This window comes from Salvelinus namaycush, chromosome 31, assembly GCF_016432855.1.
Source record: "Salvelinus namaycush isolate Seneca chromosome 31, SaNama_1.0, whole genome shotgun sequence".
NCBI classification, from domain to species: Eukaryota; Metazoa; Chordata; class Actinopteri; order Salmoniformes; family Salmonidae; genus Salvelinus; species Salvelinus namaycush.
The window spans coordinates 42,380,461-42,502,770 of NC_052337.1; the positions used below are offsets into that span (position 1 = coordinate 42,380,461).

At 43.0% G+C, this 122,310-nt stretch overlaps 3 protein-coding genes across 4 annotated transcripts in view; 2 read left to right on the forward strand and 1 right to left on the reverse strand.

The window, feature by feature from the left end:
- The window catches only part of LOC120026481 (follistatin-A-like), a 7,282-nt gene extending 2,682 nt beyond the window's left edge, over positions 1-4,600 (forward strand). The window contains exons 4-6 of the mRNA XM_038971354.1: positions 1-138; positions 1,894-2,124; positions 2,981-4,600. The exon at positions 1-138 is cut by the window's left edge and continues 87 nt beyond it. Of these exons, the coding sequence (XP_038827282.1) occupies positions 1-138; positions 1,894-2,124; positions 2,981-2,997 (386 nt within the window). The 3' untranslated portion in view covers positions 2,998-4,600. The remainder of the gene's footprint in view (positions 139-1,893; positions 2,125-2,980) is intronic.
- Positions 4,601-18,159: 13,559 nt separating this feature from the next.
- Positions 18,160-82,042, reverse strand: LOC120025654 (ADP-ribosylation factor-like protein 15). 2 transcript variants are annotated; one of them, XM_038970200.1, is made up of 5 exons: positions 81,701-82,042; positions 53,997-54,141; positions 53,650-53,709; positions 47,403-47,611; positions 18,160-19,238 (listed from the first exon to the last, which is right to left on the reverse strand). In XM_038970200.1, the coding sequence occupies exons 1-5, from the start codon at positions 81,710-81,712 to the stop codon at positions 19,086-19,088; spliced, it is 579 nt and encodes a 192-aa protein (XP_038826128.1). In that variant the 5' UTR covers positions 81,713-82,042; the 3' UTR covers positions 18,160-19,085. The 2 variants fall into 2 exon arrangements, with proteins under 2 accessions (XP_038826128.1, XP_038826127.1); XM_038970199.1 differs by lacking the exon at positions 81,701-82,042 and adding an exon at positions 71,719-71,927.
- Positions 82,043-84,369: 2,327 nt separating this feature from the next.
- LOC120025652 (sorting nexin-18-like) lies at positions 84,370-88,740 on the forward strand. Its single transcript, XM_038970198.1, has 2 exons — positions 84,370-86,166; positions 87,997-88,740. Exons 1-2 carry the CDS (start codon positions 84,684-84,686, stop codon positions 88,233-88,235), a joined length of 1,722 nt encoding a protein of 573 aa, XP_038826126.1. The 5' UTR covers positions 84,370-84,683; the 3' UTR covers positions 88,236-88,740.
- The last annotated feature ends 33,570 nt before the right edge of the window (positions 88,741-122,310 follow it).

Sequence of the window (122,310 nt, forward strand, 5' to 3'; positions counted from 1 at the left end):
AGTGTCCAGAAGTGACGTCACCAGACCAGTACCTGTGTGGGAACGATGGTGTTGTTTACGCCAGCTCCTGCCACCTGAGGAGAGCCACATGCATCTTGGGAAGGTCCATTGGTGTGGCCTACGAAGGGAAATGCGTTGGTAAGTACTAGAGCGTCAATATGTGGAGTTGTACGTGAAGTTGATACATCCGTTGTAGAATGGACTTTGGACACACCTGCTCATTCAAGGGTTTTTCTTTATTTTTATTATTTTCTACATTGTAGAATAATAGTGAGAACATCAGAACTATGAAATAACACATATGGAATCATGTAGTAACCAAAAAAGTATTTAACAAATCAAAATATATTTTCTATTTGAGATTCTTCAAAGTAGCCACCTCTGCCTTGATGACAGCTTTGCACACTCTTGGCATTCTCTCAACCAGCTTCATGAGGTAGTCACCTGGAATGCATTTCAATTAACAGGTATACCTTGTTAAAAGTTAATTAGTGGAATTTCTTTCCTTCTTAATGTGTGTGAGCCAATCAGCCGACAGTCAATCATTACTTTAAGACAAGATGGTTAGTCAATCTGGAAAATGTCAAGAACTTTGAATGTTTTTTTAAGTGCAGTCACAAAAAACGCTATGATGAAACTGGCTCTCATGAGGACCGCCACAGGAAAGGAAGACCAAGAGTTACCTCTGCTGCAGCCCAAATAAATGCTTCACAGAGTTCAAGTAACAGTTACATTTCAACATCAACTGTTCAGAGGAGACTGTGTGAATCAGTTCTTCATGGTCGAATTGCTGTAAAGAAACCACTACCAAAGGATTCCAGTAATAAGAAGAGACTTGCTTGAGCCAAGAAACACGAGCAATGGACATTAGACCGGTGTAAATCTGTCCTTTGGTCTGATGAGTCCAAATTTGAGATTTTTGGTTCCAACCGTCATGTCTTTGTGAAACGTAGAGTAGGTGAACGGATGATCTCCGCATGTGTGGTTCCCACCGTGAAGCATGGAGGAGGAAGTGTGAATGTGTAGCTGCTTTGCTGGTGACACTGTCTGTGATTTATTTTGAATTCAAGGCACACTTAACCAGCATGGCTACCACAGCATTCTGCAACGATACCCCATCCCATCTGGTTTGCGCTTAGTGGGACTATCATTTGTTTTTCAACAGGACAATGACCCAACACACCTCCAGGCTGTGTAAGGGCTATTTGACCAAGCAGGAGAGTGATGGAGCGCTGCATCAGATGACCTGGCCTCCACAATCACCCAACCTCAACCCAATTGAGATGGTTTGGGATGAGTTGGAGCGCAGAGTGAAGGAAAAGCAGCCAATAAGTGTATGTGGAAACTCCTTCAAGACTGTTGGAGAAGCATGCCATGTGAAGCTGGTTGAGAGAAGGCCAAGAGTGTGCAAAGCTGTCATCAAGGCAAAGGGTGGCTATTTGAAGAATCTAAAATATATCTTGTTTTGTTTGACACTTTTTTGGCTACTACATGATTCCATATGTGTTATTTCATAGTTTTGATGTCTTCACTATTATTCTACAATGTAGAAAATAGTAAAACAAATTAAAATTAAAAAAATACTTGAATGAGTAGGTGTGTCCAAACTTTTGACTGGTACTGTAGATCGATGAAGATTTTAGTGCTTTGATGTGCCAAGCTTTCGGTCACAAAGACCGTTGTCAGAATATACTGGAGTAGTAGGTCTACTAAGCATCAGAAAATGTGTCTGTTCTGTCCGTTCTAATTCACACAGGCAGGGCACTAAGTCTATAGGCGCCATCAACAGAATCATACTGTCTGTTTGAGTCAGAAATGGATCTGCACTGGCCTGGGCCTGTGAGGGAGTGTAACAATAGTGTCTGATGCTCTCTGTGTGGGTCTCCTCTCCAGACGCCATGTCATGTGAGGACATTGTGTGTCGGGGAGCAAAGAGTTGTCTGTGGGATGAAGCGAGCGGCCGCGGACGCTGCTCCGTGTGTGACGAAGCGTGTCCAGAGAGTCGGCAAGCCGAGAGTGTGTGCGCCAGTGACAACAACACCTACCCCAGCGAGTGTTCCATGAGGCAGGCCGCCTGTGCTCAGCAGCGCCTCCTGGAGGTCAAACACTCAGGATCCTGCAACTGTAAGTATACGGTTGCATTTGAAATGGCACCCTACTCTCTATATAGTGCACTACTTTCGACCAGAGCGACGCATCCATTGAGAATTTAGGAGAAAGTGGCTCCAACTCCAATACATGCATTTCCCCAGTCAGTTTACACAAATGTTTACCCAAGGTCATCATTGAGAGGAAAATCCTAAGTAACATCAATGCATTACTAAGTTAACATTTTACTTAAGTGGAAGTTAGGATAAAAATAACTCCAACCCATCCCTCATTCTATTTTCACAATGTGATGTTATGTTAAAGTTGTCTTAGTGTGCCGATTGTGGCAAAGTCACTTGCACAAAAATAACTTGCTTGTACACGTATGATAATGTAGTCTTAATCTCTCTCTGTGGAAGAAATCAGCCTAAAATACAATGTAAAGGCAGACCTTATGACCGACCACCTCATAAAGTGACTGTTATTCTATTGTTCCCGTGATGTTTGATTAATTCAAAACATGGATGAATGTCTCTCAGTGTATCCTTCCTATAATTACCACAATGCCTTGCATTTCTCCTGTAAACAGTAAACAGTAATGTTGCTGTGATTAAATTATTTCAGCATGTGGATTATGAGGACTGGGTTTTGGATGGGTTGTTTTTTGGATGGGGTTTTGACTACATCTGCCTGTGGATGTTTGTTTTGAAGATAAATATTTTTAAAGGGCAAATACCACACTAACAGGGTGGTCCTTTGCAGAAATGGGATAAGTCCCAGTCCCGTCTTGTGCATCAGCTGAAAGCAGAGTTTCAGAGCAGACTTTTAAGTTGTATTATATTGTACTGTAAGGATGAGTATATGAGCTCTGTTCTGTTCTCTCTATTTTCAGGTTTAAACCAGGTTTAAACCACTGAGCCAACTAACCCTCATACACCACCACGACCACCACTGCCCTGCCCAGCCCAGCCAACACCCCAGCGTGTCAGCCTCCCAGGACCCAGCTTCTATGATAACCAGAATCACCTTGCTTCATGTCCCACACGGGAGAAGAAGACCGCCAGTGAATCAAGTCAAGGAAAAGGAGCTAAAAGTTTTGCAGTGAGATTCTGTGCTGTTGTTACGTCCACTGATGCAACAGCAGGCGAACCATTTGTTCCTCCATATGTTCATCATCAGACACGGAACTTTGAGGAAGAGGAGGACGAGGAAGGAGGAGGAAAAAGAGCAGGAATACTAGGAATTTCCTCAATCAATACATCCTCCAACACAGACCGGATGATAAACATTCATAATAGAGGAACGGTGTTTCAGGTCAGCCACAGAATACTGTTCATACTGTACATAAAGTGTATGATTATTTATTGTGCTGAGCCCAGTTTCCCAAATGCATCTTAAGGCTAAGAGCCTGTGGCTCTAACCATGAACTTAGCCTTAAGAAGCTTTTGGGAAACCGGACCTAGGAAGAGAAGAGGAACTAAGCAATCGTATATTTCAAAACGTCTGCGTGTTGTTTACTTGTATGTATTTATATATTGTGTTGATTATTATTTATACATTTACAGTGTCAGTCTGTCTTACTGTATACCCTTTGTCTCTTGCATTTTATCCAAAGAGAAAGTGTATTATTTATTTAAGGTGCAATGCTACCCACATTGATGTTCTTCTCATGTAAACCCCTGTCACGCAATTCTCTATCTGAGCTGTACACATCTGCTTGTCGTGGGAAAAGATTAGGATTTTATTTTATTGAGAACTTATTGCTCACTGATGTACATACCCTTGTGAGAGAAAGGCCCTGGTTTTGTTTACAACTCAAAGCTGACCAAAATGGCTTTGTCTAGTTTTTGTTGAACAAAAGTTACCCGTCCTAGTCCCAGTACAGTGCATATACCAATACTTTTAGTCAATTGTCTCTTTCCCTTCAGATATGTAATAGCCTTTGTGCATTATGGGGAAGAGGATGGAGAATACTGTGACTGAAACAATGTATATGTCTTATGTTTTATACAACATCTGAGTAGGAATCATTTCATTTTTCATTTTTGAGTCGACAATATTTTTGTTTTTCATATTTCATAATGTGCCATTGATACTCTTGTGCACTTTGATTTGCCAATGTTTTTCAGTGCGGTCAATTATTGAATTGATATCACTCCCTCTGAGCCAAGTAAATGCAATTTACCACACAATGTTCATCACATACAATATATCACACTTGAGCATGTTGTATTTCCTCACACTTTGGGGTATATTCATATGACTTAACTGCTGCGGTAAATTTACTACCTGTTTGTCCAAGACAGAAATCTGTTTTCAGAAGATAGCAGCTGCTAAATTTACAGTGGGGATAAATATCGATGAATAAACCTTGGTCTATTTTGTTATATTATGTTGACTAGAGATTCAGTCATAAATATATAGTTTTGTATTTTTTATGTGAATGTTAAATGTACATAATAGCTATGATGATGATATTTGTACAGGGCAAGAGAGTAAAGAATAAAATCATTTTTTCCCTCAAACTTGTTGTGCTTTGTCTACCATTTACACACACACGACACAAAACGAATACCTACTTCTCCTCTCCTGTGTAGTCAATCCAGTCCAGTGTTCTACATCATCATCAGATTTGCATTAATACAATCACAGCCAGACAGTCAGTCAGTCATTTCCTCTCCTCAGTGCTCCACTACCTGAGTGTTATATGTTACTTGTGCTGAAGGACCACATAGATAGATACTGTATTTATCTCCATGTGCAGGACAGAACTGTGTCACTCAGTCGCAGCCATATTTAAACCGGTAGATAAAACTTGTGGCTGATCGACTGAAGCTTGTTTGGCATCGTTTCCCCAGCCGTGTGAAAAGCTGACTTAGCTTCTGTGCTAAGTTGTTGTGTTTGGTCTCGGTCTCTCTTTCTCCCCCTGTGTGTGTGTGTGTGTGTGTGTGTGTGTGTGTGTGTGTGTGTGTGTGTGTGTGTGTGTGTGTGTGTGTGTGTGTGTGTGTGTGTGTGTGTGTGCGTGCGTGCGAGAGATCGGGGGCATCAGGGTCCAGCAGACATGAACCAGCCCAGCAGCTCTCCTCCTCTCCATCCCTCTCCCTGCTCTGCCTTGGATCTGAACCCGAGACTCTCATCTAATCACATTTCAGCAGCAGTAAATGCGATTCTAATCGTACTGTGTGTGCCGTGACTGGTCCTTGTCTGTCTTTTTTGGAAAATGCTGCCTGGGCTTGGGAGTCCACACTGCTAATATAACAACATTATGGAAATGCTGATGCGACAGTCTGAGCCGAGGCTGAGCTGAGTGGGAGAATTTCCCATGGTGGCATCAGAGGTGAGTTTACTCTCTCTCTTCTCTCCTGACCTTGGCACAGCATGAAAGGCAAAACCTGGAAGGTTGCACTGAGAACCAGTGACTCATCACTTAAGTTACTTTCATAGATTATAAAGTCCTAGAAATGATCAGACACATATTTATATAAGGACTTGTATTTGGATTGCACATACAGTAGACAATGAAAAAGGATTGCAGAATGTCATGGCTGTTTTTAATAGGAGAAGAGGACATTTTGAGGGAGGGAGGGAGGGCGCGAGATAGAGAGGGGAGAAAGAGAGAGGGGGAGAAAGAGAGGCAGACAGAGAGAGAGACAGATAGCCAGAGAGACAGACAGGCATAGAGAGAGAGAGAGAAGAGAGAAGAGAGGGAACCAATGACTCAAAAAAGGAGGTGTGGCTGAAGTTTCATACGAAAAGTGTTAGACGTTAACAGTGCTTGACGGGGTGCTCAAAGTGCTGCCCACACACAATGCAGTCTGCCAGAAACGGGGGACCTTTTTGGACTAGTCTAGTTAGACGGACCGGATGAGTGTGTTATATGAATCCTTTCCTCTTTCCTGTTCACAGACAGACCCCTGTAGCCCTGACAGACTAGACCCGACCCCACTAGCCCTGACAGACAGACCCAACCGGACACGCTATAGACCCCTGCTGAGCTCCTCTTAGGAGTTCAATAGAAACGTGTGAAAATGTGTAGCTTTCTGTGGAAAAGGACTGTATCAGTCAGTCACAGCAGGTCCCCGCAGGGCAGGGGGCTGGCTGGGAGCTGGGAGCACATCACAGCACAGAGTGTACGCTACCACTTATACACTCTGAGAAAGGAATGAAGTAACACTGGGGATCTATTGAAATTGAAACAGTACTGTCCCACTGGGCACACACTGGTTGAATCAACGCAATTTGTCGACGTATTGTGAAATGGAATCAATGCGGAAAATACACTGGATTTGAAAAAAGTAATCAACTAGTACTGTTTTCATCTAATTTCAACCAGCGTTGTAAACATTGAAATTAGGGTAAAACTTCAACTTAATACTTTTGACTTAACCTGACTAACAGGTTGTTACATCAATTGAATTTCAACATAATCATCAGATGTACACTACTGTTAAAAAGTTTGGGGTCACTAAGAAATGTCCTTGTTTTTGTCACGCCCTGATCTGTTTCACCTGTCTCTGTGCTTGTCTCCACCCACCTCCAGGTGTCGCCCATTTTCCCCATTATCCCCTGTGTATTTATACCTGTGTTTTCTGTCTGTCTGTTGACAGTTTGTCTTGTTTGTTCAAGTCAACCAGCGGGTTGTCTCAGCTCCTGCTTTCCCCAGTCTCTCTTTTTCCTCGTCCTCCTGGTTTTGACCCTTGCCTGTCCTGCCTGCCGTCCTGTGCCTTTGCCCCTACTCTGGATTACCGACCTCTGCCTGACCTGACCCTGGGCCTGCCTGCCGTCCTGTACCTTGGCCCCACTACTCTGGATTATCGACCCCTGCCTGCTTTGACCTGTCGTTTGCCTGCCTATGTTGTTACAATAAACATTGTTACTTCAACACAGTCTGCACTTCGGTCTTCCCTGAAACCTGATCGTTTTTTAAAGAAAAGCATTTTCTTTTGTCCATTATCATAACATAAAATTGATCAGAAATACAGTGTAAATATTATAAATGACTATTGCAGCTGGAAACGGCTGATTTTTAATGGAATATTTACATAGGCGTACAGAGGCCCATTATCAGCAACCATCACTTCTGTGTTCCAATGGCACGTTGTGTTAGCTAATCAAAGTTAATTTTAAAAAGCTAATTGATCATTAGAAAACACTTTTGAAATTATGTTAGCACAGCTGTAAACTGTTGTTCTGATTAAAGAAGCAATAAAACTGGCCTTTAGACTAGTTGAGTGTCTGGAGCATCAGCATTTGTGGGTTCGATTACAGGCTCAAAATGGCCAGATACAAAGACTTTCTTCTGAAACTCGTCAGTCTATTCTTGTTCTGAGAAATGAAGGCTATTCCATGTGAGAAATTGCCACGACACTGAAGATCTCATACAACACTGTGTACCACTCCCTTCACAGAACAACACAAACTGGCTCTAACCAGAATAGAAAGAGAAAAACACCAGTCTCAACGTCAACAGTGAAGTATAGGCGACTTCGGGATGCTGGCCTTCTAGCCAGAGTTCCTCTGTCCAGTGTTTATTATTTTGCCCATCTTAATCTTTTATTTTTATTGGCCAGTGTGAGATATGGCTTTTTCTTTGCAACTCTGCCTTCAGCTGTGCTAACATAATTGCAAAAGGGTTTTCTAATGATCAATTAGCCTTTTAAAATTATAAATTTTGATTAGCTAACACAACGTGCCATTGGAACACAGGAGTGATGGTTGCTGATAATGGGCCTATGTAGATATTCCATAAAAAATCTGCCGTTTCCAGCTACAATAGTCATTTACAACATTAACAATGTCTACATTGTATTTCTGTTCAATTTGACGTTATTTTAATGGGAAAAAAATGCTTTTCTTTCAAAAACAAGAACATTTCTAAGTGACCCCAAACTTTTGAACGGTAGTGTATATGTTAAAATTGCAATAAAAATTCCACGTAGAAACGTTAAAATCCTATATTCAATAGTACATTGGATGGTGGAATTTCATATTTGAGTAGACATATTTTATTTGACCTTGTGTCAATGCTGATAGTAAAATGGTATCTTTGAATCAACATCATTGTTTCAGCGTAATGCTATCAGCTGAAATAAAGATAAATATTAAGTAAAATGAGAAGCCACAGTCCAATGAGTTCTACTTGAACAGTGACTCCTACTGGTATATGAGGGGTAATACACTCTTCCTGCTTATGTTTCCTAACAATGTGAGTTCGTTTCAGCTGAGCTATCATCCCACCACATTTAGACATTGATCAGGTTCCATACTTATTTGCGTAGTCAACCTGAATAACATTGAATAGTTGAAAGTAAGTCCTTTAACTTTTCTTACACAAGCTGTATGTGAAAGTACATTCGGAGTGAGGTTGGGTTTATGTAGGCTACATTGACATCTGATTTGCCCAATTGGACACCATCAACTCAAAGGGAAGCTAGGTATACTATAATTCATCCATGGTTGATTTGATCTTTGGAAGTTTAGAAGTAGTTAGCATTACCCCTTAGGATGCCAAATTCATTATATTAATAATATAATTTTACCTTTGGATATTATCTTGTACATGGTTGGTTGATTTCAAATTGAATCTACAAATTATTAATATGATGGATTCCCGTCTCCATCTCCACCAAAACTCTAACTTGAAGAATAGGACTAAATCGAATCAAACTTTATTTGAAGCGCATTTAAAGTTTGATTTGATTTAGTGCTATTCATTCACTTTCATTTTTGGTTGAGATGGAGACGTGAATGCAACAAATCAAGCATTCATTTGTAAACAAACTGGATATTGAATTATGAACGCAACCAAATATCAACAATTGAAGGTGTATCTTCTGCTTGGATAGTGTATATTATGAATAACATATATAAAAGACAATGTCCAAAAGTAAAAGTGTATTATTAATATCATGAATTTGCATCATATTTACAGGGCTAATGTTAACTACCTCTTGACTTCCAAAGTTCCAATCAACTATGGACGAATGACAGTATACCTAGCTTCACGTTGAAATGATGGTGTCCATTAGGCAAATCAGATGTCAATGTAGCTTACATAAAGCCAACCTTACTCCGAATAAACTTTCACATACAACTTGTGTAAGAAAATGTAGAGGACTTACTTTCAACCAGCTATTGTTTTTTAGGTAGTCTACGCAAATGAGTATGGAAGCTAAATGTGTTGACATGAAGTCAATGTTCAGGCAAAAATTGTTGGACTATGGCTTCACATTTTATACCAATATAACTCTTTATTTAGATTGATGGCATGACGTTGAAACAGTGACGTTGACAATAGTGAAGACATCAAAACTATGAAATAACACATATGGAATCATGTAGTAACCAAAAAAAGTGTTAAAAAAATCAAAATATATTTCATATTTGAGATTCTTCAAAGTAGCCACCCTTTTCCTTGATGACAGCTTTGCACACCCTTGGCATTCTCTCAAACAACTTCATTTGGTAGTCCTCTGGAATGCATTTCAATTAACAGGTGTGCCTTGTTAAAAGGCACACCTTTTAACAAGTAAGCAAAGAGAAGCGACAGTCCATCATGACTTTAAGACATGAAGGTCAGTCAATACGGAACATTTCAAGAACTTTGAAAGTTTCTTCAAATGCAGTCACAAAAACCATCAAGCGCTATGATGAAACTGGCTCTCATGAGGACCGCCACAGGAAAGGAAGACCCAGAGTTACCTCTGCTGCAGGGGATAAGTTCATTAGAGTTAGCTGCACCTTATATTGCAGCCCAAATAAATGTTTCACAGAGTTCAAGTAACAGACACATCTCAACATCAACTGTTCAGAGGAGACTGTGTGAATCTGGCCTTCATGGTTGAATTTCTGCGAAGAAACCACTACTAAAGGTCACTAATAAGAAGAAGAGACTTGCTTGGGGCAAGAAACACGAGCAATGGACATTAGACCGGTGGAAATTTGATATTTTTGGTTCCAACCGTCGTGTCTTTGTGAGATGCAGAGTAGGTGAACGGATGAACTCCGCATGTGTGGTTCCTACCGTGAAGCATGGAGGAGGAGGTGTGATGGTGTGGGGCTGCTTTGCTGGTGACACTGCCTGTGATTTATTTAGAATTGAAGGCACACTCAACCAGCATGGCTACCACAGCATTCTGCAGCAATACGCCATCCCATCTGGTTGGCGCTTAGTGGGACTATCATTTGTTTTTCAACAGGAAAATGACCCAACACACCTCCAGGCTGTGTAAAGGCTATTTGACCAAGCAATGATGGGGTGCTGCATCAGATGACCTGGCCTCCACAATCACCCGACCTCAACCCAATTGAGATGGTTTTGGATGAGTTTGACCGCAGAGTGAAGGAAAAGCCACCAACAAGTGCTCAGCATATGTGGGAACTCCTTCAAGACTGTTGAAAAAGCATTCCAGGTGTAGCTGGTTAAGAGAATGCCAAGAGTGTGCAAAGCTGTTATCAAGGCAAAGGGTGGCTACTTCTAAGAATCTAAAATCTAAAATCTATTTTGATTTGTTTGATTACTTTTTTGGTTACAACATGATTCCATATGTGTTATTTCATAGTTTTGATGTCTTCATTATTATTCTACAATGTAGAAAATAGTAAACATAAAGAAAAACCCTTGAATGAGTAGGTGTGTTCAAACTTTTGACTGGTACTATAGTTCTGATGAATATATTGAAATTAGATTTATGTAACAACCTGTTAGTCCGGTTAAATCAATATACACTGAACAAAATTATTTTACTGAGTTATAGTTCATTAAAGTAAATCAGTCAATTGAAATAGATTCATTAATCTCTAATCTATGGATTTCACATGACTGGGATTACAGATATGCATCTGTTGGTCACAGATAACTTTAAAAAAAAATTGTGGCGTGAATCAGAAAACCAGTCAGTTTCTGGTGTGACCACCACTTGCCTCATGCAGCGTGACACATCTCCTTCACATAGAGTTGATCAGGCTGTTGATCGTGGCCTGTGGAATGTTGTCCCACTCCTCTTCAATGGCTGTGCGAAGTCGATGGATATTTGCGGGAACCGGAACACGCTGTCGAACACTTCGATCCAGAGTATCCCAAACATGCTCAATGGGTGACATGTCTGGTGAGTATGCAGGCCATGGAAGAACTGGGAAATGTTCAGCTTCCAGGAATTGTGTACGGATCCTTGCGACATGAGGCCGTGCATTATCATGCTGAAACATGAGGTGATGGCGGCGGATGAGTGGCATGAAAATGGGCCTCAGGATCTTGTCACGTTTCCGTGCGTTCAAACTGCCATCGATAAAATGCAATTGGATTCATTGTCTGTAGCTTGTGCCTTCCCATAACCCCTCCATAGGGCAAAGTTTACTTTGAAACCAAAAATCAACATGCAGCAAAAAAAAAACATTAATCAATTAGCAGAAAATATGGTCAGCGGACTGGCGGTAGTCCCCGGCTGCAGTCTTTGGCCCGACGGACACTTTTCCCATTGGCCTTTTATATCTGACAGGGACCGAGAAAAGGTATCCTCTGGAAATGTGAAAAGGATGTTAAAATGAGCTGAAAACACATACAAGTCCCCTCTCTGACTTCCCTTCCCTGTGATCACGTTTCAAAGTGCAAACAATGGCCCGTATTCAGAGCAGGTTGGCATTTATTGTCATGAATCTTACACTGGAGGCAGCTCTGTAGAGTGGTCCCCAGCTGGCACAGCCACAAAGTCATAAAAGCCTAACGTTAACCACACTGCTAACCCTATTGCCAAATCCTAACCTTAAATTTAGACCAACATTTTTAATACATTTTTTGAATATAGCCAATTTGGATTTTGCAGCTGTACCATCTCACGGGAATCGCTCAGTTCTTTCTCCAGGGCAAGATTCATGACAATAAGCCTTCGTATTCAGAAAGCGTCCCAGTGTACCAGCACTAATCTAGGATCAGGACATCAGGTCCCCGCTGTCCATATAATTATGATCTAAAAAGCAAAGCTGATCCTGAGACACTTTGTGAATACGGGCTAATATGTCCCATAAGAGTGAGTATGCGTGCATGCCTCATTGATCCCATATACAATCAGCCTCTCTAAATGAAGAGATGAAAGATTGAAGGAATGCTGCTGCTTCTCTTTCATTAGGGCCATTAGTTGAGCAAACGTCTAGTACAACATGGACAGTTAGTTGGGTCACGTTGACCCAAAGTTTTGCAACAAGGATGTCCGTGTTGTACTGTAGTAGGGGCCACAGCGATATCTATTTGTTTATTTAAAGCTGGGAACATGTAGGCATAAATGTACTATAATTAAGCAATTAGGCATGACGCAACGAAGCCTTTAGCCGTGGTATATTGGCCATATATCACAAACCCCTGAGGTACCTTATTGTTATTATGAACTGGTTACCAACGTAAATAGAGCAGAAAAAAATAAATGTTTTGTCATAGCCATGGTATACGGTCTGATATACGACAGCTGTCAGCCAATCAGCATTCAGGGCTCGAACCACCCAGTTGAAAATCTTGTTTATAAGGTGAGCTAACACAGAGCACAATTCCATAACACCCCATGGATCACTTTTTGTCATTTACATTTATTAATATGTTATTTTATCACCTATACGTGAAATATTTAATTGTCTATAGAAGTATAATACGTTTTCTACTCTGTGAACATTATATGAAATGTTACATTACAGCATTATGATTGACATTTTCCTCATGGTTTGCGAAATGTGTCAGAAAAGTAAGTGATTCTGGGTGAGAGTCATTCTTTAGTCTTGTTTGCTGAGAAACTTTCCTGGGAAATGATGTGCTAATGTCCAGGTGTAATGGAAATGGAAGATTAGACTTTTTAAAGAAGATTAGTGTAACACTGTCTAGCCAGACCATCGCTGGATAAAAGCGAGAACAGATTTAAAGTTTCTGTCTTGCAGACGGCTTTGTGAAGTTGTTCAGACATGGTCTAAGTTTTCAGATTAATCCCAAAAGTGTTCATCTGTCTGCATACTAATATTTGTCTGGGACAGACAGGGACAGAGACAGTCAGAGCAATTGGAAATGGACTTAACTACTTTTTAAATATAGTTTCTCGCCCGAGACAGAATGCTTGTTGTTATAAGAATGATTGAAGAAAGTAAAAGTACCATTGTTTCATTTCAAGTAATTAGCATTTCTCAGCAGTGAGAGAATGTTTTCAAGCTCTGTTAAACTAGAAACAAAGAGAATGACTTTTAGTACATATGAGGAAAGAATTTCTCTATCCTGTCCTTCAAACTGTGGTTCTAGACAGCATATTTTGGGAAGGTTTATATTCTGTTCAGTAGCATTGATTTGATTATATATCTATGTACACTATTATATAACTATAAAATATATTGATTAGATCCATCAATCCATGCAACATCAAGGCCAACTAATGTATGTCATTTCAACCATGAACAATTTACTTAGTCTGACACACATATCATATCTCCATCGAATGGTCATCAACCAAGCGGTGTGAACTCCTACATGTATGAATGTCACCATTTAGACATGCAAGAACATATCACTGCATATAGAACATAGTGTTATATACAGTCAGGGCTTACCCCAAACAAACATCTCTCAATTGTCCTGGCATTCAGATCAAAGAATGTAAAAAGATAGAGACAACATATCCAAATAAGGACTTCCTGACAGAAAACTACCCTGTGAGGTCAACATGGTATTCACTAGGCACAAAACGGAAGAAAATATGATGAAATGGTAAGGTACTATCTAAACTTTATCCAATAAGAAACACTCATTTTAGTTTTCCGTCGCACAGCGGTTTGCAACATGTTGCTACTATGTGTCATATGAATACGACCCATGTTTGTCAAGCTAAACAATGACATGGTACATGTAATAGGGACTTCCTGACTAAAAACGAACACCTGTGGCGTCTTGTCTGGCACGAGATAAATAGTGGGCTCCGAAATTATTGATACCCTTGATAAAGATGAGCAAAAATAACTATATAAAAAAAAAATTCAAATACCGAACTATGTTGTTATTTAATTATATAATTATGATATTTTATACTAAATCAATTGCTCAGAGAAAGAGATTTTGTTCAACAAGTGATAACATACATTTTTTTAAAGGTTGGAGTAAAAATGATTGACACCCCTGTTTCAATTCCTCACCTTGCGAGGACAACTGCAATGAGCCTTTGTCTAAAATGTTTTATGAGCGAGAACACGTTCGGAGGGACCTGAGATCATTCCATACAGAACCCTTCCAGATTATAGATATCCTTCGTCTGCGCTTATGGACTTGCCCTCTTCAATTCAAAACACAGATTTTGATTGGGTTTCAAGTCCAGAGACTGAGATGGCCATTGCAAAAATGTTGATTTTGTGGCCAATTAACCATTTCTTTGTGGGTTTTAATGTGTGCTTGGGGTTATATTGTCTTGCTGGAAGATCTACTTTTGACCAAGTTTCAGCCTCCTTTCAGAGACAACCAGGTTTTTGGCTAAAATGTCCTTGTACTGGGTAAAGTTCATGATGCCGTTGACCTTAACAAGGGTCCCAGGATCCTTGGAAGCAAAAAAAAAGACCCTTGGAAGCAGAAAAGAACCCCATACCTAATGTCAAATATGGTGGTGGATATTTCATGTAACGGGGAAATTTTGCTTCCACTGGTCCTGGGGGCCTTGTTAAGGTCAACACTCAACAGCATCATGAACTTTGGACAGTACCCAGGACATTTTAGTCGAAAACCTGGTTGCATCTGCCAGGAGGCTGAAAATTGGCCTGAAGTGGATCTTCCAAAAAGACATTAACCCCAAGCACACATCAATTGGCCACAAAATCTATATTTTGCAATGGCCATCTCCCCGGACTTGAAACCCGTGCAAAAGCGGTACTGGAGCGCCAAGTCTAGGTCCAAGAGGCTTCTAAACAGCTTCTATCCCCAAGCCATGACTCCTGAACATCTAATCAAATGGCTACCCAGACTATTTGCATTGCCCCCCCCCCTTAACTCTACCTACATGTACATACTACCTCAACTAACCGGTAGTATGTACACACATTGACTCTGTACCGGCACCCCCCTGTATATATTGTTATATTTTACTGCTGCTCTTTAACTACTTGTTACTTTTATCTCTTATTCTTATCCGTATTTTTTAAAACTGCACTGTTGGTTAGGGGCTTGTAAGTAAGCATTTCACTGTTAGGTCTACACCTGTTGTATTCTGCGCATGTGACTAATACATTTGATTTGATTTGAAGACCTGTGGTTTGGATTGAAGAGGGTAGTCCATAAGAGCAGATGAAGGATATCAAGGATCTGGAAAGATTCTGTATGGAGGAATGGTCTAAGATCTCTCCTAATGTGTTCTCCAATCTAATAAAACATTTGAGAAAAAGGCCCAGTTCTGTTGGGTATAAGGTGAGGTATTGAAAGGTGTTGAAAACAGTGGTGTCAATTTATACCCCTACCTTTTTGAGAATTTTTATTTTTATTAACAAAATCACTCTCTAAACAATTGTATAAACTAACATAATTATATCATTAAATACAAATATAGCTCAGTATTTGATTTATTTTATACAGTTATTTTTGCTCATCTTTTTCAATGGTGTCAATAATTTCGGAACCCACTATTTATCTCGTGCCAGACAAGACGTCACAGGTGTTCGTTTTTAGTCAGGAAGTCCCTATTACATGTGCCATGTCATTGTTTAGCTTGACAAACATGGGTCGTATTCATAGGACACATAGTAGCAACATGTTGCAAACCGCTGTGCGACGGAAAACTAAAATGAGTGTTTCTTATTGGATAGAGTTCAGATAGTACCTTACCATTTCGTCATATTTTCTTCCGTTTCGTGCCTAGTGAATACCATGTTGACATCACAGGGTAGTTTGTCAGGAAGTCCTTATTTGGATATGTTGTCTCTATCTTTTTATATTCTTTGATCTGAATGCCAGGACAATTAAGATATGTTTGTTTGGGGTAAGCCCTGACTGTATACTGTACTACTGTATGACTCATCACTGTACACAACACACACACGCATGCATGTACACACACACACACACACACTTGGGGTAAGCCCTGACCGTAAACTGTACTGAATGAGTCACCATTAGAGAAATAATATGAGCAGTTCCTCTTGCTTATGGCTCTAAGTGTAGCAGGCTGCCGGGAGAGGGTTTGTGGCCTCAGTGTAGCAGGCTGCAGGGAGAGGGTTTGTGGCCTGTGTAGCAGGCTGCAGGGAGAGGGTTTGTGGCCTCAGTGTAGCAGGCTGCAGGGAGAGGGTTTGTGGCCTGTGTAGCAGGCTGCCGGGAGAGGGTTTGTGGCCTCAGTGTAGCAGGCTGCCGGGAGAGGGTTTGTGGCCTCAGTGAGGCTCAGTCTAGTCCAGGGGAAGAAATAAATGCAACAGAATAATAAAACAAATCATGCTTTTTCAAATGTCAAACAAAATCTAATCGAGAGAATAATATTAAAAACATCCTATCAATGACTCCAGAATAACAATTCATATTTAAGTTGCATAAGTATTAGATAGTTCTTGACAGGGCCATATCTCTTTATATGGCTCTGATTCTTGATACTTAAGGTATCCTAGCAACCTGACAATGAAATAATTGATGGAGTGAACACAAATGTCCTTTTTCTTTTGCCTTTATTGTCCATGTTGCCAAGTGGAGTTATGCATAAATTATGTATATACACAGTAGACCTTCAGAATAGACTAAGCCAGTAAAGCAAAACTGCTAAATGTCAATTTCATCGTCCAGTATAAACACAGACATGTGCCTGCCCTTGCAGATTATAACAAAACCATCTGTAACAAATGTACAAATTGATCTTGATATAGATATAAATGAATTAGAAAATAGGCAACTTGAAGAGTTTGGCTATCAGGGTATAAACACTTGATCGATACGTTACTATAAATACAACATGTTTAAATATTGGTATACTTCTCCCTAAAAAGACTAAACATACACCAGGTATCCTAGATCTAGCACTCTCGAGCTACACCTGTGGCACACGGCTGGTCTGGTAACCGCGGAAACCAGGTGGGTCATCTCAAAGGTTCAGGGGGGCGGAGCAACCAAACAGATGACGTCATCAGCAGGGAACAGCAGTCGCAGATGATTGACAGCGTCGAGGCACTAATTGACAACATTGGGTGTTGACACGCTCAGGTACAGGAGTGTTTTTCTGACATTCAATTGTCAGTAGCAACATCATCGCTGTACACGAAACACACACACCGTCCACTGTGAAGACTCTGTACTATTCATTGAAAATCTTCATCCTGATATAAATGTCATTGGCTGTGCCGTGCAAACGGCATCCAATCGCACACTACACCTTTTCTTAAAAACACAGAGGGGCAGGAGTTCCGCCCCTCAGTAACAAGACTATCAAATTACTCAAATACTTCGACATAATATCTAAAGTTAATTCTACGCCGTATGCATTTCGGTGAAAACAGTGGGAGAAAGATTTTAATTCAAACTCAAATTAAGTCTCACCTCTATCTGTGTCCAGCAAATTGATGTTGTGGAGTTGAGGGGAAAAAAATCGAACCAACACTTGTTTGTGAAGACACTTAGAAAAGGTTTGGCTTTTAAAACACATTAAGGCAGTGAAGTAGAAACATTTGTTACAGACCAGAAAGTGTTGTGGGACAAATCACTATTGAGCATGATACACTGAGTGTCCAAAATATTACAAACACCTTCCTAATACTGAGTTGCATCCCTTTTGCCTTCAGAACAGCCTCAATTCGTCAGGGATGCTGGCCCATGTTGACTCCAATGCTTCCCACAGTTGTATCAAGTTGTCTGGGTGTCCTTTGGGTGGTGGATCATTCTTGATATAGATGGGAAACTGTTGAGTGTGGAAAAACCCTGCAGCATTGCAGTTCTTAACACACCTACTACCATACCCAGGTCAAAAGGCACTTCAATATTGTGTCTTGCCCATTCACCCTCTGACTGGCACACATACACAATCCATGTCTCAATTGTCTCAAGGCTTAAAAATCATTATTTAACCCGTCTCCTCTCCTTCATCCACACTGATTGAAGTGGATTCATAAAGGGGTCACAGCTTTCACCTGGATTCTCCTGGTCAGTCTGTGTCATGGAAAGAGCCGGTGTTCCTAATGTTTTGTGCACTCAGTGTATATTTGTACAGAAAACATATTTACGTTCTTAACTCTCCCCTTTAGTTATTTTATTTGTCAAGCACGTTGAAATGCATTCTCTGTAAGAAATGTGCTACAGGAGATAAAGCGTATCCCAGTTACTCTAAACGTCACGCAAACGTGTTCACTTACCACAGACAGTCTAGTAGCAATGTGCAACTATCAGTCATTCAATGTACAAGAACAATGGTGAGTGAATAACAAGAATTATAATAACACATTACAGATAGTGTCAAACTGGTGTTCTGTAAGTCTTAAATAGGGATATTTATTTTGAGTGGAGGCGATGCATTTCCCACATGAAATGGGTCCTTCTTTCGTGGAGTCCACTAGGTCTCTACAGCTTGAAAACCGTAGTAGACTTTTCCATCCTCTTACCATGAAAACCCTGGAGGTCCATAGATTCTCGGTGGCGGGGAATGACTCCATGCTCTATGACTCCTCTGGGATCAGGTGGATCCATTGTGGTTTGCCATCCCATTGGCTTTGTAGCTATGATGTAGCTCCTGTTCGGTCCGACTATAGACCGATGTGGGGTTTATAGTTCCTATGGTTTAACAGGGCCGTGTGGGGTGTGTAGTTCTTGTGGCTCAGCACGTCCTGTGAGATCTGTGGGATTTGTAGTCTCTGTAGCTCAGCAGGACCTGTTGGTTTCGTAGTACCCAGTAGATGTACAGGACCTATGGGGATTGTAGTTCATGTACTCGGCGGGTCTTCTGGGATTTGTAGTTCCCTGTAGATGTGCAGGTCATGTGGAGTCTGTAGTTCCTGTGGGATTTGTAGTTCCTAGTAGATGTGCACATCCCGGCTCATATCCTGCCTGTGTCTTGGTCCTTGTCTTCCAGCAGCTCAATAAGCTGAGTGAAGCTCTGCTTCACGGCATCTATGTTGTCCACTGAGCTGCCCTCTAGAATCCAGCTCTTCCCTCGGGCCAGGGGCTCCAGTTCAAAATACTTCTTTATCTAACAGAGAAGCAGACATAGAAGGAGAGAGGACAGAGTTAACACCATAATTTCAAGTAACATATCAACAAGACAGAGAGAGAGAGAGAGAGAGACAGAGACACAGAGAGAGATTGAGAGCTCAGCGGTTTGGACACATTGAAAAACACATAACGGTGAATAAATATCTGTAACATTATCTCATTTGGTATTTCCTTCTTGATGCGCGGGTGTACGGCATAGTATAAGATAACTGATTTTGAATAAATAGTTTTAATTCCTATGTAATTACACCAATATCTGCCAAAAGCTTACATTCCATCTAACAAGAGCCAAGTGGAGACCACAAACTAGGCCAAAGTTGTACAAAAAGAGTGTCTAAATAAATTAAGCAATACAACTCCGTCCAACCATGGAAGCATGAGAGCAAAAGAGCAAAACAATAACTATCAATCCTGAATCAAATGGGAGAAAGGTTACCCTTGTGGTTTCTGCTAACTCCCAGTTGAGCTTAAATACACACCATTTTGAAAACAAGAACAGTGTCCAGCTATGTCAAAATGTCGAAAAAGACAAAAACACGGCTACGATTCTCTCAACACTTTAAAAACTTCTGCAAACACTTGACTCACATTGATAGGTGGTCAAGCCATCACAGCAGACAGTTTCTGGGAAGGTTTACTACCTGGTACCAGGGATCCCAGGAATATATGGGAACCACACAGGACCACTTATATGAGTCAGTAAGCCTAAGGCCATAATGGTCAGTCTCTGTGGTGGTTTACTACCAGAGGGGGGGAATGAGGCAAGGCCAAAAAGGCCATAACCTTATAAATAGAATGAGGGGCTTTTCCGTTCTACTAGGTATATTTCTATAGCCATAAGTAGGGCATCAGACTGTTTCAGTGACTGTTTACTACCAAGGCGATGTAAGGCCATGCTGGTCTCCTGGTCATCAGACAGCGTGGTGACGGAACGCCCTCTCCGGGTAATAATGATCTGAGAGAGCAGAGTAGTGTCTGGAGAATCGTGACCCCACACAGGCCAAGAATAAATACCTGGCAAAGCCCCACCCGAGTGTCAGTTCAGTACTCGGAGGAGTCATTTTTCACATTCGGAATACAACTGGTCTGGATAGTGGATACTATAGCAGGGTCGTGGTAAGTAGGGCAAGAAAATGCTTAGAAACGGAGCGAAACGAGGAGCTGCTAAATGCTGGTTTTCGTTTTTTTCCCCCATGGCAAAACGTTTTGCTACGTTGTGCCCTAAGGAACATGACTCAGCACTTGGATAAAAGGAATAGGAAATTAGGTCAAATAAATGAAACAATTTGAGTAAACAAGAGTCTTAACGGTTAACTTTTCCAACAGATTCTGTCCATCTATGTTTAAAGAGGAGAGTCCAGTGTTTGGCTGTGCGTCTGTCAGTGCCAGTCAGTAGGGACAACTTCCTCTTCTCTGTGCAGACTGAGGAGGGGGGGGAGATATCATGTTCAAACCCATTCAGAGAATAGGACTAGGGAGGATATCATAGGATACCCTAGGACACCACACTGCACTGATGGCCAAACCGACAGGAACAAGAGAGACTAGAATCTGCACTGACAGGCTGTAAAAAGCTCTCCAGAAAGTGCTGGAGCTGCTCTTGCCCTTTTCCTTTCAGAGCAGAGAGAAAGAGAATAAATAAATAATCAAACAAAACATCCTTTGAGCCAAAGCTCCCATAGCATGCCAAGAATGCTGATTAAGATTTCCCTGTCTGGGACTTCATCGCTCGCTGCTATGAAATTACACAATCCTCCTCCTCCTCCTCCGAGAGAGAGCGAGAGAGAGAGAGAGAGAGAGAGAGAGAGAGAGAGAGAGAGAGAGAGAGAGAGAGAGAGAGAGAACAGGCTTAGAAGACGCCGCAGCTTTTGTCTATTGTTTTTATTTTTGTGTGTGTGTGTGTGTGTGTGTGTGTGTGTGTGTGTGTAACAGTGGGATGAATGTTGATGAATTTCAACATGGAGAAATCAACAGGTCTATGAAGGAGAGGTTGAGAGAGGTTAGGGGTTAGAGGTGTTCGAGGCTAGCATGATACAGTACAACAATCCACTGTCTGATGGAAAAGGCTGACACAGCAGAAACCTTCCCATTACAAGTCTCTCTTTGCTGGACATCTCAACGGGGTCATGATGGGCAAGCTGGTAGCCTCGCTTGGCCAAACTTAGCTTACATGTAGGCTGAGCTAGCTAACGCAAGACTTTGCTAACAAGCCGGAGGAGAGATGTTGGTGGGACAAATCAGTAAGACCCGGAGGTTTTCTCTTTACAGACTGGGATTTACCTATCAGCTAGTCTTGTGCACCAGACAATTAGCCTGGGGACAAAGTTACCTGTCAGGTACATGAGTTTCTCTCTGCTCGATGTCTCAGCAGGGTCATGATGATGGGCAAGCTGGCAAGCTTCGCTTAGCCTGACTTAGCTGTAGGCGGAGCTAGCTAACCCACAGCAAGTATAGGGTGCGAGGCTAATAAGATGAAGTAGATGTGGGAAGGTCATTCAGTGTGAACAGCAGATAAAGGATTGAAGGCATAGAAATAGAGTGATTAGAACAGGCTTGGAACCTCTAACCCTGGCAATTTGACTGGGAAACGCATGGGTACACTCGCAATGGCTGCCTCGAATTGTGATGCAATATTTTCCATGGTCATGTAGAATGTTCCAGCAACTGATGCTGGATTACCATGGTACTGTAGAATGTTAATTAACATTTTGCTAACTGATGCGGCTCATGCAATGGAATGTACTTGTTGTAATGTCAGTTGAGTCGATTCAACAAATCACAGCACAGACTGATGTGTACACTTCCTGATTTTACTTCCTGCTCTGCTTCTATGGGTACAATCGCAATGTCCACCAGTCCACCCATTATGCCATCATTGACTTGAATGGGGACTCCTTTTCTATTCATTATATTTCTATTTGACTCTACGGACTGTGGTGGTGTGACCTATACGTCATACAGCCCCAGAAAAACCTGCTCAAAGCTGGGATCAATAGGATATTTTTCCAGGGCTGACGAGATCTAATCTGATCAAGATCGAGTCTGGTGAAAAACGGTGGGAGGATGGGAGCTGAAACCACAGTAAGATGGTGTTAGCCTGAGGAAGGGCCATGTGCTTTAAACATAATGATCAAAGTGGTAAGAGTTCATTTGAGGAAAGAAAAACTAAACTCTTCCAAAACATGATTGTTCCTCCCGTGGTGACAGTTCACAACTGCGCAAATCCAGACCTGCATCTGGAAGACAACTGGGTCATGTTCAGTAGACAAAACGTTTTGAAACAGGGAGGTATTACCTAAAGCGGTTCCATAAGAAATACTTGTTTTGTTTTTCCTTGTGCCCTACTAAATATGACCCTGAAGTAGCTAGTAGAACCAGCTACTTCCTGTTCTGCTCAGAGAGTATGTTAGATTGTATATGGGTATAGGTATTTAACAGGGTGCTGACTGACTTCCTGTATAACCATAATGCTTAGAGTGGAGGCTATAGCTCGGTTTAAGCCTTTCCTCCATTGCGCAGTGAGAGAGAGGTGAGGAATCAAGGACAGGAGAAATCAAGGATTTGACCTCTTAAACACTTTGACAGACCCTATTGGTACCATAGGGTGCTGCTGAGTGACTCCTGTATAACCCCCTGTGTAGAAACAGGGGCCTCCCCTCTAAAAAGGAGACCTGTTTCCCCAACAGGCCTTGAGGGGATGTGGAGGAGGCAGCGAAACACCACTGGTAGATTTACAGTAACTCAATTTTACAGGGGGGCTACGACTACGAGCCGCCTGAACGGGCTGACAGCAAACATCTGGTCCTGAGGCTGGAGCTGGACTGGGGAGCTGGCAACATGCCATGTCATCAGCAGTATCCGTGGCAAGGAGAGGGCCCCAGACTCCAGCCCTCACAGGTCTCCCTCCTTCCCTTCCTCCCTCACTGCCCTCTGTCCATCCATGTATTCATCCATAAATTGAGAAATCCACGCAAGGCTTCACAAAGAAAACAACCCATTGATTGACAGGTGACCCAATACTTTTAACACCAAGATACTCTGAGATCTACCAATCAACCTGAAGGGGATTTACACACACTCACACACATAAGGTAAGACTGATGTCTTTTTAATGGCTTACATTCTGCATAACTTTCATAGTCATGGGAGACCTTTCCAGGACCGTTCTTATTAAGCGGAGGCTGATGACAGCCACAGTAACATGCAATAATTTGACTAAATAGCTCACTGATTAGGGGGAATAGAACCAGGAAGATCGTGTAAATCCGTATTACTGAAAACATCTCAGAAAAAGAACTTCAGCCCACCAACACCACAGCTCCATCTGAAAAGTGAGATTCAATTGTGATGGTCTGACATACCTCTCATATTTCAGACCAAGATCTGATCTTTGGGGTGGCTCCAGTTTTGTATAAAATCAGTGGAAAATCCGGACCGTTCCAAACCAAACCTCCTGTAAGCCCTGTAACCTCCACAAACAAGCCTTGGGATCATCCCTGCTATTTCCCCACAGCAGTGGAGGGAATAATATTTCATGGTGGAGCAGTAGAGGGACAAGCATTGGGGATTCCTCAGCGGTAAAACATTCTCCACGAGGTAGCTCAGTAACCAACGCTGAGCCAAGACCTGATTCACATTTTAAAAAACGGCAGAGACGCTACGCACACTAATATTCAAACAAGGCCTGTGTGTATTCCATGAACTTGTTTTGTATGTACATATTACATATCACAGACATTTCGCACAACAGTTTTCACAGAGCACGGAGAACAAGGCCTGGATGAATTAACCTAGGTAGCCTACGCATGTAGGTACTATGTACTAGTACCCCTAGTACTATGTACTAGTACCTACACATGCATCGATAAAACGCTGCGTTCATACGCGACTTATGAGCCAGGTCAAATCTAACAGCAAACTTCTGAGGAGCACTTAACTCTTTTCCTCTCGCATTCCTTCGGTCCCAGTCTCCCCTTTCAAAATGGCAGATTGAGGGTACGTCCCGAATGGCACCCCTATTCCCTATATGGTGCTGTACGCCATTTGGAATGCAGCCGGAGTCTAAAGTGAAATGTTATGTGTGAGTAGGGTTGAGAGGCTGTGATAGCCCGTGAGCAACAGTGGCCAACATAAGCCCACCTGAGATAAAAGGCCCCATCTGGTGCCATCATTCATCTGTGTGATGAATCTCTCCTCACGTCACGACTAGTGACGCCACTCCATTATGCAAGGCTGGTGTGTGAGTTCTGGCTGCTGAGTGGAGTGGATGGCTGGGGCTGGGGTAGGTAGTCCATAACTCACACACGGTGTAGTAGACTGGGTCCGGCTGGTTGGGGCCCTCAGAGGCTTCAGCGTCAGAGGGCCAGATCAACTGAACCGCATCGGGGTGCGGCAGGAGCCTCCATCGGTCGGGGGCCACAGTCTAGGGTTGTGTACCAAACGGCATCCGATTCCCTATATAATGCAATGCTTTTGACCGGAGCCATTTGGGACACAACCTAGTCCAGTTAGACACACATCTTGGAGCAGAGGAGGCTCCTCCACTCTAACAAATGCCACAGCCACAGTAACACACTCCCTCCAGGGTTGGCCATCAGACAGAGGCCCCTGGGAACACAGGAGCTATTGCAGACCTCAATAATAAAACGCATGTAGTTCTATCCCTGTGATGTACTTGTCTATTAATGTTAACTATTATGACATGTTTAATGTGGACCCCAGGAAGAGTAGCTGCAGCTTTAGCAGTAGCTAATGGGGATCCTAATAAATTACTAAATCGACATAAGCGCCACGCACGCACACATGTACACGTTCAATTCATCCATCGATTCACGCACACACACACACACATGCATACACAACGCCGGGCACCCAGTAACACACACACACACACTCACAAAACCAGACGTCCCACTCAGACATACAGACCTGGAAATCTAATTGGATAAAAATACCTATTGGTGAAAGTTGTCTACTCTACTGCCATGAGAAGAAGTCTAGCTAGCAGTCAATGTGATTAGTCTGCATGCTCTGGCCAGACACACACACGCGCACACACACACACACAAACTGCGTAGTGAGATAGATGTCAGCAGGCTGTCTGGGTCTGGGGCTGTCTGGCCGGTGAAGACAGGGTCGAGGGGAACAGAGGGGACAGTGGGCCCGTGTTGTTCCTGTTACTCGAGCATCGTGGGTAAAGAATGTGGAACGGTCGGTCTGCAATAGGTGAAGTTTACATTTAGCCCAATGCTGTTGGTTTGAGTGGCTGTACGCAATATGTAGGTACATTAAACCTGGTGGGAGGAAATATTATGCACGATGTTGGTTTGAATGCCTGTATAATTCTCGGGAGACGTATACATCAGCCATGTATCCACACATATGTATGACTGGCATCCTGTAATGACAGTGAAGGCCAATACGTAATGTGTGTGTATATGTCTGTAAATGCATGTCAGAGGCACACACACACACACACACACACACACACACACACACACACACACACACACACACACACACACACACACACACACACACACGTCCAGCCTGTGTGACAGCAGCAGTCTAGACAGTACTAGCTGCTACAAGGTAGACGTAACACAGGTGGCGTTGGGGACAGCAACAAAAGGAGCCAGTGGGTTCAACAGACCTGGCCAATGCCACCAGACAGTGTGCGCGTGCGTGCGTACATGGACCTGGCCAGTCATGACAACCCCTCTCTGTGTGACCGACTGGCGCAGCGACCTTTCTCCAAGAATGGGAGCGCCACACAATGGTGTCTGGACTCCTCTCCCTTCTCTCACTCTCCCTTAAAAACTCTCTTTTTGCCCCCTCTCTCCTTCTCCCCCCTCTCTCTCGCTCTCTTTCTGCCGCTCTCCCTCTCTCAGGGCAGACAGAATGTAACACACCCCAGGACATGCCACTGTCACAGTCCCGCCTCTGTCTGTCTGTGAGACACACAACATGGCCTTTGTCTGCCGCCTCTCAAACGCATTTTTCAATAAGTAGAAAAGAAAATCTACAGCCTCCCCCGCAAAGATATTTGTCTAAATGATCGAGCCTGAACGCAATGAAAAGCTCTCGTTCTTTTCTTTCTCCTCTCCTCTGTCTTTGCCCTCTCTCTTTTTACATCTAAAGGATGGCTACTATTCACTTTGAGCAGTGCCTTTACACCTACGCTGATCGGGTTAACGCTGTATCTTTCCGAGTAAAATCACTCACCTGCAACAGTTTTACCGTATCAAAGGGAATACGAGTATCTCGGTTACGCTACACTTGCGGTACGAGCGACCTAGGGACAGAGAACACACCAGAAGGTCGCTAGAGAGATTGTTATCTGGACGAGGTCTTCCTCTACTAGCGGCCCCATATGTTGTGGGTTTCCTAGGCATCCGTCTCTATCAGTCAGTCCATAACTCTATTAGGTGCAGATGCTGGGTAGGGATGCTCTGTCTAGTCTCTCAAGCTGAGGTAATTCTATTATTATTCTAAATTACCAGCCAGCCAGATCAGGGACAGGAGGAAGGGAGATGGAGGAGGAGGGGTGAGACCCCAGCAGATTATTTTAAAGGAAAGGCATTGACCCCCATTACTGCACAGAGGGAGGGCAGCCTCCCCAGACGGGTGGGGGGGGGCAGTAAATTACCCCAGATAGTCAAGCCTGGGCTGGGTAGAGTTTCAGCTGCCACGGGGGTTAGTTATGGAGAGAGCGGAGGCTCAAGGGCACCGCGCATCAATAATCAAAGAGCAAAAGCCTTGGTTTTATAATGAGGATAAGAGCACAAGAGGTTTACTCACCAACTGTGCATGTGTGCTCATGATGTGCATGGGGGGAATGCATACACACAGGCACACACACAGCAGTACGTGGAGGAGGCAGCTGAGGTGATTGTCTTACTTACCCCAAAATATCGGCATACGTTCTACCTAAAGCTATGAGTGAGAATGTTCTTTATAAAGGGACTGCCAAGACATGTTGCCTTGCCTTGTTGTCTTGGGCTTCAGACAGAGAAAAGGGTGTCACTGTCCCTGTGTGTGCTTCCTGCGGTATTACCATCCATGGTGGTTCTCCCCGACACTAGGAAGTGTCATAGGAGAAGGATGAGAGGGGTTCCTGACAGACAGAGGGAGGGAGGGAGGACGGGGGTTGTTGCTGTGGTTTGGTGTGTGTGGTTTGGTGTTCCTTCTGCTGATCAGACACTGGCCTTGGCACCCATATTAGGCATCGATGCCAACGTCGCCTGAGTGAATTCCCATCCCTCTGCAGAAAACAAACGGGCCCGTTGTGGTCGGAGCGGAGCGCGGAGGGCGTGCCGTCTGTCGGAGTTGCTGAACACAGGGACAAACAAGGACACAAACACAGATTCCAACAGACTCCACAGACTCTGGGTGGGTGGGTGGCCCCTCCCCCTCCCCCCCAGACCGGAGTTCAAGTACTATTCAAAATAATGTGTTCTACTTTTGCTGTGCTTGATTGAGCTTGCCTGCTGTAATAGAAAAGTCCCAAAAGTGCAAAACCAGCCTACCGGGAACTCTAAGCAGGCTAAAGCAAACACACAAAGTATCTGAACAATTTCAAATAGTATTTGAACCCATGTCTGCCTCCCTCCACAGTGTTGTTGGCCCACTGGAATATAGAATCCAGAACATTCCACTTGAGTTTCAGGAGGGAACAAGAGCAGGTTGATTCCAGACCCAAATTATTTTCCTTCTGAGTCCAATACCTACCTACTACGCCTACCACCCGTGGTGTAGACTGGCACACAGTTTGTGGCATATCATATTTGTTTCTTATCTGCCGTAATATCAAATGAAAATTCCAACAAACTATTTTTCATTATAAGGCTTGAGTTTTGAGTCATGCAAGGATTCAACTGAGTTACTAATGTATGCCATTCCCTTAAAGCTTTTCCATGTGAATTTACGCAGTTTCAAAGTGCTCTATTTTAGTTGACTGTGATACCAGCTACCCTCAGTCACCCACACTCTCAAACAGACTCAATAACACACAACTTTTCCCTATTAAAAATATTATAGATTTCTTTGTTGATCCTCCTAAAAAAAAATGTGCTTTTGTTGTCCCCGACCCAAACGTTCACAAAAAAGTGGTTCTCCAAGTGGCTCTGTTGGCTTTCTAAGTCTCTACGGCTGTGGTACCTTACCTGCTTCACCTGCAATACAGCCGCAGGTGTGGCCATTGGGACGGTCCCTCTGCAAAACGAATCCTTCTTGGAATATACTGTACAATGAACTGTATCGCAGTGAACGATTTACAGGACCTTCTCATTTGTGTCGCCCCTTTCCATACACACATGTTCGTGGTATTGCACATTGTAAACACAGCACGGATTTGCCGCGTTCAATTGTCTGTATGCTATTGAATTACACCTGCATCATCTGCTACAGCGCACATGCCTGACTGTGTGCAGAGGCTGCACGTGGAAGCGGCACTGAAAACAACATTTACACTGCAAACTAACACAGTCCACTACGCCACGGTGTTAAAATGACCAGCCTTACTATAACAACAGAATGCTGAATTAACACGCAACTCTTCAAGTGGACAGGTATAACGCTTCATGTGCGTGAACAAGCAACTGTTACAAAACTTGATTGATCCTTTTGGTGAACAATAGTTCTACACAGCGCTTCCTCTGCAACCTGAAAGGTGCTGCTCTTACACGGTCCATATTGCTTCGTTTCATCATAATTGGGTCCTGGTATTGCTTCTGTCTGGATCGGCCCCTCTCCTCCATGACTCAACTGAAGAGTGCGTCTGTCTGCAAATCGCTCTGCCCCCTGCGGAGGGATCTAACTCTGTAATAAAGAGCTTATGACACCCCCCAGCTATGCAGCATGTCGAGGATGGAGGGAACTGAAGGGAGCCGAGTGCGTGTTTGCCTGTCTGTGGCTCAGGGACCAACGTAAGCCTGGAGGTCTGGCTCGGATGGAAAGGGACTAAAGGCTGCAGTGTGGCCGTGTGTGTGTGTGGCTGGGTGATTTGCGCGACTTCAGTCACATGGCGAGGCTATCACCACATTCCACTTGCAGCGTCCGCCTCATATCCACATAACGGACAAGGCCATTTCACCTGTAGAGCCCCAGTTACCCAGACCATGCAGGTCGCAGCCACGCAGAGATAAGTGCTTCCTAGTGTCCACAACAAGCGTTCCAGCCAGGTGGGTCTTGCTTGGGTCTGCCCGTCAGTTCTGCTAAGGGCGCATCTCAGAAGTCCACAGTGGCTTACTCTCCTTGTCTCCTTTCCCTTAGCTTAAGCCTTCCCCGTCAGTCCTCGTAGACCTGGGCTCCATCTCAATAGTCTACAGCTTCTTCCTCTCCTTGTCTCTTTACCGTAATTTGCACTGATTGGAAAAGACTTGACAGGTCAAATGAAATTGTATTTGTCACATGCAACGGATGTAGACTTGACCGTGAAATGCTTTCTTAAGAGCCCTTTCCAAACAACGCGGAGTCAAAATTCTAACATGCACAAGAATGAGGCTATAGACAGGGAGTACCAGTACCAGACCAATGTGCAGGGGTACGAGGTATTTGAGGAAGATATGTACGTGAAGGCAGGGTGAAGTGACTAGGCAAAACAAACAGAGTAGCAGCAGCATATAATGACTATAAAAGTGTGTGCGTATGTGTTGTGTCATATGCGTTAGCACATGGAGTGTATGTAGATGTGTGTAGGTTTTGTGTGAGATATATATATATACACACACACACACACAACCAGTCAGCTAAGCATTCATGGGTTTTTCTCTATTTTTACTATTTTCTACATTGTAGAATTATCAGACACGTCAACACGATGAAATAACACCTATGGAATCATGTAGTAACCAAAAAAGTATTAACCTGTCTAGGACTGGTTCCGCTAGCGGAACCCCTCACCAACAGCCAATGAAATTGCAGGGCGCCAAATACAAATCAACAGAAATCTCATAAATCAGATTTCTCAAACAAGTATTAGGCACCATTTTAAAGATAAAATTCTCGTTAATCCAGCCACAGTGTCTGATTTCAAAAATGCTTTATAGCGAAAGCTCCACAAACGATTATGTTAGGTCACCACCAAGTCACAGAAAAACCCAGCCATTTTTCCCACCAAAGAGAGGAGTCACAAAAAGCACAGAGATAAAATTAAATCACTAACCTTTGATGATCTTCATCAGATGACACAAATAGGACTTCATGTTACACAATACATATGTTTTGTTCGATAAAGTGCATATTTATATCCAAAAATCTCATTTTACATTGGTGTGTTATGTTCAGTAGTTCAAAAACATGTTATGATTTTGCAGAGAGCCACATGAATTCACAGAAATACTCATTATAAATGTTGATGAAAATTCAAGTGTTATGCATGGAACTTTAGATACACTTCTCCTTAATGCAACCGCTGTGTCAGATTTTTTTTTAAATTACGGAAAAAGCATAATCTGAGAACGGCGCTCAGAGCCCAAACCAGCTAAAAGAAATATCCGCCATGTGGCGCAGTCAACATTAGTCATAATAGCATTATAAATATTCACTTACCTTTGATGATCTTCATCAGAATGCACTCCCAGGAATCGCAGTTCCACAATAAATGTTTGTTTTGTTCGATAATGTCCATCATTTATGTCCATTTATGTCAAAATAGCTTCTTTTGTTAGGGCATTTGGTAAACAAATCCAAAAGCGCATTCAGGTCCAGTCGGACGAAAAGTTCAAAAAGTTATATTACAGGTCTAAGAAACTTGTCAAACTAAGTATAGAATCAATCTTTAGGATGTTTTTATCTTAAATGTTCAATAATGTTCCAACTGGAGAATTCCATTGTCTGTAGAAAAGCAATGGAACGAGAGCTACCTCATGTGAAATGCGCGTGACTGAGAACGAGGCTGCTGTCAGACCCCTTAGTCAAACAGCTCCCATCCGGACCCCCTTCACATGAGAAGCCTGAAACAACGTTCTAAAGACGGTTGACATCAAGTGGAAGCCTTAGGAAGTGCAACATAACCCATATCCCACTGTGAATTCGATAGGGGCTGAGTTCAAAAACTACAAACCTCAGATTTCCCACTTCCTGTTTGGATTTTTTTCTCAGGTTTTTGCCTGCCATATGAGTTCTGTTATACTCACAGACATCATTCAAACAGTTTTAGAAACTTCAGAGTGTTTTCTATCCAATACGAATTACTAATAATACTCCAATACTAATAATATGCATATATTTGCATCTGGGACTGAGTAGGAGGCAGTTCACTCTGGGCACGCTATTCATCCAAAAGTGAAAATGCTGACCCTTATCCCAAAGAAGTTAAACAAATCAAATCAAAATATATTTATATTTGAGATTCTTTAAAGTAACCACCCTGTGCCTTGATGACAGCTTTGCACACTCTTGGCATTCGCTCAACCAGCGTCATGAGGTAGTCACCTGGAATGCATTTCAATTAACAGGTGTGCCTTTTTAAAAGTTAATTTGTGGAATTTCTTTCCTTCTTAATGTGTTTGAGCCAATAAGTTGTGTTGTGACAAGATAGGGGTGGTATACAGAAGATGGTCTTTTACCAAATAGGGCTGAGTCCATATTAATGGCAAGAACAGCTCAAATAAGCAAAGAGAAACGACAGCCCATCATTACTTTAAGACATGAAGGTCAGTCAACGAACTTTGAAAGTTTCTACAAGTGCAGTCGCAAAAACAATCAATCGCTATGATGATACTGGCTCTCATGAGGACCGCCACTGTCACGTCTACTCCCGCTACTCCGGTATACTAACCACCGATCCTGAGATCCATCATTACGCACACCTGGCATCAATCATTACGCGCGCCTGCACATCATCATTAGGCACACCTGGACTCCATTACCTCACTTATTTCCTCCCCTATATTCTTTCCCCAGTCAGTATTGTTCATGTGTTTATGCGTAGACAATACTGTTTTGTTGTCTCGTTCCATGTTTGTTGTTTTACTAAACGTTTCACCTGCTTCAACTCACAGCGTCTTTGTTACAGCCACATGAAAAGGAAGAGTAACTTCTGCTGCAGAGGATACGTTCATTAGATTTACCAGCCTCAGAAATTGCAGCCCAAATAAATTCTACTAAGAGTTCAAGTAACAGACATTTCAACACGTTCAGAGGAGACTGCGTGAATCTGGCCTTCATGGTCGAATTGCTGCAAAGAAACCACTACTAAAGGACACCAATAAGAAGACGTGACTTGCTTGGGCCAAGAAACATGAGCAATGGACATTAGATCAGTGGAAATCTGTCCTTTGGTCTGATGAGTCCAAATTAGACTTTTGCTTCCAACCGCCGTGTCTTTGTGAGACGCAGAGTATGTGAATGGAGGATCTCTGCATGTGTGGTTCCCACCGTGAAGCATGGAGGAGGTGGTGTGATGGTGCTTTGATGGTGACACTGTCTGTGATATATTTAGAATTCAAGGCACACTTAACCAGCATGACTACCACAGCATTCTGCAGCGATACGCCATCCAATCTGGTTTGCACTTAGGGCTATCATTTGTTTTCAACAGGACAATGACCCAACACACCTACAGGCTGTGTAAGGGCTATTTGACCAATCTGGAGAGTGATGACCTGGCCATCAGATGACCTGGCCTCCACAATCACCCAACCTCAACCCAATTGAGATGGCTTGGAATGAGTTGGACCGCAGAGCGAAGGAAAAGCAGCCAACAAGTGCTCAGCATGTGGGAACTCCTTCAAGACTGTTGGAAAAGCATTCCAGGTGAAGCTGGTTGAGAGAATACCAAGTGTGAAAAGCTGTCAAGGCAAAGGGGGGCCACTTTGAAGAATGTAAAACATAAAATATAATTTTGATTTGTTTAACACTTTTTTTGGTTACTACATGATTCCATATGTTATTTCATAATTTTGATGTCTTCACTATTAATTCTACAATGTAGAAAATAGATATTTGACGTTGAGACTGGTGTTTTGCGGGTACTATTTAATGAAGCTGACAGTTGAGGACTTGAGGTGTCTTTCTCAAACTAGACACTAATGTACTTGTCCTCTCGGTCAGTTGTGCACCGGGGCCTCCCACTTTTTCTATTCTGGTTAGAGCCAGTTTGCGCTGTTCTGTGAAGGGAGTAGTACACAGTGTTGTACGAGATCTTGAGTTTCTTGGCAATTTCTCGCATTGAAGAGCCTTCATTTCTCAGAACAAGAATAGACTGACGATTTTTAGAAGGAAGGTCTTTGTTTTAATTTTATTTTACCGTTATTTTACCAGGTAAGTTGACTGAGAACACGTTCTCATTTGCAGCAACGACCTGGGGAATAGTTACAGGGGAGAGGAGGGGGATGAATGAGCCAATTGTAAACTGGGGATTATTAGGTGACCATGATGGTTTGAGGGCCAGATTGGGAATTTAGCCAGGACACCGGGGTTAACACCCCTACTCTTACGATAAGTGCCATGGGATCTTTAATGACCTCAGAGAGTCAGGACACCCGTTTAACGTCCCATCCGAAAGACGGCACCCTACACAGGGCAGTGTCCCCAATCACTGCCCTGGGGCATTGGGATATTTTTTAGACCAGAGGAAAGAGTGCCTCCTACTGGCCCTCCAACACCACTTCCAGCAGCATCTGGTCTCCCATCCAGGGACTGACCAGGACCAACCCTGCTTAGCTTCAGAAGCAAGCCAACAGTTGTATGCAGGGTGATATGCTGCTGGCTGTTTCTGGCCATGTTGAGCCTGTAATCAAACCCACAAATGCTGATGCTCCAGATACTCAACTAATCAGAACAACAGTTTCAGCTGTGCCAACATAATTGCAAAATGGTTTTCTAATGATCAATTAGCCTTTTTAAAATGATAAACATGGATTAACTAACACAACGTGCCATTGGAACAGTGATGGTTGCTGATAAATGGGCCTCTGTACGCCAATGTAGATATTCCATTAAATATCAGCTGTTTCCAGCTACAATAGTCATTTACAACATTAACAATGTCTACATTGTATTTCTGATCAATTTGATGTTATTTTAAAATGGACAAAAACAAATGTTCTTTTCTTTCAAAAACAAGGACATTTCTAAGTGACCCCAAATTTTTGAACGGTAGTGCGTGTGTATATATATATATATTTTATAGTACCCGTCAAAGGTTTTGGACAAACCTACTCATTCAAGGGTAGGTGTGTTCCCACATATGCTGAGCACTTTTTGGCTGCTTTTCCGTATCGCTGGCATATCGCTGCAGAATGCTGTGGTAGCCATGCTGGTTAAGTGTGCCTTGAATTCTAAATAAATCACCAAAAGTGTCATCAGCAAAGCACCCCCACACCATGTTTTGTACACTCAGTGTATATAGTCTAGTATGTGAGTCAGTGCAAGATAAGGCCAATGCAGATAGTCCCGGTAACCATTTAATGAACTATTTAGCAGTTTTATGGCTCTTTAGCAGTCTTATAGTTTGGGGGTAGAAGCTGCCCAAGAGCCTGTTGGTCTGAGTGTCAATGCTCCAGTACTGTTTGCCGGGCGGTAGCCGAGTGAACAGTCTATGGCTTGGGTGGCTGAAGTCTTTGGCAATTTTCGGGCCTTCATCTGATACCGCCTGATATAGTGGTCCTTGATGGCAGGGAGCTCGGCCCCCGTGATGTACTGGGATGTCCACACCACCCTCCCTAGCGCTTTGCGGTTGGGGGCGGTGCATTTGCCATACCAAGCGGTGATACAGCCAGCCAACAATTTTCAGCCTCTTGAGGGGCAAGAGGCACTGTCGTGTCCTCTTCACGACTGTGCGGGTGTGTGATCATGTTAAGTCTTTGTGGACACCAAGGAACTTGAAGCTCTCAACCCGATTCACTACTGCCCCGTTGATGTGGACGGGGGCGTTCTTGGCCCTCTGTTTCCTGTAGTCCACGATCAGCTCCTTTGTCTTGCTGATGTTGAGGGAGAGGTTGTTGTTCTGGCACCACACTTCCAGGTCTCTGACCTCCTCCCTATTGGTTGTCTCATCGCGGTCGGTGATCAGGCCTACCACCGTTGTGTTGTCAGCAAACTTGATGATGGTGTTGGAGTCGTGCGTGGCCATGGAGTCGTGGGTGAACAAGGAGTACAGGAGGGGACTAAGCACACATCCTTGAGGTGCCCCCCATGTTGAAGGTCAACGTGGCAGAGGTGTTGTTGCCTACCCTGACCCCCTGGGGCCGGCACATCAGGAAGTCCAGGATCCAGTTGCAGAGGGAGGTGTTCAGTCCCAGGGTCCCTTGCTTGTGATGAGCTTGGGAGGGGACTATGGTGTTGAACGCTGAGCTGTAGTCTATGAACAGCATTCCCACATAGTTATTTCATTTATTGTCCAGTTGGGAGAGGGAAGTGTGAAGTGCAATTGAGATTGCTTCATCTGTGAATCTGTTGGGGCGGTATGCGAAACTGGAGTGGATCCAGGGTGTCTGGGATAATGCTCTTGATGTGTCTCATGACGCAGCCTTTTAAAGCAAGATCACACAGGTGAAGGCTCATCATAAGACTTGCTTTCACCTGGTCAGGGATGAGGCTAGACTAGAAAGAGACTTTAGACTATTGAGAAATAGGCTACCCCTGGACACAGGTTATCCTACCTGCTAAAGGGAGGCAGAATGAGGCCCTGGACCGAGTGAACCCCTCTCTATAGCTTAACCTACAGCATACATCAAAACCTACAGACTACATTCCCCATACATAACTATTGGTCATCAAACTGTTATGGGCTTTGATGTTCCAAGAACAAAGACAGGTAGTGAAAGAAAGCTGACTCGAGCTCATTTGACCTCTAATGCTGAACAAATGTTTCGCTACAACAAATCAAGTTACAAAAGTCAACCAAGAGGACCATAATTCAATGAAGCGCTTGCCTTGCCTGTCAGGCAACCACAGCAGCGCTAAACAATACAATATTACTGCCCAAAACACAGCAGGGAGTACTGTTGGACAAAAACACATTATCAAATGGCCGTTCCAAGTCAACGTGTTCCGAGCCAGCCAGATAATCCATCATCATTATCCCCCTTAAGTATCACATGGAACAGGCCACTGGGCCCCACATCCTCGCTCATCATGTACACACACAAACACGCACAAGTACATGCACGCACGCACACTCACACCATACACACACCCACCCATGCAAACACACACACACACACAGACACGCGCACACACATCCCTATCGCTTCTAATGTATCGGATGGATACTCCATCCGATACTGCCCGCATCCCAGAGGTGTGTGAATTGCAAAGGTGAAATATTTGAGAGCAGTATTTCGGAAGAAAAGTATCACCTCACAGGAACGGTCGAATAGGGGAATTGTATTTCATGCGAGTGTGTTGCACATTTTTGCACCATACATTTGGCTGACTGTACTGAGCTGAGACTAGCTAAACTGCAGGATACATACTGTGCACTTCTATAGAGAAAGCACAATAAAGTTTGATTTACCTCATTGAGAAGTAGACTTTTGTAACGATTCAGACTGACTGGTTCAACTATCTTTAAAAAGTTAGATAAGATTATACATTGTGCATGGTGTGCTAATCTCCCCTCTCTAGCAGTGTGCACATGCAGGGTTATAAATGAGATGGAGTCTGGATTACGGTTGCTGATTGAAGTTCTTCATGTTAGTTTCATTGCACATCATCAGCCGCTGGTATCATATGCAAGCCTCCTGCAGCTGATCTGATATGAGACAAAAATGTGAGTGCAACACTGCCCAAGAAAGTGCACACACGGTGTATAAAGAGAGAGACGCGCACGCACGTATTGGGAGGTGAGGTGATACTCTGTAAGGGGCTGATATTTACTACCCACCTAGGACTACTGCTCAGCCAGGTCATTAAAGCTCTGGGTTTTCACTTCCCCCCTGGAGCCTTCTATAACCCCAGCCTGATACAGACCCATTTCACCATGACCTGCAGTGCCGAACACACACATTCGAGCAAGCAAATACACAAGCACGCACACGAGTGCAAGCAGACACACACACACACAATTTCCATGCTCACTACAAACTACGCACCTAGAAAACATTCCATTCAAACCTGATCTACTTCCACCACAAAATGGGGGGGAAAAACACCCCGAGCCTCAGAAAAATGACAATGTGAAAAACTACATTATGACAAAAAGCATTGAGAGATAATACAGTGTTAAAGATGACAGCAAACACCTGCACCTCTGGTTAGTGCATCGAGACAGGCAGACTGCAGGTCATGAATAAGGTTGCAAAGTTACCGGAATCTTTAAAACAGTTAAAGAGTTTAATGGCCGTGATAGGAGAAAACTGTGGATGGATCAACAACATTGTAGTTACTTCACAATACTAACATAAATGACAGAGTTAAAAGAAGTAAGCCTATACATAATGCAATTTTCCAAAAACATGCATCCTGTTTGCAATAAGGCACTAGAGTAAAACTGCAAAAAATGTGGCGAAGAAATTAACTTTTTGTCCTAAATACAAAGCATTTTGTTTGGGGCAAATCCAACACAACTGAGTACCACTGTCCATTTTTCAAGCATGGTGGTGGCTGCATCCTGTTATGGGTATGCTTGTCATCGGCAAGGTCTAGGGAGTTTTACTTAGGATAAAAAGAAACAATAGAGCTAAGCACAGGCTGAACCCTAAAAGAAAACCTGGTTCAGTCTGCTTTACACCAGACACTGGGAGACAAATGCATCTTTCAGCAGAACAATAACCTAAAACAAGTCCAAAAATACACAGGAGTTGCTTACCAAAACAACATGTTATGTTCCTGAGTGGCCTAGTTACAGTTTTTACTTAACCCATTATGTGAGTTCCAAAGCGTTAGTTGTTTTATGCACGTAATGTCAGAATGCACTCACTGTTCCAAAATGTGATTGTTACGCAACAGGACAGTTAACACTAATTATCTATAGGCTATATTTCAATTTCAAATGACTTTCTACCAAGTTTTATTTTCTAACAACAGTTTGAATTGAGGTGTGTTCCACCTCATTAATTCACATAGGAGCCCATTTCAGTGTTGCGGACATTTATGTTTGAGGATTTACTGAGCCGGACAAACTTCTCTCTTCGAGGACAGCCCAAGCACTTTAACAATGTTTCCGCGGATCAAGTACGCAAACATTTGCGCAGTCTTGCACTAATTGGCACATTTTCTGGCTGGCGCTCGCATTGCCTGCCTTGTTGTTTTCCTTACAAATAAAAACTTTGGACATGTGTGCATTCCTATCAAAATAAAGTGCCTTATTTTCTGCATATTGTGTTGTCGTTTCCATTGTAGCATACAGTATGTATGTATGGAGCATAATGTATTTACAGTTTTATTCACGTTTTCAAGTCTGGTGAAAACTAATGCACTCCGATTATTGCATAGATTGTAAAGGACACCTATGATTTGTTTAAAATACTTTTTGGAACATTCTACTATTATAATGAGCTAGTGCTAAGATATTTGCCACCTGTGTGTGGCGCAATGTTTGTTGACATTATACAATGCATTCTGGGTATCACGTAAACGTCTGTCAGACCTAAGATGTAATAATGAGGTGAAGGGTAAACTTCTGGGAGTGAATGATCATAGACGACACAAACCCTTCAACATGCATACTGCAAACAGACCAAACTCATCTCGTCTCTTCTTATTATCATCTATGGTTGACGAGATAAACAAACATGGCGGCGCGCACAAACTACCCATCGTCGGATTACTTTCGATTTCATTTTCTTTTTTTTTAACGGAATTATTTAGATCAATGGTGAGCTCACCCGTGATGTGATGAATTAAACAGTAATTGCTATTGGCTCATTCATATTGCAGTTTCCGCTTGTGCTATGTCAATTTCCCGGTTTGGATGATTGTGTATGCTGTCGCTACTGAACTGGTCACATTCAGGACATACAATTGAAGTTGGAAGTTTACATACACTTAGGTTGGAGTCATTAAACTCGTTTTTCAACCACTCCACAAATTTCTTGTTAACAAACTATAGTTTTGGCAAGTCGGTTAGGGCATCTACTTTGTGCATGACAAGTAATTTTTCCAACAATTATTTACAGACAGATTATTTCACTTATAATTCACTGTATCACCATTCCAGTGGGTCAGAAGCTTACATATACACTAAGTTGACTGTACCTTTAAACAGCTTGGAAAATTCCAGAAAATAATGCCATGGCTTTAGAAGCTTCTGATAGGCTAATTGACATAATTTGAGTCGATTGGAGGTGTACCTGTGGATGTGTTTGAAGGTAGGCCTTGAAATTCAGTGCCTCTTTGCTTGACCCCAAGCATACTTCCAAAGTTGTGGCTAATTGGCTTAAAGACAACAAAGTCAAAGTATTGGAGTGGCCATCACAAAGCCCTGACCTCAATCCTATAGAAAATTTGTGGGCAGAACTGAAAAAGCATGTGCGAGCAGGGAGGCCTACAAACCTGACTCAGTTACACCAGCTCTGTCAGGAGGAACAGACCAAAATTCACCCAACTTATTGCAGGAAGCTTGTGGAAGGCTACCCGAAACGTTTGCCCCAAGTTAAACAATTTGAAGGCAATGCTACCAAATTCTAATTGAGTGTATGTAAACTTCTGACCCACTGGGAATGTGATGAAAGAAATAAAAGCTGAAATAAATAATTCTCTACTATTATTCTGACATTTCACATTCTTAAAATAAAGTGGTGATTCTAACTGACTTAAGACAAGGAATTTTTACTAGGATTAAATGTCATGAATGTTGAAAAACTGAGTTTAAATGTGTTTGGCTAAGGTGTATGTAAACTTCCGACTTTAACTTTGTAAGGACTGTGTTTCTGCTAAATGTTTCTATGAAAAAACAGTGTGGCTAGCTCAAATGCTGAATGTTGCGTAAATCGAAACTGTACTTTCTAAATAAGCGTTCTAGTCACACCGATTGGAGGGTACGCTGCAGGGACCACTGTAGAACGATCACACCCGTTTGTTGGTATGTGTGAAAAGGTTCAAATCGGCTTGAAAATATATGGCAAGACATGAAAATGGCTGTCTAGCAATGACCTACAACCAACTTGACAGAGTGAAGAATTTTAAAAATAATAATGTGCAAATATTGTACAATCCAGGTGTGCAAAGCTCTTAGAGACTTACCCAAAAAGACTCACAGCTGTAATCGATGCAAAAGGTGATTCTAACATGTATTGACTCATGGGTGTGAATACTTAAGAGTACAAGTCAAAAGATTGGACACATCTTCTCAATCCAGGGTTTCTCTTTATTTTTACTATTTTCTACATTGTAGACAAATAGTGTAGACATCAAAACTATGAAATAACACATATGGAATTATGTAGTCACCAAAAAAGTGTTAAACAAATCTAAATATATTATATACTTGAGATTCTTTAAAGTAGCCACCCTTTGCCTTGTTGACAGATTTGCACACTCTTGGCATTCTCTCAACCAGCTTCATGAGGTAGTCACCTGGAATGCATTTCAACTAACAGGTGTGCCTTGTTAAAAGATAATGTGTGGAATTTCTTTCCTTTTTAATGTGTTTGAGCCAATCAGTTGTGTTGTGACAAGGTAGGGGTAGTATACAGAAGATGGACATATTTGGTAAGAGGCCAAGTCCATATTATGACAAGAACAGCTCAAATAAACAAAGAGAAATGACAGTCCATCATTACTTCAAGACGTGAAGGTCAGTCAATCTGGAAAATTTCAAGAATTTTGAAAGTTTCTTCAAGTGCTGTCGCAAAAATCATCAAGCGCTATGATGAAACTGGCTCTTATGAGGACCGCCACAGGAAAGGAAGACCCAGAGTTACCTCTGCTGCAGAGAATAAGTGCATTAGAGTTACCAGCCTCAGAAATTGCAGCCCAAATAAATGATTCAGAGTTCAAGTAACACACATCACAAAATCAACTGTTCAGAGACTGTGTGAATCTGGCCTTCATGGTCAAATTGCTGCAAAGAAACCACTACTAAAGGACACCAATAAGAAGAGACTTGCTTGGGCCAAGAATCATGAGCAATGGACATTAGACCGGTGGAAATCTGTCCTTTGGTCTGATGAGTCCAAATTTGAGAATTTTGGTTCCAACTGTCGTGTCTTTGTGAGACGCAGAGTAGGTGAACGGATGATCTCCGCATGTGTGGTTCCCACCATGAAGCATGGAGGAAGAGGTGTGATGGTAATTTGCTGATGACAAGACTGTTGGTAAAGCATTCCAGGTATAGCTGGTCAAGGCAATGCCAAGAGTGTCTAAAGCTGTCATAAAGGCAAGGGAGGTTACTTTGAAGAACCTAAAATATATATTAGGATTTTTTAACACATTTTTTGGTTACTACATCATTCCATATGTGTTATTTCATAGTTGTGATGTCTTCACTATTATTCTACAATGTAGAAAATAGTAAAAACAAAGAACCGCACAGTACCCTCCCTTTGCAACCCCACTCAGGAATGCTGTGTTCCCATCCAGTTTTCCCTCACTCTTTTTGAGTGATAGCTGCTAATGAATCCATTAAAACTAAATAACATTCAAGGAAAAATCCACCCAAATCCACAAATTTAATTTACAGTACTAAATAACACTAATATGTGAGAATGTTTTTTCTGGTGAACAAAGGTTTCATATAGTGAGGTTGGTAGCAACATGGAAAATTGTTGTGGAAATCTGTTGCAGCTCAAGTCGACTACAAAATCCAAAACGCAATGCTCTTTCTATGGGCAGGCTGGCTAGCTAACTAGCAAGCAAACATAGCTACACACAATAATACCAAATACAATATCAGCATGTAACATAGCTAGTTAGCTGTAAAATCGCCTAAACAAACTGCACTAGGAGTCCACAATCTCACCATGTTCAACCTGCAGATGGATGTGCTTAACAATTTGGAGTCTAACATTCGCAACCGCAGATATACTTTTGAGGAGATGGGAAACGTTGCCCATCATGTTACATCAATATGGCGCGCAATGCATTCTGGGCGGTATTGGGACAAGTAGGCTATTGTGCTTAAGCTCAAAAACCCAACACGAATTTGGCTAACAAGAAAGCACAACATTACACATATTTTCCGATATGTGAGATAATTAACTAGCTATCTGTAGTATCGTATATCTTTGGAATCGTGACATTACGTACTTTAGAGGAAAATAGGCAAGTTTCTCGACATATACACTGACTTTGAGAAGGGATTGCGTGACGATTAGTTTATCAATCGCGTGACGCAGCATGATAACGTGAACGCGATTGGTCGACAATCTGCTGGGTGCGGCGTGAAACGTTTCTTCATTCATTGGATTCCAATCTCCTTTGTATAATATCTCTGGCAACTGCACAATGCAAATGTGCTAGACCCTCCGTTAAATTACAAATTCCTCGAGGTAAGAAAAACATATGATCAATGGCTCATTCGAGAGAAGACATCCTCCCGAGATAGACATTTTCGATCTAAAAGCGACTTTATCACAGTGCTACGTAACACCAGACGGATTTCTGCCTGCTTGAACGTCAATAACTCAGATACACATGAAAACATGAAATTACCCAGGGAATCGATAGAACATCACTCAGAGATGCACAAAAACAATATAACATTCAAAATGGGTGAACCTTTATTTTAAGATATGTGTACCAGGCAGGGTCAAAGACCAGTGACAGGCGTTACATCCTAAATAGCACCCTATTCCCTATATAGTGCACTACATTTGAACAGAACCCAGTCAGTCCTGGTCAAAAGTAGTGCACTACATAGGGAATAAGGTGTCATTTGGGATATATCGGGACTGATCGCAAGACATAATAATTCATGTACATCCTGTTTACAACTTGGGACAGAACTTTTACTGTTTGTTTGTTTGTTGTTGGTTTTTACCTCCGATCAATATGAGAACTCTACAGTCCCTAGCTGAAACAGCAGGAGAGAAGTGCGGTGAGGGCAGGCATGAGAAGGTGTGAGACGAGACATGATTAAAAACCTCACAGACCTTTGTTCTTCCCTTTTTTTGTGTGTTGTTTTATTGGGATAGGACAGTGAAGAGGAGCCAGGAAAGGTAGGACAGAGTGCGAGTCAGAAAGGCAGCGGATTGGATTCAAACCCACACCAATGGCGACTCTCGTATACATGTGTGCCGGGGTCCACGACACTAACTGCTGGACCACACAGGCCTCACATACCTGACAAACAAATACTTCCATGACCAAATCCTCTTCGTTGTTAAAACTAAAAACACAGCAGAACCACACCGCCAGCCACAGCTGAGGCAGTAACGCAATTACCATTTACCGGCTGCTTTAAGATAGGCAGGTTAACAAGGGTAATCAGACAGCTACTTTAATTGGTTTAGCTCGCATGAGCACGGCTAACCTTAAAACAACTCGAGTGGTATCCATGACGACAGCCTGACCCCCACTGTAATCACAGGGCTGCGCTGGGGCATCATGGGCATCATCAATTCTGATTCTATTAAAGACAAAAACAATATGTCTTGTGTGATAAGTAGGCACCGCCTACTGTTGGTCTATCGTAATTCAATCAATGTGTAGGCAGGTTGCTTAGGATTCAAAGCTCAAAAAGCCTAATTCATACTCTTAGAGCAGGTACTCCAACAATAATGTGATTTGCAATTTGTGAGTTGCAATGATATCATTATGTCTTTTAGAGCTTCATAGTCTGGTTGATTGTATAAAACATGTTCATTTGATTGTAATCTTGATTGTAATCTTCTCAACCAGAAGTTAGTGCAGGTCAGTGCCTTGTAAAAGTATTCAGGCCCATGGATTTCTTAACATTTTATTGTGTTATAAAGTGGGATTAAAATGTTGAATTGTATTTTTTTGTCAACAATCTACACAACATACTCTAATGTCAAAGTGGAAGAAATGTTTAATTTTTTATTTATTTTTTATTTTTTGTTTTTAAAGATGAATAGAAATTACATTCGTGAAATATAGTTGTTGGGTAATTATTCAGTTCCCTGAGTCAATACATGTTAGAAACACCTTTGACATCAATTACAGCTGTTAGTCTTCTTGGGTGAGTCTATAGGAGATTTGCACACCTGCATTGTGCAGTATTTGGCCATTATTCTTACCAAAAAAAAGAAGCTCTGTCAAGATGTTAGGGATCATGGCTAGACAGCAATTTAAGTCTTGCCATAGATTTTAAAGCAGATTTAAGTCAGAACAGAACTAACTTATTGTTAAGCCACTCCAGTGTATAATTGGCCTTGTGATGTAGGTTATTGTCCTACTGAAAGGTGAATTCCTCTCCCAGTCTGTGGTGTAAAGCAGACTGAAGCAGGTTTTCCTCTAGGATTTTGGATTTTGCTTGAGCTTAGCTCCATCCCATTTATTTTTATCCTGAAAAGCTCCCCAGTATTTGCCAATGTCAAGCATACCCATACCACGATGCAGCCACTACTATGCTTGAAAAAAAGGAGGCAGTTACTCAGTGATGTGTTGTATTGGAATTGCCCCTAACATAAGGCTTTGCATTTAGGCCAAAAAGTGTATTCCTTTGCTTTGTTTTTTTTGCAGTATTACTTTAGTGCCTTGTTGCATACAAGATGCATGTTTTGGAATAGATCTTATTTTCACGCTGTCATTTAGATCATTATTGTGGAGTCTCTACAATGTTGTTGATCCATCCTCAGTTGTCTCCCATCACAGCCATTGAACGCTGTAACTGTTTTAAAATCCCCAACGGCCTCATAGTAACTTATTTAGCCAAATTTTACACCTGAATTAATTTAGGCTTACCTAAACAAAGGGTGCTTAATACTTATGCAATGACTATATATTTTTTAAAGTATTTTGTATAGATTGTTGACAAAAAAATGACAAATCAATATTAATCCCACTTTGTAACACAATAAACTCATCAGCAAAAAAAGAAACATCCTCTAACTGTTAACTGCATTTATTTTCAGCAAACCTAACGTGTAAATATTTGTAACATAACAAGATTCAACAACAGACAAACTGAACAAGTTCCACAGACATGTGACTAACGTAAATGGAATAATGTGTCCCTGAACAAAGGGGGGTTCAAAATCAAAAGTAACAGTCAGTATCTGGTGTGGCCACCAGCTGCATTAAGTACTGCAGTGCATCTCCTCCTCGTGGACTGCACCAAATTTGCCAGTTCTTGCTGTGAGATGTTACCCCACTCTTCCACAAAGGCACCTGCAAGTTCCCAGACATTTCTGGGGAGAATGGCCTCGGTGTAAATCTCTTTCCTTCGACGATAAACGCGAATCCGACCATCACCCCATGTGAGACAAAACCGCGACTCGTCAGTGAAGAGCACCTTTTGCCAGTCCTGTCTGGTCCAGCGACGGTGGGTTTGTGCCCATAGGCGACGTTGTTGCCGGCGATGTCTGGTGAGGACCTGCCTTACAACAGGCCTACAAGCCCTCAGTCCAGCCTCTCTCAGCCTATTGCGGACAGTCTGAGCACTGATGGAGGGATTGTGCGTTCCTGGTGTAACTCGGGCAGTTGTTGTTGCCATCCTGTACCTGTCCCACAGGTGTGATGTTCGGATGTACCGATCCTGTGCAGGTGTTGTTACACGTGGTCTGTCACTGCGAGGACGATCAGCTGTCCGTCCTGTCTCCCTGTAGCGCTGTCTTAGGCGTCTCACAATACGGACATTGCAATTTATTGCCCTGGCCACATCTGCAGTCCTCATGCCTCCTTGCAGCATGCCTAAGGCACATTCACGCAGATGAGCAGGGATCTTTCTTTTGGTGTTTTTCAGAGTCCGTAGAAAGGCCTCTTTAGTGTCCTAAGTTTTCATAACTGTGACCTTAATTTCCTACCATCTGTAAGCTGTTAGTGTCTTCGACCGTTCCACAGGTACATGTTCATTAATTGTTTATGGTTCATTGAACAAGCATGGAAAACAGTATTTAAACCCTTTACAATGAAGATCTGAAGTTATTTGGATTTTTACGAATTATCTTTGAAAGACAGGGTCCTGAAAAAGGGACGTTTCTCTTTTTGCTGAGTTTATAATGTGAAGATATCCAAGGGGTCTCAATACTTTTGCAAGGTTCTGTAAGTTAGAACTCTATATGGTGTCTACTGGCCTATAACCAGCATCTATAACTGGTTAGAGTGACATCATTACAATGTCTTTCATGACTCCATTGGCAGGTTGTATACTGGTTGTATGGGGAAGACGTCTTTACCTGATCGTAATGTGCCAAATTACGCCTGCTAGGTATGGTTTTTAGTATTCATTGTCTGTTTGAATTCAAAATGTGCCAAAAGAGGTGCGTAAAAAGCCCACTGTCTAAGTGTTATGTTACCATAATTGATCTACTTGAGTGTGAAGCTGCGCCCCCAGGCCCAGGGTTGGTGTTAGTTTGTATGTCAGTTTTGCATTGTTACCATAAGTTGCCTTGTCTGGGCCAGAACATCCCTGTACCCTGAGGCAGCTTGATGTACAAGTACACCCCCTGGATAGGTAGCTAGTCTATCGTTACCATAGATATACACTGAGTGTCCATGACATAGACTGACCAGGCGAATGCCAGGTGAAAGCTATGCCCACTTATTGATGTCACTTGTTAAATCGACTTCAATTAGTGTAGGTGAAGGGGAGGAGACAGGTTAAAGAAGGATTTTTAAGCCTTGAGACAAATGAGTCATTGATTGTGTATGTGTGCCATTCAGGGGGAGAATGAGCAAGACAAAAGATTTAAGTGCCTTTGAACGGGGTATGGTAGTAAGTGCCAGGCACACCTGTTTAAGTGCGTCAAGAACTGCATCGCTGCTGGGTTTTTCACGCTCAACCGTTTCCCATCTGTATCAAGAATGGTCCACCACCCAAAGGACATCCAGCCAACTTGACACAGCTGTGGGAAGCATTGGAGTCAACATGGGTCAGCATCCCTGTGGAACGCTTGACACCTTGTAGAGTCCATTCCAACGAATTGAGGCTGTTCTGAGGGCACATGGTGCAACTCAATATTAGGAAGGTGTTCCTAATGTTTTGTCCACTCAGTGTACATATTCTACTACATATATATTATACCATACCATAATCTATAACGTTGATATGAATCATTGGTTGTTTCCTCCTGTTCGGAGCGTGTAGCAGGTTTGTGTGAGTGTGCACCTGTGTGTGTGTTCGGCCTACCTCCTGTGTGGTGCGAGCAGCTGGTTTGTCCTGGTGGTTGGCCAGTATGAGGAAGGGCAGGGTACAGAGCTGGGGGTGCTGCAGGGCAGAGTGAAGCTCAGTTCGGGCCATCTCCAGATCCTCGTCTGTGGAGGCGCTGTCCAGGACAAACACCACCCCCTGGGAACCCTGGTAGTACCGCGACCAGTACTTCTTTATCGAGTCCGCTCCTGGAGACAGCGATGGACAGGCAGTCAGACACAGACATGTACACATAGACACACAGCAATGCAGGCACACGCACACACACACACACACAGTTAGTACCAGCACAGTACTTGTAAATGGAGTCCACTCCTGGAGACGCACACATGGACAGTCAGGCACACACACACAGTACCAGTTCAAGTATCTCTTAATTTAATCAGCCCCTTTAAAAATCGATACAGGCCCCCTATACAAACTATACCCACACGCAAACATATATACTGTATTTACAGTGCATTCGGAAAAGATTCAGACCCCTTAACTTTTTCCACATTTTGTTACGTTGAAGCCTTAATATAAATGTATTCATTTGTTTCCCCCCCCCCTCATCAATCTACACACAATACCTCATAATGACAAAGCAAAAACAGGTTTAGACATTTTTGCAACAAAAAAAATTATAACATTTACATAAGTATTCAGACCCTTAACACAGTACTTTGTTGAAGCACCTTTGGCAGTTATTACAGCCTCGAGTCTTCTTGGGTATGACGCTACAAGCTTGGCACATCTATATTCTTCTCTGTAGATCCTCTCAAGCTCTGTCAGGTTGGATGGGGAGCTTCACTGCAGTCTGAGGTCCTGAGCGCTCTGGAGCAGGTTTTCATCAAGGATCTCTCCGTACTTTGCTACGTTCATCTTTGCCTCAATCCTGACTAGTCTCCCAGTCCCCGCCGCTGAAAAACATCCCCACAGCATGATGCTGCCACCACCATGCTTCACTGTAGGGATGCCAGGCTTCCTCCAGATGTGATGCTTGGCATTCAGGCCAAAGAGTTCAATCTTGGTCCAATCAGGCATGTGCCTTTTACTGAGGAGTGGCTTCTGTATAGCCACTCTAACATAAAGGCCTGATTGGTGAAGTTCTGCAGAGATGGTTTTCCTTCTGTAAGGTTCTCCCCATCTCCACAGACGAACTCTGGAGCACTATCAGAGTGATCATTGCGTTCTCGGTCACCTCCCTGACCAAGGCCATTCTTCCCCGATTGCTCAGTTTGGCCGGGAGTCCAGCTCTAGGAAGATTCTTGGTGGTTCCAAACTTCTTCCATTTAAGAATGATGGCCACTGTGTTCTTGGGAACCTTCAATGCTGGAGACATTTTTTGTACCCTTTCCAGATCTTTGCCTCGATACAATCCTGTCTCAGAGCTCTATAGACAATTCCTTCCACCTCATGGCTTGGTTTTTGCTCTGACATGCACTGTCAACTGTGGGACATTATATAGACAGGTGTGTGCCTTTCCAAATCATGTCCAATCAATTAAATTTACCACAGGTGGACTCACTCCAATCAAGTTGTATAAACATCTCCAGGATGATCAATGGAAACAGGATACACCTGAGCTTAATTTTGAGTCTCATAGCAAAGGGTCTGAATACTTATGTAAATAAAAACCTGTTTTTGCTTTGTCATTATGGGGTGTTGTGTGTAGATTGTTGAGGAAAAACATACAAGTAATCCATTGTAGAATAAGGCTGTAACGTAACAAAATGTGGAAAAAGTCAAGGGGTCTGAACACTTTCAGAAAGCACAGCACTGCGCACACACACACACACACACACACACACACACACACACACACACACACACTCTTGGCACTGGCTGCAGCATTCTTATCAAAGTTAACACACGGTCAAAAATGATTAAAATATTTTATTTTAGTGCCCGTCACGTTTTTCTGCAACGAAGCTGGCTTTTCAACCTCAACTTCCAGAGGATCATTCCACCTAATTCAATTGTACGTTGATAATCCGGCAAATAAAATGGATACCTATGAGTAATGGAGACCTCCAGCAAGAAAACAGTAAAAATGCATTGAATTTCAACATCGTTTCAATCGGAGCACGTCTGGAGTGCATTTTGCAAATGCTTCCACCCTCCTTTCATAAAATCTTTGCGGATATTGCATTATATATTCTTCAGACTTCAGGACTGCATGCCAACTTCTAGCCTTCTGCGCTGCGCTGGGGGGCCGGTGGGAAAACGACATGTCTGTCTAAATGAAGTGTGTTCAATACACAAAACCTGTGGCCCAATGACAACCTATTCCCTTTACAGTGCACTACTTTTGACCAGCGCCCAACAGGGGCCTGGTCAAAAGTAGTGCACTCTAAATGGAATAGTGTGCCAGTTGGGACACATCCCAAGATTCTCTTTAAAGCAGAAACAACTCAGAGAGCACATTAAAGCAGTTTCCTATGCTGGCCACTCTACAGCACAGTTCAAATGAACCTTCTTCTTTTACAATGAACATATGGTTCCTTTTCTGCACAGCAATTTGGGGGTACAAAAATGTGGCCACCAAGGCTCACAAGGCAGGGCATGGCTTTGGTTAGCGTGAGTGACAGAGTGGTGGAATAGAACCAGAAACCCATAGGAAAAGGGTCAGTTGTGTCAGTTAAATTACTCTCCCTGAGTGTGGCTGGAAAAACAACCACTTATTTTTCTGAAATCTAAAGAGGGAGAGGAGGAAGCCATGGTTTAACTCTTCCATCTCTGGGGCTATAGTAAAAGTGGACCTGACTGCAATTTGACCACGCCCACCATCATCGCTAGTTAAAAAGGTTCCTCATCTCGGTGGCAGTCATTAGGGCATCAAATGGAGGAAACATTTCTGAAACAGGGAGGGACTACCTGGGCTTGTTTTCGTTTTCCATTGCAAACCACATTGAAACATTTCGTACAAAAGGGCCCTGATGAACACGACCCAGGCTAGTTTACGGTGAAACGCCGCCCCTCGTTACAAGTGTTTACAGGCGATTAGTCTACTACGACCCTGTGAGAATCCATGAACAACTCCACCCCCAAAACACTTGACCAATATGCCTGCTCTAAAATTAAGTAATATTGCGTGACAGTAGTATTATGAGCTGAAACAGCTTACAGATTGACTATTAAGTTTCAAAACACCTCCAATAATTGTGTGAGGGGGATGCGGGTTAGAGGGGAGGAAGGAAGTTAAGTCTCAACCAGGCCATATTATCAAGGACTAATGTATTGCTCAAGAACAGATGCTGAAAAATCTGCCAAGCATAAGAGCTAGGCTATCCATCACTATTGTGGCCTGTTCAATTCTGCCTCCTCCTGGTTCTAGCTACAAAAACCAAAAGAGACAACATGAATCTAGGGATGACTATCGAAACCAATGTTCAAACGTCATCGTGCTGAGTGATGTTTTACAGACTATTATAGCAACAAGTCTCCATTCATTCCTGTAACAATGTAGGCTATTGGCTATTGTGTTTATATCTCACTCTCTACTTCGATGTAGCTTTAGTGTAACAAAAACATGACCACAAGCCAGTGTTCACCAGAAAACATATTGTGTTACAATCACGTGTGACAGTAACAGAAACCACACTTTCCACAAATGGCATTACATCATGCTTGGTTTCTCAGGAAAATAAAGAGTGTGAGATAAGTGGTTTCAGATGCCTGGGCTACACACTGACTGACTGACTGCTACACACCGGTCTACTCTACACCGGAGCATCTGGGCATTCAGAGCATCTTCCCGGAGCGATCTGCCAACCGACTAGGTAGACCAGCTCGATCTCAATTTCATCTTTCCACGAGTCCTCACATCCTATTTCCTCACCTTGTTCTCAACCTTATTGCCGAATGTCCAACCCACTGGGCACAGACGTCAATTCAAGGTCTAATTCCACCTTCGTTTTTTATTTCATTGACATGACGTGGAAACAACATTGAGTCAACCAGGGTGCCTCCAGTGGGAAGTCCCCCCCCCCCCCCCCTCCCCCTCGTCACTTCTTCTCCAAAGCATCTTGGGGAAAGATGACGCATTTTAAAAAAGGTCAATGACAATATGCTAGACAAGGTGGGCAACAACAACAAAAAAGTCAGTGAAATAGATTACACGACATCAATAAAGAAAATTTATTTATGTGTAAATATTGACCTAATAGCATCATGTCGAAGTAAACTTGGAGTCACCAGCTGTGTTGTTACATTTAGGAATGTCACAGGAGTATCGCATCTCCGATTTCATGATGGGCATATAGCCTACTGTACACGGAGGGTTTTTTACACACATCCAAAAAAACAATAAGAGCTGGCTAAAATAATGTATAATAGCCTACATAGATTTTTATTTTTTTAAGTGGATGTCCACTCACTGTTTTCTTGCTCCCAAACGTCATCTTTGAATAAACTAAGCGCATGCGAGCTCATATAAGACAGGTAAATTACCAATCCTGGCGCTGGCAAAAGTGCCCGTCGGCTATAACAGGTCAAAATTGCAAACGAGCGTGCAATAGAGCACTGAAACTAAGTGCAAAAGTGCTTTTATGTACATTACATCATCACGCACAGAATTTTTTATACTCAACAAGTCAATTTGATGGAAACATACCTCGTGGGAAAATGTGCATACATTTTCTATACAGATTTTAGAACCTTCCCATGAAAATCTGTTGCCAATTGGATGGAAACCTAGCTACAGACAGACAGGCAGACGGACGGACAGACAGAGGAATCACACACAAACAGTATGGTGTCACCATCCCATTGATGGGAAACTGGCTTTGAACTCCCATCTCATCTCTCATAAATGCACACACACACACACACACACACACACACACACACACACACACACACACACACACAGAGACAAACCAAAAACATCCCAGCCAGGGTGCAGATGAACCAACAACACTAAAACCCGTAGCAGACAGACAAGATTACAGTCACGGAGATAGAGAGTGAAACCCAAACAGAAACATTACCAGTACTGTTTGACCTGTTGACCTCCAAACACCCCACAGATAACCTAGAAAAACATTACAGTACTGTCTCCCGAACTACACGAGACACCCAATGATTAATTTCTTTAGTGATGGACTAAATTACAAAATAGACAGCGCCGACGAATGGCCAGGTGGCCATTCTATCTAACATCATCATCGGCCATTATTTTCTGTTAATTTACCGACAATTCTACATGTTGAACTACCACCATTCGTCGACACCCAGCAGGTGATCTATTGCGCAAGGCCAGCGTTCGTTATGGTGTGTCCTTAACATTTCAGCACACAAATGCTTTCTTCGAAACCTTGGTTTGGTCCCTAAAGAATAAGGGAGTAGGCCTGATACATTAAACTGATTAGAGGGTGCGGCGATCATTGTTTTTTCCCCAGGTTTATGGACTGTTACTCTGCACCTTGTCAACATTTTGGGGTATGTGTCTCCAGCTTCTAACTGTAGGATGAGAGGCTGAATGTTCCCAACTTCAGGGTGCATCCCAAATGGCACTCTTCTTCCTATATGATCCACCAGAGCCCTATGGGTCCTGTTCAAACGTAGTGCCCTAAATAAGGAATAGGGTGCCATTTGGGACACAGGTTCAGAGAACAGCAGCTAGGTGATCCCTGTCTGGAAATAAGGGAGAGTCCCTGTCCACACCAATGATGTCATACAGCCCCCCCCCCCCCCCCCCCCCACACACACACACACACACCACAGAAAGGACTTACGCATTACTGCCTCTCTGACACACACAGTTGCACGCCCAGCGGGCGAGTGACATTTGAGAGAATGTGTTAGCTACTTCATTTGCGTGTTGTCTGTCTGACACGTTGCTTTCTGATGCAAAGATCATCAGTTGAGAGATAACTATGACTCATCTTCACAGAGGATGTGTGTCATTCGAGGTCTCAATAACATTTACTATCTTAGGGGATTCTAACATTTAGCTAGCAAAGGAAAAGTTCCTGAACATCGTTTTAGAACCTTTAGGGTTTCCTATATGTTTATATTTTGCAGATATTCTTGGACTGTGCACAGCTAGGGTCATGTTCAGTTGGCACGGAATGGGAGTCAACTTTTTGGGAAACGGAGGAAGTCCCATTGACACTTGTCCAATAAGAAGACTCAATAAGTGTAAAAGAAAAATGTTTTGCCCACTGAACTACGAAACTTGAGTACCCTGACAACGTGAACATTGTGTTCACATCATAATGGAAAATAGGTGAAAAAATACCTCCGAGCTCTTTCACGTTCAGAATGGCATTCTGGAATGGAACAGCTTTGATGCTGAAACCTAGAAAGGAGAATTAAATGTAAAGCAGGAAGAAGTGGCAGACATTGCTTTAAAAAAGAGGCAAGAGAAAGTACATGAATTTTGTGTTGGAAAATACTCATATCGTGCTCTTTTCTGCAGGTATAGGAATATGTCCCGTAATCTCATCACTTAACTACTGACGCTAAATTGATTCAATGCATAGGATACTTGACTGCTGTAACTGCAAAAAAAACTTCATGCAGAGTAAGGAGAACTGTATAAGGAGCATTTGGACTGTGATTTCATCAGGTGGAGTCGAACCTCACCCGTCGTTGGCCCAATGTTGTCTGTGGCTTCACTGCAGAGTCTTGACAGTAGGCTGGTCTTCCCAGAGCCTGTGAGTCCAATACACACCAGGTCATACTCTGGTCTGGGAGGGGGCTGTCCTTTACAGCACAGTGTCCTGAAACACTGGAGGTAGGAGGGAGAGGGGGGGATGGAGAGAGAAAGAGAGAAAAGAGGTGATTGAGAGCGGGGGAGAAGACGGATAGAGAGAAGGGACACAGAGTCAGAGATCAGTCATGAGAGGTGTGATGGGCAGAGCTAGTGCACAGTGAGTCCGTGTTTTTGGCGTTTGGACGCTGCACCCACGTCACCCACTGATCTACTCTGTGACACTACTGACGTCTGTTCTGTCACTGAGCACGCCACTCTGGAGACGCCAGGCAGGATCACATCTGTTAACGCCATCTGTTTCCAGCCAAAGATACTATAAGATTTGGAGAGGAAAAAACATTGTGTCCTCTCTCTCTCTTTCTCTCCTCTCCGCTTTCATTTCAATTCAGATGTGCTCAGCCACACTACATATCCTTTGAACTCACATAAAAAAGTGAGTTCACTTCAAAAGAACCTTTGAGTCGTATATAGCCTATAGAATGCACACTACAGGCACCCTGTGCATAGTAAGAGTGGACACATTGATACTTGTATAGGGGCACAGGATGTTGTGAGTGAAGTAAACCTCAAGATGTGGTATGCAACATGGTCAAGGGACTGAGGGACTGCTACTCCGTCAACACGGAAGATCAAAGAAAAAGGGGGCCTCCTATTGAAATGGAAACCAGGGACGCTGGCCACGGTCTCACGCACGCGCACAGAGCACACACAGGGACAGTAAGGGCCCGATAGAGGTGATGTCATGTTTCTTCCTACACAACAAGCAAAATCGGCCTCCAGTCTCCGGTTTGTTCAGTATAAACAGATCCCTCACCTTTCTCTGGGTGCTGATAAAGGACATGACACGGGTCAGACTCTGTAGATTCACTGTAGACTCTCTGCAGGGTCTCTCAGCAGACTATGCAGCTCAAACACAGAAACCCAAACCAGAAGCATGCTCTGCTCTGTAACAACAGCAGCCCCACTGACCTCCTTTTGTGCTACGAGATAAGACAAGGCAAACCTTTCATGTTGCACAGATGCTGCACCAGATAAGCATGTTCATCACTGGTACATACCACTTACAGACCTACCAGAGTCTGAAATAACAACTTAAAATGTATCGTAACATAACATATACAGGAAAGGATTAAAAGGTAGGTCAGGTTGAGATTTTGAAAAAGTCTACATCAGTATATGATTGATAACAGCACAGGGACAGTGTAATCAATGCGCCGTAACTGTTGGCTACCATTACAAGGGAAGAGACTGCTCTCTGGTGGTGATTATAGGAACTGCGCCAACCTACACTGAATATATGGGAGATTGTCTTTTGGGTAAAAGATCGTTCTCTGTCTCGTCTCCTCCATCCTCTCTCCTCCATAACCCGGAACCCGATAAGTGGTTGAGGAGTGTGTCAATTCGTTAGTAGGCTTATGGAAGAGTGTCGTCCCCTCCTCGATAGTCACCTTTCATAGAGGATACTAATGTGTATCCTACCATAGAAGAGTTTAGAAATCTGCCACAGCCCCTTAATCAGCTTTTGTTTTGTCTGAGGAGAAAAACATGCACGTCTAAAAACAAAATGTTACTTATTATTATCTACAAAATAGTAACTTCATTTGTTATGAGCACTTTGGGATCCACCCCTGCAAACGTAAAATTTGGCTAATGACGCGCGAGTGGAGAAGGACCGTTTCCATTCACATCAACTCTCCTCGATTATCTTTGACCTTTTTCAGGAGGTGAGAGAGGTCAGAGTGGAGGAGAGAGGAGGCGAAGGAGGTGAGCAAATCTAATTGATGAAAGGCCAAATGCTCATTCTCTCACATCACTATTATGAGATGGTTATGGCAGGACCAGTCTGGAACAGAATCTCTAAAAGAAAAAAGAAAATTCTAAAAGAGATGGAAGTATACCTAATCAGATGATTGACAATAATACCATTTTCAGAAAAACTAAAAAATGATGATCCTCAACTACGCCAAATAAAATGTCCAGCTTGTGAATTACACTGAACAAAAATATACAGCGCTTTCGGAAAGTATTCAGACCCTTTGACTTTTTCCATATTTTGTTACGTCACAGGCTTATTCTAAAATGGATTGATTAAAAAAAAAGTATTCAGACCCTATGAGACTCGAAATTGAGCTCAGGTGCATCCTGTTTCCATTGATCATCCTTGAGATGTTTCTACAACGTGATTGGAGTCCACCTGTGGTAAATTCAATTGATTGGACATGATTTGGAAAGGCACACACCGGTCTATATAAGGTCCCGCAGTTGACAGTGCATGTCAGAGCAAAAACCAAGCCATAAGGTCGAAGTAATTGTCCGAAGAGCTCAGAGACAGGATTGTGTCGAGGCACAGATCTGGGGAAGGGTACCAAAAAATGTCTGCAGCATTGAAGGTCCCCAGGAACACAGTGGCCTCCATCATTCTTAAATTGAAGATGTTTGAAACCACCAAGACTCTTCCTAGAGGTAGGCGCCCGGTCAAACTGAGCAATCGGGGGAGAAGAGCCTAGGTCAGGGAGGTGATCAAGAACCCGATGGTCATTCTGACAGAGCCCTAGAGTTCCTCTGTGGAGATGGGAGAACCTTCCAGGACAAGCATCTCTGCAGCACTCCACCAATCAGGTCTTTGTGGTAGAGTGGCCAGACAGAAGCTACTCCTCAGTAAAAAGTCACATGACAGCCCACTTGGAGTTTGCCAAAAGGCACCGAAAGACTCTCAGACCATGAGAAACCAGATTCTCTGGTCTGATGAAATCAAGATTGAACTCTTTGGCCTGAATGCCAAGAGTCAGTTCTGGAGGAAACCTGGCACTCTCCCTACGGTGAAGCATGGTGGTGGAAGAATCATGCTGTGGTGATGTTTTTCAGCGGCAGGGACTGGGAGACTAGTCAGGATCGAGTCAAAGATGAACAGAGTAAAGTACAGAAAGATCCTTGATGAAAACCTGCTCCAGAGCGTAACAGGACAACGACCCTAATAACACAGCAAAGACAACACAGTGGCTTCGGGACAAGTCTCTGAATGTCCTTGAGTGGACCAGTCAGAGCCCAGACTTGAACCTGATCGAAAATCTCCGTAGAGACCTGAAAATAGCTTTGCAGCAACGCTCCCCATTCAACCTGACAGAGCTTGAGAGGATCTGCAGAGAAAAATTGAAGAAACTCCCCAAATACAGGTGTGCCAAGCTTGTAGCGTCATACCCAAGAAGACTCAATGCTGTAATCGCTGCCAACGGTGCTACAAGAAAGTACTGAGTAAAGGGTCTGAATACTTATGTAAATGTATAATGTATGTATGTAAATGTTTTTTATACATTTGCAAACACATCTAAAAACCTGTTTTTGCTTCATCATTATGGGGTATTGTGTAGATAGTTATTTTCTAATCAAACAATTTAATACATTTTTGAATAAGGCTGTAACGTAACAAAATGTGGAAAAAGTCAAGGGGTCTGAATACTTTCCGAAGACACCACAAATGCAACAATTTTAAAGATTTTACTGAGTTATATGAACTGTAAGGAAATTAGTCAATTTAAATAATTTCATTAGGCCCTAATATATATATACAGTTGATGTCTGAAGTTTACATACACCTTAGCCAAATACATTTAAACTCATTTTCACAATTCCTGAGATTTAATCCAAGTAAAAATTCCCTGTTTTAGGTCAGTTAGGATCACCACTTTATTTTAAGAATGTGAAATGTCAGAATAATAGTAGAGAGAATTATTTATTTCAGCTTTTATTTCTTTCATCACATTCCCAGTGGGTCAGAAGTTTACATACCCTCAATTAGTATTTGGTAGCGTTGCCTTTAAATTGTTTAACTTGGGTCAAACATTTGGGGTAGCCTTCCACAAGCTTCCCACAATAAGTTGGGTGAATTTTGGCCCATTCCTCCTCACAGAGCTGGTGTAACTGAGTCAGGTTTGTAGGCCTCCCTGCTCACACATGCTTTTTCTGTTCTGTCCACACATTTTCTATAGGATTGAGGTCAGGGCTTTGTGATTGCCACTCCAATACCTTGACTTTGTTGTCCTTAAGCCATTTTACCACAATGTTGGAAGTATGCTTGGGGTCACTGTCCATTCGGAAGACCCATTTGCGACCAAGCTTTAACTTCCTGACTGATGTCTTGAGATGTTCTTTCAATATAGCCACAATTTCCCTTCCTCATGATGCCATCTATTTTGTGAAGTGCACCAGTCCCTCCTGCAGCAAAGCACCCCCACAACATGATGCTGCCACCCCCGTGCTTCATGGTTGGGATGGTGTTCTTTGGCTTGCAAGCCTCCCCCTTTTCCCTCCAAACATAATGATGGTCATTATGGCCAAACAGTTCTATTTTTGTTTCATCAGACCAGAGGACATTTCTCCAAAAAGTACAATCTTTGTCCCCATGTGCAGTTGCAAACCATAGTCTGGCTTTTTTATAGCGGTTTTGGAGCAGTGGCTTCTTCATTGCTGAGTGGACTTTCAGGTTATGTCAATATAGGACTCGTTTTACTGTGGATATAGATACTTTTGTAGCTGTTTCCTCCAGCATCGTCACAAGGTCCTTTGCTGTTTTGGGATTGATTTGCACTTTTCGCACCAAAGTATGTTCATCTCTAGGAGCCCGAACGCGTCTCCTTCCTGAGCGGTATGTACACCTATTGACTCAAATGATGTCAATTAGCCTATCAGAAGCTTCTAAAGCCATGACATCATTTTCTGGACTTTTCCAAGCTGTTTAAAGGCACAGTCAACTTAGTGTATGTACATTTCTGACCCACTGGAATTGTGATACAGTGAATTATAAGTGAAATAACCTGTCTGTAAACAATTGTTGGAAAAATTACTTGTGTCACGCACAAAGTAGATGTCCTAACCGACTTGCCAAAACTATAGTTTGTTAACACGAAATTTGTGGAGTGGTTGAAAAACGAGTTTAATGACTCCAACCTAAGTGTATGTAAACTTCCGACTTCAACTGTATGTATGTATGATGATTTTTTTTTAAATTTCACATGACTGGGAGTACAGATATGCATATGTTGGTCACAGATATCTTTACAAAAAAAAAGTAGGGGCATGGATCAGAAAACCAGTCAGTTTCTGGTGTGACCACCACTTGCCTCATGCAGCGAGACACATCTCCTTCACATAGAGTTGATCAGGCTGTTGATTGTGGCCTGTGGAATGTTGTCCCACTCCTCTTCGATGGCTGTGCGAAGTTGCTGGATATTGGTGGGAAATGGAATGCGCTGTCGTACACGTCGATGCAGGGCAATGCATTATCATGCTGAAACATGAGGTGATGGCGGTGAATGAATGGCACGACAACGGGCCGGCCTCAGGACCTCATCACGGTATCTCTGTGCATTCAAATTCCCATCGATTAAATGCAAGTGTTCTTTCTCTGTAGCTTATGTCCGCCCATACCATAACCCCACTGCCACCATGGGGCACTCTTGTTCACAACGTTGACATCAGCAAACTGCTCGCCCAGACGACGCCATACACACTGTCTGCCATCTGCCTGGTATAGTTGAAACCGGGATTTAGCTGTGACGAGGACACTTCTCCAGTGTGCCATTGGCCATTGAAGGTGAGCATTTGCCCACTGAAGTCGGTTACGATGCCAAACTGCAGTCAGGTCAAGACCCTGGTGAGGACGACGAACACGCAGATGGGCTTCCCTGAGACGGTTTCTGAAGAAATTATTCAGTTGTGCAAACCCACAATTTCATGAGCTGTCTGGTCTCAGAACATCCCGCAGGTGAATAAGCCGGTCCTGGGCTGGCGTGGTTACATGGTCTGCGAATGTGAGGCCGGTTGGACGTACTGCCAAATTCTCTAAAAACGATGGAGGTGGCTTATGGTAGAGAAATTAACATTCAATTATCTGGCAACAGCTCTGGCGGACATTCCTGCAGTCAGCATGCCAACTGCATGCTCCCTCAAAACTTGAGACATCTGTGGCATTGAGTTTTGTGACAAAACTGCACATCCTTTTATTGTCCCCGGCACAAATAAGCTTTTTGTGTGTATAGAACATTTCAGGGATCTTTTATTTCAGCTCATGAAACATGGGACCAACATTTTACATGTTGTGTTTATATTTTTGTTCAGTGTAGTTTATTATTTCAACTCCAACACCAGGTGGCATGTGCCAGCAAGTTATTCCATTACTGAGAATTTCAAGATCAGATGACAAAGCTCGAGCAGTCCTATACCAGACAGGCAAGTCTAAGAACAAACAGACAACTTGACTAGCGTATTTGTAGTTGGGCTCCCATGGAGATAGAGAGCGGGTTGTGGGGGTTTTAGGGGCATGAACAACAGGTTGAACCAGCTGATCAATAGCCAATGAGTCCTACCTGAGGGAGTCCTTGCAGACCCCTACTGCAGGCTTGCTATAAGAAGTGGTCAGGAGCAACAAGACACACCCACACTAACATAAACTGAGTGTACAAAACATTAGGAACATGCTCTTTCCATGACAGACTGACCAGGTGAATCCAGGTGAAAGATATGATCCCTTATTGATGTCTACTTCAAAATCAGTGTAGATGAAGGGGAGGAGACAGTTAAATATTTTTTTTTAAGCCTTTAGACAATCGAGTCATTGATTGTGTATGTGTGCAATTCAGAAGGTGAATGGGCAAGACAAAATATGTAAGTGCCTTTGAATGGTGTATGGTAGTAGGTGCCAGGCGTACCGGTTTGAGTGTGTCAAGAACTGCAACGCTGCTGGGTTTTTCACACTCAACGCGTTCCTGTGTGTGTCAAGAATGGTCCACCACCGAAAAGGACATCCAGCCAACTTGGTTACCTAGGTAATGAACCACATGCATTGAATCCACTGTACTACACAACAACAAAGACTGCATTAATCGTGTAATAATAGACGTTGTGTCTGCTGCTTGCTGTGACCGGAGAGATTTCTCTGACCTATTCTTAGCCGACTCTGAAAATATCCCAGAAAGAAGGAAATTGAGGCGTGTGAGATTGCTTCCATGTCATCGGAGCGGATGACACCAGGCTTTGTTAAGGAAGCATTTTTACCTCCTCGCTGACAGACAAATGCTGCCTTGAGGACACACGGGGTCCAGGATAGACTTACTTGCCAGACTCATGGCACGCCACCCCCTGAGTGTCAAAGGCATAATGGCTGTGGGAAAAGCCTGGTCCTTGACACATTTTGTAAAGTGTAGGTAGGGGCTGAGCCCTCTTCAAAACGTAACAATCAACATCAAAATAGGCCTAGTTCTTAAAATATTTTTGAATTTTTTATATATCCTGTATGTTCCATAGACTGAAGCACAATCAACTGTAGGTAGGGACTGAGCCGAGCTCACTCTCCAACCCTTTCCAATCAACATCAAAATAGTTAATCAAATCTTTTCAAACAATGACATTGCGTTTTTAAAGGGAAACTTCACCGCTAGATTTGGGGTGTTTTCCAGTCTCCCTACATAATTATGAATGATGAGAGGGCGTTTCAGACATTAATATGCATAATAGCTGTATTTTAGAATTTTCGATCCGGGAGAGTTCAACCAATGTCACGTTTTGTATCAATTTTTGTGGCCTTTGTGTTTCGCCGATCACGTGAGTAGATATGGTTGTCCTTGTTCAATAGAGCAATTGGACATTTCTCAACGATGTTCCTATCTGCCAGGACATTGCAGGATATCTAGGTTGAGTCGTTATCCCTAGCTTTGTAAAGAGATACAGCCTGACGGGAGCCATACTTGCTTGTTCCCACCCTCGAAGGCAGGCTTTTCAAAACAGGGGTTAAAAGCTACTCATCCTATCCCATGCCCCCAATTGCTGTAAACTTAAGAAATCAGTGCCATGGCAACACAAACAATGTGAAGAATGGACTTTATCCTTCTGTTATTAAAATATTGACACCTTGTTAGTCAGGATCAACCTGACTGCATACAAGCGGCTGTGGGTCCTACTCCACACTCATCCTCACACTCCCTGAATGTGGGAAATACCTTTGTCAGATATACACAAGAACTGTAATGCCTCATCTTAGCATGTAAAGATTTGTGTTTGCTTTGTGTTGATAGTGAAGATAATAGGTAAAGAAGATTATCAAGGAGGGCAATTCCACAGTAACAGAATGAGGCTGACTCATTTTGCGCTATAAAAGTACGCCAAACAAAATCCATTGATTGCAAGTTAAACAAATCATACAATTCTATGAACAAGGACTACTTTTAAGAATTTACACTGAAAGTAAAAAAAAAAAAAAAAACTAATTTATTCAAAGAACAGTGCAGATGTAAAGTTTGGTAACAGAATGACGGTAAAAGCTCCCTCAGTTTTCCAAAAACTCTTAAATATCTACTTTGAACTAGATGGTAACTTTACAAGTAAAGTTGTGGGGCTTGCTAAAGCTCTTTAAAATACTTTTTGTGGTAGTGGAAGAAGTTAAAAAAAAGTTGTACTAATAATTATATTACTAGAATAGTGAAATAATTTCGAATGCCCATCCCTAGTCAGTAGTGGTCTTTAGGTTATCAGTAGTAGTGGTCAGTAGTTGTGTGGTTGTGGTTAGTAGTTGTAATTTGTAGTTGTTTGGTTGTGGTCAGAAGGTTAGGTCAGTAGTTGTGTGGTCACTAGGCGTGTGGTTAACTAGGCGTGTGGTCAGTAGTTATAGTGATTTAATGTGTGGTCAGTAATTGTGTGGTCAGCAGTTGTGTGGTTGTGTTCAGAAGTTGTGTGGTCAGTAATTATGTGGTTATGGTCAGTATTTGAGGTCAGTCGTTTTGGAGAGTAGTTGTGTTTGTCGTCAGTAGTTGTGGTCAGTAATTGTGTGGTTGTGGTCGGTGGTTGTGGTCAATAGTTGAGGTGAAGAGTTGTGTGGTCAGTAGTTGTGTGCTTGTGGTCAGTAGTTGTGTGCTCGTTGTCAGTAGTTGTGTGATTGTGGTCATTAATTGTGGTCAGTAGCGGTGGTCTGTGGTTGTGTTGTTATGGTAAGTAGGTGTGCGGTCAGTAGTTGCGGTCAGTAGTCGTTTGATTGTGGTCAGTAATTGCAGTCAGTAGTCGTGTGCTTGTGTTGAGTAATTGTAGTCACTTCACCCTCGTCATAATTTTGCCCTCTGCGTCTGAGTATACATAGCAACAGTTCTGTTTGGGCTGCTCAATGATGACACAGAGAGCTGTTAGCTGACGTTATCTAGCCACGTTGTCACTCTAAACTCCGACAAACAGCTGTTACCTTTCTATTCCTAAATTTGCTCTATCCAATCAGAGGCATACAGCTCACCACTCTCTTTACAGACAGGAAAACTAGCCAGTTGAGCTATTTAGCGCAACGAACGTGATTCTGAGAAGGAGGACGGAGCTAGTGAGCATTACAAATCTACTCTTTATCATTCCAGGTCGTCCAGACAGGGGAAGCATTAGAAATCTTAGCGCTAGCTGTTCGATTCGAAACAGATTCACAAATCATGGGAATTTGTCGAGCGATGAAGAAGTTCTCCCTCTGAGTCAAGTTGATAGGCAACAACAAAGTTTTTCTATTAATCTAAAGAAATACTGCACTCTGACCCACACAACTTATTTGCTAGATTCGTGAGTGTTGTTAGACAAAGCAAAGAAAGTCAGAGTGATTAGAGAGACAATATAGTGCTGAGTACCAGGCAGTTAGCAAGTTTGGTAGGCTACTAATGACCATCAGCGGCATCAGAACTTGGAGAAGCCTAATTACGTGACTAAACGGTCACGTGGAATTTGACTGACATCATGACTCGTGACCGCCGGTGTGGCGGTAATACGGACACCGTAACAGCCCTAGGATGCACCCTGGGACCCCCATGTTGAGGATCAGTGTGGAGGAGGTAATGTTGCCTACCTTCACCACCTGAAGATGGCCGGTCAGGAAGTTCAGGACCCAGTTGCATAGGGAGAAGTTCAGTCGCTGGGCGATATGGCCTAAAACTCATATCTCAATTTTTTCAAAAACGTATGGACAATAAATGATAAATATCTCAACAACAAAAAATCGGATCGGACAAAAAAATAAAAATAAAAAAGAGCCTACAAATGACATACCCAAATCTAACTGCCTGTAGCTCAGGCCCTGAAGCAAGGATATGCATATTCTTGATACCATTTGAAACTAAACACTTTGAAGTTTATGGAAATGTGAAATTAATGTAGGAGAATATAACACATTAGATCTGATCTTTGAAATGCAAGAGAAAGGCCATAATGTATTATTCCAGCCCAGGCACAATTTAGATTTTGGCCACTAGATGACAGCAGTGTATGTGCAAAGTTTTAGACTTATCCAATGAACCATTGCATATCTGTTCAAAATGTTGTATCAAGACTGCCCACATGTGCCTAATTGGTTTATTAATACATTTAAGGTCATAATTGTGCACTCTCCTCAAACAATAGCATGGTATTATTTCACTGTAATAGCTACTGTAAATTGGACAGTGCAGTTAGATTAACAATAATGTAAGCTTTCTGCCCATATCAGATATGTCTATGTCCTGGGAAATGTTCTTGTTACTTACAACCTCATGCTAATCACATTAGCCTACGTTAGCTCCACCGTCTCGCGGGGGGCGACACCGATCCCGTAGAGGTTAAAGGTAAAATACACTGCATTTCAAACAGTCAACAATAATCTAATGAATTCAGGGTTTGTGAAATTAAACCAAGGCCGTGAGCTTTGTTGTGAGTTTAAAGGGCACTATGGTATTGAAGGCCAAGCTGTAGTCAATGAACAGCATCCTCACATATGCATACCTTGTCCAGGTGGGTAAGAGCAGTGTACAGCGCAATGGCGACTGCGTTGTCCGTGGATTTGTCGAGCGGTAGACGAATTGGAGCGGGTTAAGTGCGTCTGAGGGAGGAGGTGATGTGGTCTTTGACTAGCCTCGGAAAGCACTTCATGATGACAGAAGTGAGTTGTGCAAAGTTGATAAGAGTTTTATTCAACATGATTCACAGCTTTAATGGCTGCCAAAGGTGCTTCCAACCAAATACATTCAATAACTTTCTTTCACTTCAAAAAAAATGTGGAGTAGGTTGTGTAGATCTGTTGGGGGGAAAAAAATCTAATTTAATCCCTTTCTAGATTTAATTTGAAGACAGCAAAATGTGAAAAAAAGTTCAAAAGGGTATAGACTTTCTATAGGCACTGAGCAAAACAGGGCTGACTTTTTATTGAGCAGATGGTCTGGGGGCCGGAACATAATTACAAATAATTTGTAGACTGCAAAATTGGCCTGCAAGAAGCCCAAACAGTTATACTATTTGACTAATACACAATCATTTCAAGCCTTGCTTACATTTGTATATGATAACATCCTTTTATTATGCGTGGGAATACTTTGAAACAGATTTACTAAATTAAATCACTTGTAGCTGATTTGCTGGTATTTTGACAGTCTTTTAAGTCCAACTATAAAAAAAATAAACCGGTTTCAAGGACAATTTACTTGAATTGTAGCTATACAAACCTAGTTAAATAAAAAATATATTTAAAAACCCAGCACAGAACAGGTAGGACAGGCTTCGGTAGCCTTCCCCTGTGAATGCACAGTCATACACTCATTAGCTACAGAACTATACAAAACCAAGAATCAAGATTCAACATTGTCATCAATAGACATTGTTTGACAACAGCAATGTGTGTTGTAACCGTACTTGTATAGCCACAGATAGAACAAGGAGACAGATGTTTAACTGGGTGTACTGTATGGATAAAACATTTTAAAAAGCAGACTAACTCAGTTGCTGGAGAGGAAGGAAACCGCTCAGGGAATTCACCATGAGGCCAATGTTGACTATAAAACAGTTACAGTGTTTAGGGAGTTTTTCCAGGCTAAAAAATAAACGTAATGGAGCGAAGCACGGGCAAAATCCCAGAGTAAAACATGGTTCAATCTGCTTTCCACCAGCCACTGGGAGATGCACTCACCTTTCAGCAGGACAATAACCTAAAACACAAGGCCAAATCTACACTGGAGTCGCTTACCAAGAAGACAGTGAATGTTCCTGAGTGGCTGAGTTACAGTTTTGACTTAATCTGCTTAAATACCTATGGCAAGACCTGAAAATGGTTGTCAAGGAATGATGGACAACCAATTTGACAGAACTTGAAGAACTTTGAAAATAATAAATGGGAAAATGTTTCAGGTGTGGAAAGCTCTTAGAGACCTACCCAGAAAGACTCAGCTGTAATCACTTCCAAAAGGTGATTCTAACGTATTAACTCAGGGGGGGGGGGGTGAATACTTATTTAATTAAGTTGAAATGTTTGACAGAGTATTTTGTGTAGATCTTTGATAAAAAAAAAGACAAACAAATACATTTTCATCCCATTTTGTAAAAAAAAGTCAAGAGGTGTGAATACTTTCTGAAAGCACTGTATGCCTTCATTTCTCAAAAATAGACTCTTACCTTTCATTCAATACAGAATTTGACATGCTCCTATGAACTTCACATCTTAGTGCTCATGGGGCTTTTTACACAGAAATGCTTAGGATCCTAAATCAGAGAGAGAGTGTAAAAGTTCAACGATCTGGCCGTTTCAGGTTTGCCTCGTCATCAATAGGTTTCCCTCCAACTGGCGACAGATTTTCATGTGAAATTTCAAAAAATTGACTTGTTGCGAATAAAAGGCTGTGCGTGATGACATAGTGCACATAAAAATTACTTTTGCATTCAAATTCCCATTTACCGAATAAAAACTACAGGTTAAATGAGTTTATCGTATTTTCAACTCTACTGATGGTTTTGTCACGTTATATAGCAAATGTGCTGTGGTGAATTATATTTCTGCTTTACCAAATGAGGAGAGTTACAAACTACACACCAGTCAGAGTTATACTTAAACTACATCTTTAATAATAATAAGCTTTGCAATAGCATTTGACTTTCAACAATTCACTATTTCTGATGAACCGTTGAGAAGTACCAACAGAAAAGTACAAAGATCTTTTATAGCCAAGATACACCCCTCTCAACTTACACTGACGAACCACAGATCTTAGGAACAGTTCACAAAGGTTAAGATTTGTATGAAAGATATCTATAAAACATAGCAGACAGTTACTGCTGTGTCAACAGTTTTCATTGTAAAGACCAGTGTCTGGCCCCCTTACTCCAAAAGGGAACAGTCTCTCCCTGGTACGGCATAGAACAGAACCATTAGCTCATGTTCTCTGGAATGCCCTTTAGGTTTTATCACCCAAAGACATCGTAAATCTCCTCTGTCAGTGCTATCTCATAGAGGCCCATCCTCAGTGGAACACACACACACAATACTCTATTCTGTCGAATAAAACAACCATTATAATGCAATACAAGCATTATAACATAATCATGCAATTTTCCACGACAGTGCCCACTCTGGTGTTGGCACCTGCAAGATACAGCGCGGGTATAGCCTACATGATTATTATGGACAAAATAGCAAGACTTTTTTTGACTTGTCAAACGGCAGCCAGGCATTGATCATCACGCCACCAGAATAAGACCCTCAATATTTATTGGAAAGGAGCATCAAGCTCACCCCCTTGCACTTTCATCATAATTTATTTAATCTGTAGCCTAATAAACTGCATGCTTTCCTGAGGCGTAGTGGGAGGTCCACACGACATATCGTTTCCACTGCCATTTCTCGCATAATTAATATTGCAGACACAAAAAGATCAGACCTTGTCTTGCATATGATATTTTTGAATTGACATTTGGAAAGTTTACCTACAAATTTGCTGTTTCCATCATGCCTGCCGTGACATTTTTTTTTATATCCGACATGTACTTAACTTGCATAAAAAGGTTGGATGGAAACCTGGTTACAAACACACTAAATTCTTCAGACTGAACAAACATCCTGTATTGCACATGGGGGAAGAACATCGCTAATGCAAAACTAGCCTGGTTCCACACGATAGGCTATTTGCTGTAGCAAATACATGATACATCATGATGATTGTTGTTTGGCATGACAATGAACCATAGACTGCAATGAACGAACAAAGAGGCGTTGGCTAGCCACTAAAGCACAAACAGGCTGGACCGCGAGGCTAGACCTAATGCAAAACCACAGGTATAGAATCACAACAGGAAGTTGCCCGCTGCGTGAAGTGAGTTTTCCTATTCTGGTCACCATGGTAACAGTGGGCAATGCCAGGCCAAGGCCAGAGAATCCGGCCAGTTTAACAACTAGACGGGACCGGGGGAACAACAGGAAACAGGAAAGGGACTTTGAATTGGAGGTTATAAAGACTGGGACTCAAAATTAACTGAGGAAGTGCAGAATTGGACTTGAAAACGTTCAAAAGGCTACAGAAATACACATTAACAGCACACAAACCCATAGCAGAGATGCTTAAATCACTTCAACCTATATTTGGTCTTTAAATCCCTGTCTTCTGTGAATGGACATATCATCAATGCTGATCTATAGACGCATCTTTACGAGAAAGAAGTGGATCCATTTTTTGTCTGAAAGAGATTATATATGTCTTTGAGATACCCTACCCCGAGGAAATCAGGAAGCCTGTACAGTGTAGATGCCATATCATCCAATAGACATGGAGAAGTGTACATGAGGACATTAGCCCTCCCCAGTACGTACTCGCTCTCCACTCAGTGGTGAAGTAGCGTGCTACATCATGCAACAGAGGGATTTGTTTCTGTATTCATATTTCAGGATGTTACGACTAGCGTCAGACTCCGCAAAGCTCCTGCTAAGAGCTAAACTGTGAGGTGGTCCCCTGCTGTCTATAACCCCGTATCATTCACATGCCGTCCGTTCGGTCTGGCAGAGAAAGCTAGTGTGAATCCCAAATGGCAACCTATTCCCTATATATTGCACTGTTTTTGACTAGAGCAAATAGGGTGCCATTTGGGAAGCGGCGCATTTTTCCTCCCTGGCTGGCCCTGCATTCAGACAGTCTTGCTAAGGCTTAGGGCTCTGGCTAATCTACACCGAGTGTACAAAACATTAAGGACACCTTCCTAATTGAGTTGCACTCCAAGGCTTCCCACAGTTGGGCCAAGTTGGCTGGATGTCCTTTGGGTGGTGGACCATTCTTGATACAAAAACGGGAGACTGTTGAGCGTGAAAAACCCAGTAGTGTTGCAGTTCTTGACACAAACCGGTGCGTCTGGCACCTACTGCCATACCCCGTTCAAAGGCACTTCAATATGTTGTCTTGTCCATTCACCCTCTGAATGGTACACATACACAATCCATGTCTCAAAGCTTAAAAATCCTTCTTAACCTGCCTCCTCCCCTTAATCTACACTGATTGAAGTGGATTTAACAAGTGGCATCAATAAGAGATCATAGCGTTCACCTGGTCAGTCCGTCATGGAAAGAGCAGGTGTCCTTACTGTTTTGTACACACAGTGCATGATCGTAACTCACATTCTGACCAAAACAGAAAAAGCTGTTGAGAGGGTAAATCATGAGCTAAATCTGTAAATCATCAGCTGAGTAAATCAGAATCTGTTCACGAGAGGGGTTGGATAAACCTTTGACTAAGTGTAGAATGGCCAGTCAGTATGTTGGGTAACTGACTGGTCAGGCTACCTTCTCCACCCAAGTCTCTTCCCACAGCCACCCCGTCTCACATCTGGCAAACAAGGCTGCCTCCACCGTGGCCTATGGGTTAATGTTCCAAGCCCGTGAGAAGCACAAAGCAGACGTCAATCTTTGTTTCCCCTAACTCAAACAGCCCATTCAGTGGATGTTTTTCTCCAATAGCTTCCTGTTTGGGCTTGTTAAGGCCCTCATTTCCCAGAAGGCCATAGGGGTGGTTGCCTTGGCCGCATAACGGCAGGGTCAATCTGAGCTGAATAACTGAACCGTGGGATATTCCCCTTGGTGGGGTGGAACGACCGGCAGGCCGGCCTGCCACATCCTGCTTTATCAAAGTGAGGAAGTGCAGTGAGCTGGGTGGAGCCCAGTAGCCTATATTCAGCATCCCCCTCCCTCCAGAGTCCAGACATCACCCATCTCCACTCCACTGTATGACCCATCAACTGTATAACAACACATAACAGGGGTTGGGATTTGAGACCACATAAATATTTCATAATCACAATAGGCCTAAGTCTCATCATTCAAGCTTGAACTGACAGCTATTAGGCCTTTACAAATTCCCTGTTGTAGGAAACTTGAGATGTTCTTACATCAATCAAATCAAATGTATTTATATAGCCCTTCTTACATCAGCTGATGTCACAAAGTGCTGTACAGAAACCCAGCCTAAAACCCCTAACAGCAAGCAATGCAGGTGTAGAAGCAGGGTGGCTAGGAAAAACTCCCTAGAAAGGCCGGAACCTAGGAGGAAACCTAGACAGGAACCAGGCTGAGGGGTGGCCAGTCCCCTTCTGGCTGTGCCGGGTGGAGATCATAACAGAACATGGCCAAGATGTTCAAATGTTCATAGATGACCAGCAGGGTCAAATAATAATAATAGGCCTTGTTGCCTACTGTATGTGACACGTCTTTGAGTAGCCTAATATGTCTGTTTTTTCCAGTTCATTGAGCACAGTTTCCCGAGGCTGTTGAATAATGATGATATCTGTGACTCCTAGAACAAGGTTCCGGTTACCCCGTTTCCTCCTTCAGGGAGAGATCAGGCGGATAAAAGCGATTTTAAACACAATTACCACTTCCATTAAAGACCAGTGAGCTCTAATGACAGACATTAACACCCACAGCCACGAGCTCTGGCCACTCAACCAAACCTACCTATTATCACGTGGCCTAGGCCTAACCAGAGCCCCAGAAATCGCTCAAAACCACTCAAACAGAACTGCTGAAAAGTGTTAAACGACGCAGCCAGTGTACTATAATAACAGCGTAATAACATTTTTTTCCCCATCGGATGGCTTGCTGATAGGTCATCATCTTTCGAAAGATCAACTGGCCAAGGAACATCTGATAAAACACACGTGATAACAACTGACTCCAGTCCAAACATAACATCTAAGACATTTCCACACTCTGGCACGGGTTGGATTCCATTTTATACTGCGACCTCATACTGAACATAAACAGACAAGCCCAGCAAACGACCACGCTCATATTAGTCGAGCTCCTTTAACACAAATCCGATGTGCTTCAGTCCGGCAGCAGGGGAAGCATTGCCACCCGACTTCTGAGATCAAAAGATTATTTCCCAGCACAGCTGGAATGTCAGAGATCAGGTGGGTTCCAGCTGATGACTCTGTGCCAGACAGAGCACAGCATTCCTGAAGGTGAGCATGACTGGACATGCCTGATCAGAGTTCTCTTCTGGAATCCTGCCTAGAGGGTGAGAGGAGGCCTTGGAGCAGAGGTGGGTCTCTGCACACAGCCCACTGCACTAGCTGCTCTCTCTACCTACAGTACAAGCACAAAATAAGCCAAGAATACAATCAAAGCACATCCCAAGGGTGGAGCAGGAGGAAATAGTTCATATACATTTCATGAGGGGTCTTGAAGATCACACAATCGTATCAACTGACATGAGACTTATCACCAACGTAACAGACAGACAGGACAGAAGAGACGGAGGAAGATGCACTCAAAACTATTATGCTAAAGACACATGCTATTGTCCTTACCGTATAGGCGCCAATCCTGCAAATGCATAGGGTGAGATGCATGCACTCAGACATTGTCCACGGCTAAAGGCAAGCGCTTTCCTCAACAACTAACGAGTCACCGACAGCAACAGACAGAGGACACGGTCAGAGAGGAAGACAGAACAGAGTGAGACAGAGCAGCAGCAGGAGGAAAGCGACAGGACTCCAGTCGGAGTTATGATCCAACGAAGCCCATCGCCCGCTCTCAGCAACTTCATCTGGGAAGTAGAGGCTAGAGAGAGAGAGAGAGAGAGAGAGGAGAGAGAGAGACAGGAAATCTGTTCACACTAATTGCGATCAAACGACAGCTATGACACTGGTGATTCAGCAGACGACACGAGGCCTATGGCTGCTAGGCTATGTCTGATCTACAAAGGGTTGGACTAGCGGATCACAGACAACTGGTCCCGTCAACTCGATGTCCAGTTTGAAGACGAACAGGTCTTCATAATACAGTCAACATGTCCAGTTTAAAAAAGATCCCTTACAATACAGTCAACGTGCGAAAAACATCCACGGTCCACCGTCCTTCCAAACCCTGATTCCACTGAGCTACAGTAAGCTGGTGAAGTCTGTAAGGCCCTGCAGAGGAGTTTATTAGAAGCAGATCTGGAAAGGTACCTCTGTTTACCGCCTGTTCTCTCACAGTCTGCGTCACACTACTATACCCTTAAAACCGTTCCATACGAACGTGAACCAATAGGCTAGTCTTTCACTCCTGTCTTGGTAATGTTTTACAAACTGGTTTCCACACCTCTCGGCAATAACCAATTTCTCAGAGTTCTTCAGGGACTCTTGGACTGCAAGCTAAACTGTTGGATGGAAGGAGGCAGAGGCACTTGAAAAGTCCAAGCGTCATTATTATGAGGATATCTTACTAAGACTGACTTACGAAAGACAGACGACATAAAAAGGACAGATACTTGACTCAAAACTCACTAGTCAAGAAAGTTACTTATCTTTGTAATAAGGTATGTATGAGCCTAGAAAATCATTGAGAGGAAAGTAAGCGAGAGTTGAATGTTTGAGACTAGAACTGAACTCTCTCATCCAAAGAAAGAGAGTTGAAATGAAGACTTCTAGATCCAAAATGACCTCACTTCCTTAAGAGGATGTAGGCCTAGTTTATCCCATGAGTAGGCAGCTCGAGATAATGTAGCCTTCTGTACACAGACGTATTTTTATATAATAATGAGGATAATAATGATGATACAGGGTGACTAATTCCCCACATGCTAGCACTATCAGACCAATACAGTATATTCAGATAGTAGCCTACATAAATGTAATCTAAATGATATCTAAATAGGCTATATGGCCGATTCCCCGCCAGCGTAAGCAAAAAATTGAATGATCTGCGAACGCTACATGGTACAGACGACATATTGGTGTCGTTATACTTCTTACAGCATGCTTTAAAATAAGGACTATGTTTAGATTCTGAAATATACATTTCTCACATTCATTTATTTAAGATGAAATATATTATTATTAAATCGCTCAAAAGTGCCCTTTTTGATATTTCTTATTTTTTGACATATTGCTTAGAACAATATAAAATGATTTGTGATACATCCTTCCTCCCAATGAAGTTTCAACGTGAGAATAGCTTATGCTGGCGTGGACAATCGCCCATACGACTCTGATCTAGGCTGTGATTAGTCTTTCGACCAATCAGCTCAGAAAAAGATCTGCTGTGAAAAAGATCTGAGGTAACTGGTCAAAAGACCAATTAGTGGAGAAAAAAAAGATTAGTATTGGGCTGCTGGTGTGAACGCAGCCTTTGTGATATCGCTGATCTTTCCCAAGATCCGGGTAACAAAACTAGGCCTGGCTGCAAGCATGAAGTGCGGCCATGACGTCAACTGAACTGTGTGGATATTTCGTCCTATTGCCCTGCTCAGTCATTCAGGCATTGTGGACATTCAAATCTCTTCCGTGATCAAAGGTCACCATCTGATCATCTGCGTTAAACAGGTGGGGGCTGCATCCCAAATAGCATGCTAGTCCCTATAAAGTGCACTACTTTTGACCAGGGCTCATAGGGCTCTGGTCAAAAGTAGTGCACTATATACATTTCTTGACTCGAATCAACAGCCTCTTTCATGGAGGTGACCTGTTCCTTCTGTGAGGAAAGGGCAGATAACTTTGTGCTATTCAAAAAAAATAATGAATTTGACAATGTCAGGCCAAATCCAGAAATGAACCCGTGTCCATAATACAACAATTGAAAGGACTGTAGTGATGGGAAAAGACAGAAGTTGTCAAATGTGAATAAAACAACAATAACGATAAAAGAAGCGCCCACCCTCTCCTCCACCTCACACAGTGGAGGAAGCCAAGCTCTCTGAAAAAACACAACTGGCAGTTGAAAAAACACCTCGTCTCCATGCCAACCGTTAAGGGCAACGGGTCCACCCATTCCATGTAAGCTGAAAATCTCCGTGGATGTTTTTTTCTCCCATCAAAACAGCTGTGATGCACTGCAGGGCTCCAATAATGTTTTCCCTTGTCAAATTCTATGGAAAATTGTAATCCTTGAGGTTAAGTAGAGAGTGGACTGGAGAGTGAGTAGCTAATCTTTAATTTAACTGTTTATTGCCTGTGATCCAGTCTAGTGGATCACTTCTGCTCTTTTGCACACCAGTATCTCTACTTGCACATGATCATCTGATGATTTCACTCCAGTGTTAATCTGCTAAATTGTAATTATTCGATTTATTGCCTACCTCCTCATGCCTTTTGCACACATTGTATATAGATTCTCTTTTTTTCTACCATGTTATTGACTTGTTTATCGTTTACTCCATGTGTAACTCTGTGTTGTTGTCTGTTCACACTGCTATACTTTATCTTGGCCAGGTCGCAGTTGCAAATGAGAACTTGTTCTCAACTAGCCTACCTGGTTAAATAAAGGTGAAATAAAAAAAAATAAAAAAAAAAGTGGGGCTCAGTTCCTCTCCATGCACAGTAATGTCACTATCCTGATGCCAGATCTGCGTGTGCCGTCTTGCCATCTCCTCTGTATGCTTGGGGAGTTTTCAGGATAAAAAGAAAGGGAATGTAGCTAAGGTGGGGGGGGGGGGGGGGGGGGGTACTTATCTAATCAAAACATAGTAGTGTTGTATTTTTAATTAGTAAAAAAAATAAAAAATAAACATTTTTCCTTCCACTTTGACATTAGAGTATTTTGTGTACAATTGTTCACAAAACAATTTTACAATTCAAAATGTAAAACAACAAAATGTGGTAAAAAGTCAAAGGGCGTGAATACTTTCTCAAGACACTGTATCTTCAAGACATTTCCTAATTTCTCTCCGTCATAAGGAAGGAGGATAATGAAAGTTCACAGAAGTAACAAGTACAAGTAGACTTATCAGTTAGTTATAGTATTTCTACCGATATCAATTTTGTTTATCCATTCTTAACTTCTCTAGGATAGGGGGCAGAGTGTTCACTTTTGTAAAAATAGTGTGCCCAATTTCAACTTCCTTCTACTCATCCCCAGAATATAAGATATGCATAGTATTAATAGATTTGGATAGAAAACACTCTGAAGTTTCTAAAACTGTTTGAATCATATCTGTAAGTATAACAGAACTTATGTAGCAGGCAAAACCCCGAGGACTAACCATAAAACTAAAAAAAATTCATGAACTGAAGTTCAATTTCAATAGGCGAATAACAAGTGGCAACCTAGCTAATACTTACTCACAAGGATTCCTAAATCATTGCTAAGAATAATGAAAATGACTGCAGTTTCTACTGGTCATTGTTTTCAGGCTGGTTGTATTGGTGCTAGCTAGGTAACGTTACCAAGCTAAAGCTAGCTACCCCAGAAGTTTAGGTCGAGCAAATTATGCTTTACTAACAACGCGGTATTGTAAACACATCGTTCGTGGCTGGTGTTTGCAGACTTTTTTGTACAGCTTTGACAGTGCTACTGTATCTTTTTTGACACAAGCAAAGACCTAAAAGGCGTTCCATAGTATGTATTTCTTGAAGTTAATAGCAGTGATGCTATTACTGTGTAACTCCGGTAGGGCAACATCTGAAAAAATAGCGCACTTGGTAGTGTGTACTGGTGCTCGGCCAGTCGGCGAAAGCCAACATCACCCACAACAGAGACCGATTGATTGTCAAGGGCAATGAATTCCATTATCTTGGAGTTAATGGATTTCACCTTTGAATTGTACCGCTGAAATGTTCTTACTCTTTCAAATGACTGCTCGACTTGTTGACTGCTCGATCCACACAGCAGACATTGTGTGCTAGGTTAGGAATGCTGTGTTGCACGTGTAGCGCTACATTTTACGTGGCGTCATTTGGTTATGTACCTACGTTCTATAGCTATTCACGTCAGCTTTGACATCGGTTTTTCAAATTGGTGTTAAACTAGACATCGGGCCGATACCGATGTTGGCATTTTTTTGTTAATATTGGCAGATTCCGATATGTTCACCGATATATCGTGCATCCCTACTATTTACCAAGAGAGTTTTCATCTATATCTTTCGTAGCTGTCTATTTACCACCACAAACCGATGCTGGCACTAAAACCGCAATCAACGAGCTGTATAGGGTCATAGGCAAATGCAAAAATTCTCATCCAGAGTGGCTGATGATTTTAATGCAGGAAAACTGAAATCAGTCTTATGTCATTTCTACCAGCATGTCACCTGTGCAACTAGATCATCTTTACTCCACACACAGTGACGCATACAAAGCTCTCTCTCGCCCTCCATTTGGCAAATCTGACCATAACTCTATCCTCCCGATTACAAGTAAAGACTTAAAACAGGAAGTACCATTGACGCGCTCAATATGGAAGTGGCCTGACGAAGCAGTTGCTAAGCTACAGGATGGTTTTGCTAGCACAGACTGGAATATGTTCCGGGACTCATCCGATGGCATTAAGGAGTTTACCAATCAGTCACAGGCTTCATTAATAAGTGCATCAACGACGTTGTCCCCACAGTGACCGTACGTACATATCCCAACCAGAAGCCATGGATTACAGGCAACATCCGCACTGAGCAGGACACTAACCCAAACACTTATAAGAAATCCTGCTATGCCCTCCAAAAAACCATCAAACAGGCAAAGCGTCAATACAGGGCTAAGATCGAATCCTACTACACCGGCTCTGATGCACGTCAGATGTTATAGGGCTTGCAAACTATTATGGGTTACAAAGGAAAACTCAGCCGCGAGATGCCAGTGACATGAGCCTACCAGATGAGTGATATACCTTCAATGCTAGCTTCGAGGCAATCAACACTGAACCATGCGTGAGAGCACCAGCTGTTCCGGACAACTGTGTGATCACTCTTTCTGTAGACGATTTGAGTAAGACCTTTAAACAGGTTAACATTCACAAGGCTGCAGGGCCAGACAGATTAACAGGATGTGTACTCAGAGCATGCGCTGACCAGCTGGCAACTGTCTTCACTGACATTTTCAACCTCTCCCTGACCCAGTCTGTAATACCTACGTTTCAAGCTGACCACCATAGTCCCTGTGCCCAAGAACGCAAAGATAACCTGTCTAAATTACTATTGCCCCGTCACACTTACATCTGTAGCCATGAAATGCTTTGAAAGGCTGGTCATGGCTCACATCAACACCATCATCCCAGACACCCTGGACGCACTCCAATTCGCATACCACCCCAACAGATCCACAGATGACGCAATCTCTCTTGCACTCCACACTACCCTTTCCCACTTGGACAAAGCAACACCTATGTGAGAATGCTGTTCATTGTTCAACACCATAGTGCCCTCCGATCTCGTCACTAAGCTGAGGACCCTGGGACTGAAAACCTCCCTCTACAACTGGATCCTAGACTTCCTGACAAGGTAGGCAACAACACATCCACCACGCTGTCCCTTCAACATGAAGGGCCCATCAGCGGCGCATGCCTAGTCCCCTCCTGTACTCCATTTTCACCCACATGGCATCCGACCGCAAGGCACTACAGAGGGTACTGCGGACGGCTCAGTACATCACTGGGGCCGAGCTCCCTGCCATCTAGGACCTCTATACCCGGCGGTGTCAGAGGAAGGCCCTAAAAATTATCAAAGACTCCAGCCACCCTAGTCATAGACTTATCTCTGCTACCGCAACAGGACCCTGAGCAGCTTCTACTCCCAAGCCATAAAACTGCTAAATAGTTAGTTCAATAGCTACCCGGACTATCTGCATTTACCCTTTTTACACGATTTTTTTTGCCTCATCACATACACTACTGCTACAGGTTACTATCTGTCACTTTATTCAAAGTTATATGTATGGCTCCCAAGTGGCGCAGCAGTCTAAGGTATCACATCTCAGTGCTAGAGGCGTCACTACAGACCCTGGTTTGATTCCAGGCTGTATCACAACTGGCCATGATTGGGAGTACCATGGGGCGCCGCACAATTGGCCCAGCGTCGTCCGTCATTGTAAATACGAATTTGTTCTCAACCGACTAGCCTAGTTAAATAAAGGTTAAATTAAAAGAAGATATATCTACCTCAATTACCTGGTACCCCTGCACATCGACATGGTACTGTTACGCCTTGTATATAGCAAAGTTATTGTTACTCATTGTGTATCTATTATTATTACCTACCTCATTTCTACTATTTCTCCCCCAAAAAAATTCTCTGCATTGTTGGGAAGGGCCCGTAAGTAAAAATGTGACTGTTAGTCCACACCTGTTGTTTAATGGATTTTATTTTACTGCAAGCTCATTATCTTTCTCCCTCCCTTGGTTGTTTTGCAGCCAACATTTGCAGTGCTATTTTCAGCCTAGTTACTTCTTCAGGAAGAGCTCCATCCTACGACAACTTCTTATCAGTTCTTCCCATGGGAGAAAACACAAAGACCTTTACAGTTCAAGGGACAACAAGCTAATGAATGGCATGATTCTGCATTCATGCAGGAGTACTGAACTTCGTGGCTATGCCTGTAAACTAAAAAGACAGTCATACTGACAGACAGGTCAAAAGCATTAGCCATATAGCCCCTAAACACAAACAAGTCTGGTAAAGACAGCCCCCTCATACCCCCTTGACTTGTTCCACATTTTGTTGGGTTACAGCCTGAATTTAAAATGGATTACATTTAGATTTGTCACTGGCCGACACACAATACTCCAGAATGTCAACGTGGAATTATGTTTTTCAAAAATGTTACAATTGAATAAAAAAAGAAGTTTAAATGTATTGAGTCAATAAGTATTCAACCTCTTTGTTATGACAATTCTACATTAGTTCAGGAATAAAAATGTGCTTAACAATTCACATATTAAGTTGCAATAATAGTGTTTAACATTATTTTTGAATGACTACCTCATCTCTGTACACATACAACTGTCTGTAAGGTCCCTCAGTCAAGTAGTGAATTTCAAACACAGATTCAACAGCAAACACCAGAGAGGTTTTACAACGCCTCACAAAGAAAGGCACCTATTGGTAGATTAAAAAAATAAAAAGCTGACATTGAATATAATTTTTCTTTTTCTTTTTAATTGTACAACATGCATCCTGTTTGCAACAAGGCACTAAAGCAATACTACAAAAAATGTGGCAAAGCAATTAAGCTTCGGTCCCGAATAGAAAGTGTTTTGTTTGTCGCAAATCCAATACAACCAATTACTGAGTACCACTCTCCATTTTGTCAAGCCTAGCAATGACTGCATCATGTTATGGGTATTCTTGTAATTGTTAAGGACTGGGGAGTTTTTTAGGATACAAATGAAACAGAATGGAGCTAAGCACAGGGAAACTCCTAGAGGAAAATCTGGTCCAGTCTGCTTTCCACCAGACACTGGGATATGAATACACCTTTCAGCAGGACAATGACCTAAAACACAAGGCCAAATCTACATTTGGCATTTCACGGTAAGGTCTACACTTGTTGCATTCAGCGCATGTGACAAATAAAGTTAGATTTGACATTGGAGTTGCTTACCAAGAAGACAGTGCATTTTCCTGAGAGGCCAAGTTACAGTTGACTTAAATCTACTAGAATATATATGCCAAGACCTGAAAATGGTTGTCTAGCAATGATAAACAATCAATTTGACAGAGCTTGAAGAATTTTGAAAAGAATAATAGGCAAATGTTGCACAATCCAGGTGTGGAAAGCTCTTAGGGACTTACCCAGAAAGACTCAAAGCTGTAATCACTGCCAAAGGTGCTTCTACAATGTACTGACTCAGGGGAATACTTAAGATATTTCTGAATTTCAATTTCCATAAATTTTGTGAAAATTTCTGAAAACATGTTTTCACTTTGTCATTATGGAGTATTGTGTGTGGTGAGAGAGAAATCTATTTAATCATTTTTTTTTTTTTTCAGGCTGTAACAACAATCAGTGCAATACGTCAAGGGGGATGAAAGCTTTCTGAAGGCACTGTAACTTTCCATTTATTTTTTTTTATTTTTTTAAATAACCTTAAAATGAGCATGGTCTAATTGACTCAACAACCAAAAACACATATCTAAGCTTAGATTTCTCATTTAATCAAAAAATCTATAGTAATTTCTAGTTGTTTATTCAAGTCAGCTGGCTAACTCATTGATCCTCATATGTAGTATACCCCTCAGGTGTGATAGATTTGGATGGCAGATGTTGACATGTTAACACAAAAAAACATGAGAAAAAACCCCACACACAACCATTCAAAAGTTTGGGGTCACTTAGAAATGTCCTTGTTTTTGAAAGAAAAGCAAATTTTTTGTCCATTAAAATAACATCAAATTGATCAGAAATACAGTGTAATCCAGACTAATCCAAGTTTACCATTTAAAAAAAGCCTAGGCCAGCATCCCGGAGTCGCCTATTCTTCAAATTTGACGTTGAGAATTGTGTTTTGGGGATACTATTTAATGAAGCTGACAGGTAATGGCTTGTGAGGCGTCTGTTTCTCAAACTAGATGTACACTAATGTACTTGTCCTCTTGCTCAGTTGTGCACCGGGGCCTCACACTCCTCTTTCTATTCTGGTTAGAGACAGTTTGGCTATTCTGTGAAGGGAGTAATACACAGCGTTGTACCAGAGCTTCAGTTTCTTGGCAATTTCTCGCATGAAATAGCCTTCATTTCTCAGAACAAGAATAGACTGACGAGTTTCTGAACAAAGGTCTTTGTTTCTGGCCATTTTGAGCCTGTAATTGAACCCACAAATGCTGATGCTCCAGATTCTCAACTAGTCTAAAGGCCAGTTTTATTGCTTCTTTAAAATCAGAACAGTTTTCAGCTGTGCTAACATAATTGCAAAACAGTTTTCTAATGATCAAGTAGCCTTTTAAAAAGGATCAACTTGGATTAGCTAACACAACGTGCCATTGGAACACAGGAGTGATGGTTGCTGATAATGGGCCTCTGTACGCCTATGTATATATTACATAAAAAAATGCCGTTTCCAGCTACAATAGTCATTTACAACATTAACAACGTCTACACTGTACTTCTGATCATTGTTATTTTAATAGACAAAAAAAACGTGCTTTTCTTTCAAAAACAAGGACATTTCTAAGTGACAGCAAACTTCTGAACGGTAGTGTAGATACATACATACATACATACATACATACATACATACATACATACATACATACATACATACGATGAAGGCCATATAATGTGATAAAAATATTAGAATGAGCTCAAGCTTTAAACAGCTGGCCTAATAGCCATTATGACTAGGCTACTAGCCTATTATGGCTAAAACTACAGGCAGTCCAAGATTGTTTGTTGGCCCAGCTTTAATGGTTGCAATTTTTGTTGGTGTAAAATGGTCAATAAACTAGTGCTCCTCCTAGCAGATCAGATCGATAGACTGACCCCAAAAGCATTTCTACGGTGTTCAATTAATCAATTATAAAACACCACAATTGGCTAATTGTCTGAAGTTAAGGTAAACTAAAGCCACACATGGCAGCATGAAAAGCAGAAGAATATACCATACCAGATAATCCATGAAATACTTCAGTTTGACGTGCTCTTCAAAAAAGAGAGATTTCAGCTAAGAAATTGGTCGGCGTATTCCAGGTAAAATGGATGCATTCAAATCTTGTTCTGGTGAAAACTATTTAGCCTTTGTATTCCCCACCTTGGCCAAAAACAGCAATATAATCAATGTGTGCAGAGCGTGTTGGTTTCGACGCGTTAAAACTCTGTGGGTTATGCAATTACTATTTTCTTATAGACTAGCTAACATAAATATAAACATGATATTCTATGCACGGCCTTCTTTTCACCTGGATTTGTTTTGGTACTTATTCCCTCGCAAGAATCCGAGTTTGGGCTGTACAGGATATGTTGCAGGAAGTATGGATAGTTTTTTCAAGGTCTTCACTTGTTACCACAGACACAAAGTCATAATTATGGCTAAACCCCGCCCATTTCTATAATTTATCTTCTTAAAATCTTATTTTAAACCTAACATTAACCACACTGCTAATCTTATTCCTAACACTACCCTTATATTAAGACCAAAAATCACATTTGTGTTTTTATGAATTTTTACGATATAGCCGTTTTTACTTTGTGGCTGTGGTAACTAGTGATAGCCCTTTTTCAGGCGTAGCATTATGAAAGATATTCGAGCGAAACGGTGATATCCGGCTATAGTCTTCATTTGGTTAGACCTGACTATATGATGTATCGCAGACATTTGAAACCCTATACATCAAAATAAATTATTTTAATAAATTATTTTGATGCTATACTATCGATTACTATTACTATACTATCGAAGTTGGATGGGTTAAAATCAAAACCTCAACCACCGTTTTTAAACTTGGTCGAAACCCGGAAACGTACTTAAGTTGGTTTTCTTGGATTTTATGACCTCCCCCACTCGTCATTGGACGTCACGTGACCTTTGTACAGTATTTGCTTCATTTACTTGAACGATTAAACATTTTTGCAAGGCTGTCCCATTTGGTACACTAAAACAGTCACCATCGTTACATCTGGGTTTTATTATTTGAAAGACATGACAATTAACTGTATCTTTAAAGTAAGAGAATTTCCTCCCTCCAATAATGTGCGTGTCTTGACCTCTAGTGGTTTATACGAGACGATACACGTTGTGTTTGGGGCACTCTGTTCATGGGGCACTCTCTTCACAATGTTAACATCAGCAAACCGCTCGACCACATGACGCGATACAGGTGGTTTGCGGTTGTGAGGCAGGTTGGATGTACAGCCAAATTCTCTAGGGAAATGAACATAACATCCTCTGGCAACAGCTCTGATTGACATTCCTGCAGTCAGCACCCATTGCACACTTCTTGATATGCCACACCTGTCAGGTGGATGGATTATCTTGATAAAGGGGAAATGCTCACTAACAGGGATGTAAACAAATGTGTGTGCAACATTTAAGAGAATTAAGCTTTTTGTGCGTATGGAACATTTCTGGGAACTTTTATTTCAGCTCAAGAAACATGGGACCAACACTTTACATGTTGCGTATATATTTTTGTTCAGTATAATTTACACATGAAGCAATTTTCATTAGTGAGTTCTCTAATTACATTGGTAACCAGTTTGTAATAGCAATGAATCAAATTAAATTGTATTTGTCACATGAGCCGAATAAAACAGGTGTAGACTGGCAGGTAGCCTAGTGGTTAGAGCGTTGGGCCAGTAACTGAAAGGTTGCTAGATAGAATCCCCGAGCTGACAAGGTAAAAATCGGTCATTCTGCCCCTGAACAAGGCAGGTAACCCACTGTTCCCAGGCTGTCATTGTAAAAATGAATTTGTTCTTAACTGACTTGCCTAGTTAAATAAAGGTCAAAACATTTATTTTAAAGGCCTTACAGTGAAATGCTTAATTACAAGCCCTTAACCAACAATGCAGTTCAATAAATAGAGTTAATCAAGTATTTACTAAATAAACTAAAGCAAAAGATAAAATAAAAAGTAATAAAATAACAATAACAAATATATACAGGGGGTACCGGTACATGTGCTGGGGTGGCCATTTTATTAATTGTTCAGCAGTCTTATGGCTTAGAAGCTGTTAAGGAGCCTTTTGTACCTAGACTTGGCACCCCGGTACCGCTTGCCGTGCGGTAGCAGAGAAAACAGTCTATGACTTGGGTGACTGGAGTTTTTGACAATTTTTTGGGCCTTCCTCTGACACCGCCTAGTATATATGTACTGGGCCGTACACACTACCCTCTGTATGGCCAGAGAAACACTCAATGTTAGGCCACACTTCACAGACCTATGTTACATTATCACACAGCCGTGGTATAATTTCAGGTTTTGATTATTCTTGGTTAATTTGAATGATATAACAAATATGGGGACAGTGAAAATCCCGCAGTAGCGGCTACCTAGATGTTGCAAATGCCCAAAACTTCTCAAAATAGTAAAACAGACAGATTCCAGTTGCATGAAATGGTTACGTTTATTTTGCCAAAGTCCCAATGCACACTGCATGCATAGTGCAGTAATAATAATTATAACGACGTTATAACAATATTGCAATATTGAAACAATACGGCAACTTGACCAAATCTGTTGGTAACTGCTGCTGTGTTGCCTATTGAATGCATAGACATTAAAACCAGGTTGAATGTAACCTAGACCTGGCTCCACCCTCGACTATTCAGGCTTATTACGTGTGAGGACTAGTCCTGTTACGAGACTGAAGCATCTGGAATAGGACTTTCTCCCTCCTACCTATTCATGAAGAAAAATAATACATTGTTCTTTGCCTTTTACGCATGAATTTACAGACTACAGACGCATGCTTTACAACCCGAAACTTATTTTCGGACGAGATTCTACAGCCGCATTGCAAAGGACTACAACTAAAAACTAAAGAGGTGGGTGCTGAATACAAAGTGATACGGTGATCCCATGTTTCGCTCGCATGACTAATTAATATCAGTACTCAGTCTCACGCGCTCCTATTTTTTTATATAAACTATGGCGTTTAGAGCGAGAGCGTTGTACGACTTTAGTTCCGAAAATCGAGGAGAGATATCGATTACTGAGAACGAAGTTGTTACTTTGTACAGCGAACAAGATGTCGAGGGATGGTTAGAGGGAACTAACAGCAGAGGGGAGACTGGTCTTTTTCCAGCCTCATATGTGGAGATTCTCACAAATGATTCATCTGACATCTCCTCCAACAACAATGGTATGTCGGCAGATCATGGTCAAGCCGAGTTGCCATCAAGTGGATATGATTCATCATACCATTCCCAGTCCCACTCTCGTGCTGAGAGCATTACAGTTCCGAACCCTACCCACTCTGCTTATTCTGTGCAAACTCCACAGCACCACAGTTACCCAACCAGTCAAGGTAGTGATGACGACTGGGATGATGACTGGGATGACAGCTCGACTGTGGCGGATGAACCTGGAACGATACATGACAATGATGGAACTAGTTCCACAGCATACACGGTCACTACCACTTTGCCTGAGAGACGTAGCAGTGCCCAAGCCAAAAGTTCAGCCACAGTGGGTAAAAACCTCAACAGGTTTTCAACCTTTGTGAAATCAGGCGGAGAGGCTTTTGTGTTGGGCGAGGCGGCTGCCTTCGTCAAGGACGGGGACAAGATCTGTGTTGTCATGGGCCAGTATGGGCCAGAGTGGCAAGAAGACCCATATCCATTCGCCTGCTCCATCGATGACCCAACCAAACAGACTAAATTCAAAGGCATGAAGAGTTACATGTCATACAGACTGACTCCCTCTCATACCCAGAGCCAGGTGAATAGAAGGTACAAGCACTTTGACTGGCTCTATGCCCGCCTAGTCGAACGATTCCCTGTCATATCAGTCCCCCATCTGCCCGAGAAACAGGCCACGGGGCGCTTCGAACAGGACTTTGTCTCCAAGCGCAGAAAAGGTTTAATATGGTGGATGAACCACATGACGAGCCATCCTGTCCTGGCCAGGTGTGACGTCTTCCAGCATTTCCTCACCTGCCCCAGCACAGACGAGAAGACGTGGAAGATGGGCAAGCGAAAGGCGGAGAAGGACGACTTGACTGGAGCTAACTTCTTCCTGACCATCTCCACCCCGGCCGTTCCACTGGACCTACAGGAGGTGGAGAGCAAAATAGACGGTTTCAAAGCCTTCACCAAGAAGATGGATGAGAATTGTCTGTTAGTCAACGCTACCATCAACGAGTTCGCCCGGAAGCAGATCACCGGCTTTAAGAAAGAGTATCAGAAAGTGGGCCAGTCCTTCAAACTGCTGGGCCAAGCCTTTGAGATGGACCAACAGGCCTATTCTGTAGGACTGAACCGTGCCATAGCATTCACAGGAGAGGCCTACGAGGTTATAGGAGACTACTTTGCTGAGCAGCCCAGACAGGATTTGGACCCCATATCGGACCTGCTGGACCTGTACAAGGGGCACCTGGCCAACTACCCTGATATCATCCATGTTCAGAAAGGTACAGTATGGTGTCACAGCTGTCTCTGGTCTATGCCATAGTCTATAGACCAGTCAAAGCCTCTCTGACTATGGCCATTTGAGTGTTACCTCATAGGATTTTGATTTCTTTGGTCACTACCCTCATAGGGGTCATGTCATGCAGATGTTATGTTAATGACGAACAAAAACAAATGTTGCCTTGGCATTTCATGAAATCCCTTGAATCAAAATCCTTTATGTTTTTAACATTACTTCAGTTCATGTAACATTTATTTACTGAACCTTTATTTAACTAGGCAAGTCAGTTAAGAACAAATTCTTATTTACAATGACGGCCTGCCCTGGCCCCTAACCCGGACGACATATTGGACTCCTGATCACGTCCAGTTGTGATACTGCCTGGGATCGAACCAGGGTCTGTAGTGATGCGTCAATGCAGTGCCTTAGACCGCTGCACCACTCGGGACCTTGATGCACATGTGTTTTGTATTATGTTAAACTTTTGTGCTTGCTGGCAAAAGTTTGCTGTTACAGTTTATGCTGTTGAGTAATGCACTCGAACATGACTGGAAGGCATGATATTTAATTACCTGTCCTCGCAGAAATGTTGTCTCACACCCACTCAAGGGAGTGAGATCAGAGGTTGGGCCTTTGGCACATAAACCTCTGACATCTGCCAAATGCTGAAGTAACTAACTTTTTGAATAGAACTCTGATAAAGGAGGCTACAATCACAGCGCAGGGCTCGAAGATACTGCAGATTGGCCTAGTCTCCAAGGAAGGAAACACGGTTCAACGGAACTCTCTCGTTCTCGTTTTTACCAAGTAAGGCAACATTCTCTGATTTGTCAATTTGATTTATCACACAGTAGGTACATAAATAGGGGGAACTGTTTGTTACATGCTATGCAGTCCAAGTTCAATTGAGACATTGAAGGTTAGGTTATCCTACATCTGAATAGAATGAGAAGGAGGAGATTCCGGGGCCCCTTGTCCGGCGTTGCCCTGGGAATGTTGGAATGCGGAATGGAAGCAGCCTCAGGATTACATTTTTTCCCTCTCCAAGGGTGGGGATCTGGGGAGCTGCTCCACAATATGCCTGGACAAATTTCTTCCCACTGGCACCGGTGAAACAGTTCAGTTTATTGGTGCATTGGTACTGTAATCGCATGCGAGCGCTGAAAATAGCCAAGTTCATTTCATATCACGAGTATATTTATTCATTGACGTTTGTGTGGGAGCCTGCCTGCGTTTGTGTGAAGTGTGTGGTATTTATATTCCCCAGATAAGGGTCTATTCTAATGGCTGTAGAGAAGATTATTTCAGTAAGGCAGCAGCCAAGTCTTAAGTCAGATCTTCTACTTACACATTCAGAGCTCAAGCATGTGTCCTTCACTGCAACATTTTTATGGTTCATATCTCATTACAACTTGTAAAACTATCGCTGTTCTTAGCTATTCACTTAGAAAAAGGTTGCTCATTGTTTGTGGCCTTGGAGAACCTCTTAGCCTGAATACTCCACAGTGCACATAAGTTGTAAATCAGACGGACTGCTTGTAGTTAGAAGATTATAACTCTGTGTGAGTGGGACAATAGAGCATTGGCTTCGGTCTACTACTCTATGGCCAGAAAGGGTATGAAACCACAGTCAACTCTTTTCCCTGAGTCATGTTAAAACTTTTCAGAGACAGATGTAGGATTCAGCTAGAGTTGGCATGACTTAAGATAGCCTTTTTCCTTTTCACCACTTATAGGAATAGTTTTGATACCCTTCTCTCGAAACCCTTCCCATGGCCCCTTATCCCACCCATGTTTTTCCCCTCTCCCTCTCCGCCACCTCTCTCCTCAGGTGCCCTTACCAAAGTGAAGGAGTGCCAGAAACAGGAAGGGGAGGGATCAACCATCAACGAGCGCTGTAACATCATTTCCTGCGCCACGCTGGCTGAGATCCAGCACTTCCACCGTACGCGCGTACGTGACTTCAAGAGCCAGATGCAACACCACCTCCAGCAGCAGATCAGCTTCTTCCAGAAGATCACTGGGAAGCTAGAGGAGGCACTGCAGAAGTACGACGAATGTATCATATAAGGGCCTGAAGAAAGGAGGGTGGCTACAGAGGGATGGGAGAGAGGATGGTGGGGACAGAGGGAGAGAGAGAGAGAGGGGGACTTAGAGAGGGAGAGAAAGAAAGATGGCTAGAGATGATAAATAAAGTGCCCGGAGGAGATAGGGCATTTGAATGACTTGTTCAGTTCTCCATGACCAGATTATTCATCCATTCTACAGTCGAAAGTGAGTGGATCTATGCAGGTGATGCAGTGACGGATGGGAAAATGGGGGAGGAAGATACTGAAGATGCTCCTTCATTGACGTTGTTGTCCGCAAAACTTGATCATGTAGTCTAGCTTGACAGGATATGCTAAGTCATCACATACAAGAAGTGTCACTTCAGAAACGAGTGGGATGTCTTCCAAAAGGAACTGTATAGAATTGCAAAGATATCTCTTAAAATACATGTTTAACCTGTTGCATTGAATCCCCCTCATTTGCCTTTTTCTCTGAACAAATATAACAATTTCAGTTTCATGGCAAATATGAATGACATGTCTCTTTGTTTGTGTGTGTGTGTGTGTGTGTGTGTGTGTGTGTGTGTGTGTGTGTGTGTGTGTGTGTGTGTGTGTGTGTGTGTGTGTGTGTGTGTGTGTGTGTGTGTGTGTGTGTGTACATGTGTCTTATCATAGAGGGGGCAACCAAGGGGGGATTGGTATTTCAATATTCTGTTGTAGTTTCTGAACCTCATTATTTGAGACCTCCCAGAGAGCTCTGTGCCAGGAACAAGCTTTAAGATTGTAGAACACTGGAGGAGAACAGAACACTTGATTTTCCATTCCTTCTTATTGTTCCCAATGGAGAGGGAGGAGGGAGGCACAAATAACTCAGCCAGAATAATACTGCAAATGATGTCTCTGTGGGATTCCCTGATGTCGAAGGACATTGTTGAAATGAAATCCTTCCTCCTACACATGTACTGTATGTGAATTTGACGATTGAAGGACCATTGATTAGTATCCTCCCAAAACGCAGTTGTTGGATGATAGCCAAAAGTCTAATGTATGTAAGTTATTTTCCCAGGTTGATTAGGGTAGTGCTAGATGACTTGGCACACATCGCCCCCCGAACAGCCTAATACATGTAGAAGGGACCTCTATCACAGTCTATTTACTTGATCACACAAGGAACACTGTGTAGTCCTTTTTCTCATGTTTGCCCGGTCTACATTCAGCGGACAGCATGGCTGCAATTCAGGTACTACTACCAGGCCCACTGTTATTGATATAGGACACCATCTCTTCTCCTCTCCCAATAGTCAAGTTACTCCACCTCCACTGTGTTCATTATTTAGACCAGATTCCTTTTCCACTAGCTCTGGGTCAAGTTACATCTGAAACACTTGAAGGGAATTGAAATGGGTTGTTGTTCTTGTTAACACAGATATCTTTCTGAACTGAGTTTGCTGTATTTGCTCACCCATGTCCAGTGCTGGACTTGGGATGAAAGAAGTGCAGGAGCTGTCTTTTCCCAAGTCCATCCATTAGATTATGTTTACCGAAGTTCAGTGGTGTAAAGTACTTAAGTAAAAATAATTTTAAGTACTACTTAAGTAGTTTTTTGGGGGGTATCTGTACTGTACTATTTATATTTTGGACAACTTTTGATTTTAATCCACTACATTCCTAAAGAAAATAATGTACTTTTTACTCCATACATTTTCCCTGACACCCAAAAGTACTCGTTACATTTTGAATGCTTAGCAAGACAGGATAATTGCCTAATTCACACACTTATCAAGAGAACAACCCTGGTCATCCCTACTGCCTCTGATCTGGCAGACTCACTAAACACAAATGCTTTGTTTGTAAATGAAAATCGTGTCGTCTGGTTTGCTTAATATAAGACATTTGAAATGATTTATACTTTTACTTTTGATACTTAAGTACATTTAAAACCAAATGCTTTCAGACTTTTACTCAAGTAGTATTTTACTTGGTGACTTTTACTGGAGTCATTTTCTTTTAAGGTATCTTTACTTTTACTCTAGTATGAAAATTGGGTACTTTTTCCACCACTGCCGAAATTCACAAATGGTGTGCTATAGAGACCTCTGATCGTTTTAAGGGTTCATACACGTTTTCCATGACTTCTCTATAACTTTTAACCAACTTTTCATGACTATTATTTTAGCCAACATGAAAAAGTAAGCATTATTGACACTGGAACACTGCTGTGTCTGATCTCATGTAGGCCTTCCATCTTCTGCCGTTGTGCCCTTGAACAAGGCACTTAACCCTTCCACAAAGTTGTCAACACGTGGTCAACTCTCCATCTGGAGAGCTCCTGGGTATGCAGGCTTGGCTTTTGATCCAGCCCTGAAACACCCAAGGTACTGTTGAGCAGCTGATGTTTCGGCTACAATGTGATTAGACCAGGGCGTGAACAAAAGCCTGCACACTCAGTAGCTATCCTGGAGGATGGTTGCCACCCTTGATATAAAATATTGCAACATCACAACCAAATACTTTAGTTTTTATCAAATGATTCCCAGGCATCACATGGATAGGCTACTTCAAAGCAAAGTATCTAACTAGACATGTTTATATACAGTGCCTACGGAAAGTATTCAGACCCCTGGACTTTTTCCACATTTTGTTATGTTACAGCCTTATTCTAAAATGGATTACATTTTTTGAAATCCTCAGCAATCTACACACAATACCCCATATTTGTATTTATTTAACCTTGATTTAACTAGGCAAGTCAGTTAAGAACAAATTCTTATTTACAATGACGGCCTACCCCGGCCAAACCCTAACCTGGACGATGCTGGGCCAATTGTGCACCGCGCTATGGGATTCCCAATCACGGCCGGTTGTGATACAGCCTGGAATCGAACCAGGGTCTGTAGTGATGCCTCTAGTGTCACGTTCCTGACCTGTTTTCTGTGTTTTGGTATGTGTTTATTGGTCAGGGCGTGAGTTTGGGTGGGTAGTCTATGTTATGTGTTGTCTATGTTGGGTTAATGGGTTGCCTGGTATGGCTCTCAATTAGAGGCAGGTGGTTTTCATTTCCTCTAATTGAGAGTCATATTAAGGTAGGTGTTTTCACACTGTTTGTTTGTGGGTGGTTGTCTTCCGTGTCAGTACATGTTACCACACGGGACTGTTTCGGTTTGTCTGTTCCTGTTCGTGTGTTCTTCGTTTCATGTAAGTTCGTAAGTTTAGGTCTGTTTAGTTCGTTTTGTTATTTTGTTTTTTTAAAGTGTTATTTTGTGTTTCGTCGTTTGTCTAATAAATCATTATGTCCACATACCTCGCTGCGTGTTGGTCTGATCCATGCTCCTCCTCATCCGAGGAGGAGGAATATGACGACGATCGTTACATCTAGCACTGAGATGCAATTCCTTAGACCATTTATAAAAACAGGTTTTGAGAAATGTTTGCACATTTATATAAAACATTTTAAAAAAAGCAGAAATACCTTATTTAAATAACTATTCATATCCTTTGCTATGAGACTCGAAATTGAGCACAGGTGCATCCTGTTTCCCTTGATCATCCTTGAGATGTTTCTACAACTGGGGTAAATTCAATTGATTGGACATGACTTGGAAAGGTCTATATACAGTGGTGGAAAAAGTACCCAATTGTCATACTTGAGTAAAAGTAAAGATACCTTAATAGAAAAAGTGAAAGTCACCCAGTAAAATATTACTTGAGTAAAAGTCTAAAAGTATTTAGTTTTAAATATACTTAAGTATCAAAAGTAAATGTAATTGCTAAAATGTACTTAAGTATCAAAAGTACAAGTATAAATAATTAAAAATGCCTTATATTAAGCAAAGCAGAAGGCCACATTTTCTAGTTTTTTTGTATTTACGGATAGCCACGGGTACTCTCATAATTTACATAATTTACAAACGAAGCATGTGTTTAGTGAGTTCGCCAGATCAGAGGCAGTAGGGATGATTGGGGATGTTCTCTTGATAAGTGTGTGAATTAGACAATTTTCCTGTTCTGCTAAGCATTCAAAATACAGTATAATGAGTACTTTTGGGTGTCAGGGAAAATGTATGGAGTAAAAAGTACATTATTTTCTTTAGGAATGTAGTGAAGTAAAAGTTGTCAAAAATATAAATAGTAGAGTATTCTGTATTGAATGTATTGTAATGTAAAAAATAAATCATAATAATTGTATAACTGCCTTAATTTTGCCAGACCCCAGGAAGAGGGATCCATAATAAATACTGACATGGTAAAAATCTGTCATTCTGCCCCTGAGCAAGGCAGTTAACCCACTGTTCCCCAGGCGCCAAAGATGTGGATGTCGATTAAGACAGCCCCCCGCACCTCTTTGATTCAGAGGGGTTGGGTTAAATGCGGAAGACACATTTCAGTTGAAGGCATTCAGCTGTACAACTGACTAGGTATCCCCCTTTTCCTTTCCCTACAGTATATAAGGGCCTGCAGTTGACCGTCAGAGCAAAAACCAAGGCATGAGCTCGAAGGAATTGTCCGTAGAGCTCCGAGACAGGATTATGTTGTGGCACAGATCTGGGGAAGGGTACCAAAACATTTCTGCAGCATTGAAGGTCCCCAAGAACACAGTGGCCTCCATCACGATGGCTCTTCCTAGAGCTGTGGGCGGCCAAACTGAGCAATCGGGGGAGAAGAGTCTTGGTCAGGGAGGTGAGCAAGAACCCGATGGTCACTTTGACAGAGCTCTAGAGTTCTTCTGTGGAGATGGGAGAAACTTCCAGAAGGACAACCATCTCTGCAGCACTTCACCAATCAGGCCTTTAAGGTAGAGGGGCCAGATGGAAGCCACTCCTCAGTAAAAGGCACATGACAGCCCGCTTGGACTTTGCCAAAAGGCACCTAAAGACTCTCAGACCATGAGAAACAAGATTCTCTGGTCTGATGAAACCAAGACTGAACTCTTTGGCCTGAATGCAAAGCGTCACTTCTGGAGGAAACCTGACACCATCCCTACTGTGAAGCATGGTGGTGGCAGGATCATGCTGTGGTGATGTTTTTCAGCGGCAGGGACTGGGAGACTAGTCAGGATCGAGGCAAAGATGAACGGAGCAAAGTACAGAGAGATCCTTGATGAAAACCTGCTGCAGAGCGCTCAGGACCTCAGACTGGGGCGAAGGTTCATCTTCCAATAGGACAATAACCATAAACACACAGTCAAGACAATGCAGGAGTGGCTTTGGGACAAGTCTCTGAATGTCCTTGAGTGGCCCTGACAGAGCCCGGACTTGAACCCGATCGAACATCTCTGGAGAGACCTGGAAATAGCAGCAACGCTCCCCATCCAACCTGACAGAGCTTGAGAGGATCTGCAGAGAAAAATGGGTTCAAGTCTGGGCTCTGTCGGTGATGGGCTACTTTGTTTTATAGAGGCGCTGATATGGCTCTCCGGACAGCTCCAGCCCAAATCAAGCACTGCTCATGTCCTGATAATCGTTGGACATGCACATTACTTTTTTGAAGAGGGAAACAGTAATCCTCCAGATCCCTATTCAAGTTTGTCCTCACGGTAGTTCACATTCACAAACATTGCCTGGGTGGGTTAAGTTAGTCAGGAAAAACAGCAACCAAACAGCTTTTGGTCATACGCTCTTTCTCTCTTTCTCTCTGTCTCTCTCTGTCTCTCTCTTTCTCTCTCTGTCTCTCTGTCTCTCTGTCTCTCTGTCTCTCTGTCTCTCTTTCTCTCTTTCTCTGTCTCTGTCTCTGTCTCTGTCTCTCTCTTTCTCTCTGTCTGTCTCTCTCTCTCTCTCTCTCTCTCTCTCTCTCTCTCTCTCTCTCTCTCTCTCTCTCTCTCGAGCAAAGTTCAAAGCACAGCACAGCCAGCTGATTCAGTCATTACTCATTGCTACACAGGCTGGTTGTTCCTCTCTCTCAAAAGTACTGCATGTTTGAGATTGACCACATTGCAGTCCGGCTGTGAAGGCTGTTTCTGAATGTGAAATTCAGACTATTATAGCAGTCTTCTGAACTGTGCAGCCAAACTGCAATGGCATCAATGTTAAACACACGGTCTCTCTATACAGTTGGAGTGATTTCCGCTACCATCATACCCGTTTAATTATTAATGTGAGCCGAACTTACAGTTTATGTAATGTCCACAGTCCACAATCATTGAAGACTGTTTTGTGGCGACACCTTTTTGAAGTTACTGTTCATGCTCACAAAGAAGTATAAGTCCATTCATTACCCAGAACAAAGGAAGACATTTTATTTCCACTGGCTGGGGCTTTTGGGTTGTCCCTCTCTGTGGAAACAGACTAAGCCTGTTAGAACTTGATTTAAATCATATTCCTAACTGTAACAAAATGGGCCTGATGTCCTTTCTGATAGTAATCAGAAGCATATTGCAATGTTTGTGGAATGTTACTTTTGAACCTTTCTTAAACCTTGTTGAGTTCCCTTTAACAGAGTTTGTGTATGTGAAATCATATCCTCCCCCTCGTGTGTACCTCACTCTTCCCCAGTCCAGCCCACATCGCCCCCATGAACTGGTCTGGTGGAAAAGTGTAGTGCTTAATGGAAGGATATAAAGAAACAAAAGCTGTACTATAGTCTTTAAGGAAACTAAAAAAGGTCAGTCAAAACCAATATAGGCTACTCATTTAAGATGATGTTTAAAGGTACGCAATACTGGGCTATTAAATAAACAACATGCAAAGGATAAAACATCCACACAACCTACACTACATGACCTCATTGACCATCTCGTTCCAAAATCATGGGACTTAATACGGAGTTGGTCCCCCCTTTGCTGCTATAACAGCCTCCACTCTTCTGGGAAGGCTTTCCACTAGATGTTGGAACATTGCTGTGGGGACTTGCTTCCATTCAGACACGAGAGCATTAGTGAGGGCGGGCGCTGATGTTGGGCGATTAGGCCTGGCTCGCAGTCGGCATTCCAATTCATCCCACAGGTGTTTTATGGAGTTGAGGTCAGGGCTCTGTGCAGGCCAGTCAAGCTCTTACACACCAATCTCGACAAACCATTTCAATATGACAGTACCTCATTGTCATACTGAAAGAGGAAAGGGCCTCCCCCAAAGTTGGAAGCACATAATCGTCTATAATGTCATTGTATGCTGTAGCGTTAAGATTTACCTTCACTGGAACTAAGGGGCCCGAACCATGAAAAACAGCCCAGACCATTATTCCTCCTCCACCAAACTTTACAGTTGGCACTATGCATTCGGGCAGGTAGCGTTCTCCTGGCATCCGCCAAACCCAGATTAGTCGTCGTACTGCCAGATGGTGTTTCAGAGAACGCGTTTCCACTGCTCCAGAGTCCAATGGTGGTGAGCTTTACACCACTCCAGCCAACGCTTGGCATTGCACATGGTGATCTTAGGCTTGTGTGCGGCTGCTCGGCCATGGAAACCAATTTCATGAAGCTCCCAAAAACTGTTCTTGTGCTGACATTGCTTCCAGAGGCAGTTTGGAACTCGGTAGTGAGTGTTGCAACCGAGGACAGGCGATTTTTACGCGCTTCAGCGGTCCAGTTCTGTGAGCTTGTGTGGCTTAACACTTCGTGGTTGAGCCGTTGTTGCTCCCAGACATATCCACTTCACAATAAAAGCACTTACAGTTAACCGGGGCAGCCCTAGCAAGGCAGACATTTGACAAAATGACTTGTTGGAAAGGTGGCATCCTATGACTGTGCCACATTGAAAGTCACTGAGCTCTTCAGTAAGGCCATTCTACTGCCAATGTTTGTCTATGGAGATTGCATGGCTGTGTGCTCGGTTTTATACACCTGTCAGCAAAGGGTGTGGCTGAAATAGACAAATCCACTCATTTGAAGGGGTGTCCACATACGTTTGTATATATAATGTATATATAATTTGTTTAAATACACAGATCTTTCGCCATATAATTACGTATATAATGTATAGGATATCTGTGTCTTTTGCAAAACATGCAGAACTTTTGAAATGACAATGAGATTTCTGTAAGCTGCAGCACAGAAAGCTCATCGACGGGGGTGGAGTACGTGTGAAAAGATACTGGGTGTTCTCATCATAGCTATCCTCGAGGGTGTAGATCTGACCTTAGTACAGACTTACCATGGTAACAACGTATCAGGGCCAGAGACATCTGCCAAGTCACTTCATTTGAATTTCATCAGAATTATGAACAATATGATACTGAGTCAAACAGAAAAGTGATAACAGATTTACACAGTAATACTTATCAAATGCTGTATATTAATTTTCATAGGAATAGTGGACCGCAGTCTGTATTTACTTGCATGTACAGTAGGCTACTCTGCATTCAGTCATTTAAAACACTGATTTGGGTATGGCATGCCCGAATCACAGGCATGATACAGTTATCATTTGGTTACAAAAATACTGGATGAAGTATTATTATTTACAAACAAAAGAGTGTGTTAGTCAAGTCTATTGTTCCTAACAAGACTAGAAGACGGGTATCATTAACACATGATGGCTGGCTGACTGCATTTAAACTAAAGACACCTTGAAAGCAGATCTACTGTAGTCTCAGTTCACTTTTCTGGCTAAAAACAGAGCCATATATATATATATATACACATACTGTATATGGCTCTTGCTCCAACTATTCCTGTGGTCTGTCATTCTAACCACTGACAGGTTGAATTGATCAAAACAAATTTTACTGGTCACATACACATGGTTAGCAGATGTTAATGCGAGTGTAGGGAAATGCTTGTGCTTCTAGTTCCGACCATGCAGTAATATCTAACAAGTAATCTAACAATTTCACAACAACTACCTTATACACATTACATTTTTTATTATTAAGTGGCTAGAAATTTGAGTCAGTATGTTGGCAGCAGCCACTCAATGTTAGTGATGGCTGTTCAACAGTCTGATGGCCTTGAGATAGAGGCTGTTTTTCAGTCTCTCGGTCCCAGCTTTGATGCACCTGTACTGACCTCGCTTTCTGGATGATAGCGGGGTGAACAGGCAGTGGCTCGGGTGGTTGTTGTCCTTGATGATCTTTATGGCCTTCCTGTGACATTGGGTGGTGTTGGTGTCCTGGAGGGCAGGTAGTTTGCCCCCGGTGATGCGTTGTGCAGACCTCACTACCCTCTGGAGAGCCTTACGGTTGTGTGCGGAGCAGTTGCCGTACCAGGCGGTGATACAGCCCGACAGGATGCTCTCGATTGTGCATCTGTAAAAGTTTGTGAGTGTTTTTGGTGACAAGCCAAATTTCTTCAGCCTCCTGAGGTTGAAGAGGCACTGTTGTGCCTTCGTCACCACGCTGTCTGTGTGGGTGGACCATTTCAGATCGTCAGTGATGTGTACACCGAGGAACTTGAAGCTTTCCACCTTCTCCACTGCGGTCATGTCGATGTGGATAGGGGGGTGCTCCCTCTGCTGTTTCCTGAAGTCCAGTGATAGGTCATTTTTCTGGCACCACACTCCCAGAGCCCTCACCTCCTCCCTGTAGACTGTCTCGTTATTGTTGGTAATCAAGTCCGACCATAAGTAAAACATTGTAACAGAGGGCGAATAGTAGAACCAATTTAGAACTTTCCATTTAAGAAATTGCCCCATTCACACAAAATGGGTCATTGAAGCAGGTTTAACAACAACACCTTGGGAACAAGAGCCCTGCTGCCAGCTAACAGCAGGCAGCAGCAACATTGAAAATATCAAAATGTGACTCACCACCTGGATTCGGTCTTATGTAGCAAAATCTGAAATTGTGTTTTTTACATTGGATAAAAGTAAAGACTCAGAAATACAAAATGGTATATCATACACCACATTTTTGAGGAACAATGGGAAAGTAATTCTGCTTGGAAAGTTGATAAACTTGTAAACTTACTTTTGAGAAAATGGCCTTTGAATGTTTTGGTATCTAGTGAAGAGCTCTTTTTTGTCTACACCCATTCAGCATTGTTTTTTTTTTTTTTTTTTTTTTTTTTTTTTTTAACCCCTTTTCTCCCCAATTTTCGTGGTATCCAATCGCTAGTAATTACTATCTTGTCTCATCGCTACAACTCCCGTACGGGCTCGGGAGAGACGAAGGTCGAAAGCCATGTGTCCTCCGAAGCACAACCCAACCAAGCCGCACTGCTTCTTTAACACAGCGCGCCTCCAACCCGGAAGCCAGCCGCACCAATGTGTCGGAGGAAACACCGTGCACCTGGCCCCCTTGGTTAGCACGCACTGCGCCCGGCCCGCCACAGGAGTCGCTGGAGCGCGATGAGACAAGGATATCCCTACCGGCCAAACCCACCCTAACCCGGACGACGCTAGCCCAATTGTGCGTCGCCCCACGGACCTCCCGGTCGCGGCCGGCTGCGACAGAGCCTGGGCGCGAACCCAGAGACTCTGGTGGCGCAGTTAGCACTGCGATGCAGTGCCCTAGACCACTGCGCCACCCGGGAGGCCCCCATTCAGCATTGTTGACACCCTCTTAAGCTTTAGACCCACCCATCTTGTTTTGCTCTCGAAGCGTTCAGAGCCCACACTTGACGCTCTGGCCGACGATTTGTTTACCTATGGATAACATGAAAACAGCCTAACCAGCTCTGTTGGCAACAACTTCATTCTGCTTTTTTGCAGATGTTTACTGACACCGGCTATATTCAACGGGTGTTGTACACTTTAGCTTCAGACATGTAGCTAGCTAGCTAGGTGGTAAACAATGAAACTAGCTAGATAAACAATATGTAAGATCACACACGTGACGTAACGTTAGCTAACAAGCCAGCCAGCTAACATTAGCTAGTTATTACACTGCATGAATATGCTTGGAGCTAACCAACCAGGTTCGATGTTAGCTAGCTAACATTAGTCTCTAACTAGCAAAGCCAACAGCTCTGGGTTACGAATAATAATGTCAGCTAGGGAGCCAGCCAGCTAACGCTAGCTAGCTAGCTAACAGTACACTTTAGCTTAAGACATGTAGCTATCTAGCTAGATAAACAATGAACCTAGCTAGGTAAACAACGTGTAAGATCACACACACGTCACATAACGTTAGCTAACGAGCCATCCATCGAACGTTAGCTAGTTAAACAACAATGAACATAGTGCCACATCATGTCGTTACTACACAGCATGCATATGCTGGGAGCTGACCAACCAGGTTCAATGTTAGCTAGCTAACATTAGGCTCGCTTTAGCAAAGCAAACAACTCTAGGATACGACTAGGGAGCCAGCCAGCTAACGCTAGCCCTTAGTTTGAAGATGTAATCCGGAGGCAGGTGTTTTCTCCACCTCTTTAGCTGTCATACTCTAAGTCCACTGACTTGATCCTCCAGAAAGTGGAGAGCAACACTTATGCAGCTCCACTACACAACACATTTCCTACATTTAAAAAAAAGCTGTGTTCGACAAGATCACCAACACAGACTGACCAGCTCAAATAGACAGAAGCCTTCTATATGGCAGACCAATTCGAACTCCTCTCTCGACATGTCCAGCCCACTCATTATCTCAGCCAATCATGGCTAGTGGGAAGGTTGCTGTTGTAATTTAACAATTTTATTCGTATTTACAGATGTCATACAGGTTTGTTATTAATGCACTTGAAAGTTCACATGTTCCAGAAGGTATTTCTGCCACAAAAACGAATTTTGATAAAAGAAGAACATTTTTAAAATGGCTCTCCTGTGAAGTTGTGACTTTAGACATCCACCTAGTTTCCTGAAACGGGTCACAAATATGGAATGTGTCAGTAGTCAATAGTCACATTGGATACAAGCGGAGGTTAAACCTCTGTCTGATTTCCTTTGAACTGCTTCTCTAGGGTATTTCTGTTGTGGGTCTTGTGGTTCGTGTTGTGAGGGTGGGTAGCAGAGTGCATTTTAGTCCCTGTGTCGCCTGTGGTTCGATTGTGCGTGGTGACCTGCTCGTGAGGTTTAAACTCTCGTCATATGGCACGATGCTAAACAGAAACTCTCCCACAGCTGGCTGGATATTATCTGCCCTCAGAAGGAACGTGAATGAGGCATTGAGCATGGACACATGGACCTCTGTTGTGTTGTGGTCGGCCAAAATGTCCCAATTGGGACAGTAAATATGTTGATTGATTGGCGGTGTTGTTGTTGTGTCTTTGATGTACCAAGGCCTCCCCCATGGCCACCCTGCCCTGGACCACGTTCCGGAAGGTAAAGCTCCCCACAGAGTGATTGGATCCATCCAAGAGGTCAAAGGTCCCCTTGACCAGCTTGCCATGTTTGGGAGGTGACAAGTTGTGGAAGACGGGGTCGCTGCTGCTGAGTGCGGCAAGCTCTGTGGTGTCCAGAGCGTCTTTCCTCAGCTTCACGGGGATGCAGCGGGGGATCAGGAGGCGTTTGCTGAGACGGATGAGCGGTCGAACCGTGACGACCGTCACAGCAGTTAGGTTACTTTCCGTGGTCAAGACCGTGAACTCAAAGCTATCAGAGGAGGAAGTGAGGTCTGTCATGTGGTAGGACAATCTGCCTGAGTGGAGATCCTCCTGGTTAAACTCACTGACTGGCAGGTCAGACATGAGGAGACAGCCATGGTGTGGCGATGTGGTCACTGTGTAGTGGATGGTCACGCTGTCTCCCATTGGTCTCTACCGCCACGTGTTCTGCTGTCAAGGTAGCGGTGGTCTGACCCTGAACTAGCTTCACGCCCGTGTTGTTCATCATGGATACGATTGCCACAGCGACCTCCAGGTTGAAGAGCTTGTAGAGAGGCCGATGAACACCCCTAAAGATGGCTTCCCGTCCTGGATGAAATGGACCCTGCCTTCGTGGATGTCCGCCTATTTCACAGACATGTTGCAACACACTTTACAGCAAAAGGAGGGAGAGAAACAATGTTCCCTCATTTTTTTCGTTACTGATTTCAGGTCTGCCCGAGTGGAAACTTAAACGCTGTGAAAATTCTGTGCATCTTCCGGCGCGCGTTTACTGTGAACACGCTTTAAGTTAGTTTTAACAGTGGCCAAGTTGGCTACTGTGGCTATTTGATCATAATGAAGGCCTATCAGAGTGGCCTACCATTTATTCATCCCCATGACATTTTCACATGGAAATAGAATAGCTATTTCAATCTATGATACAGCCTATAGAAGCAGCCATGTGTGGTGGTCAATGTAGGCCTAATTCCATGAGACTTTTTAAAAAACATTGTGCGGGGCTTGACAACCTTTTTATCGACTTGTTCTACAGACAAGTAGGTGACTGAAAATGCTGTGTGACCCAAGAAACCACTTTACAAAATAAATTATTATTCCCATGCCATTAATATTACAGAGACCGTACAAAAATGTAGGCTATGCTACCCTCTGCCTGTTGGCTCCTTAGCTTATTCAAGCCTGTCTCAAAATACAACACTGCCGCTTTAAGACATAAAGCTTTTCAAAGATGGCTAGAAATGTACACGTTTTGTGCTCTTGTAGGAAGCAATCACTCCCCCATTGCTATCCAGAAATGTGCTATAACCGGGCTAATAACTCACTAACAAAGAATATCAACAAAGGTGCACACGCGGCTCCACGTGGATCTGCGCTTTGATCTCAAAACAAGTGCATCTACACTCGACCGCACATGCCTGTCAATGCAAGTGTAACGGCTTTCCTCTTCCTCTTCATCCGAAGAGGAGGAGCATGGATTGAACCAAGACGCAGCGTTGTGATGAGACATGATATTTAATAAACAAAACAGAAAACACGACGAACACTTGAATAATTACAAAACAATAAAACGATGTAGACAGACCTGGACGACGAACTTACATGAAACACGAAGAACGCATGAACAGGAAAAATGACTACATAAAACGAACGAACAAACAAAACCGAAAACAGTCCCGTGTGGCGTAACATACACAGACACTGACACAGGAGACAACCACCCACAACAATCAATGTGAAAACACCTACCTTAATATGGCTCTCAATCAGAGGAAATGAAAACCACCTGCCTCTAATTGAGAACCATATCAGGTCACCCTTTAACAAACATAGAAACACATAACATAGACTGCCCACCCAAACTCACGCCCTGACCGTCAAACACATACAAAATAACAGAAAACCGGTCAGGAACGTGACATAACCCCCCCCTCAAGGTGCGAACTCCGGGCGCACCAGCACAAAGTCTAGGGGAGGGTCTGGGTGGGCATCTGACCACGGTGGTGGCTCAGGCTCTGGGCGAGGTCCCCACCCCACCATAGTCAATCCCAGCTTACGTCTCCCCCTTAGAATGACCACCCTCATTTTACACCCACTTAATTTAAAGGGTAACCTTAAGATAAGGGGCAGCACCAGGACAAGGGGCAGCACCGGGATAAGGTAGAGATAGCTCAGGACAGAGAGTTAGGTCAGGATAGAGAGGTAGCTCAGGATAGAGGGGCAACTCCGGACTGAAGGGCAGCTCCGGACAGAGAGACAGCTCTGGACTGAGGGGCAGTTCTGGATAAATGGCAGCTCATGACTGGCTGACGGCTCTGGACGCTCATGGCTAGCTGACGGCTCTGGACGCTCATGGCTGGCTGACGGCTCTGGACGCTCATGGCTGGCTGACGGCTCTGGACGCTCATGGCTGGCTGACGGCTCTGGACGCTCATGGCTGGCTGACGGCTCTGGACGCTCATGGCTGGCTGACGGCTCTGGACGCTCATGGCTCGCTGACGGCTCTGGACGCTCATGGCTCGCTGACGGCTCTGGACGCTCATGGCTCACTGGCGGCTCTGGCAGATCCTGTCTGGTTGGCGGCTCTGGCAGATCCTGTCTGGTTGGCGGCTCTGGCAGATCCTGTCTGGTTGGCGGCTCTGGCAGATCCTGTCTGGTTGGCGGCTCTGGCAGATCCTGTCTGGTTGGCGGCTCTGGCAGATCCTGTCTGGTTGGCGGCTCTGGCAGATCCTGTCTGACGAATGGCTCTAGCGGCTCCTGACTGACGAACGGCTCTGACGGCTCGGGACAGACGGGCGGCTCTAATGGCTCGGGACAGACGGATGGCTCAGACGGCGCTGGGGAGACGGATGGCTCAGATGGCGCTGGGGAGACGGATGGCTCAGATGGCGCTGGGGAGACGGATGGCTCAGATGGCGCTGGGGAGACGGATGGCTCAGATGGCGCTGGGGAGACGGATGGCTCAGATGGCGCTGGGGAGACGGATGGCTCTGGCCGGATAAGGCGCACTGTAGACCTGGTGCGTGGTGCCGGAACTGGAGGCACTGGGCTGGAGACACGCACCATAGGGAGAGTGCGTGGAGGAGGAACAGGGCTCTGGAGACGCACAGGTGGCTTAGTGCGTGGTGCCGGAACTGGAGGCACTGGGCTGGAGACACGCACCATAGGGAGAGTGCGTGGAGGAGGAACAGGGCTCTGGAAACGCACTGGAAGCCTGGTGCGTGGTGTAGGCACTGGTGGTACTGGGCTGGGGCGGGGAGGTGGCGCCGGAAATACCGGACCGTGCAGGCGTACTGGCTCCCTTGAGCATTGAGCCTGCCCAACCTTACCTGGTTGAATGCTCCCCGTCGCCCGACCAGTGCGGGGAGGTGGAATAACCCGCACCGGGCTATGTAGGCGAACCGGGGACACCATGCGTAAGGCTGGTGCCATGTAAGCCGGCCCAAGGAGACGTACTGGTGGCCAGATATGTAGAGCCGGCTTCATGGCACTTGGCTCAATGCTCAATCTAGCCCTACCAGTGCGGGGAGGTGGAATAACCCGCACCGGGCTATGCACACGTACAGGAGACACCGTGCGCTCTACTGCGTAACACGGTGTCTGCCCGTACTCCCGCTCTCCACGGTTAGCCTGAGAAGTGGGCGCAGGTCTCCTACCTGCCCTTGGCCCACTACCTCTTAGCCCCCCCCCCCAAGAAATTTTTGGGGTTTCTTCACGGGCTTCCGTGCTAGCCGCGTACCTTCATAACTCCGGTCTTGAGCTTGATTCTCCGGCTTCCAGCCACGTCTCCTTGCTGCCTCCTCATATCGCCGCCTCTCTGCTTTCGCTGCCTCCAGCTCAGCTCTGGGACGGCGATATTCTCCCGGCTGTGCCCATGGACCTTTTCCGTCCAATATTTCCTCCCAACTCCAATAATCCTGTGTAGCAGGCCACTGCTCGAATTCACGCTGCTTGGTTCTGGTTCGGTGGGTGGTTCTGTAACGGCTTTCCTCTTCCTCTTCATCCGAAGAGGAGGAGCATGGATTGAACCAAGACGCAGCGTTGTGATGAGACATGATATTTAATAAACAAAACAGAAAACACGACGAACACTTGAATAATTACAAAACAATAAAACGATGTAGACAGACCTGGACGACGAACTTACATGAAACACGAAGAACGCATGAACAGGAAAAATGACTACATAAAACGAACAAACAAACAAAACCGAAAACAGTCCCGTGTGGCGTAACATACACAGACACTGACACAGGAGACAACCACCCACAACAATCAATGTGAAAACACCTACCTTAATATGGCTCTCAATCAGAGGAAATGAAAACCACCTGCCTCTAATTGAGAACCATATCAGGTCACCCTTTAACAAACATAGAAACACATAACATAGACTGCCCACCCAAACTCACGCCCTGACCGTCAAACACATACAAAATAACAGAAAACCGGTCAGGAACGTGACAGCAAGAGAATCCTTTGATGCGCCTTGCCTAAAATTAAATCACAGACTAAGTCTTGCATAGTTAGATTTGTTTTGGTATGTTGCATATAAAGGAGCTAATATTACGTTGATTCGATCACAAACATTGATAGTGTAAACTACACGGGTGAAAATAGAGTCACTGTAGAAATGACAACAATAATAAGTAAGGTATAAACAACGAGGGGCTGTGAGTCCTGTAGAAATAATGCACGGGCGGGTGTAAAGCAAGGCACAAAGCATATAACGGAAAAGAAAGAAGGGAAAATAAAAACGAGTATAGACCTTTGAAGTGGATCTCCTCTGGAGGCGCGTCCAGATCCTCCACCTGGAGGCGCGTCCAGATCCTCCACCTGGAGGTTCTCAGGGCTGAAGACCACCGTGTCCCCCTGCACCAACCTCAGACTGGGGGCTTTGGTCTGGAGCAGGGGTGGCTGGCCATTGACGGGGGTCACCGTGAGGTCAAAGGACTCTGTCACTATCAGGCTGTGCTCTGGGGGTCGCTGGGGAGGTTGGCCTATGCGGTTCAGTCAAGCATCGAAGGTGAACAAGTCTTGGATCGTCTCGGAGTCGTCATGCTGGTATGCGATGCCGAACTTATCCAGGATGAACTAAAAGAAGTTGGGTTTGGTGCTGGTTAGGTTGTTACCCCCACGATGATGACTCCGTGCTGGGATAGAGAGGTGACGTGGTACCAGACCTCATAATGTCGCTGGGTTTCCAATAGCTTTTCCAGCAGGCTAGAGGAATCAATCAAATGTATTTATATAGCCCTTCTTAAATAAGCTGATATCTCAAAGTGCTGTACAGAAACCCAGCCTAAAACCCCAAACAGCAAGCAATGCAGGTTTAGAAGCACGGTGGCTAGGAGAAACTCCCTAGAAAGGCCGGAACCTAGGAAGAAACCTAGAGAGGAACCAGGCTATGAGGGGTGGCCAGTCCTCTTCTGGCTGTGCTTTGTGGAGATTATAACAGAACATGGCCAAGATGTTCAAATGTTCATAGATGACCAGCAGGATCAAATAATAATAATCACAGTGGTTGTCGAGGGTGCAACAGGTCAGCACCTCAGGAGTAAATGGAAGTGGGCTTTTCATAGCCGATCATTCAGAGTATCTCTACCGCTCCTGCGGTCTCTAGAGAGTTGAAAACAGCAGATCTGGGGGGGGGGGGCAACCCGGACAGGAAGATCACGTCAGTGACTCAACCCACTCAAGTGACGCACCCCTCCTAGGGACAGCAAGGAAGAGCACCAGTAAGCCAGTGACTCAGCCCCTGTAATAGAGGCAGAGAATCCCAGTGGAGAGGGGAACCGGCCAGGCAAAGACAGCAAGGGCGGTTTGTTGCTCCAGTGCCTTTCCGTTCACCTTCACACTCCTGGGCCAGACTACACTCAATCATATGACCCACTGAAGAGATGAGTCTTCAGTAAAGACTTAAAGGTTGAGACCGAGTCTGCGTCTCTCACATGGGTAGGCAGACCATTCCATAAAAATGTAGCTCTATAGGAGAAAGCCCTGCCTCCAGCTGTTTGCTTAGAAATTCTAGGGACAGTAAGGAGGCCTGCGTCTAGGGTACATGTAGATATGTATGGCAGGACCAAATCGGGAAAGATAGGTAGGAGCAAGCCCATGTAATGCTTTGTAGGTTAGCAGTAAAACCTTGACATCAGCCCTTGCCTTAACAGGAAGCCAGTGTAGAGAGGCTAGCACTGGAGTAATATAATCACATTTTTTGTTTCTAGTCAAGATTCTAGCAGCTGTGTTTAGCACTAACTGAAGTTTATTTAGTGCTTTATCCGGGTAGCCGGAAAGTAGAGCATTGCAGTAGTCTAACCTAGAAGTGACAAAAGCATGGATACATTTTTCTGCATCATTTTTGGACAGAAAGTTTCAGATTTTTGCAATGTTACGTAGATGGAAAAAAGCTGTCCTTGAAACAGTCTTGATATGTTCGTCAAAAGAAAGATCAGGGTCCAGAATAACGCCGAGGTCCTTCACAGTTTTATTTGAGACGACTGTACAATCATCAAGATTAATTGTCAGATTCAACATAAGATCTCTTTGTTTCTTGGGACCTAGAACAAGCATCTCTGTTTTGTCTGAGTTTAAAAGTAGAACATTTGCAGCCATCCACTTCCTTATGTCTGAAACACAGGCTTCCAGGGAGGGCAATTTTGGGGCTTCACCATGTTTCATCAAAATGTACAGCTGTGTGTCATCCAGTGAAAGTTAACATTATGTCTCCGAATGACATCACCAAGAGGTAAAATATATAGTGAAAACAATAGTGGTCCTAAAACGGAACCTTGAGGAACACCGAAATTTACAGTTGATTTGTCAGAGGACAAATCATCCACAGAGACAAACTGATATTTTTCCGACAGATAATATCTAAACCAGGCCAGAACTTGTCCGTGTAGACCAATTTGGGTTTCCAATCTCTCCAAAAGAATGTGGTGATCGATGGTATCAAAAGCAGCACTAAGGTCTAGGAGCACGAGCACAGATGCAGAGCCTCAGTCTGACGCCATTAAAAGGTAATTTACCACCTTCACAAGTGCAGTCTCAGTGCTATGATGGGGTCTAAAACCAGACTGAAGCTTTTCATATACATTGTTTGTCTTCAGGAAGGCAGTGAGTTGCTGCGCAACCGCTTTTTCAAAAAAAATTGAGAGGAATGGGAGACTCGATATAGACCGATAGTTTTTTATATTTTCTGGGTCAAGCTTTGGCTTTTTCAAGAGAGGCTATACTACTGCCACTTTTAGTGAGTTTGGTACACATCCGGTGGATAGAGAGCTGTTTATTATGTTCACCATAAGAGGGCCAAGCACAGGAAGCAGCGCTTTCAGTAGTTTAGTTGGAATAGGGTCCAGTATGCAGTTTGAAGGTTTAGAGGTATGACTATTTTCATCATTGTGTCAAGCGATATAGTATTAAAAAACTTGTGTCTGCCTTCATCCTAGGTCCTGGCAGAGTTGTGCAGACTCAGGACAGCTGAACTTTGGAGGAATACGCAGATTTAAAGAGGAGTCCGTAATTTGCTTTCTAATGATCATGATCTTTTCCTCAAAGAAGTTTATGAATTTATCACTGCTGAAGTGAAAGCCATCCTCTCTTGGGGAATGCTGATTCATCTTGTCTATCACAACTCAACCACCCTCAGTCACCACCGCACCTGGTGAGACAGAATAACACACACAAACTAAAAGCTTTAATTGAACATCCATCAATATCAGATTCTCATTGCAAATCAGAATTTATTTTAAAATGAGGAAAAATAGATGGTTACATAAACGAATAAATAAACAATAGCTTGACATGGATTTGGACAATGAATGCACATGCAATAGAATACTGCAAAGGAGGAATTCTGCTATTAAGAGCTTAATATGGACTTTTCCCCTACAGGCATTCTCCATTATAACAAACTCTGTCTGCACAGAATACAGAACTCACCAGTGTTAGCAGTGAGGATGGTGTTGCGCTCTGCAGGAGAGTGTTCATAGGAAACATGGATGCTGAAGATGTGGGGTTGAAGAGGGGCAGGTGGGGACAACACTGTGAATGTGAAGGAGTCTGTAGTAGTCCATCCCACCGATTCAGGATGGGTCTGCTCATAACTAATCAGTCCCTCATTCACTTAAAATAACAATAAAACAGAGAAAGAGAAGGACAGGGATATTGTAACTTCAAAATGCAAGGTGCAGTTACAAGTACACAATAAATGCATCATGTACATTTTATCTGTAGAAGCACCCAAGTGGCTATTATAGTCACTGTAATCAACATGACTAAATATTAAAGAAAACACCCATTCCAGGCATAAATACAGTGGTTTCCCTCTCTTAAAGGTATTTTAGTCTGATTTTTATCAATTAAAATAGTTGAAATTAAACATATAGCATCTTAGCAAAAATCTATTTCTCAAGCAATAATGTTACAAGGACTGTCTAGAAGTGGTCTGAGTGAGAGGCCTAATTGGAAGAGGCTAATGGGAGGGATATGTAACCTGAAAACTAGATGTTATTGGCAGAGAGGTTTGAAACTCTTTGTTATCGGTCTATTAACTTAGGATGTCACCAGCCAGGCCAAAACTTCAACCATGGAAAACAAGCTGAAATTTCAAAAAAAATTATTACACTTAATATAATTTCCACAATTTCACAGTATTATTCCAACCTCATTGTGTGGAAATTGTCACGAACCGGCTCAAAGCCCGTAACAAAAGGGAGACAACGTGGAGATAAGAAATAACGAAACATATATTTATTAAATAAAGTAAACTAAGTACAATATACAATGGTGTGTGTAATCAGTAATCAGTAGTGTAAGTGAGTGTTTAGCATGCATGAATGTGAAAATGCAGGGTGTTGAAAGGTGCCAAAGCAAACAACCAAAAACCACCAAGATACACAACAAAATCTATAAAGGTGTCTGCATTGAGAGAGTCTCCTCCATGAATGGGGAAGTGGTGTATTTATCCTGGGAGACACTGGGCCCAGGTGTTTCCCATGTAGCTGATGACCCTCCCAACTCCGCCCACCGGCATCCTAATAAGGAAACAAGAACAAAGAGAGAATACGGCAGACAGAGTGGGAGGGTTGTCACAAAATACAGTACCAGTCAAAAGTTTGGACACACTAACTCATTTAAGGGTTTTTCCTTATTTTTTTTACTATTTTGTATATTGTAGAATAATAGTGAAGAACTATGAAATAACACATCTGAAATCATGTAGTAACCAGAAAATTGCTAAACAAATCAAAATATATTTTATATTTCAGATGCTTCAAAGTAGCCTCCCTTTGCCTTGATGACAGCTTTGCACACTCTTGGCATTCTCTCAACCAGCTTCATGAGGTAGCCACCTGGAATGCATTTCAACTAACAGGTGTGCCTTGTTAAAAGTTAATTTGTGGAATTTCTTTCCTTAATGCGTTTGAGCCAATCAGTTGTGTTGTGACAACGTAGCGGTGGTATACAGAAGATAGCTCTATTTGTTAAAAGACCAAGTCCATATTGTGGCAAGAACAGCTCAAATAAACAAAGAGAAATGACAGTCCATTAATACTTTAAGACATGAAGGTCAGTCAATACGGAACATTTCAAGAACATTGAAAGTTTCTTCAAGTGCAGTCGCAAAAACCATCAAGCGCTATAATGAAACTGGCTCTCATGAGGACCGCCACAGGAAAGAAAGACCCTGAGTTGCCTCTGCTACAGGGGATAAGTTCATTAGAGTTAACTGCACCTTATATTGCAGCCCAAATAAATACTTCACAGAGTTCAAGTAACAGATACATCTCAACATCAACTGTTCAGAGGAGTCAGCATGAATCAGGCAATTCATGGTCGAATTGCTGCAAAGAAACCACTACTAAAGGACACCAATAAGAAGAAGAGACTTGTTTGGGCTAAGAAACACAAGCAATGGACATTAGACCGGTGGAAATCTGTCCTTTGGTCTGATGAGTTTAAATTTTAGATTTTTGGTTCCAACCACCATGTCTTTGTGAGACGCAGTGTTGGTGAACGGATGATCTCCGTATGTGTGGTTCCCACCGTGAAGCATGGAGGAGGAGGTGTGCTGGTGTGGGGGTGCTTTGCTAGTGACAAGGCACACTTAACCAGCATGGCTACCACAGCATTCTGCAGCGATGCGCCATCCCATCTGGTTTGCTCTTAGTGGAACTATAATTTGTTTTTCAACAGGACAATGACCCAACACACCTCCAGGCTGTGTAAGGGCTACTTGACCAAGAAGGAGAGTGATGGAGTGAGGCATCAGATGACCTGGCCTCCACAATCACCCGACCTCAACCCAACTGAGATGGTTTGGGATGAGTTGGACTGCAGAGAGAAGGAAAAGCAGCCAACAAGTGCTCAGCATATGTGGGAACTCCTTCAAGACTGTTGGAAAAGCATTCCAGGTGAGGATGGTTGAGAGAATGCTAACACTTTTTTGGTTATTACATGAATCCATATGTGTTATTTCATCGTTTTGATGTTTTCACTATTATTCCACAATGTAGAAAATAGTACAAATCAAGAAAAACCCTTCAATGAGTTGGTGTGTCCAAACATTTAACTGGTACTGTATATAAAACACAGAAAAATCCCATTTAGACACCACTGCCCCTTTAACTCCACTATACATACACATATATGCATACCATGTTTTTTGTGGAGGAGATCTCTGCGGTAGAGTTGCCTGTCTGTTTTCTGACCAGTCTCCCCAGCTTTGGAGGACTGGTAACACTGTAAAGAATCGAGTGGTCCCCTCTTATATCACCGTTGTCGTTGGTAACCACCAGAAGTTCATTCTGAGAGTTGATCTTCACTGAGCCTGCATAGAAAAAACAGGATTGTAAAGTAGGGATGGAACCTATGGAGTGGCTCCTTGAACGGATTCTCTGGATGCCTCTTCCTGATAGGCTTACCTTCTGAGCATGTGCGTCTCTGTCTGGCCAAAGGCATGTTGTACAAACTTCTGCTATAACTATAAACGACATGACCAATGTTGTACAAAATTCTTTGTCTGTTGTAACGTTACTAGAATAACATTAGAACACAGACAGGCAGTCTAAGTAGCAATTTCATGTTCTTTTTTAGCAGAGGAGGCTGGTGGGAGGTGTTATAAGAGGACAGGCTCATTGTAATGGCTGGAATGAAATGAATGGAATGGAATCAAATGTGGTTTACATATGTTTGATACCGTTTCATTTATTCCATTACAGTCCATACAATGAGCCTGTCCACCTATAGCTCCTCCCACAAGCCTCATCTGCTAGGCAGGATATCTAGGAAGATTACACTATTGAAAACATAAACAGGAGGCAGACAAACTGAGAATATCATGTGATAAGCTTTGTCATTGAAGTATGCATAGATAACAGGAAGCATCACATACTGTATCACTATTAGAATTGTTTCGAGGGTGATTGGACTGCTTTACTGTATAATGTAGGACTATGCCACCTTCTTTATCGTATAACCGTAATAAACCAGGACTCTGACCAGTAGCCGTAATTACTGAAACATTAAGTATGACTATGATTAAGTTACTTAGTAGTCTACCACATTACCAGCTGGTACAGGCTGGCAGCTCGCACCGTGATCATTTGATTCAGTACAGGCTGAGAATGACTCTATTATGCAGCAGAAAGAATAAGGCTTTACTAACCTGGTCCCAGATCTGTACGTGCTGTCTTGCCAACGCCTATGGTCACTGTCAGGCGAGTTGACAAGACAGCACAAACAGATCTGGGACCAGGCTAGAGAATGAGGCTTTAGTTCTATTTCCTATTATGTTACCTGGGAACACCTTAAGTGTCTGGTTTAAGGTCTATATATCCATTTCCTGTTGTGTTACCTGGGAACACCGTGAGGGCGTGGTTACTCTCCAGGCTGAGAACCACTGAAGATCTGACGGGGGTAAAGTTCACCCCATCATTGACCCTTGAAGTGGAATCCTCCTGACAGGGCACCTGTGTTAATAATCAATCTTTATTAATTTATGGTGAAACAATCCCAAACCTTTGTTAGTCTTCTCAGGTGTGATATATTTCACTATCAAACATACAGTGCCTTGCTAAAGTATTCATCCCCCTTGGCGTTTTTCCTATTTTGTTGCATTACAACCTGTAATTTAAGTGGAATTTTCTTTGAGTTTCATGTAATGGACAAACACGAAATAGACCAAATTAATGAAGTGAAATGAAAAAAATAACTTGTTTCAAAAGATTATCTAAAATAAAAAACTGAAAAGTGGTGCGTGCATATGTATTCACCCCTTTGCTATGAAGCCCCTAAATAAGATCTGGTGCAACCAATTAACTTCAGTAGTCACATAATTAGTTAAATAAAGTCCAGCTGTGAGCAACATGATCTGTCACATGATCTCAGTTTATTTACACATGTTCTGAAAGGCCCCAGAGTCTGCAACACCACTAAGCAAGGGGCACCACCAAGCAAACGACACCACGAAGACCAAGGAGCTCTCCAAACAGGTCAGGAACAAAGTTGTGGAGAAGTACAGATCAGGGTTGGGTGACAAAAAATATCCTAAACTTTGAACATCCCACGGAGCACCGTTAAATCCATTATTTAAAAAATGGAAAGAATATGTTACCACAACAAACCTGCCCAGAGAGGGCTGCCCACCAAAACTCATGGACCAGTCAAGGAGGGAATTAATCAGAGAGACAAAAAGACAAAAGATCACCCTGAAGGAGCTGCAAAGCTCCACAGCTGAGATTGGAGAATCTGTCCATAGGACCACTTTAAGCCGTACACTCCCCAGAGCTGGGCTTTACAGAGGAGTGGCCAGAAAAAAAGCCATTGTTTAAAGAAAAAAATAAGCAAGCACGTTTGGTGTTCGCCAAAAGGCATGTGGGAGACTCACCAAACATATGGAAGAAGGTACTCTGGTCAGATGAGATAAAAAGTTGCTTTTTGGCCATCAAGGAAAATGCTATGTCTGGCGCAAACCCAACACCTCTCATCACCCTGAGAATACCATCCCCATAGTGAAGCATAGTGGTGGCAGCATCATGCTGTGGGGATGTATTTCATTGGCAGGGACTGGGAAACTGGTCAGAATTGAAGGAATGATGGATGGCGCTAAATACAGGGAAATTCTTCCAGAGATTTGAGACTGGGACGGAGGTTCATCTTCCAGCAGGACAATGACCCTAAGCATACTGCTGAAGCAACACTTGAGTGGTTTAAGGGGAAACATTGAAATGTCTTGGAATGGCCTAGTCAATGCCCAGACCTCAATCCAATTGAGAATCTGTGGTATGACTTAAAGATTGCTGTACACCAGCGGAACCCATCCAACTTGAAGGAGCTGGAGCAGTTTTGCTTTGAAGAATGGGCAAAAATCCCAGTGGCTAGATGTGCCAAGCTTATAGAGACATACCCCAAGAGACTTGCAGCTGTAATTGCTGAAAAAGGTGGCTCTACAAAGTATTGACTTTGGGGGGAGTGAATAATTATGCACGCTCAAGTTTTCAGTTTTTTTGTCTTATTTCTTGTTTGTTTCACAATAAAATCTGTAGCATCTTCAAAGTGGTAGGCATGTTGTGTAAATCAAATGATACAAACCCCCCAAAAAATATATTTTAATTCCAGGTTCTAAAGCAGCAAAATAGGAAAAATGCCAAGGGGGGTGAATACTTTCACAAGCCACTGTAAATCCTCCCTTGCACATGCAGTCTTTCTTTTTAGTTTCCTATTCAGCACACCCAACCTCAGCTGCCATAAGGGCAGAGGTGCAGCGACCCCTTGCCTTGAACAGGACTGAAGAATCTACAGCCATGTCTCGGGGCAAAGCTACACCCTTAATGATATTTATCTACTGTAGCATTCTCACCACCGTGCACAAACACCAGTTGTCCCCAAAGGATGTGTGTCTTTTTTGAAGTTCAGGATGTGCCTGAAGGGGGAGCTCTTCAGGGCCCGGTGTCTGTTGTTAGGCGGGGTTTCGATTAACTTTAGGTCCTCAGGAGGAAAGGCACTGTCCTCAACACTCAGGTCATCTACGCAGATCTCTGTGACTGAGTTCACCCACACCTGTATGGGGGAAAGGTACAGTAGAGGACAGAGGGTTAAAGCATTACCCAAACCCTGACAAAACATAGCATAACATAACACACACCTGGAAGTAATGGTGACACAATTATATCTGTGGAGTAGAGTGCTATGATGCCCTTGCATGATGTGTAGGTGGATATAAATGTGGCTCATGTGCACCTCCTGGTGGACATTTTGTGCACTTCAATTAAACAGATTGAACTGTTTGATGGTGGCTCAGAAATGTGAACAAAAAATCTAGGATTATCTCTTTTCCCAGATCATTATACTCCATAGGTCATTCATTTTCTTATTATCATACTCAGCTACTCTAAAGAGGTGTTGGGTAGCTGAGAGAATGTGAGGAATTCCAGGTATTTGATCAATTAGCCCTAACTTTATACTCTAACCCTCTGCACTTACACAAGGATTTTCCATGACAGAAGTTGAAAAGCAAAAGATGCTGCCAAGTACCCAGTGATACAGTTTCCTCAACCCACCTAAAAATAGTATCCAATGACACATTTTCCTTATAAATCCCATCCACAAAACCATGAGACTAAAGCAACTTTTAGGTAACCTCATACATTCTCCACTGTACTCTGTTTTGGGCCAGTTTCTCAAGTTCCTTCCAATGTGTATTTCAGTTCTTCCATCTCTGTTATCACACACTAAAACACTCAACCTTAATATCCCGTTGGCTGTTATGACTGGGGCCTCATCGTTGACAGGCGTCACATGGACAAACACCGTGTAGTGTGTGCTTCCGGATGTCGGTGTCATTGGCCATGATGTTGAAGTTATCTGCCAGTGTATCACTTCCATCATGGACATAATAAATATGTCCCGAATCCACCTGAAACCACAGAAATGACCCAGAAGTTAGGAAATCTATCTGCCCAGTAGAGACACTACTCTCAAAACCCTGCTGGTCGAACAGGTTCTACATCAATCATATCCTCCTGAAGAAGATAAGAACTTACAGTAGATGACCTTCAACCTTTTACTAACCTGTTTGCGAGTGAAGAAAGGAATGGCGAGTCCAGGAATGTGGGCATGTTCAACACATGGTGTAGACCTTACCGTGAAATGCTTACTTACAAGCCCTTAACCAACAATGCAGTTCAAGAAATAGAGTTATGAAAATATTTACTAAATAAACTAAAGTAATTTTTGGGGGGGAAAAGTAACACAACGAAATAACAATAACGAGGCTATATACAGGGGGTACCGGTACCGAGTCAGTGTGCGGGGATACAGGTTAGTCAAGGTACTTTGTACATGTAGGTAGATGTAAGGTGGAGCTGAGAGAAGTGTCTGTTGTTGACCTATATGACCTCCTTGGTCAGGGCCCTTCCTCCAGGGTCACTTTAATGACATGGAGTGGGATGATATCCACAGAGACCCTGGTGTCATGGACCTCTGATGCCGTTGGAGTTTGTCCAGGAGGAAAGAGCTCTGGTCCGGATCCACCTGAATTGAATGACATTTCAATTAAATCAATTTGAATTTCATTTCATTTTGAATTGCAAATAAAACGTTGTATGACAAGATGTGCATTTGAATAACAGAATATAAAGAGTTACATGAGAACACTTTCCAGAGTGGTCCTCATTGGTCATATAATCCATTACCTGGAGGTGCTGGATGTGGCCAGTGTTGACATGCTCTTGGGAGAAACTTTCTGGTCCCCTGGTAGTGGTGATCTTCTCCCTGGTGTTGACCTATGCAGGAAACCATGGAATGGAGCCATCTTCACCGTGAACACTATCTCAGAGGGGAGGCTGTCCTTATGGGTTACCTGAAAAAAAGAGGTGAAATGAAAGACGTGAGATTACTTCAGTTATTTGGTGGTATTTGGGAAGTTTGGCGTTTTACAATAGCAAAAAGTAGTATCTTTCAGTTATTCGTTTAGACATCTCACTAGTGGGATTCACTAGATTATCTAAATAGCTCTAAGAACCAATCATACACGTCTGTCGGAGACAGACTTCGGGCATGTCATTACTTCGGGCATGTCATTCAGGAGAAAATTGAGAAAAAAGAGGCTTGTTCCCTAAGAAGTTTTAATCTGTCTACTTTAACACTGCCTCATATTGAATTGAATTATACGCATATTCTCCTACTGTTATAACGGCAACATAACAATAATGGTTCACGCAATGTATTATTACTATCTGACAAATGAATGGGTTTTGATCAAAACATCGAAATTCCTAGATGCAAGCAATCGTATGCAACAAAAAGATTACATCGCTACTAACATATAAAGTGCTAGGCACTAACGTAGTGCAGTCCACTGATACATGGACAACATTATTGCACTAAATACATTTTTTTCCTTCAAAAACTAATTTGAAAAATCCTGCCCTTGAAACACATGCATTTTGTTATTACATACTGGTAGACATGCAAATTATCCTACTGCTATTCAGTTTTCACCAGTGACATATACTGTATAATCACTCAGCCATGAACATTATTCTGGTAAAAGACACAGTAGTGTACATCAGCCTACTACAGATGTCTAATCTTAACTTGATCGCTCTTTTGTCACTGAGAAATTTCCTGCTGCGTCAGGAAATTCAAATGAGCCTCATTAGTCCCTGAAAAGGAACAGTTCTCTTTCTCTCCAAGTGGGGGCAGTCGAGTCGTTAGGATAAGGGTGTCACGACTTCGGCCGAAGTTGATGCCTCTCCTTGATCGGGTGGTGTTCGACGTCACCGGTCTTCTAGCCATCGCCGATACATTTGTCATTTTCCATTTGTTTTGTCTCGTTTTCCCACACACCTGGTTTTCATTTCCCAATTACTGGTCATGTATTTGACCCTCTGTTTCCCCCATGTCTTTGTGTGTGATTGTTATTTGTTCAGGTCGGTATGTTCCGGCTGGTTTGTACCGGGTGCTGTTTATCACCCATGTTTTGTGGCAACCGTTCTTTTTTTCTTTTTTTAAAACTTTGTGCTGTCGAGTAACGTGCGGTGTTTCACTCATCTCTGCTCTCCTGCGCCTGACTTTATACACCAGCTACACCCACCAACCTGACAAAGGGCTTGCATTCAAAATCATTGTTTCTTGCTCACTCGCTCAAACGCTAGGCCTAGGTCCTATTACTGCAACATTCAAATGTACAAAAATGTATCTGAAATTCAGCCATACACATCAACAACCGTCATTTTATGTACAGTAGATAGACATCAGTAACCGTCATCATTAATAGTAAGATGGCGCCGAAGCAGAAGGCAGACGTTTTACTTGCCCCCCAACCGATTGTGTTAGTTTATCTGCGTTGTTTGTAACTTATTTTTGTACATAATGTTGCCTCTACCGTCTCTTATGACCAAAAATAATTTCTAGACATCAGGACTGCGATTACTCACCACGGACGAGCAGAATCCCTTTTCTTCTTTCACAACTCTGACGAGGCGGAAGATATACGGCTCCCTCGGGAACAGGCCCCGACCACAGTGATCTGTGTGAAGAGGAGGCGGAGAAAGAGAGGCAAGGAGGGCGGGCTGCCTTCTGAGGAGTCTGAGGCGATTGAATAAATCCCCACACCCCTCAATTCTGCTAGCAAACGTGCAATCTTTGGAGAATAAAATAGATGACCTACGCGGAAGATTAATCTACCAACGGGACATTCAAAACTGTAATGTCTTATGCTTCACTGTGACGTGGCTGAACGACGACACTATCAACATACAGCTGGCTGGTTATACGCTGTACCGGCATGATAGAAAAGCGGCGTCTGGTAAGACACGGGGCGGCGGACTATGTATTTTTGTAAATAACAGCTGGTGCACAATATCTAAGGAAGTCTCGAGCTATTACTCGCCTGAGGTAGAGTATCTCATGATAAACTTTGGACCACACTATCTACCTAGAGAATTTTCATCTGTATTTTTCGTAGCTGTTTACATACTGTACCACCACAGACTGAGGCTGGCACTAAGACAGCATTGAATGAGCTGTATTCCGCCATAAGCAAACAAGAAAACGCTCACCCAGAGGCGGTGCTCCTAGTAGCCGGGGACTTTAATGCAGTTTTACCAAATTTCTATCAGCATGTTAAATGTGCAACCAGAGGGAAAATAACTCTTAACCACCTTTACTCTTCACACAGAGATGCATACAAAGCTCTCCCTCGCCCTGCATTTGGCAAATCTGACCAAAATTCCATCCTCCTGATTCCTGCTTACAGGCACTAGAACAACTAGAACAATAAAAAAGTGGTTAGATGAAGCAGATGCTAAGCTACAGGAGTGTTTTGCTAGCACAGACTGGAATATGTTCCGGGATTCCTCCAATGGCATTGAGGAGTACACCACATCTGTCATTGGCTTCATCAATAATTGCATCGATGACGTCGTCCCCACAGTGACCGTACGTACATACCCCAACCAGAAGCCATGGATTACAGGCTGCATCCGCACTGAGCTAAAGGCTAGAGCTGCCGCTTTCAAGGAACAGGACTCTAACCCGGAAGCTTATAAGAAATCTCGCTATGCCCTCCGACGAACCATCAAACAGGCAAAGCGTCAATACAAGACTAAGACTAAGAATACAGCACTAACACCAGCACTAACAGCACAATACAGCAATAACACCATAGTGCCTGTGCCCAAAGATACATCTACCACCTGCAAATATGAATTCACACAAGATGCCCTGTAGCCTGCATGTAGCCTACAAACACCGCTTCCAGCTGGCCCCTGGCAGAGATTTTTTTTTAAATATTTTGATATTCAAATCATCTTGCTGCAGGATTACTTTCCTCCTTCGACGAGAGAGTTCAAATTAAGATTCGACATCTGTACAGTTCAATAAATTCACATAGCTCTGACAATTCCACCTACGGCCATCAGAGAGTGCTGTTCAATCACTAACTCCATGGTCATTCACTTATGTTACACTGTATAAGACAACTGGATATACTGTAATATGCAATATTAAGTCTTCGACAGCAGTGAAACACTTTATATTTGAAAAATATAACAAGTATTTGATGTTTTGAGGTATTATACAATTTAGGGACATATAAAACAACAGTAGATTTGGGGAGAAAATCTATTTTAATCCCATAATATAGTCTTAAACATGTTTGTGTTTTGTAACAGAGGGGCATTTTCATTTGTGGTGACTCAAAGTAGCCTGGTCAATTTCAAAACGAGAGAGGGAGAGAGAGAACAGCTTAAACAGGCCACTGCACAGCACAGGAGGTTAAGACCAGTGTGACCGTTGACTTATTCAAACGTAACACAACGTAACGCAGGCCTCGGCTGTATCCTGTGATAGAGAGAGAGCCCAGTGTGTGTCCGTTATAGACCAAGTGTTCCCTCCACAGTCAACACCGTATTAGTCCTTTAGCTGTGGCACGAGAGAGAGGAATGTTGGTGAAGGTGAACATAAACATGGATGCAGTTAGGCAGTAGGCTAATGTAATTTGGCTGGGTGAGAGCCAAATGGCAGGTTGGGTACTGTACTGTGGCAGCGCAACATAAAGACTTAACGTTCAAATTAATGAAGATGTATTGCATTGGAACGGATGTAGTCAAGTGGCTTTATGAAAAAGGAACGTTAACCTACACAATGACCTAAATTCAACCTCTGATACAGTAACAGCTTTATTCATGGATGTGTGTGGATGAATGAAAGTTCATAATCTAACAACTCAAACTAGCGCCTCTCCAGATCGATGCAATGCAAATGTCTATGTAAATGTAGGGAAATCATACGGCTGTGAGTGCATAGCAGACACTATTTGTGGCCGTTCGCGTAGGCTAAGAGATTGCATAAGACACCCCTGACTGCTGCACTGAGCCGAGGCCAGAGCTAAGTGCTACAGTGCCACAGAATCACTCAGTCTGGGGATTTTCCAGCATGGAAGGCAGCATTTTATACCACAAAGAATGTGTGGTGGATGAGAGGCCTTTAAAGAACTGTGATTACACAACTCTGGAGGAGCAGAGGAAAAACAAAGACATTAAACACAGCTGAATGTTGTTTAAGATCAGCAATCTTTCCGTCTTTATAGTCGACCGTCTGGCCTGCACTTTGTTGCAATGCAATATTAGAGTTCTTGTAATCTTCTGTTGAAAAAGTTTACAATGACCCATTTTTTGGGTCTGTACTTTATGCAGTGCTTGAGTTGTTGTAATGTAAGAGCTTCCCGTAGAGATCTGGAAATCTCTCAATGGGAACAGCGAGCCGAGAAGCCCTACTTGAAGATTCCGGGTGCTCATTGGAATTCTTTTGACATTTGATCTCCCCTTTCGTCTCCCCTCCTCCCTTCATGCTATGTGATGCTGAGACCAGCTGGCACCCTTTATAGAGGACGTCTCTAGTTATTAGAGCTCTCTAGTCTAACTAACTTAAACTTTGTTTGCTCTGGGTCTGAGTCACAACTGCTTTGTCTTACACTAGAATAAAGAGAGTTAGGAGATGGAAGGTGGGTGGAGAGAGGGGGCTGCTTGCTGCTTTATCTAGCGTGAGCGGATGAGCCGCGCTGATTCTCTCCTGGCTGTGTGTTGTCTCTCACTAGACCAGATCACTCAAATGCATGGCGCTCTATAAATCCCTGCTTGCTTGCCCACCCACCTTGCCTGCCTGCCTGCCTGCTTGCCCACCCTGCTCTGACTGCCTGCCTGTTCTCTCAGCAATGCTCTCTCTGACTGCCTGCCTTTCTGCTCTTTCTGTCTTTCTGCCTGTCTGCCTAACTGCCTGCCTGCAGCTCTGGAGCAGGTTAAGTTAGTGTGTTGAGTGAGTGTGGACCTCTGATCAGAAGGGATTAGTAATCAAAGCCCTGGAGGCCCCATTCTGTCTGTTTCCATGCATGTCTCCGGCAGAGAGGTGCTTCACTAGTCCTCAGACGGGACTGGAGGGAGTCTGTGGTAGATTAATCTAATCCCACTGATGCCCATAGTGCACTGTGGCAGTGTGGTACGTATGTGGTGTAACCAGAGAGGGTGGCAGAGGAGGGAAGGAGGGAGGGGGGCCCCGCCCTTTGTGGCTTATTGAGAAAACACTGTGTGTCCCCCAAATGGCGGGACATAGCCACTGATGGGTGGAGCCAGCGGTGTGGATACCCAGCCTACTATAACTCTCTAATTGGGACTTCTCCAACTAGAACTGAGATACAATATTTTTTTTCAAACCCTTCACTGTGTGTGTGTGTGTGTGTTTTTCTCACATCAAAATGTTCCCCTGGCCCCTACAAACACAACTGCTTTTACATTGTCCAGAACACTTACACATGGTGCACACCCATATAGACAGATTGATTCCATTTCCCTAAGATCAGCACTTCAGCTGAAGAGTGACATGGAGGGACAGGGGAAAGGAAAGACGAGGAAGGAAGGATGGGGAAGAGTGGGGTGTTAAAAAGTATCGCCAAAAGTGGACGAGAGATTTCCACTTGAACACTCTGTTTTTCAGACTCGACGTTCAACGTTAACAGCGCTGAAGTGATCTGTTCATGTGGTCACTTGAAGAGTGCTTTGCTCACGTTCTCAAGCGTCACTTTGATGCATCTGACAGGCCACTAGCACAATGGCTGACAACAACGGCTGTGCTTACTAATGTTCCAACCATTTGGCCCCATTTCCACTCTCTTAGGTTGGATACATTGTTAGAAACCTCAAAGGAAAACAGTCCCAGAGAGGCACTGCCTTCAACCCCTCACTCCACTATTCATAACATTCCTCCTCCACATACCTCAACCCAAACAATGAGAAACGAATTATGGCCATTGGAGAGCCTTTCAGCCCGGGCACAAACAGAGCCATCAGCCAACAATGTGCTGCTTGGGTCAGCTCAGCAGAACGTTTCATTTTTAAGCACAAACTGTGTCAGTTTTATAAGAACTCCTTCCAAAGATTTGTTCTAAAAAATTATATTTTTTATT

What these genes read in the sequence shown, in the direction of transcription:
- LOC120025654 (XM_038970199.1), bottom strand. Translation starts at nt 71,772, where the DNA reads ATGTCTGAGTGCATGCATCTCACCCTATGCATTTGCAGGATTGGCGCC. An exon ending in CAACATTGGGCCAACGACGG is followed by an intron (nt 53,710 to 53,996) that starts GTGAGGTTCGAC and finishes TCTCCTTTCTAG; the next exon opens with GTTTCAGCATCAAAGCTGTT. An exon ending in GAACGTGAAAGAGCTCGGAG is followed by an intron (nt 47,612 to 53,649) that starts GTATTTTTTCAC and finishes CGCTGTCTCCAG; the next exon opens with GAGCGGACTCGATAAAGAAG.
- LOC120025652 (XM_038970198.1), top strand. Translation starts at nt 84,684, where the DNA reads ATGGCGTTTAGAGCGAGAGCGTTGTACGACTTTAGTTCCGAAAATCGA. An exon ending in TATCATCCATGTTCAGAAAG is followed by an intron (nt 86,167 to 87,996) that starts GTACAGTATGGT and finishes CTCTCTCCTCAG; the next exon opens with GTGCCCTTACCAAAGTGAAG.